General features: G+C 39.5%; 4 protein-coding genes across 10 annotated transcripts; all 4 read left to right on the top strand.

Annotated features, from left to right (window-relative positions):
- Positions 1 to 2,323: 2,323 nt before the first annotated feature.
- On the top strand, positions 2,324 to 7,566 carry mlnr (motilin receptor). Its single transcript, XM_088921608.1, has 2 exons — positions 2,324 to 3,041; positions 7,277 to 7,566. The coding sequence occupies exons 1-2, from the start codon at positions 2,324 to 2,326 to the stop codon at positions 7,564 to 7,566; spliced, it is 1,008 nt and encodes a 335-aa protein (XP_088777734.1).
- A 24,803-nt stretch (positions 7,567 to 32,369) lies between these two features.
- Positions 32,370 to 67,400, top strand: LOC148830717 (capZ-interacting protein). The gene is made up of 7 exons (XM_088921079.1): positions 32,370 to 32,519; positions 51,356 to 51,472; positions 53,659 to 53,751; positions 54,865 to 54,921; positions 58,490 to 58,684; positions 64,071 to 64,589; positions 66,287 to 67,400. The coding sequence occupies exons 1-7, from the start codon at positions 32,514 to 32,516 to the stop codon at positions 66,311 to 66,313; spliced, it is 1,014 nt and encodes a 337-aa protein (XP_088777205.1). The 5' UTR covers positions 32,370 to 32,513; the 3' UTR covers positions 66,314 to 67,400.
- A 10,039-nt stretch (positions 67,401 to 77,439) lies between these two features.
- c15h3orf52 (chromosome 15 C3orf52 homolog) lies at positions 77,440 to 93,005 on the top strand. Of its 4 annotated transcripts, none has more exons than XM_088921723.1 (10): positions 77,440 to 77,812; positions 82,307 to 82,402; positions 82,541 to 82,639; positions 82,845 to 82,971; positions 84,266 to 84,408; positions 85,718 to 85,788; positions 86,752 to 86,933; positions 88,364 to 88,435; positions 89,414 to 89,443; positions 91,002 to 93,005. In XM_088921723.1, exons 1-9 carry the CDS (start codon positions 77,738 to 77,740, stop codon positions 89,440 to 89,442), a joined length of 894 nt encoding a protein of 297 aa, XP_088777849.1. In that variant the 5' UTR covers positions 77,440 to 77,737; the 3' UTR covers position 89,443; positions 91,002 to 93,005. The 4 variants fall into 4 exon arrangements, with proteins under 4 accessions (XP_088777849.1, XP_088777850.1, XP_088777851.1 ...); XM_088921724.1 differs by having other exon boundaries at positions 88,364 to 88,448; XM_088921725.1 differs by lacking the exon at positions 88,364 to 88,435.
- Positions 93,006 to 103,272: 10,267 nt separating this feature from the next.
- LOC148830715 (leukocyte surface antigen CD47-like) lies at positions 103,273 to 134,624 on the top strand. Of its 4 annotated transcripts, none has more exons than XM_088920145.1 (10): positions 103,273 to 103,891; positions 106,733 to 107,068; positions 107,477 to 107,584; positions 110,414 to 110,500; positions 113,097 to 113,198; positions 115,686 to 115,820; positions 117,018 to 117,116; positions 119,890 to 119,924; positions 132,502 to 132,532; positions 133,705 to 134,624. In XM_088920145.1, the coding sequence occupies exons 1-10, from the start codon at positions 103,837 to 103,839 to the stop codon at positions 133,713 to 133,715; spliced, it is 999 nt and encodes a 332-aa protein (XP_088776271.1). In that variant the 5' UTR covers positions 103,273 to 103,836; the 3' UTR covers positions 133,716 to 134,624. The 4 variants fall into 4 exon arrangements, with proteins under 4 accessions (XP_088776271.1, XP_088776270.1, XP_088776272.1 ...); XM_088920144.1 differs by lacking the exons at positions 132,502 to 132,532; positions 133,705 to 134,624 and adding exons at positions 128,545 to 128,604; positions 128,711 to 129,325; XM_088920146.1 differs by lacking the exon at positions 132,502 to 132,532.
- Positions 134,625 to 137,463: the final 2,839 nt, after the last annotated feature.

Here is a 137,463-nt window from a genome sequence, read left to right as displayed (position 1 = left end):
AAAATCTAGGTCTTCTAGCATCTTTAAAAATATGTTTCATTTTAATAACTGTCCAAATTAAAAGGATTTTCAGGAGCAGCGCTTAATATTTGCTTTAAGTGGAGCTCTAATGAAATCAAGTACTATTCTCTGCCACCATGTTACAGTTAACTTCATTAGGAATAGGCCTGTGGTCTTCAAGGAAGCAGATAAATCTAATTTAATTGTGGGAGGTACTTACCCATTCTCTTCCTTGCATACACACTTAATGTGCTGAGAAGAATAACATACAGTACAACAGCAGACCAACCTCAAAAGAGAAAAACAGACTAACAGTAACTGTAGGGGCTTGAGAAAAGTGAACATAAGCCTAAGTTATACTCAATAACATGCTGTAGCTGTACAAAGCAGTGCATCCCAGATAAAGGCTATGTCAGCAATCTGAAGAGACTGAAGAAAAGCTGATGGATCTTTAATTGCTAGTATGTCTTTGGAGCATGGGAAGAAAACAGGGCATGCAGGAAAATAAAACCCTGAGAGAACATGCAAACCCCATACACAAGGTTCCTGAGTCCAGAATCAAATTCAGTTGGAAAGACATGTCAGACAATGCCACAGCACAATGAATGTGCAGGGACCCCATTAGGATAGAGGAAATAATGTTCTCACTGTAGTGCATAAGAGAGTACAGTCTAATACAATACAAATAAGGAGATGGGGGTGTCTTTGGGGATTATTTACTAGATGAATGTGGTTGATAAATGATGTAACATCTCCCAGCACTTTTCTAACAAAGGAAAAGATGTAGAAAATCATGTGGCTTAAGAATTCCCTTATCTTATATGTTGACAATTGCTTAATGTAAACTGAATCTCATTTTGGGAGTTGTGTTTTACTGGAATGTGCTTCTTTGTTGCACTTGGTTTGAATGGTCACCCTGCAAATACGTTTTTAATTTGCCACCACAAACCACATCTTTTTTGGTGTGGAATATTTTGTTGCTAAATAGGTTTTTGGATGCATTGTTAACTGTACTTCAAATTAGTTTGCTGAACTGTTTCATTCAAGGTTTTGTCATGGTCAGAAGAATGAGGAGAACACAAGCCAGAAGAGAGCAAATGGAAATAAGTAAGAGGATTATTGTGATATTGAATACTCTGATTACACAACCACCAGTACCAAACACAGCAGATACAGCAAATAAAAGCAGAAAGACTTTTTATCAGGTCTTTCATTCAACTTGATGTGGGCACAACTAATCAATTAATTTATTTAAATAGGTAAAACAATTGTTCAAATGCTTGATTTGATTATTATGCAAAGATTGATTCTTAATTCATCACTTCCAAAGCATGCCTGGGAAAATTTAAAAAAATAGAATAAAATTTAAGTTCGAAAGCAAATTTAGGAAGCATGTATTGGTTAAAAATGAATATATCACTTTTCCAATATTATATATATATATACTTATATTTCCAATATATACATTTATGACACTATATACAAAATGCTACACACAAGAAAAGATTATTTTCTGCAAAGAAATAAACATTTCTTCAGATAATTATTTGCTTTGCTTTTTGTTTAAATTGCAGATTGAAACTAAATTAGTAAGTTCAAAAATGAATTACATACATTTTGCTTCCCGTTCATCTTTTTCTTTTCCATGAAATGGAAGATAATTATTTTTGAAAAACTGTAAATCTTCACTTCAACGTCAGAAGAGAGAGGCTCGGTATCCTTTACAGAGTCCTTGCAGCCTGCAGAATGAGAGTTCAGCTGCAGAACCGCTCCCCCTCTCCCCTCCCTTCTCTAGCCCTCTCAGTATTTGATAAAGGATCAGAGTCAATGATGGACTCAGTGCAGAGCAGTGCAGCCAGGCTACGGAGCTTCTTGGCTTCAGAAGAGGTTTAACTACAACAACAACTGTTAATGCCCCAGCTTCTGGACATGTGGATCAAGCTCTTTCTTTGAGATGATGAGGACCTGTCTTGGAAGTGTTTCTCCACCACCTAAACTGATTTTTTCTTCCCACCTTGTAGTCTTTTATCTGGAAAATCACAACAGCAGTAATAAGTAATAAGAGTCAGTAATAAGAGTTAGGGAAAGTGAGCCAGAAAGGAAGGTGGAAATCTTGGAAGCCTGTAAACACATTTCGTATAGGTCAAACAATGGCTTTGGAAGTCCAGCCTGCCTTTGTGGAGACTGACACTAGAGCTGTAACAGTAACATCCAGCTGAGACTTGACGGTGTGCACTGGAAGCATACACTCATGTAGTTCCCCCAGAGTTTTTTGGCATGTAAAAACGCAAAACCCAGGAGTTTTCTGGACAGACTTCAAACTATGGAAAACTACCATGACTCTGGCTCTTTGTTCCCTGTCTCCACTCTCATCCCCGTGACCATCATCTTCATCTTGCTTTTCTTGGTTGGTGTCACAGGAAACACCATGACCATCTTGATCATCCAGAGATACAAGGACATGAAGACCACCACCAACCTATACCTCTCCAGCATGGCTGTGTCAGACCTCGCTATCTTCCTCAGCCTTCCATTTGATGTCTACCGCCTGTGGAAGTACATCCCTTGGGTCTTTGGGGAGGTTGTGTGCCGCATGTCCCACTACATCAACGAGGGGTGCACCTACGCCACCATTCTGCACATCACTGCTCTCAGCATCGAGAGATACCTGGCCATCTGCTTCCCTCTCAAAGCCAAGGTGGTGGTGACCAAGAGGCGGGTGAAATACATCATCCTGTTCCTTTGGACCTTCGCTCTGCTCTCTGCAACTCCTGTTCTCTTCATGTATGGGGTGGAGTATGAGAACAGCACCAGCCCTGACTACAACACCCAGCAGTGCACCTACACCAGTTACGCCGTCAGTTCAGGGCTCCTGTACACCATGATCTGGCTCTCCACTATCTATTTCTTCTTCCCCATGCTCTGCCTCACCTTCCTCTATGGCTCTATCGGCAGGAAGCTGTGGAAAAGCAGAAATGACATCCAAGGACCAAATGCCACCAACAGAGAACGGACTCACCGTCAAACACTCAAGATTCTGGGTGAGTTATGATGCTCTGACTGGTTTACAACCACATTTCACAGTCCAGTCATTTATGACCATTTGGAGAGCCACAACACAAAAAAATTATATTGGTGACTTAAAACCTCACGAGCTGCAGACTTGGGAATCAGGGGAATTTAGAGAGGTTAAGTTAATTGAAGTTGAGGTTGGACTGAGTCTTCAAAAGCTCATATTGACTCTCGATGCTCTCCAGAGTCAATTTAAAAGAAATTTGAGTTGACAGTATTTAACGTCTCTGCACAGTGCAAAGTGGGGTTGCTCTACACTAAATAGTAGTAATTAAGTAATCTGCTTAAATTAAGAAAAACATCATTGTAATATTTTTTTTAATGGTGTTGTCTTGCATCACATGAACTTTATTGATGTTGGCACTGTGTTAGCATGTAAAGGTCAGAAAAACAATAGTTTTTTTTAAATAACTTTTCTTCTTCCCTCTTCCTGAAGTAGGCAAATAAAAGAATGTCAAAATATTACAACTATTTTTTTGCTGCATGAAAAAACTTGCATGGTTTGTCTTGCCTATAGAGTTTATTTTATCACACTCTTCACCAGCTCCTATTTGTGAATGGACAGCCTAATTGTTATACTCTTTTGATAATAAAAACATAGTACATGTTCTGTGCTAACCTGTTGATGATATTGAATTCTGAGATAATATCTTATTTTTGCTATTTTACATAGTCTCACAGTATACTATGAGTTTTCAAAATAATTCAATGTGTAACGGTGTATTTAGTCCATTTGGTTTTGATTGTACTTGAGTACAGATCTCTTTAGCAAAAATTCATTAATTGTTAGTCCTTTCTGACTTTCATTAATGAAAATACAAGCAAAAAACCTGTGCAGACATATTTTCATGTTTATATTTCATGAATATAAAATATACCCTCACAAGGCTGAAAATCTGAACTGTCTAAATTAATTTCTAATTCCCCATCACATAGACAAAGTGAGACGTCAAGGACAGCTGTTCTGTCTTTATTAGGATCATCTGAGCAGCATAGCTAACTCTAACCAGTGAAAGCTTAGAATAATTGTATGGTTTTTATTTAAGAACAAGGATTCACTATAAATAATAGGAATTAATATTAATTGCCTCTCACCATTTCACAGCACTGAAAAGCACAGCTGTCTTTGATGTTTCCACTGTGTTCCACTAATAAGCACTTATGAGGGTTCTGAATTTGACTTCAAGAATACAAATTGGAATAAAAAACCTGTTCGGACAACTTTGATTCCTAGAACTGCAAAATAGCCAGAGCTATGTAACATTTCCTTTCCCTTAATTTATAGTGACCACTTACTCTTAGGAAAAACACACACAGCATATCACTGAAAGCTGTTTCATGTAAAACTCACAGATAGAGTGCATTTAAAATTTATCTCAGTGTTAGAAGCATACAGGACCCATTATAGACTCCAATTAAGTTATTTTTCATATTTTATTGTACTCATCTGTGACCCGGATACTGAGAAAGACAATATGCAGAGAAAACTAATTGTCCTAACTGGGCAAAAAAATAGTGTTCTAGTGAACCAGTGTTTTTTCACATCATTGTTTACAGCAATCCTGAAAAACACAATTCTGTTGGTTTATTTCTTTCTGTTTTTTTTGTGATTTTAAATTAAAGAAATCAAAGGTTACATAAAAAGATACACAATATACATGATGTAATAATAATAATAATAATAATAAACTTTATTTTATATAGCGCCTTTAAAGGTGGCTTCTCAAAGCACTTTACAGGATGACAATAACAATAAATAAGAAGAATACAACAATAAATAAGAAGAATACACACGATAAGACACAATTACAATTACAATTACAACAATACAACAATAACAATAGAGGAGACAGTGGAAGGTGGTACTAAGAAGAGCAGAGGGGTGAAGAATGGAACCAGTTAAGTAAAGGCTTTTCTGAAGAAGAGGGTTTTGAGTCTGGATTTGAAGGAGTTTAGAGAAGGTGACTCTCTGATATCCTTGGGCAAAGAGTTCCAGAGCTTGGGGGCATAACAGGAGAAGGCCCTGTCACCCATACAATGTAGACGGGCTTGGGGGACAGTAAGGAGGGCAGAATTTGAAGAGCGGAGGTTGCGAGGTGGGGAGTAGGGCGATAATAGTTCAGACAGGTATTGAGGTGCCAAGCCATGCAGAGCCTTATAAGTGAGCATGAGGATTTTAAAGTCTACGCGGAATTTGACCGGAAGCCAGTGCAAGGACTCCAGGATAGGAGTAATGTGAAGACTTGCACTAGACCTGGTCAGGATTCTGGCTGCTGAATTTTGGACATACTGCAGTTTGTTCAGAGTAGATATAGATACCCCAGCGAGTAGAGCATTGCAGTAGTCAATTCGAGAGAATACAAATATGTTGATCAGCTCGTCAGCCACAGTTAATGATAGCATAGGGCATAGTCTTGCGATGGCCTGTTTACATGGGCTGTTTACTTGGTCTGACACTAGTTCTAGAAATATCAGCAGAAGTTTTAAGAAAAATAATGTTGAAATGGTTCTTTCAATGTGTTAATGAGACCATGTAAACAGGCCTTTTGTACAGCAGTCTCTAGAATAAAATAAAAATAGTAGTTGTTACAATATATTTCTTTATCTGTTCATTACAATTACTTAGAAAACCAGAAAGTTCTGCTAGAATTGAGATGTTTGTCTCTAACACAGATAATAGTTTATCAAACATTTGAAGTGGCATAAATCAGCTTTTATCTATGCTCAAGACTGCTTCATCAATTGTAAAATTGTATGGAAATGTCAATCTGTGCACTGAACTATCTGTTCTGCGTTTCTAAAGAATTCAGATTAACCAAGTGAAATAAGCAACAGTTTTTACAAGGTGATTTTACTGTATTTCAATCTCATTAATACATTGAAAGAACCATTTCAACATTATTTTTCTTAAAGCTTCTGCTGATATTTCTAGAACTGGTGTCAGACCAAGTAAACAGCCCACTAATTAATCTGAAAGCAAATACTAATTGTATTTTTTTCTTTGTAGTTTTAGCCAAGCAATAAGTAAAGATTTTCTTATCATAATAGCCAGATACTTAGAAGACATTGTAAATGCAGTCAAAGTGTGACAACTAGAAGAACTTAAAAGCAAGACAAACAGTTTATTGCTTTGTCATCAGCTGCTTTTATCATGTAGGATCATCTATTCTTTTATTTTTTGCCAGATGATTTATAATGTTTGTTTTACCTATAAGTCTTTTTCAATCTCTTATATTCCTATTTTCGTTTCTCTGTTTATTATACATTTACAGTAAGTTTGTAGGTTATAGTGAGGTTTTATTTCCCTCAGCTGGTTAAACATTCACATGTGCCATTAATTGTGTGTCTCATCACTCTGATGCCTCTCTTAAGAGATCACTTTATTGGCCATATACAATTTCTTGCATTAGGAATGTGTCTTTTCACATAGGTATAGCTTGCTCCTCATGAGACTCACAGGCACACGGATGGGGAGACAGAAGCTTGGGGTCAGAGCACAGGGTCAGCCATTTATACGGCACCCCTGGAGAAGCTGGGGTTAAGGGCCTTGCTCAGGGGCCCAACGCAGTAGGATTCCTCTGGGCTGCGGGATTTGGACCAGCAACCTTCCAACCACAGGCGTAGAGCCTTAGCCTCAGAGCCACCACTCCGCCCCTCTTGTATTTATGTTGAGAGGATGTTTTTTATCTGTGCCTAGCAGTTAATCTTGAATGTATGAATGGATATCTGTGTATGAATAAAAGGCATTGTTCATATTCACAACTTTCTATTCACATAAAGCAGCAATAAGCTAATGTGAAGAACATACATTAAGCGTTCGTCACTTCTGTTGAAAGCATTTGATCAGCCTCAAAATTGTTTTTGACATATCTAAGTTTCTCTTCCTCCCTTTGATCTATTCCTCACTTTGAAAATTCAAGGTGTACATAAAAGATTTGTAAGTGCTCCAGTTTTCTTCCCGAGTCCAAAGACATACTGGTAGGTGAATTGGCTGTCTGGGAAAATTGGCCCTGGTGCTAGTGTGTGTGTTTGTGTCTGTGTGTGCCATGCAATGGACTAGTGTACCATACAGGGTGTATCCTGCCTTGGGCCTGTTGCTTGCTTGGATAGGCCCCAGCTCCTCATCTACTCTGTATAAAGCGGTTATAAAATGGATGGATATATCTGTATATGAAAATAAAGCAACTTTTTTTTGATTTTCCAGCTGTTGTGGTCCTGGCTTTTGCAATCTGCTGGCTCCCTTTCCACATTGGGAGGAACCTCTTTACACATGTGGATGATTACTACTCGGCCAAGCTCAGCCAGAACTTTAACATGGTCTCCATGGTACTGTTCTATCTCAGTGCCTCCATCAACCCTATCCTCTACAACTTGATGTCCAAGAAGTACAGGACTGCAGCCCACCGACTTCTGCGCCGTCGCCAGTCCAGTCAGAGGGCCTTCTCCACCAGGGAGGACACTGCGGCCTGCACTGAAACCTTCACCGGAGTTTAGACCACCAGCATGGTGGTGCCAACAGTAAGATGAATGGCTTGCAGCAGGGATAAGGCAGGGGGTACTTGCTAGAAAGACTTGTGCTGCTTACACACCCTGCCCAGCTGAACATAGTCAATATGCTATTTGAGGTGTCTTCTTGTCAGAAATGAAAATTATTATTAGTTTTGTCAAAATTAACTGCTTCCCAACTCCCTGGCTGTTTTCAAATACCCTGGCCAAAGAGAACAGTTTTCTCTTGTAGTGTTATGAGCTGTTAGCTGAGGGATTATTACATTCTATGGGCATTTTTACTTCACAATAAATGCTTTAGTAGGAATGAGAAAACATGCTATTAAAGACCTTCTTCTCAGGAATGTTAGTCAAATATTAGATTGTAAGGGAAGACATACTGTATTTTGTTTTGCATATGTGTAATATTCTGTAGTCTGTTACTAGTCAAACATAACAATGTTAAGTAAATTCAGAAATAAGATGTACACAATTAAAATAATGTAAAAATTGATTTTGTATAGAGTTCATTTGTCAGCTGGTTTAGCCTTATGGGGAATGTTATGCTGTCTCCTACTCCAGCAGACATCCAGTGATGAGTAAAGTTAATAAACAATGGATGGATTATTTAAGTGCATTCCAAATACCCACAAGGCCAATGGCACTGGAGGTCACGCTCCCCTTCGGCAAAGAAAAAAGTAAAAGCTGTGGAATGAGATGTGATGTGTACAGCGTTTTGACCATAATGTATTATTAAAATCATAATCTCCTTTCAGGTTCCATAGAAATTCTTTGTCTCATTTTCCAACCCAGTCAAAAGCAAGCAATATATAATATAGAACCAGGAAGCGATTATATTGTCTCGTTAATCTGGTAATGTTCCTGCCTCTACCTGGGTTTTCCAAATTCAGCTCCTATTGATGTTGTCACTGTGTGTTTGACACTATGTGCAGAGGTGGTTTTCTTTATTACTTCTACAGTATATGAAAAAGCATGGATTCAGGTTTTCTCTGGAAAATGAAGCAGAAATCTAAAACTTGTTTTACCAGTTTATTTGGGGTATTTGTGAGGTCAAATAGCAAGGTACAGAATTGTGGAAATACGAGCAGTTGGGTGCTAATTCCCTGGTAGACCATTATGTGCTAAAGGCAAATCTATTGTTTCTTTCCTTCAAAGAGAATGTGTGACTGAAAGCTTTGAGTCATTTTTTAGGTTTAAAAATCAATACAAGAGGTCTCCTTACCTGTTTTCTGCAGTGAAATGGGACAGATTTTTTTCTGCCTTTTTTTTTTACTCCCTGCAATTTTATTTCTCTGGATGTCAAACATTTCTACTTTGTTACATGCTCCTTAAACTGTGGCACAGTCACTCAGTCAAGTTTGCACAGCTTCCTACAGTGTGTCTTCAGTCCAACACATGGTAATTTGTGTTGCTATTATGACAATTAGGAAACACAATGCAGGAGTAACTTCCTCTCTGCTCCTGTACTTCACCAGAACTGTGTTGAAACGTGATCTAAAAACATATGATAAAAACACATGAAAGTAAAAGAGAAAAAATCATCATGAAGCTTTTTAATTTCTTCATTGCTTCATTTTACATTTTACAACTACAAAACCACAATTTGACATAGTACAATATCTATCTTGATGAAAGTGTTTACTGTTTACAATTCTGTTTTCACTATTGTTCATTCATTTTCATCCAATAATCTGACTAAAGTAACTACAGTTGAGTATTATTTTAATATAGTATCCATCTATATCGGCATTTATAGGAGTGTGTCCAGTTGTACACGTGAGTGTATTACGTTTTATATGTATGTATAGCATTGAACTTTTCTTAGTACTTTAAAGGGTGTCTGCTGAGATGACTGCTCGAGCTCAAAGAAAATTACCACACCGATTTATTTCTCCTGGTGTGACACTGCTAAGATATTTCTCCTCCTGGTTCTTGTTTTTATTCCATCTTGCCAATACCGTCATATAACCCACTTTTCAAAAGGTGAAGTTCCACCAGTAATTCTGGTGATAAGTGGAGCCAACAATTAGACGACAGAAAACATTATCAGTCTAGAAACCAAAAACCCAGAGTTATTTTTCTTCCTCACAAATCTTCTTTGTCTACAAGGGCAACAATCATAAAGGATTAACCACCTTGTCATATTCGCATACATTTTTATTCAATCCATCAATCATCTGAAAGCATCCTAAAGGTTATCCTTTTCCCTTAAAAGAAAACAACAGTCAGTGAAATCGATCAGGATGCCTATTTAATGCTGATTCTTTTTAGACCTGTTTCTTACTACAGTTGTAAGAAGATATTTTTACGTTCTGTTTTTAAACAATTTGACTCAATTTGAAACAATTTGAAAAGGACATTTTAGCATGACATTGGTGAAGACATAAATGTATCACAGCTACAAATTATGACTCCCTCTGTTCTCTGTTCAATATTACCCTCATGGCTGCAAATGTTTGGCATGTGGTGTACATGAAATTTAAGATTAATGAGCCACGTTTTTTTTTTTTGGAATGCCTTTCACTGTGGCTGTTCCCACCTTGGTCTGGAAAGGATCAGCCAGACAAAAAGTTTACTTTAATCTGAGAAAATGACATTTTTTTCTTGATTTTCAACACATGAAATGTGATAGATTTGATTTTGATTTATTTAGTGGTCACAGTTTCCTTGCTGGCTTTAGATTTAGTTACTCATCTGCTAGGCTACATACTTTAAAGTGTTCCAAAATTAAATCTTCATTTATAAAGCCTTATTTATGGTATTCAGCATTTCTGCCTGGTTCATCTCTGACAGCTAAGAATTCTTTCAAAGTGATGCTTCATTTGGCTTCCCAGGAAATGTAAGTGGTTTGTTATTTTGTAAGGAGATTGAAATATTGCCATGCAGGTTCCATACCAAGACTTTAACACCACAGATATGCAGCAATGCTTCAATGACTTTACATTATTTAAATGATAATTAAACAGAACTAATGTCCTTATAGTGTTTCCCAACAATTTGTACCAGTTTGTGCTGTGCATTGGTGTGAAAGCACAAGGTTAATCCACAGGTTCCTTGGCTAAATTTCCTATTAACCCAAGCAGGAGAGGGTAACAGTGCCTAGTGTTGAGTTCAGGTAATCACTTCTTTCTTTACAGAATTAAAAACAACAGAAATAAATGAATTAGAATAACAGTACATAAGTAAAATGCAACCATGGCACTTTTTTAATTGTATGTTTTTGCAGTATTATTTGTTTTTGGTAGCTTAAAATATGGATACATCATAATAATATATCAGAGAATTTCATATACTGTATACTGTGAACCAAGTGTTAACAAGCAGACCAGGATTTTAGTAGACATACTGTAGAGTTTTAGTAATAACCAGCCACCCCCTATTTAAAATCCCAGTTAATGTCTTCAAGTAACAAATCCCTGTTGTTTTTATGCTCAGCAGTATAGGAGATAGGGGTTTATGTTTGCTGTAACAATCAGAATTGGAAATTGCGAGAGTGCTTGACAACTTTTAGAAACCAATCAAACACAATATTTTAAATCTCCCACAGAGATTCTAGATATACAATATACAATTTAGTGATATAACCAAAACATGCATGACAAACAACAAAGATAATATATTTGTGAAATGATCTGCTGCGATATGAAAGCTGATTGTTCAAAATGAAGTTTTATATTCAAAAATCCATTTTCCAAAGGTCCTTGATGAGTTTGCACTGGTAAACAGAGCTGGGCTGGATTTGTCTGTGACAGTTTCTCTGTGCTGGGAGGATTTCAATGCAAACAGAGGAGAGAGAGAAAGAGATTTTGCCTGGCAGTTGTCTAGCTCCTTGTATTGGGGCTCAGGCCATTCTGCCAAAGTAGCATCTTGTTGACTTTGGTCTTTAAAAACAGTCTGGACACAGTTTGTCTTCTTGAGGTCCAGCCACAGAGACAAGGGGGGACTCGGTTTGTTACAGCTATAGCTTTTGTTCAGAATATACTTCTATTCAACAAAAAGAAAGTCCAAATGTCTAATTTGTTGATCAGACAAAAATAACAATGGGTTCGAAAAGATAAGATTTCTTCTGTTTCAGGAAGAATATCTTGGACAGAATTCTGTACTTTACTCTCTTTCTCCCTCTCTCTCTCTTTCACTCTCTCTGTCTGGCTTCTTGGAGAAAAGTTTGAGTCCTGACTTGGACTGCTTGCATGTGGTTGTAGAAGTAGGTTTCCCAGTTTAGATAGACAGAGATTAGAAGTCAGTTTTATAATACAACATCAGAAGTTGGTGATTGGCTGAGTTACTATAAGGTTTTCATTCTGGTAACCACCCTACAGATCCCCAGTTGGTGGACCTTCCTTTTGGTGATGGATAATTATGGAAGAAACCAGCCTGGAGACGTGCACCTGTGCTATATATCATTAATCATTAATATCATCATGTACAGCACTGATACAGTTTTGCAATGTCTCTTCTCAGATGGGTCTATTTAGCCATATTCCTGTGCCATCATATAGACAACACCAGGCTGCTTGGTTAAGGCACACAATAGTTATTAGAAATCTTTAATGACACTTAATTCTAAGTGAAATCATAGGCCTTGTCTCTACAGCACCTGTTATTGGGGAAATGTAGCAGCCAAGTGACAAGCCTTGTACTGTACCTGTAACTCACAGTGCCAAGCAAAAGAGAACTACACTTTTTTGCACAGTAGCACTTACAGTTATATATCAGAGGAGTCCTGTATTCATTTGTCCAGAGCACATGAGCTCTCCCAGGTGCTGCACACCTGTGCTTCTCTGATACCTGAGCTCCACTCTCATGGGGCTGCCTGCTAAGCCTCTCCTCTAAAGTAACTTTCTTCTTGGCAAGCATTGCTCATGGTTACCATACTGATCCAGCTCATCTGTTGGTGACCTCCATATGTGCCCCCCGTACTCACATATTCAAAGACAAGGCGATAATCCATCCTTTCATTCATTCATTTTCGAACTGGTGCTTCAAGGTCCCCAGCACTGCAAGACAGCAATGCTTGCCACTGTGCCACTGTGCCGCCCCACAAGGAGATAACTTCAGAGAATTATTTACCTAGACATCCAGTCCACAATACTGTAGGTTGTACTGTATGTCTCTTGATATGTATGAACAGATAGCTAGACATATACCAGGAAAATTAATAAACAGCAAGACTGATTATGTACAACTGCTTCTTTAATCCACCCACAGAGGACATTAAGAGGACTAGGGAGCATTTGATTTTATTATTTAGTTTTTCACATCACCTTTCAGCTACATCCATGCCTTTTGCAAAAAGGGAATATTGGAGAATTTGTATTTTTCTCTTCACTGTCATTTTTTTTAATTCCCATCTTTCGTAGAGGGACAGTTAGTTCAAGTTGGAATGAATCATAATCTTGGTAAATCCACATGAACAGGTTAACATTGCATGTAAACCCAACTGTGTAGTGACCACAAGTAACAAAAGCCATACATCTTTGTTTGGCTTTTTTCTAGTAAATTTCAGAGTCTTCAACAGCAGCATTTTAAAACGACACTAATTAATATAAAATTTGCTGCTGACTGTCTGTACCTTGTGAAATTCTCTGCAAATATTTGCTCTCTTCTAACAATACAGTCCCGTGCTTTGAAAGTCTGTGTGACTGTGTCGGTGGTGGTGGGGTTATGTTTGCCTTAATTCTGTAGCATGGATAATGGATAATTAATCATTCCATTAAATGAAGAAATAAAACAGGAGTGAAAATACAAACTGTTACTAGGCAACTGCACTTAAAATTACTGCCTTGCAAATTCAGACCTGCTTACATGAGTGATATACTTAGGGCTATGAAAAGATGAGGCCACACGTATCTCAGTTTCACAGAAGCTTGGTGGTTCCCTCAGGACGTTAGTTCACCATACAGTACCACCATGCCATGTACTGTAGCCTGTGTGTCTTGGATGAGATATTCTGAAGCTTACAGATGAAAATCAAGCTAGAGCTTTAATATCCAACTGCTATACTTTGCTGGAACCTAATCCTAGTCAACTCTCAGAAGCCCTGCGAGACTGGTCTTTGTCAGTATTTGGGTGGCAAACACAAAAGAAAGAGGAGTTTGTTAATGGAAGTAGTCTTAGTGATGCTCTTCCCTAGGGATAAGGATTTCTAAATCAGTGGGACAAAATGGCAACTGTGGTTTCTACTGTAGGTCTCTAAAAGGGCCGTTGTTTTTTAAATGAGATATTAAAACAAGATCCTGACTGCTGAAGTCCATTACAGATCCTTTGGTACAATTAAAAAAAAGATTAGATGTTAAGCTTGGTGACCTAGTTTCATTTCTGTCCAAGTTTTCTCAGACAATATTTCTTCCATCCCAACATGGTAGATAATGTCACTCATTTCTATTCTGGTCTTATGAGGTGTCTTATGAGTTGCTGGTTGCTGTGTGCCAATCCCAGTGGGGAACAAAAATATCAATATTGTCTATGTTTCCCCAAACTCACACATATGAAATAAAACTGTGACCAACATGTACTAATTCTGTAGAAAAATATCGGAACATATGATAACATAGGAAAGTAAAAATGAAGAGTCAGTCTGTCTTGTTCAATTTCAAATCACAAATCAGCAAGAACATATAAAGTAAAAAATTTACAAAACATAATCTTAGATTTCATAAAACTGTTTTTGGTTCGACAAAATGTGACTTATTTAAAAGTATATTTACTCAATCTATTAGTTTTCCAGATCTAAATGATCATTTAAAACAAGCACATGGCTCCTTTAAGCTACTTTAAGAGAGCTATGGTGTAATTAACCTCACCTGCTTACAATATATTTCAAACAGTTTTTGTTATGAATTTACTGTATATTTTGAAAGAGTATTTTTTGCTATATCTAGTTTAATCCACAAGCTATGATAATGATCAATTGACTCAGTCACCTAAAATTCGAATCTATTTAAATTCTCTGACAATTACAATCTGCAACAAGCAGCAAATAAGCAATATGAATGGACTATGTAATTGATGATGGTCTAGGGGAGACCAATTGACATATGGTGGTCAGTTAATTAATTAACCAATTATAACTGGCTTCTAATTATCCCACCTGAGTTGCCAATTGACTGGTAGTGCTAGCCTGTATCTAGAAGGGTTCAGATTACTACTGGAAATGCACTGTACCATTTGTCCTTTGAGTAACTGAAACAGATTTGGGTGCTTATTTTCTGTGCTGGTTGTGTGACAGTTATCAGTTTTGCTGTCAAATTTCAGTGCCAGTAAATGTGCTGTATCCAGGAAGGCTAAGAATATTTTCACTGATGGGTGGCATTAATCACCTGAGCACCGACTCATTGGATAACGCATTAAGGAATCAATTGAATATTGACTCATCAGATTTTCTCCATAATATTAAAGAATCAGCTGAACAGGGAAGCAGTTTGGGCATGCAACTGAGCCAGGTGGGCCACAACTGTGACCAATGTATGCGTGATGAACGAATGGATGTGAATTGAACTGTGACAGAAAATTGCTGTAAAAACTGTACAACAACAAAAAACAAAAATAGCTGGCTTTAATGAGCGGATGGTAAAAGAATGCAAGTTTGCCTTTGTTAATGTCAGCTCTTGTCTAACTAAAGATGCCCCAATCCGCTTCTGGTCAAGTATCTTCATTTAGTAGAATTTGTAAATTTGCTTCAAGCTCTTCACACGAAAAAGGGGGTTTCGAATTGGTTTCAACAATATACAAATTTTGGAGATTCACAACTCTTCCATATCCAGGTATTTTTTGCTGAAATGTATCCAACTGGACCTCTGGAGAAGAAAAGAGCTAACTGTGAGAGTGTCATCAATCCTCTCTCGGTAAAGTATTTTCTGCCCCCTGAATTTGTCAGCTAGTGTTATGGGTGGGATAAATACATTTCGTCTGAATATATGCTTTGCTCTGTTATATCCGGGGATGCATTTAAAACACAACAATTGAATAATGAAACCTGTAGACAAAGGGAATACATATACAGTAAATATATAAAGTGAAGAGGAAGCAGTTCTTTACAAACAAGCATGTGAAGGTCTGAAACCACCCAAAAGTCAATCCTGATGTACTGACTTCTTTCAAGAAATGGCTGGATGAAATCCTTAGGTCAATTAGTTACCAGATCCCAAACAGGCCCTGCTTGGCTAAATGTCCTCCTCTTGTTTGTAATGTTCCCATTGCTACTTGTTGGGGGTGACAGAAGAGGGTGACTGGAGAGGAATTACACTGAACTTTGATAATTGTTTTATTTTTCTAAATAATGTCTTTAAATGTCTTTCAAAAAATGAGGCAAATGATGCAGATATTGCAAATGAAGAAGATATTGGATGCCCAGTATTATTTTCAATCAGCATATTAGAACACATTTGTTAATAACCTCTTATGATTTACAAAAGAACAACAGAACGAAAACATGGGAATCTGCCACCCAATGGCAATTTTTAATCACATTTTACACAAATATTTGACTTGGTGATCAAATTTCCATTGGCATTGGCAAATTTCCATAGGCAGCCTTACAGTCTGTACAATACCCAGTAACAAATGAATGAAGTGCCATCTGAATTCAAATCGGGTTCAGATTCATAATCCATATTTGTTGTTGAATAAATTACCAAACTGATCAAAGATCACTGGGTCTGACTACGCAACAGGCTAGATGTTCTGAATGGCCTCTTGTCATTTAGAGCCTTTCTTATGTTCTTAAACATTAAGGCAAGTGATGCCAACATCAAAAGTATTGACAGCCTAAAGGTCCAATGCACTATTCTGTATAATTTTGTATCCAGAACCAACCCCCTAACTAAAGCACTGCCAATGTTTAACCCACACATAACCCACAATACACACACTCGTTCATGCAAATGCATGTTTCTGGCAACAACAAAAAAACTGGCATCTCATTCAGTTTCACTAAGTGCAGATGAGTTTTGTAAGGAGAGCCTTGATATGAAAGAAGCTGGAAGCGACAAACTTACTGTTTTCTCATTTTGAATTGGAGAGATTATTGTATGTTTTATGTAAAAACAACGTTCTGAGGCAAAAGTTGAAATGTACAGAACCTGTCTTTTTAACCTTTTAAGAATGAATACAACAACTATCAAGGAGACTGCTGTAAGAGTGCCAGTGTTTCATCTACTTCAAGTATACACAACACAGAACAGAGCCCTTGGCTGTCTTTCTTGCGCTCAGTTCTTGTGGTTTAACGCCCTGGCACAGAAGTGAGCACATATGAAGTATCACCTCTGTCTTCCCATCTGCTTCATCCCCAGGTGTTTTGTTCTTTCTCCCTTTTAAAATTCAATTTCCTCAGGAAATTCTCTTTCCGTTCGTACCTGTTTATGCGGAGACGCTGGGATGTATTTATGTGACGGAGCTTAAGGAATCACATTAGGCCCATCTGTGCCGTGAGTGAAGCCAATAGCCACGAGTGTCCATCTTCATGGCTGTCGAGGTTTTTTCAGGATTTCATCCATAGGTAGATAACGTGAGACACCACTACATCAGCCATTATTGAATCAATATCTCTTAATGCGATTAGTGTAAATAACGACTCTGTGGATTGGACACTAACACATGTCACATGTCAGTGTTAGCTAAATAACATTTCCCTTAAACAGTATTGAAAACAACATTTGGGGTCCCTAGTAATGTGACTTGGGGTACACATGCGAATCTGTAAAGAAGCAAATGTGCTAACTCTAGCATCAAAGGTTTTATACATTTTCATTCCCTAACATTTTTCAAGAAACAAAAATGCGCTAGATAGACTGATTGGTCTCCTCTATTTGTAACCTTTCTCACTGTATACTGTATTGTTTTGACTGTAACCCTCTACATGGAGCTTCATTATTATCCAGCTGTGTGGACATAATCCCAGATGCAGCCTCTTTTGGACACTTGCATGCTGTTGACCAGGTTTGGGTTTCTAAAGTCCAGTGACGCCAGATGAATGAATCCTAAATAACTGAAATCTAGGTGATTTCATGCTGCAAAAAAGTCCCATCTGCTAACCCCTCACACTGTCGCAGTCTAGTTTTTGTCATTTTTACGTGATGTGGAGAGCAGAGAGAGGATATACGTACAGCCTGTCATGGCAACACCGACAGGTTTGACAGAAATCAGTAAATCAATTAATAGGAGAGAAGGTGTGTGTTGTAGTATAAATTAATGTACAACTCAGTTCACTTTGTATTTTAAATACATGAATTCATTGGATACACCTATAATTCATTTTAAAGCACAAAAAAAACATAGTATATCTGAGGGTTAAAAGCTTTGAGTGGGAACTGTATTTTTGAAGGAGATTCAAAGAAATTATATCTCCACATGACCAACTCTGGTGTCACCAGTGAAGGGATATGTGAGACTAGGCTTACTTAAACATTGCCTTTTGCCTTCTGCATTTACAGTACAGTATTTATTTTCACACTGCCAAATGCATCTGATAAGTAACTGTTAAGAAAGCTGCGCTTTCTTTGTAAGTCTGCAGTCATTGAACAAGAGCACTGTGTCATCAGTGGTTTGCATATTTCAGTACAATTTTGGAGGGGGTTTCTGTGCTCTTGTCAATATCAAAACTCCTGTGCAGATATTACTTCATTCACAGTTGGTTAACACTGTCTTGTATCCAACTGGCATTGTTAACATGTTTCCTGGTCCTGCTTAATTTTATTACATTAACAACATAATTGTTTCCATAGAAAAAAAATATTAACCACATCCCCAGGCTTAAAAATAAAATGACTGCAGCAAACTATAACTACTGTATATAACTGCTATAACAGCTGATAATAGGTTAAATAATGACTTCAGAATTACTTCAGTAATGACCTCTTGGATGTACTTTACCGGTAGAAATAAAGTCTAAGTACAATTTTAAACGTATTATTGTTTTGATTAGATGACCAAGTAATCTAAATTCAATATTTGTGATTGCAAGTGAACTTTAAAATAAACATCAGCGGCTACTATGCACGTATCTTGAAGTAGTTTTTTTTTATAACCAGTAGGTGGCACTGCAGTTTAAAGTATAATCTAGCTAAAAAAACAACAGGGCAGGAACAAGTCTTGTGTTTCATTTTCAGTGAAGTCACAGGACGAAATTTTGTATAGCTTTCAAAGATGAGGCTGTAAACATAACTGACAGCAGGTCTCCACTTGTGTGATGTCAATGAAATGTTCTCATCTGTGCAAGTGCACTTCATACTAGTAGAAGATGATGTATTTTATATTATTTAACTTATTTGAAAAGCTCATGAGTTGATTTTTAAATTTTTGGCATTAAACATTTACAGCACACAAAGACCAACATGATGTGACTTTAGACTGCTTTCCATTGACTTTACCTGTACAAGATGCATTGGCATTATCAATAGTCAGGCAAGTGAAATGTTCACATTTTTAATTAAGATTTTTTCCATGCCATTTACGGTTCAGGTTAACTTCAGGGAAATAGTGTGCAAAACACACCCAGCAGAGAAGCCCACCACACCCAAACAAAAGTTTGTGAAACTTCAGTGGCATTGCTAAATCCTTGTGTGATCAACAACCTGAAGTTGCAATAAAGACGATCCTACTCACCAGAAACAAGAGTTACATGTTACTGTGAGAGCTTGGGACGGTTCCAGGTTGACCTGCAGCTTTGACAGAGTCCTGAGCTGCCCTTGGCAGGCTTTTCTCTCTTAACCCCACTGGCTGAAATACAGTATAAGGAATCCCCAGACAAATGAGTCTCTCAGTGAAAATCCGCATATGGTTTGCTTGAAGCTGCTGAGGCACACCTCCCTGCCCAGGGTACTCACCAAAACTGAGTCCTGTTGAAAGCAGGTGAAAAGGTGGAACATGCAGTTAAGTCCCACACATAACTACCTTCATCCACTTTAACGAATTCCCTCCTGGCCAAAGAATGGAATGAAATTGGGCCTTTTTTTCAGAATGATATTTCCTGTTCAAGCTGTTCTTGCTAATCAAAGAGAAACACGATTCAGTGGGCTGCCCTAATAATATTTACCCATGAATTTAAATGCCATCGAATTCAGTTTGAATAAAGCAACATTAGTTTTGTGCATGGTCTCTAGCTGATTTTTCTGTTCTCAATAGGAACGGTCTCTTCACTGCAGTAATCTGTGTAAGAAAGGGTGTTAGAAGGGAGACAGACTTGTCTCAACTCCTAACAAGTTTCTTGTCCTCTGATCAGCATCCTCACTTTGCTCTGAGGTCCTTGCAAAAGGCTTTCGTCTAAAACATTCTTTGAAAGTTACACAACATTTGTTATTCCATCAAGTGGTTGTTGTCTAGGGATGCCACCCTGTTCTCCAGCAGCTCTCATTTTATCGGTTTTCTTCCTATCTCATCTATCAAAAAGGTGGTTAAAAGCATTATGTCAGCGCTAGACAGAATTCTCATGTATCCAAACACCCATCCATTTTGTAACTGTTTTATCCAGTACGGTGTCACGGGGGAGCTGGAGCCTATCCTGGCAAGCAGCAGGCGCAAGGAGGGATACTCCCTGGATGGGACACCAGTCCATCACAGGGCACACTCACACACATACACGTACCCAGAGGAAACCCACGCAATACACGGAGAACATTCAGACTCCACCAGATAACCCTCATCTACCAAATTAAAATTATTTTAGTAGATTTATCTCCACGTTTAGCAGTGAATATTGCCTTAAAATGTGTGAAATAGGGATTTGTAATCATAAAACCAAATAAAAAGTCATATAATAATAGTATGATTAGGGGCACACCCTTTGTATCTAAGACTCTGTATCAATTTGTTGGAATGGGCTGCAAAGTCCTCTATAGATTGTCTACTTTCAAACAAGGGCAGCAGAAACTGCACAAGATGGTGGTCCAGAGTGTTGCTCTTTTTCCGAACAATTCACAGCAACAGGCTTTGAATGTGGTGTTAGGAAGGCTCATTAAAAAATTAGGTCTATTATGGGAATTTTTGTTTCTTGTAAAAATGACAATACAAAAGAGATCCTTATTTTTGCATACAAACACATATCCATTTAAGTCTGTTATATATATTTTATTTTATGAACATAGGACAGAATTTGATTTGTCAGGCACTGTAAATAGTCTGCATTACTTCTGTAGAAATGTTTGTTAGTAACAGAATTGAGAACAACATTTATTTTAAACAGAAGATAACTTTGTGTGTATTTGTACAAAAGGTGAATATTATGACTTTGATATTATGGTATGTTGCACTTTCTGAATGTGTGGCCTGTAAAGCATCCTAGCAATGACGTTGACTGAGGTATTCAGTTTCATAAGAATGTGTGAAAGATTACAAATGTGTGGAGACCTTTCAGCTCATCTACAGGCACAGTAGTTCATTTGGCAGTTAGTAGTTTATTAAACAGAGGATGTTACCCATCCATGTCTTGAAGAAAGCTGAGAGCTACTTTTCTGTTTGTCTCTACCATGACTCCACCCAGTTTGACTGAGATTCAGGGCCTGTGAATTAAACTTTCAAAACCAGAGACAATTATTTTGAACGTTGTATTTTGGTAACAACGAGCAATGGAAAATACTGGTACTGGTTGTTGTCAACACCAAGTTACACTGTTCTTTGGTTTGAAAATGAACTCCAGATCATAGAAGCATGGCGGCTAAATCCTTAGCATCTTGTCTTTGCAATAAAGGCTTGAAAACACAATGAAATATGCAGAACAAGAGATGGATGAATACAGAAAGACTACCTCAAAAAAACATTGCAAACATCCAGTACAATTTTGTACAAATTTTAGTCCAATGGCAACCTTCAGAAAATTTCAAGAGGTTTAGTATGGTATAGGATTTGTTTATTAAATCTAAGTAATAGGTTCAGCCAATATACTTCTGGCCAGCAGACAAAAGAAGACCATGAGATTGTAATGATATGTGCACATCTGGCAGGTATCCAGCTCACACTTTTCTATAACTGAGAAAGCTGGGATATGTCGCAATTGCATTTGTTTTAGAAACAGTCTAATCTAGTGCTGTTTTTTTCTCCATTAACCAACAACTCACTTCCTTATACATTTCAGCTACCCACTATATTGACTTCCTGTTTTTGACCGACACCTCTTGGTTTTGCCCAACAGCGCACTTCTAACTGACAGGAAGTGAGTGTCGACATCGCTTTGTAGGCGCGCTGCTTCCTGAAGGCACCAGCTGCAGAGTGCGCGGCCCAAACGTTCCTCACGTTTATCACTCGCACCCCCTACCCCCCCCACCGACTTCGCTTGGCTTCAGGCTGCTTTCCTCTTCCCCCGGGAGCTGCACAACAGGATGTGAGCACATTCAGCAAGTGAACTATTTCTAAATAAAAATAGGAGAAATATGTACTGTCCCCGAGTTTCTTAAAGCAGGAGTGTTAGTTTCTTACATGTTCAAGAAACATTTTTTTTTACCAGAGCTAATGAAGCAAACCCCTTCAAGGTCTTTAACCAAAGTGAAGCTTGAAAGCCTTTTGATTGACTGAGAAACTGTGTGGGGAGGGGTAGGGAGCTTTGCTGGTTTGAAGATGTAAACAATATTTTTTATCTTGATAAACCAGACCCTGCAATTTCTAACAGGAAACAAGTAACTTACGTGCAGTAACACAGACTATAGAATTATCTGCTGTGAGACCTTTTCACACTCCAACTACATTGGAAAAGTCTTCCTGGAGGCTTTACACTGAGCTGAGCTGAGCTGGACTAATGTGGCAGGAGATAAAGGAAGTTGTTTTGCATGCTTGGCTGATATGCAGTTTTATCTTAGGTAATCAAAAATGCTGTGTGTTTCTGTGATGGTCACTGTTTGCACACTGGAATTTGCCTTCGGAAGCTGCTGCGCTCAGAAACGTGGGCATGTTTTGAAGAGCCCTGTGCACTGACTCAGATCTGGGCTGCTCCACAGGCAGCTTCCACAGCAGTGACAGCACAGGGTAGCTGTGGTTGACTGGGTCTGAATTAGCCAGAATGCAACGGGGAGCTTGCAGAATTCCTGTCCTCCAGCACTCTCATTGTACTGTGAGCTCAAAGCTCAGGTTTCAGAAGAATAGAAAGGTTTCTTTTCTCCTGAGTGAGAACAAGGGTTAACTTCGCGAGGAGCAAAAATGGACAATTCCATGGTTGGGAGCAATAAAACAGAAAAAGAACAGTTCATGATTTTAAAATGATCAAAAAAATCCCATTACCTTAAGTATTCCTTACCTCAAAGGAACAGAGAAGCTGCAGTGACTGTCCTTTTTTTTGGTAAAGAGGAAGTCTGACAGAACTGAGGCAAAATTGATTTTTCAGATCTCATGGAGGCTGTTTTCACTTCTGAGTGAATAGCTTAGATTTATTTATCAACTAGAGTCTTTCCCATTAACACCCCCTCTCTGGGAAGCACAGGGCTTATCTTTGGCTTATTGCGTGTCACTGCCTGTGAAACCCAAAGAGAGGGGATCACCCAGTCATGCCCAATCTGGAGACTGAGCACTCCTGAGGAAGTGGAGATATCAGATATACATGTATGCATTGAAAACCACACATTGCTTTCTTCCTTGGCCTTGGATATTTTGTTGCAGTTTTGTTACAGTCTAATCAGATGAAGGATCTGACATTTAGTGAGGACAAAGTGTTTTTCTCCATTCTTTCTTAGCAATGATCAACAATGATCGGATATTTGTGAAAGTGTGGGCTGCCCATGGTGTGAGGAAGCATTGTTTTTGTTTTGGATGTGTTCCTATATCAATTTACTGCAAATGGTGTATTTAGGCGTGTTTATAATGTTGTTTGCTTGTAGGAGGAACCTAGAAATTACATGTATGCTCTACTACTTTGCAATGTAGTATGTAGCATCAATGTAGAATCAATGTAACCTCAGTTTTGTGATTTTTGTGTTTTTGTGAATTTTGTGATTTTTGTGATTCTTGTGATTTTTGTGAGCTCACAGAAAAAGACATTTCATTGCAAGCAACTACTGCTGCACGCCGTATTGTTGTGCATTTGATAAATAAACTTTGACTTTGACTTTGACTTAGAAATAAGGCATCTACTCTCTACTGAGTCTCAGGTCTACCTCCAAAAGGGACCAATGTGGAAAGAAATGAAAGGCGCACTGCTCATCATGGTCACATCACTGGCGGTGCCATACATCTACTCTTTATTCTGTGCCATCACAAAACAAGGTTAAAGATGCATTGAGGAGTTTTACAAACAAAAAATATATAGAGAGATGATTGTTTCACAGTAAATGATTAGCTATGTAATATATAGTTCCTGAATATGGAAAAATCATCTTGTTCTTCTAAAAAAACTGCAAAGCTTCTTTCCTGCAATGAATAAAAAAGTCCTCCTATACGCAAATCCCAATTTATGTGTAGAAATGAAAAGATAAGGGAATAAGAGGAGAGTCAGCTATGTATTGTCAAGCGATGTCCCCCCATTGGCAGGATACCCAGATGAGAGAGAGATGGCCAGTGCATGATAACTAATAGGCTTGTGATGTTCATGTTGAAAGGTATTTTCTTCCTTAAATGGAGTTTTCTTAACATGCGTCACCTGATACAATCTCTAACTGTCCATTTCCTGTCTCAGCCCCTCCTTGCCTTTTCAACCTGCAGTTTCTCTTCTTTGATTTCGGTCTGTGGCATTTGACTACCAAAAAGCAAAGTTAATCGATATGACCTGTCTTTTAATGCTGACTACCCAAAGTTGCAAATTAAGCATTTGTTCAAAATCAGCATTTTTCTAATTCATTTTCTTTTTAGAAACTGCTAATCCTGGTTTGCATTAAAACTAGGGTGAAATAAGCTTCATCTTCTACAGCAATTGACATATTTCTGGAAAATCTGTCTATCCACAAATGGAAAGCTGCTCATCCACAGTAAAAGTTGTGGCATCCCAGACCCTGTCTGAGATGCACATGGGAACAAAGAGGGACTATACCCTGTATGCGATGCCAGTTCGTTACAGGGCATACACATGCAAGTACTCACACACACAATGCACACAAATACTCACACACACAATGACTACAGACAGAACAGGTCTGGAAAATAAAGGTAAAATTCATGTAAACATAGCTTAGGGATTGAGGTTCTTCTTTGGAGAAAGACAACTTTGAAAACTGGCACATAAGCGAAGGATGTTGTGTAAAATTACAGACTTCATTATACAGATCCTTAACACCTTCTCAGAGTAGGCAAACTATGGATATTGCCGCCCAATTTGTATTACACTTTGTTATAAAGCAGCAAGATATACATACAGTAGCAGGTGGGTAGCTGCATCAACATGCGTAGGCTGCAAAGGAACAAGTAATTTGGTTTATTCCATGCTGAAAAGAGAAGAAAGAAAACACAACGTGAGGACACACCTGGAGAAGGCTCCACGGCTGAAACATTGTGTTTTCTTTCTTCTCTTTTCAGCATAGAATAAACCTATTACTTGTTCCATATATACATCTCTAATACTAATACATGTACAATGTTACTATGACATTACTCCATAGGATGTAATAATCTCAGGTGGATGTCTTGGAAAGAGCAATGTTAAGGTGATTGCTTTAATACTTAGGGTGTTTTTTTTTGACTGTATACTAAAAACAGTTACAGCTTGGGATTCCCCCCACTTCCTCCTCAGAGCACTGCACATGTACCAGCAGATTGCCCACACAGAGCACGAGAGGGCAGCTCGGTCCCCATGACAATCCTTAGCCTGCTGTCTAAAGTCTGCTTCTGACTGGTCCTCAGTTTAAATGGTTTGTGAACCACAGTCATGTTTCTTTAAACAGACTTTTAAAAAGACACAACTGCTTTGTTTAAAATATAGAGTTAAGAAAATTAATTATCATCTTTTGTGAATTATTTTATGGTACTTTTGAATGACTGTGCATCACCTCACTATATGATGCATGCCCTGGGCCTTATTTCTTACTTAACATGCCCTTTTTCCATGTAGTGAATGTTATTCTCCCACAAAATTCCATTTTGTTTTATCAGACATTTGCAAAACAATACAGTACATCTAACCTTCAAAGCCTGGCATCTTCTGTGTCCTCTTTAGAATTGTGTTCCTCATGTTATTGGTGGTAATAGCATCAGCTCTCTTCTATTTATTCAATTAGGAATATGTTGCCTGTCACGTAAAACATATCACATAATGTATCTGCGATATAAATTATCCATCTATGCGAGTCTGTGTCTGGGCCTGCTCCAGCTTGTGCTTTATGTTTTGTTAAAAATATGTTATCTTCTATTCAGGCTTGTTCATTTTAAGTGGTCATTAGTGGTCATTAGTTCAGCATCATGTCTGTGATATATTGTTATAACTGTATGGACAGATCAGCTCAAGACCTGTTAGATCACATAGTCACCAGAGGTTAGACACAGGGTGCTGTGTTTTTTAATATCAGCTTTTCATTTTTTTTTTATCTAATCTTGTCAGCAACAGCTTGGACTCAGGGCGGCACTTAGCATTGCTGCCTCACAGTGCTGTAGCCCTGGGTTCAATTCCTAGGGTGCCTTCTGCATGGAGTTTGTGTGTTCTTTCCGTGTTTCCTTAGGGTGCTCTGTTTTCCTCACACTGGCCTAAAGGCATGCTGTAAGTTAATTGGCATCTATACAAAAGTGAGCTTGTGTCTGTCTGTGTCCTGTCTGGCTTCACATCAAGGGTGTATCCTGCCTTGAACCCAATGCTTCCTGGAATAGGCCACTGTGACCCTGAATTGGAGAAGTGGCTATTGAAAGTAATGTGATGATGAAGTGATCTTTGTCTCACAATGGAAATGTGATTTTTACTCAGTTTATACAATTTGTACTCCAACAGCAGATTTCAATATTACCACTCAGGCCAGGTCATACAGAAACGGGCCCCACCCCCCAACAATCTGACCTGGCAGCTTACATGAGCAGACTCTCTCCACTTAAACATCATGCCGCAAAGAAGTCATTGTTCTGCAAAAGAGCTTGAGCCATTCTAAGACAAGTGACCCACTTTCCTAATGACCTCCCTACCAGGAATTTCAAGTTTCTTGCTCTAGGGGAGGCTTTTCGGAACAAAGAACAATGGAGAAAATCAAAGTGCGGATCAAAAGGAAAAGAAACTAAAACACTGGCTGGCTGGAGCATGGTGCTCAGCCTTGAACATCATCCAGGGGACCTGACTGGGATGAGGCTGGCTTTAACGTCTTTTTGCAACACAGCTGTTTAAGAGAAAAAAGCATTTCTAACACCAATTACACAGTATGTACAGCACAGCAACAATGGCCTTGGCTGTTTAGAGAAAAGTGTTGAATTTAAATGAGGAGAGGTTAATTATGGTCACAAGGTGGCGTGATGATTAGTATCGCTGCCTTGCAGCACTGAGGTCCTGGGTTCAATTAGGGACCTGAGGTGTTATCTTTGTGGAGTTTGCAAGTTCTCACTCTGTTCATGTGGATTTTCTGGGTGCTCCGGTATTCTTCCATAATCCAAAGACATACTGGTAGGTTAATGTGCTTCTGGAAAAATTGGCCCTAGGTGTGAGTGTGTATGTTTGTGTCTGTATGTCTGTCCTGCAATGTGCTGATATTGCATCCAGGGTGTACCCTGCCTTGATCCTGTTGCTTGCTGGGATAGGATCTTGCTCTCCTGCCACCCTGAATTGGAAGAAGCAGTTGGAAAATTGATTAATGGAATTTGTTTTATATAAAATTGTATCACATAACACATGGTGTCCTAGGTGGTTGTTGCTCCCAGAGGCAGGCCCTTGCTAGCTCTTCTTTCTTCAAGCAGGTGTGTCACACATCTTTCTTCAAGCACATCTGTCGCTGTGTGCTGAAGGCACATTTTTAAGGCATATCCCACCCTTCCAGCCTCCTCAGCCTCATCATTATCTCACTTGAACTGGGCACTATGCCTCATGTCTCACTGATTAGCCAAGGAGCTCGTTTGGCTCATTTAGTAGTCAGTAGCTAATTGAGTCAAGGATCTCATCCAGCAGTTTTGTGAAAGAAGTCAGCATTTAAGCTTCAACACCATGGCTGAGTATGGACCTGTCTCCAGTTCTTGTCTTCAAATGCACTTCATTGTAAACCTGCAACTTAGGATATTGTGTTCAGCCCACACAGCCCCATCTTTTTACTTTATACACCTTTGCATGAAGAACGTGCCCCATACCTGCTTCTCATTTGCCCTGAAGCCTTGTACACACTGCTGGGCTCTTGCCATGAAGCCATTCTGACTGGTAGGAAGAATGTAATGTAAATTTTTCCCTCTACCTAGAAGAAAGGTTAGCTGAGGAATAAATTAGAATACATTTCATTTTAGGCACTATGCTGAAAGGGATTTCATGGACTGGAAAAAGTAAATAAAAGAACAACCACACTAATCTCAAGGCTCTGAGGTATCAGTGGGTTAAAGGTTTTGATCACAGACAATAACAAAGGAACTTGATCTAAGCGCTTCAAACTCCTGAAACGTTTTGATAGAGTCAACACAATGGAATTTAAGATCAAGCATAAAAAAGACACATAAAAATTATGTCCTAAAATTAAATTATACCTGAAATGTCAAGGGAAACCAATGCATCACAACTACACAGTTGTCTACAGCATTGTATAACAGCCTCTGAAAGCTTAAAATATTTTGCCAAAAGCTGCGTTCTCGGTGATCAAGTAATGCAGTATCCATTATAAACAGAAATTTTGGGCTACTCTAAGTGAATAGTTTACTAAATGTATTATACTTCTTGCATATGTTAGGAAATGACAAAGATAATTAACAATTCATGTATCACGTAACAGATCTTAAAATGATAAGATTAAAACCACCCAGATTTGTTCAGTGACAGCTCAAGGGCTGTTTGGTTTCTTCACACAAGAGGTCTGGTATTTATCTAAATAAAGTTGGAATGTTTCAAACTGATTTGTAGCTCATGACCTAAGGTTATTTATGACATCTGTAATAATTTCACAAGTGCTCCACCAATTTTCTCAGCACCTATAGGCAATTTATAGGATGCTTCATGTCTAGATTTCACGTCTGCAGGATAAAAATGAAATTTACCCCAAATATAACTAAATAGTGAGATTGTGTTTTCTGGTGTGAGGGAATATATCAAAAGATAAAATAGAAAAATTCAAAGGAAGTGAGACTCCTTATCCAACAACACGTTATGATTAAAAATTTTGTAACCAAGCAACAAGCCTTGAGTTAGACCATGAAGTGGATTGATAGTGGTTTATCATGACTTACAAAATGGATATATAAAGTAATTGAGAGAGTTTCTCAAGACTCTGTTACCTGTCGATTAGGAGGCCTAAATGGATTCTAAGAAAGAAGTCAATCAGTCCACAAGTCTCTGTTTCTGCCTGAAATGTGCAGCCCAGGTCAGGTGACATACTGATGCCTGTAGTTGATATCTAATTCGAAGGGGACAAAATTGTTCTGTTCACCTCAAAGTAAGAAAATGACAGAGGGAGAGCTGCTCTCCAGATACATTTCACTGTGAGATATTTGTTCCATCTTCTTTGATTGATCAATACTTTTTTCATTCTTAATTATCAAAATCCCAGTTTTGGTGGAGAAAATTCTGTCTGGCAGAATATATTTTTGTAATGAACAAGCAAAACATTATTTGCAATTGGAGAGGGGTTTAAACTGCTTCTATAGCATGTTATTTCTTTATTAATAAATGCTTACTGATTCAAATAGCCTGAGGTTGTACAATGAAAGGTTTGTGAATGAGAAAATCTCACCAGCTGCTCTTCTGGGATTTTATAATATAATGATCAATGGTTAAGTCCTACAGACAGCTTATTCTGGATTGTAAATCTTTACAGCAGCACATTCACTCACACAGCAGACTTTACTCAAAAGTGACAAGATGATGAGTAGATAGTTTTTCTCTGATTTGTGAACTATGTGTTTTTACTGCTGTGCTACTTTTAATACAGCAAAAATAGAAAAACTTTGATGCTTTAATGCTTTGAAATTAATTGCTATAGCAATGCAAACACTGTTTTCATGCATACGTACAGTATCCAGGAACACATACTGTAGTAATACTGTGGCTCTACTGATCTAGTTTGCTCTAGTTGATAATGTAAACTTAACTTGTATTTTCTTTACACTTCCCTTAAACTTCACTGCTGTGAAAAGACAGTTCATGAAACTTCGTATTGCAGAACTCTGCAGTTTCTGCCAAGCTGAGACAAAGATGGGCCAATGCAAGATACAGAAACACGAAGTGATATTAAGCATGATTCACATTGTATTTATGTTGAAAGACAATGATCATTTCACCTTTAAGAGAATTCTGATGAAAAATAATTAAAAGGGCATCATTACAGTCATTACTGTTTGTGTAATAAAGAAACAAATTCATTCAACAATCAATTTTCTTATAAACACAGACACTAAGCATGTCCCTTTAATTATTTTTAATCAGAATCCTCTTAAAGATGAAATGATCATTGTCTTTCAAAATTCATAAGACATTTGTTGTTTTTTTTATTTTTTATTTTGATTCATTTGTTTTGTTTGCACTAAAGTAAACAAACTGGCTAGCAGTAGTTTGAAAAAAATGGTCACTTCTCCCTGCAGTTAGTCAGGATATTTCAAAACTTCCTGAGTGGTAAACACGAAGCTTCACAAAGAAAGTGATACACTGGATTTAAGACAGAATACAAAACAAGCCTGGTTTTGAGAGCTAGAAAAATATTACATTTGTCCACCAAAGAGAAGTGGAGTTTGACACTACTCTTGCTTTCTGAAATAGGTTTTCCATCAATACATTTTCTAACTATTTCATCCATTTCAGGATCACGGAAGACCAGAGCCTCTCCTGGCAACCAACGGCTTCAAGACAGGATTCACCCTGAATGGGACGCCCGTCCATCGCAGGGCGCACATATACAGTACACAAACACACACATTCACACTGGTGTCAGTTTTTCCCAGAAACCAATTAACCTCCCAATTTTATTTTCAAATACCTCGCTGCCTAAAACCTTATAAGACTCAGTTACAAAATTTAAGGGAGGAGCAGCTCTGGCTTGGATTGCTGCAAGTGAGTGTATTAAAAACATGGTAACAGGGTGTGATTTATAGAGTGAACCCTTGGGGCAAATTACTTCATCTAGCACTTGAGAATGGCCAGCTGTAAAACCTGGGTCAAGATGTAAACACGTCCTGATGTCACAGGCTGACTGCTCTGGATTCAGATCAGACAGAGCTGGACATGGCGGGACACTACACTGGAGCCAGACTTCAGAGTACATGGATAAGAGGGGCTAGAATCACTTCTCCTTCGAGCCATTGGAAAGTCCCCTAAACACTTGCAAGACCCAGGCCAATTAATAGAAAAACACAGTTCATGTTCTTTCGAGGAACAATGTCTGACTGACACAATTTACAATAACATTGACGAGAGGGCATTACAACAATGTTTAACCCTTTCCTGGGAAGTAGTGACCTTCTTCCTCAGGAGGCACCTGGGAACCAGAATGATTTAACTAATTGGAAGAGCATGACGGGATTCTGACATCCTGCCAGATGACATTTTCTTCATGTGGGAATGTGGCCTTTCAGGACCCAGTAACTTTATGCCTGCTATCAGTAGCTCATAGGGAATATTATCAGGGAACGTGTTCCCAACATCAGACTGTCTTTCAGATCCCGTAGGCTGTGTTAGTTATAGCAATCCTGCTGCTGTCTGGCACAGACATTCACAAACTTGGCTCACTTCATTGCTCCAGAAATCCTATCCTAAAAGGCCAAATATCCAGCAGTAAACCTCTTACTCTGGTGGGGCTCACAGGGGCCTGTTCTTTAAGCCCAGGGTGTCAGGTGGAACCGAAAGCACTGCTGCTCTTTTACTAGATGTAACCCTGGCACCCATGGGACACAGAAAAGGACAATCACACCTGCCCAGCATGTCTTTCGAAACTCCCGCATGGACATGTCACCCTGTCTAGCGAAATACTGAGCTATTAACATTAATGCACACCAAGTATGAATATGCTGTCAAAAACATAAGAAACCACTTTCATTTACGCAATTCTTGGTACAGTATTAGTATTCGAGGAAAAAAGTTCAAGGTTATCGGCGATTTATTTTGCTATGAAAAATAAATATACTAGGGATTTAAAATCTCTTCAGATAATCTTGCTGAATCAATGAAAAGGGCAATAAAAGCATCGAAAGCTGCGACATATTTGGCATTGCGGGTGTCACCATCACAAATTTATTGTGCAGGTCTGCCAGGAATCCCCCGTTTGATTTGATTTTTTGCTAGTTTAAATAATTACCACGATCCTGTAAATGAGCGAAAGCGAAGACGGGTGTCATTAAAACGTTTTTCTCCTCAAAGAGATCTCCTGAGGAGCTTCTGAGAACGAGTGTTGAAGTGTCACACAATTACAGAAGATGTATTTGAGAAAATATGGGGAGTTACATTCTGATCATTTTCACTTCTGTAATTCTGCACAATTCTGCTGTTATTTGAGAACAACCCGCCAAAGAAACAAAAGGGAACGAAATTTATAATATTGCAATAGTATTTATTTTATGCCTGGGAACCGAAAGGGCGGTTTCTTTGCTGAAGAGACATGATCAGCTTCCCCAGCTATCCTTGCGTACGTTTTGGGGATCTTAATCGGTTTCGTCTCGCCGTTAAGAAAAGTTTGGTCAGGTCTGCCTAATGTACGTCTATCTCAAATATCAGCGCAGCACTTCGAGCTTGGAAGAGCAGCGTGCGAGTCTAAATATAAATGCAGACCACCCCCTTCTGAGACTGTTGCGTGGACCGCTCAGTTTGTGTCATTCAAGCACAGCACAGTTAACTGTTTCACAGGGTGTCATCTACGGGAAGCGAGTACCGTTGTGCAGAAGTTCATCCAACTCAAAACAAGACACTGAGGAAAGAAGGGGCGTACAAGTTAAAGGAGGAGCCCTCGAGGATGGAGGTAAAATGTTCTTATACAACGTTTTGTATATTTCATGACTTTAAAAAACGTGAAGTTGTAACTTTTTGTCCCAACAGCCTTGCGTCGTCACTTTAACCGTTGTGTTACTATATTAATTTATGCCACAGCTAGTTCCTTTTCGGTTTAGCTTTGCTTGATTTTAAGTGCATTTCCTTTCAGCACAATTTAATTGAGTTGTTAATGGTGTCAGTCTTTCTCTGTAACGCGTTCTTTATGTTTTGTTTAATTCCCGTATGTATCTTTGAAGCTTTCCTTTCATTACATTCTTTATGTGCCCTAACTTCCAAGAGTACAGACATGGAAAGTAATAAAATGGAAATATGCAGTTATGATTACGTTACAGCTGTGAGCTAATTAAAAAGTAATTTATTTTAGTGCACTTCGGAGAACTTCTATACAATACTTAGATAAAAGGTAGAGTGAACTTGCTTAACATTAGAGCATTCGACTCCCCTTCCACTTCTGTTAATTAAATGCAGTGAAAGTCGTGAGAATTAAAAGTGGGAAAGGGGAGTCATTAAACTAAGAAAATGTAGTCCTTGTAGGTTTTATCTTCAAAATCACGTTACATAATTTGATGATGTTGCCTTGCTAATCTACGTTTTCCCTTACTATAATTTAGTACGTGTTCCTTGTAGACTACTTGTATTGTATGTCAGGAAAAGGGCTTCTCATTTGATGAACTAGTCAAGCATTGATTAATAATAAACGCATCACCTTGTGATGCACGGTGTGCTTGGCTCCCTAGGGGGCGCACTTTTATTAAACAGAGTGGCAGTGTCTGTTATTCTTCAGAACCAAAACTTTGCAGAGCTTGATGTTCCTAAATTCTAAAGGCGCATATCTGGATTGAAAACAGCAGTTTCAGTGCTTCAGTCCATATTTTTCTGACCAATCACATATCTTCTCACATGATGCTCTGCTGTGTCTGCTAAAAATCTCAATGCCACATTGGAGCAAAGAAATGAGAAGGCATTTTGCCTCTTTTTTTCAGTGCACAAAATTGAACTATCATCTGGGGATACTGAATCTTTACCTGTCACAAATGAGGCAACACTTTCTCAAACTTGTGCAGTATGCCCTTTTTTCTGCAGGGGTGATTAAGATAGGAGGTTCTGTACCTTGTTATCTCTGGGGTCCTGATCCCTGACTTATGGGTCAACATGAGGTATCCGAGATCTGTTGCTGAAGTCCTTGGTTGCATGTAGAAATGATAATGCAACTTATATGATACATAAAGAGCGGTAATGTGGCATAGTGGTGAGCATTGCTGCCTTGGACCGTGGCTTAAATTCTGGACGTGGGGTGCTATCTGCATGGAGTTTGTATGTTCTCCCAGTGGAAAAGTGTTTGTTTGGGTGTACTCCTACTCTTCAAACACATACACTTGATCCTAGCCAAAAGGCTGAGAAGCTGCATACTGCTAGGTTAACTGGCTTCTGGGAAAATTGTCTCGAATGTGAATGTGTGCATGTTTGTGTCTGTGTGTACCCTGTGATGGAAAGCCAGCATACTCAAGGTGAATCCCATCTTGCACCTGTTGCTTGCCAGGATAGGCTCTGGCCCCACTTATAACCCTGTATTGAATAAAGAAGTTAGAGGATAGATGATCCATAAAACTATGAAAATGTTACGTTTGATCATATTGTTTTAAGAATACTGCACAAAATATGCCATAGTCTGACTGCACACAGTATTAGTGTGTATTACTGTAGTTTATCTATTAGTTCAGATGGATGAGATGTTTGGGTGGACAGGGAATCTGCAAGTGTACCCAGGTGACGTAAAGAAGCAAGTACAGGCGTTCATCTGAACTGAGTATGTACTTCATTGTACAGTACAGTCTGCTGACATGATAGGTCTAAATTAAAACATCTGATTCAGTAAACTGAATACGTCTGATCCATTCCTATCATCACATGACTTAAGTGCTGGGAGCTCTCCAAATATCGTTTAGTTATTAGACATTTATGGGTGAGCTTGTAAGCACTCTGCAATTAATTCTAGGAAAGCATAAAGTTTTTTGTATTTTTTCTGTTCAGTACTGCATGGCCTAGTCATAAATATCTTGACACATGAAAGAAAACTCTATGTAAAGGGCACACATTACAGTACAGTACGTGGCAGAATCTTACATTCTGCTGTGCTTTCAAATGCAGTTTACTGTGGAGGTTTAATTTAGAAATGTTTGTATTTCTTTGAACTTTATTCCTTGACACGTGACTCTTCATGGAAACATGAAAAATATTGGAGATAATTTAATCAAGTCCAATCCAAGGTGTTTTTGTTTTATTTTATCACTTCATATTTTAAAATGCTACCTGGGGAATCAATTGTAGATCAGACATCAGATGACATTGAAATCTAGAAATGTTCTCATTGAAAGCCATTGGTTTTTCTAGATAACTTTCCTTTGTTTTGTCTACAATATTCTTTAATGAAACAGATGCTTTTATTCAGAAGGATTTTAAAAAATGTTATAATATAATATTGAATTGACTCGCATGCTTAAAGCAGAACACATACCGTATCACATTAACAGAGATAGAATATGTTGTCTGGTGGCCACATAGTCATGTTAGATGTACAGTAACTAACTGCTCCCAGCAGTGTAATGTCTGTGTATAGTATTGAAAGTGCTTTGCTGTCAGTAAGTTTTTAGGCCTTGGTTCAGGGTATTTCAGCTTTCATTTTTAGTCAGTATTCATTTGTTGTAGTTCCTTTTTGTATATTTCTCTGTGCATGTGTTTATGGAATATTAATGACTGTCTTTAACCACTTGCCTCCTTTAAGCTAAAACTTAAGTTAAATATGTTTCCCATTGGCTTTGAGATTTAGATTTAGAAAATGTACAGTGAGATTTAGTTCTAGGATGTATAAATTAAGATTTAGTTATAGGATTTAATTCTCAGATGTATATATTGAGATCTAGTTCTTGAATTAACGCAATTTAATTTTCAACTAGCAAATACAACAAAGTGTTCTCAAGGGAATGAATCACTAAAGCACTCACTCAGAGCTCAGGGTGAGCTCTATGACCCCCAAACATTCCTTAAGCAGAAACACAAGATTGGCAGATTGTAAGGAACGAGTCTGCAATAAATTTGGGATTAGTTAGCCAGAGACCTCACAGTTTAGACCTCAAGTGACTCATGGAACTTGCTGATCACCCACAGACTTGCAGTGACACCAGTGAGGGAGCCACCACCTTCAGCCAGCACTAACTCTCTTATCAGGCACTCTGGATCTTGGAATGTGTCAAGTAATGAATCTGTAGATTTCACCTAGAAAGTCGAGTTCTAAAAATTATTTGTTCTAAGTTGGGTAGATAAAATAGAAAAATATGGAAAACTAAAATGTAACTAAAACCCTAAATAATGCCTGATAAGTGCAGACAGAATTTTTTTTTGTCTTTTTTTCATATGTGATGGATGGACAATATATCTGTATGACAATCTTACAGTAAGCCTCTAACATCTATGTAACAGTACAGTCTATGGAAGGTTGTGTACTAGACTGACAGTGATGAGCTGTAGGATAGCATACCTCTCTATTACCTGATCTGAATGAGCTGATGAGGACTGAGGACACATGGACCTCCTCTGATTCTCATATGCTCCTGTTACCTTCTTCAGCTGGTGAAACTAAAAGTGTGTGTTGTGATTGGAAACAAAAAATCTGTGCCTTGAGAGCTTAGATTTAAATGTGCAATATAAAGAGAGTACCTCTGAAAGTGTGCAGCACAGTGGCACAGTGGTGCGCATTGCTGCCCCAGTATGCTAAGACCCTGGGTTCAATTCTTGGGGTGCAATTATGTGGGGTGTTTATGTTCTCCCTGTGTTTATGTGGGTTTCCTCCCCCAGTCCAAAGACATACAAGGAGGTTAACTGGGTTCTGGGAAAACTGGCCCGGGTGTAAGTGTGTGTACTTGTCTGTGTGTGTTCTGCAACAGATTGGGGTCCCATCCAAGATGTATCCTACCATGTGCCTGTCGCTTGCCAGGATAAACTCGAGCTCCCTTGTGACCCTATACTGGATAAAGCAGTTAGAAAATATATGGATGGATCACTGAAAGTCTATTTTAAAGAGTCAGAAAAAAGTACTTCACTGTGTCTTGCTCTTGTTAACATATGGCTCTTTTTTCATTGAAGGGCATCTTTATTTCTTAGAAAAGAGCCAGTGTAATGAACTGATGTTAGTCACTTGATGTGGGTTTTACTCAAAAGACTCTGAGACCGAAAAGGGCAAAAAACTGTCTGATCCTGGCAGATGCTGCTTATGTGCACAACTTGTCACAGTTAAAAAAGATCTAGCAATGGCTAGATATAGGGGTAAATAAGAGTATTCTTTCCCACAAAGCATGAGTCTTCATGAATATCGTTGTCAGCCAGACAGATAATGGTTGAAGAGAACATAAAAATTTGAACTGGAGTCCTCTCTGCTTTGTTAGCATGTGTCAAAAAGGCTTCTTTACGCAGTAGTGCAGTTGTGATGGTTGTGGCAAAATGAAGTGCAGGCCTTCCTAATTCTTGGAAAAGCTGTCTGTTCCTGCTGCATGTTTTGCGTTGAGAGCTATCTTGAAATTAGTGACACATTCCACCTCAAGAGCTGTAATGCTTTTGATTTTATCTGAACCATACATCTGCAGCACTGCTTGAATATGTAGACCCATTCATGTAGTTCAGACATCCATTTTATAATTTCTGTAGTGACGTAGCAGGAGTAAATTACATCAGAGCACATGGGACGCTGCTTTTTTACAAATGGCATACAACAACTTTAAAACCTTAAAAAGGTTAAAAACCTTAAAAAACTGAGATCGCAGGCCGTATGTAGCAGTCAATTCAGATGATTTTATGTTTGTTAATACATAAATACAGATTTTGCATGCTGAGGGTGTAAAAACGTAGTGCTCTGAAATATTTGGTACTGCAAACAGTTATCTCTGACTAAAATGAAACAGGATGTGGTAAATGGCTTCATTGGTTCAGTGCCAGACTTAATGTTTGTGCTGTTGTCACATTCTAATGCAGTCCTCTGCACACCATCTAGCTTTCCATGCTGTACTTTGTCTCTCTTCAAACATGTCCACTCTAGGAAAAATCACAGATGACAGCAAATTAAGTCTTTACACATAGGTCTATGACTGTAAGCATATAGACCTAAAAGGAGAATTTCTTTCATGCACTGTACACGATTAATGAATATTGACAGCTCTATTGCATTATGTCCAGTATATCAAAATCCAAATGTGATCCAAATCTTTGGGTTTTAATTTGAAAAAGAAAGAAAAAAAAACTGCAACCATTCCATTTTTATTTTTTGTAGACAATAGAATAAAAGTAGATACTTAAGTCCAATCACATGTGACGTTCAGCATTAAAAAGATGCCAGTTGTATTCCTACTCAAGACAGAAACAGAATGCTGTATAGCCTTGTAGGTCCAACTGAAACCTTTAGTTCAGGGATAGTTACTGTAATGTGTAGAACCTCCAGTCTGTTCCATTACACAATTGTAATTATTTGTCATGTAAAATGTAATTGTTTAATCGATGTTAATTACTTTAAGTTAACAAGAATGTAATGTAAATCTCCAATTTATGTTATGCCAATAAAGTTGTTTCAATATAACTTTAGCAAATTAGCTCCTGTTATTTCATTATTTCATTTGTACAGTAAGCTCTGCTCAGTCTATCGGCAACACCACTGTAGCATTTCCTGCTCAAAAGTCAAACACGTGTATTTATAGCAGGGAGGATTTCGAATGGTGCTCCCGTTTTGTGACAGTTACAAAAAAGATATTGTCCAAGAAAGGCAAGGCCACTTGTTTAGAACTTCTTTAGAACTACCATAGAAGGGCTGTGCATATCATTAATAGTCAGGGGCATGGCTTATTGTGTTGATAGAAATCAGGTGTTCTTAACTGTGTATTTTTGTATTTTATTTTTGTTCTTTGATGTTTTGTGTAGTATTTTGTAACTTCAGTTTAGGTATTTAATGCTTTCATTATGTAAAAGCAAAGGAGGCGATTTTTTGCTGTAATGCCAGATTTTGTTTACCTGTTTTAGAAAATGTTTTATTTTCTCATTACAACACTGATACTTGTTCCTATTTCTGCAAAGCCTGTGTGTCTTCTGAGTTTTATTCCATCAGAGGTCCTAATGTCATTGAAACCTATAGCAGCTCTATTAGTCTAAAAGTCTTTCATCTTCAAGGTTTTTAAATTAGCTGTATAATATTGTAGCACTTTCTTTGTCCCTTCTGGATTATGAGCACACATGACTGCTTTGTGTAATTAAAAATAATCACATATGGATTTTCTACTATTAATTTAGGAATAAAATTTGACAATCACTATAAATTTTCCCAGAGGCTATTGGGAGATCTGTAGAACCAAGCAATATGACATAAATGCTCTTTCATCAGGATTAGACTTGAGCTCGAATGTCTCAGTTTAAGTGCTAGTGAACATCGGTCCAACTACAGACACATTGGGTCTAGACACAGCTGTGGTTCCAAGGTTAGTTCAAAATGGAGTAAGATGGACTCAAAGCATGCATTAACACCTACAGTATCAATGGTCTTGGCATTCACTGAACAAAATATGAGGAAATCCCACCAAGTAGTGTTGGGATTCTGAAATAGGAAGATCTGCTTGAACCAGACATTGTTTTAAGATATATGTGCTGCCCAACCATACCTATTGATTCTCGTGGGATTGCATTCAGAAGAGATTGCGATGTGGATAGTGGTGTATTGGCTTTAACTAAACAGGTTGCAGCTTCCATCAGCTTACAACTGGATTTACCTGTATGTTTGTAGAAGACAAAGTAAGTGTTTTATGTTCCTTATTTCATTAACATTATTCAGATGAATTCAGGCTGGAATTGTTTTCACTTAGAAGCTATTTTTATGATTCCAAGCTGCTGTCTTATGGCAACTGCAGGCCTTCATTGTCGGTGATGTTTAAATTGCACAGTGAATGTGTTTCTTTAGCTTGATTTATGCAAATAGTCTTACAAATAGAAAAAAAAATTACAATATGCAATTCAGCAGTCATCCCTCCTCAGAAACAGATGGTATCGCTTTCCTTGCTGTCTCAGACTCTTACAAAACATAGTTTCATCGAAAAAATACAACTGTTTTCTTTAAGATTCTAACAGGTGTGTGCTATGAGAGACAGAGTTTTGACATCAGAGGAGGTATGCAGAGAATGTTACTGGCCACAAGCAAAGGAAGTGGTGTAAAATTATCTTATTTCTGGTTCTGGAGTATCTAGCTGGTGTTCATACATGGTGGGAAAAGAAAAGCATTCTACCAACAGCTATTTCTGCTTAAATATTAAAATACCAGTTACAAATCAAGGAAGAGTAACTCGGCAGACGTAGCAAAATAAGCATTGAGAGACATTGTAAAATCACCTTTAACACTGTGGTAATAACACAAATAATATAAAATGGAGGTCCATTCGTTTTTTAACCTTTAATTTAAAGCATGTGGAGTAGATTTAAACTGTTCCTTTTTTCTGTAGTCTACTACAATAATTAAACGTCTTAAATGTTTTAAAACGTTTCAGCTGGCTTCAGCAGACTGTTTATTTTATTTTTAGTTATTTAAGGCAAGGCTAATCCCTCTGTGAGCACTGGTTCACATGACAAGATCACCACAGTTTTCAACAGAAAACTAAAATTGACCAAAAGGTCATTGTTGTTGTTTGCTGTCTGGATCTAGTTCATTTATCTCTTTGCTTCTTGTTTTGTGTTACATTTGTTTTTGTCATGTATGCAAATGTATATGCTAGTAGTTGATTGTATTGTTTTGTTTGTTTTGTATTGAATTGTTTTCAAAATATCTTGTTAAGACATTACTGGTGAACAGGACCAAAGGCTATAGTTACCATTCACTATTCCGAAACCGTTAGTTATTGTGGTTGCATTAAATATAGACACCACCTCTAACACCACACCCAGCCCTGCAGTTGAAGGGTGAGAGGCTTGTAAAGCCCCTGTGATTCCGGGGTGCTTGTATGCTGAGTGAAAGTGTATGTGTTGCAAACAGTTAATTGCTAGAGAACGTGGGCATGGTTAGTGGTTTATCGCAATCATTCCATTTGGTGCAACAGTTGAGGCCACAGAAGGAGACATACCACCACAGTGTGGGAAGCACTGGTGAAACAAACCTACTGCCCTTTCACAAAACACGCACTGGTGTGTTTGGAAAAGGAGAAGAGAATAACTGAAAACAGATTATTGTTTTTGCACATCTTGCAGAACTCCTACAGTACCTCACAAGGGCCTTTGCATTGTAAAATTGGGAAAAATGTGTATTCTTTCATTGTATATTGGCGGATATTTATGAAATCTAACCTATTTTCATACTGGGAGGCACAGTTCATGAAGTCTGTTTTTGAGAGGGATTTGTCATGAAATGACCTGTATCACTTAATACTCAAAAGAGTTTTTTAGTTGCCAGTGCTTTTTCCAATACTGTGCAGTGTGCCAGGCCTCTCTGCAATGTGATTTCATTATCTATTGAATTCCAGATATGTGTGGCTGCTGCCAAGTCAGTGTCACCCAAGCGCCAGCAGCTGCTTATGCAGTAGGCAGCCCACCTCGGCCCAGCCAGGGACATTGACAGGCTTCTTCACTTCCAGAGTCATTCCAGCACCAGACCTAAAACCCTTCTAGTGGCTTTTGGAAAAAAAGGGGGGACAAACAAAATGACGATGTCAGAACTTTGGGTGCAACTGGACATGGCAGCCTTTTCTGTGTGTCTTGCCTCTGTCTGATGTTTGGGGACTCCAGAGAGACAATGATATCAAACCCATTGGAAAAATATGTCATTGGTGGAAACATAGAATAAGGCTTTTTTTTATGATCACAGTTCTTGCTCTTAAAGCTGAGGCAGTTAAAGAAAGATATTGGATTCTTCTTTATTTCAAGGCACCCAGACACCTGGTCTGGAGATCAAACACCTGGAGATCAGGCACTGTTCCAGCATTAGTAACATTCTTTTTTGCATTCTGTTGCATTCTGTTGTACCACTCCTCATGCCTTCATCCCTGTGATGTCATAACTTTCATGCCCCTGATGGAAGCTAATGGTCAGCAATGAATATCAAAGCCATGGCGAAGGGAGGTGTAGGCTTCCTGTTTTTTATTGGAAAGGCCTTCTATGGTGAGGCTGGTGATGTTGCTGGTGCAGAGAGGGCAGTTTATTTTTATCCCACATGTCTGTGTGCGGAGCATTGTGACACTGCCTGTTCCCAGGTTTTGGAAAAATGAAATAACAGAATCAATTAACGGTGCCAAAGAAAATACCAGCAGCTCATAATGGATGCTGTGTCTATTTATTAGGGAGTTCCACTGCTCCTCGCTATTGCAGTTGAAGGTCTGGTCAGTTTCAGTAATGGAATTCCTGAGCAAATGTGGAAAAGGTGAAAAAATATTTTAGATGTTACAACAGCAAGATAAGGGAATTTATTGTGGCACGCTTGAGATGACAATCAAAGGAGTGTAGTCTCAGAACTGCAAACTGGGTGTAATCTATAGCATTACTGGAGCTATGGTATCGTCTTAGTGGCCTCTGTGGCTGGTAAATTTGGCAGTCGGCCTGCTGTCCCAGCTGTATGCCAGTGTTCTGTAATCTTTGGCATTCTGAAGGAGTTTGTGTACCTATATTCAAATACATACACAAATTTGCTCTTGTAAAAAAGTTAAATGGAAAAGTAGCTGAAGGAATGACCTCAACATTACCTCATCTGTTCCTGGAACAGCACATAAAGACACCATCTGTCTAGTCCTGCCTGGTGGCTCAACTTTACATAGGCTACAGTAAAGTTTGTCCTAGTTCATACAGCCAAAGATCACCTGTTGGGGTGGGAATTATAATTGAAACCTGTTATTCATGGTACTGCAGTATGTTGCTTTCAGTCTTAACAAAGTCCAGGTCTTTGCAATGAACAGCCTGGGCAGAGTCGTATTCCTACATATTCCGACATTTACACTTCATTATCTCACGAACTGATGGACGTGCAGTGCACAATGCTGATCAAAAGCAAGAAGAAACTGCTATGGACTGTGGATAGCTGTATTCTCCTGTCAAAATGTACTGGCCCAGGAAGTTCTGTCATTGCTCTTACCTCATTCTCCTGCCTCATCTCCTCTCTCTACACCCACTTTCTGGATCCTCTCATCTCTTCTCTTGGCTGTTTGTGTCTTTTCTATGCTTGTGATGCTCAAATCTTCGTCTCCTTTCCTCGCTGTCATACTCACATCTCCTCACATATCTCCTCCCGTCTCACTGCCACCTCCTCCTGATGGGTATTTTCAGTACCATCATTTTAAACTCAATCTCTCAACATCTGGCCTCCTGTTTTCCCTTCCTCCCTGCTCTACCTCTCCATCTCTTTTCCTCTTGATCTACTGTACCACCTTCAAGGTATCCTATTATGTATCCTCTTAATTTTCCATCCACAACACTTTAACTTAACGGCTACAAATTCCTAATGTACTGTGTCCATTACAGTAGCAACAAGTAGTTTGCTTGTTGCTTGCACCCTAATGCTTGCCTTTTGATTGTGCATGTGATCATCATGAGAATTGCATAAGATAATCACTTGTTATTCTTGTGGTGTTCAATTAAAATGCATTCAGGAATTTTGGCCTTTCGTTAAACGTGACCACTTTACGGTTCCGGAAAATGCTGTCAAAGGAAACGAGTGACCTGTGAAGTGTGTCTAAGGGGAAGCCAGCATTTCCTCTGAGCACTGGGTTGAATCAAGGTCAGTATCATCTGCTCATTCCTAACCAATTACAAACTGGGTGCCAAGAAGTGTTTACATGGGTCTCAGTGATGAGATGATAAGTTTCTGCCTGAAAACTCATGTGAGCTGTCCAGATTTCTGGTGATTTCGGTGACAAAGATATGCTTTGTTAGGGTATTTCAAGGTCTGTTTGTTGCTGGGGCCATACAGGAGGTTTGCTTGTATGCTGTGGTTTGCTAAGAGCAGCAGAATGTGTCCATTTATGAAATATTTTTGGAATATTTTACTCATAAACTTTTTTGAGCATTATAACTGAATCAGGAATAAGGTAGCTGGAAGAATCTAAGGATTGGAACTGCCAAAGTTCCCTGAAAGAACAGCGTATATATTGTAACTCAGAAACATTCTCATATTAATTGTACATTGAGCAAAGGGTGTTTTTTGTATGTTAGGGCTAATTCATAGTGCATTGTTTATTTGTGGCCTTTGTTAACACAAAAACCTATGAAACCTATTAACAACACATTTAGTTATGAAAATTTCATGTCACATTTGAGCACAATCATTGTGAAAACCAGTTTGATATTCACTTGGGTGAAAAACGAAGGCAAACAATGTAGTGCATTTTGCAATTTCATGTTCAATCTCAGTCCTGGAGACAAGATTGATTAGGTACAAGCTGCCACTTGGGTCCTGATTCAAAGAAGAATATACTGTAGGGAATGAGTTAAAGATGTATAAAGCTTAGCCTATAAAGAAGCAACTGAAAGCCATTGGGCAGCGCCACCATCTTGTCAGACAGATGGATATGGATTGCAGTGTACGTATCTCTGGTACACCATAATAAATCCATCCTTTTTTCTAATCCACTTATCTAATACAGGGTCACAAAACAGGATACACCCTGGATGGGACACTAATCTATCACAGAGCACATACTGTACAGACAAACACATATTCACACAGAAACAAATTAACCTACTAGCATGTCTTTGGGCATGTGGATGGTAACTAGAGCACCCTGAGGGAACACATGCAAACATGGGGAGGACATACTGTACAAACCCCATGCAAATAGCACCTCAGGAATTGAACCCAGGACCCCAGTGGTGCAAGGCTGCATTGCTAACTACTGTGCTATGGTATACCATAATCATTTAGAGCAATTTTTTAGAAAGCTATGTGTGTTTGTAGTGATACATGGATCCTCACTAATATATGTATATTCCTGTCTATAGTATATTTTACCAGTACTGACTCGTATTAAAATAAGACAGATACATCCCCACACCAACAAAAGCATATATTAATTCTGTTTTTATGAGAGTCTCGGCTACAGCAGACATAGTAAAGTCCTGGTACTGTGAACAGTGGTTTAACGTCTTTAGAACAACAGTCACATACGGGAGGTTGACTTGGCCTTTACCTGTTCACGATATTACTTCTGCGGTTTGGTAGAAAGTTACTGGCAGGTTATACAATGAAATTCCAACATTTATATTCAAAAGCTGGTAGCACGGTGGTGCTGTGATTAGCATTGCTACCTCTCACCTCTGGGACCCTGGGTTCAATTCCTGGGGGTGTTTTCTGCATTTGTTTTGTACTGTATGTTTTCATGTGTTTCCTCAGGGTGCTCTAGTTAGAGTACCACCCAAAGACATGCTGGTAGGTTAATTGGCTCCTGGGAAAATGTGCTCTGGTGGGAGTGTGTGTATTTGTGTTTGTCTACCCTTTGATAGACTGGCATCCTGACCAGGGTGTCTCACCTTGTGTTCACTGCTTGCCCCAGTGACTCTAAGCTGGATAAAGCAGTTAGAAAATGGATGGATATATATATTGAAAGCTGATTTTTAACTGATGAAAGACTAGGGTGTTGATACCAGGAAGTAATAGCCCAAGCCCTGTGCTATTCCATAGTTTTTAGTGTTCCTAGAGATAACACAATCTAGACTGAAAGTATGACCAGTGTTCTTGTGAGTACAAAAATCATTTACCTCACTGTATTTACACTTTTCTGTAGTTCAAACAAACGAGAGGAGGCAAATCCCTTCAAGTTGTTAATTAAGTGTCTTAATATTCAAAGTATTTTTTAGAGCTAGTAAGTGTAAGCAGTGTGGTTGAGGAGATGGTTACAACAATGTAAACAAAACGTCTCCTGTTTCCTGTCCTTCAAATGCATTGGGACAGTATCTTTCAGGATTGTGAATACTATCAAAATTGTGTAGAATTATTGCTTCCTCTGTGTCATGACATACAGATGAAAAGAGGTTTGCTGTGCTTTGTAAAAAAAATTGGGAGCTCATAACAAGTGTGGTGAGTCCTTTTTGTAGCAGAACCTTTTTTCAGCTGGATGTTTTGATAATGGGGCAGCATATTAGCATTAAGGCTAGTGTCTTAGTTTGAACCCAGACCAGTGTGCCTTCTGTGTGGAGTTTGTATGTTGCTCTTGTGTATTTGTGTGGGTTTCTACGGGTGTTTTGGTTTCTTCTCACCGCACAAAGACAGGGTTGCTAGGTTAATTGCTGTCTCTAAATTGTCCTCTGAGTAGATGCAGCCCTCACCAGGATTTTCTGATGATGCCTAGATGTTTTGGTGTTACAGTAAAAGCACAGTTGTGAAGGAAATCCAATACAAAGGTATTATGCTTAGCATAAAATACACAGAAAATAACATGTAATATGATGGACATTAAAATGAGAATCACATTGAGAAAAAAATAACCTGCAATTCTGTTAAGCATTCTATATCTAACAGGGTGTCTTTGAAGCTTACGTTTTACATTGACATTTTTGTCTTCTCTGTCCTTGAAGTGTAGGTCTGTGTTTATATTGGTGCATTGGCCCTCTAGTAGTGTTACTTTCCAGAAATAGAAAGGCCACGTGTGTGATTGTACGCGCATGTGTGGGAAACTGTAGCAGCTGAGGCAGGAGTAAAGACCCCTGTACTATGTCAGCCGCAGACTGACAGTTAAAACCAGCTGTAGAGTTGTGAGAGGGATACATCCAGGATGAGGGGCTGAGGAATTTTTCTGAGAAAAACAAATATCCCATAATATTTTTTTACTGTTTTTTTTGGTTTGCTTCAAATTGAAACGCCAAGGTTTATACATTTGTAATTCCAAGAAGAGGGTCTTTTAATCATTTGTAGTGATTCCCCCTCAGATGTCCTTCAATTAGTTCTGACCACGTGTTTTGGGTTGCCTGAAGGCTACAGTTCTTTTTCTCAGGCCACTACACCTTAAAATAGAGCAGCACTCACTGGATTTACAGCAGCCTTTTCCACTGTTTATACAGTACTTGCGATTTTTGTTGAACTAAAATAGATCTGTTTTATGTAATTCAAGAGCCTAGGTTTTTTTTTACTCAGATTTGTTTTTATGCTTTCTGCTGTGTCAGTTGTTAACTGTGCTTTTAATTCATAGTATACTGTTCATATTCTATAACATTGATGATCAAGTGTCTTAGTATTGTACTGTTTGCTCCACAGGAGTTAGTTTGGAGCTGTGTCCTGAAATGGCTCAGTCCTTGGGCCCAGACCTTGGCCCAGTTTACTTACTTCTGCCTACCTGCTGCAGAGTCTCAGGGGATTTTGTACTTTTACCTACAGTGTTCAGGACAGAGGAGGTGCTCTGTACATGCTGGCTGATACTGGGAAGCTGTACTCTACATAATGTGCATATAATGTATACAGCACTTCCAGGTACTTCACATGTTCTAAAAATGTTAACATTCTGTAAGTATAATAACCTTAATCTCTCCTCAGACATGGTTCCTGACTCTTAGATGCTTAACTGAATATATCTAGTGATATAAAATATCTGATTAAAATGTTAGCTGTGAGTATCCCCCTGGTCTTAAGCTGTATATTTTCCTTTCTTACCTCCATTTTATAACTGTTTCATCCACTTCAGTGTCAGAGGGAAGCCAGAGTCTGTCCCAGCAATGGTTGCAAGGCAGGGGTACCCCAGTCCATCGCAGGGTAGACAGACCCAGACACAAACCAGGGCCATTTTTCCACAGAAGCTAATTAACCTACAGTACCAGTTTGTCCTTCGCTTGTGGGAGCAAGCTGGAGCACCCAGTGGAAACCCATGCAAAACACAGGGACAACATACAAACTCTATGCAGATAGCACCCAGGTCCAGAATTGAACACAGAGCCCCAGCACTGCAAGGCAGCAATGCTAACCCCTGCACCACCACACCACCCTCTGTATATACAATAAGATATAAACAAGATATTAGTAAACGGTCCTGCTGTCTGACAAGAAGATCCTTGAAGAAACAGCTGCATTTGGTCCACTGATCAAAAAGCTACTGGCAACAAATGAACACAAATGGCCTCACATCATGTTTAACCACACTTGTGGTCTTGTGTCCCTACGGATTCATGTTTGTAGTTGTTTTTCTCTGCTTTGTCACTTTCTCAGGCAGGAAGGAGTTAAACAATTGTGGCAAAGGGCCTGAGGCCATTAGAGGGTTATAATTATCAGCGAAGAAAAACAGAGGAAAGGGGTGGGATGGGAATTTCATTCTGAAACGTCGCAGCAGTGGCCAAGAGACAACAGGGTTGCACATGGGTGTCGGAATGAGATCAGCTAAAAAAGCACAAGTGAGTGCCTATAGAGCAATTAACAGAAATAATGGGAGCCCAATAAAAACAACTCCTTATCTGTGAACCATCGGGGAACCAGCCCCATGCAGTATCAGTGTTTTTGTGGCCATAGCACAGTGGAGGGCTGATAAGATAACACGGGTGAGAACAGGTTGCTGATGTCACCAGCCTCAAAGCGATGCTGCATGCTGACAGCGTACTGGTCTTTCCCGTCTAGAGGAAAGAGGTAAGGCCTTCTGTGTGTTTTAGCGTCTCTGGTGGCTGTCCTCTCTCCCAGGGCCATTTCAGCGTTCTCTTTTTTGTTCAAAGCTTTCAGCTCCAGTGCGTAATGGGTTTCACATTTTCCTGCTGAAAAGGAAATAAGCTTTCTTTAAGAAAAGCCGTGCATAAAGTTAGAAACAATGTACATCTGGAAGCAGACAATGGCAGACGCCTTTGCAGATAACTTTGGCTTTTCATTAAAAATACACTATTGTGCCTCACTGCTAGACTTATTATGAATGTTGCATGTTGGCATAAGTTTCCTAAAAGCACACATGATAAAAGACACACACTCTTTTGGTATTACAGGACCTTAAGCTTTCCTCCCACTTATGTCTACAGGGTTACATAAAAAAGACTGCATTGGGAGTTTTATGTAAGCATTGAAAATGGTGTATGTTTCAGTTTTCTGCTAGAAAAGTACACATAGGAACCATTTTGAAATGTCTCCCTAAATTAAAGTTTTTCTTGTACACAAAATGTTGTGTGTTGTTACTTGGAAATGCTGTATTTTGTACCAACAGCCTTGTGAAGAAAAGCACTGTCTTTGTCGACATATTCTAATGTATTCCCTGAACCGCAGAATTCTGTGGTCATCCTGCTGACCACATCTGCCTTTTAGTTTCAGGATGAGAATTTCCTGAATGGAAAGTCCAACAGTAAGAATGGAGATAGTGAGGGAGTCTGTGGGAAATTAACCATCACCAAGAGCACCCACATCTACACCAAACAGCCAACAGCATGACTTTATTTAGGAAATGTCCTGCAGTTTAATCGGCTTGGCTTGTACAGAAGCTTTCTGTTGGAACTGTTGGAATAACAGGCTACCAGCCAATCCAAATTGCAGGAACTGAGTATGATGCAGACATCAGATTAGCCCAGACATTGGTCACATGCGAGCATCAATTTTGAACACTTAAACAGAGGACTTAAAGAAATTTGGAGTGAAAACATCAAAGATCGGTGGCTCATTTTCATTCTATTTGAACATGTTATGATCTAAATTGATCACAAATGTGGATTTGTTTAAAAAATATCAATGAAACGTGTGTGAGAAATGTAATGAGCAAGTTGGCGGGCCATGTGATAAGCCCGGTGATTGTGCAGTTGTTTGGCAAGTGTTGTCATTGTTTCTGGTTGGGCTTGGCTTCACAAAATCTGTCTGAAGGGCCAAGAACATCATAGTAAATCACAACAAACAGTATTAGTGTATTAGGAGAACTTCACATTTATGCTTGGAACCAGTGGTTTCTATCCCTGGTCCCGGCAAAACCCTGTGTCTTCTGTGTTTTTTTCCTGAAGCTGAAGCTCTTCACTGAAGCCGATCGATCCCTTTAATCGAACTTATTAATTGGACTGTGATGACTGTTTTCTACATTTTTAGTCTCTGGTTTCATAAATACTTTGCTGAACATGTATCGCTATGTAGAAATGTAGAAAACAGAACTCTGTCCAGTCTCTCTTCAGCTTGTGAATGAAGTGTTTGTACCATTATCTCTGTCATACTAGCTGATTGGTTTGTGATGAACACACACAGGCATGACTGACACTGTCTCCAACACTCCCCATTATGTATAATTCCACATACCTGAAAGAGGGCAGGTGTGAACCTGGTATTAACAGTAATCACTAGCCCCCTCTGACTTCATCATTGCTGAGTAAAGGTCTTAATAAGCAACAGGAGATCAATTAGCCCCATCAAGAGTTAAGTTGGAAATAAAAAATTGAAAAGACAGGGGTCCACTAGGAGCATAGCTTATAAAAATAGTTATAAACAAGAGGATGCCATTCAGTCCATCTCATTTGGTAGTTTGTACTGTAGATAATTGATCCCAGAATCTCATCCAGCCATTTCTTGAAAGAAGCCAGGGTATGATATTGCTGGGTAACTTCTTCCATACTCCCACAGTCCTCTAGGTAAAAAACCTGTTTGTGTATTTTCTTACATTACATGCGATCAACTTTTCTGTAAAAGATACAAGTGCAGGTCAAAGTTTTGTGAATTTCAAATTGGTTGTTAATGAGTTTAATAGAAGTCAGAAAGTAAGCTGTAAAAAAGTAAACATGATTGCACTGTCCCACACAAGAGGAGAAGCCATTACAGCTCCCTGCCTAGGGGACATAGCTCTTCAGGGTCGGTGAAATAGTATTATCTCAACTGAGACACACTTTTCAAGCACGTACACCACATCTCCATGCTTAGAAGATCACCCACATGGGTATCTCTGAGGAAAGCAAAACTCTATTGTGAATGCTGCCCTGAACACTGTTTGTGAGATAGTACAGGCCAGTGAATTGTTTTTCTTGGGTCACTTCAGAGACCAGCTGCAGTTCTTCAGTAGTTAGTGCCAAACCATAAAGGAGTAAAGTGTAACAAGACAGATTCTCAACTCTACATTCAGTTTATGTATTAAATATATATTGTATGTGAAACACATGACCTTTACAACCTCCATTTGCAGGCATCACATTTCCTGGTGTCAGATGTCAAATACACAAGGAGGTTGCTGCATTGTAACCAAATAATACATTTCCTAATTGAAAGACAGTTGTTGCCAGTGAGTCGGGCTTATCTTTCTGTAGTCTTCCTTAAGGTTTCCCAATTCTGTAAACCTTGAGGATTTGGTATTTAAAGTTAATACAGAAATGAAACCAAACATCTGTTGTTTGGCTCCCTTAAAGCATTTAATGAGCTTAATTAATAGTTCGGGTTCTGTTGTTTTGGTTGTTATTGTTCATTGATCTTTTAATTTTTTTGAAGGACTGTGGCTTCTCTGTTAAATTTCTAAGACATTGTTAAATCCTTGTTCGGGTCATCTCTTTTCACTCAATAGATGAGACACAAAATTATAGATGAGGGTGAAAAACAATCTACGGATGGTTCAATACAGGTTTTAGGAAAATGAGCTTTCAAAAAGGCCTCACATGCAAATTCCTAGTATACACCAGCCCTCCCTTTATTTATTTTCGTTCAAAAACATTGTAGTTTCCAAGGGTGTGGACATGGCGTGTCTTCAGCCAGATGTGCACACCAGCACAGGTTGTACTCTGACTGCATCACTACTCAGACCTGTGATGGACTTCAGCCTAACTGTCCACCACATATAGGAGAAATTCCACCTGTCGCTACTCTAAAGCTGGGCTGCTGTAATCTCAGTCATGTGTCTGGTTTTGCAGGACCGGTCAGTGAGTGCTATGGAGGCGGTGGAAGACAAACTGGTCAAGACATCAGTGGCAGAGCTGGCAGGAAAATTCAAGGGTCAGGTCTTGCCCCCTCCTGCAGGAATTCAAGGGGTGAGTTTTTTAAATGTTTTGTGCTTCCACATTTCGCTTTTTCACATTTCACCTGAAAATGTTTAAGTGCATGGAAATCAAGCAAAGAAATGTTTCAGACAGGGGAATGCGTTCTCTTTTTATGGTGGCCCAATCAGTCGTGCTGGGCGTTTTGAATTTGCCCCTACCTTCCCAGCCTTGTCTTGCTTCCTTGACTCTATTCAGTGAGGGTAGAGGCAGGCTGCTTCCTCCTTGCCTAGGAATGACAGCTTCTTAGGCACACGGTGCTCAAAGTGTAGCTTAGGGAGCAGGAGTATCTCAAAAGACAGGTGATAAAAAGTAACAACCCTAATGCTTAATAAACACCAATAATGTCTTAAATGTGAAATGGATGACCTTTGCAAAGGGGTATATAAGTAAAAAGGAAGGATTATATCAGTAGGTTCTCTAAAAGCTGAACTCTGTATGAGCTCAGCTTTTTTCAGTGCACTAATATCTTTTTTTAACCAAACTATTCACTCCAAGTGCTTTCTGTTTTTATTGAGATTCATGGTGAAGCGGGGTACAGAATTGTACAAAACAGAGAAATAAAGAAAATCTAAAATATTCCAAACAAAATATAATAATAATAATTAATAATTGCTTACACTTACATAGCACTTTTCTGGACACTCCACTCAAAGTGCTTTACAGGTAATGGGGGCTCCCCTCCACCACCACCAATGTGCAGTATCCACCTGGATGATGCTACGGCAGCCATAGTATACCAGAACACTCACCACACATCAGCTATCAGTGGGGAGGAGAGCAGAATAATGAAGCCAATTCACAGATGGGGATTATTGGGAGGCCATGACTGGTAAGGGCCAATGGGAAATTTGGCCAGGACACCAGGGTTACACCCCTACTCTTTTTGAGAAACACCCTGGGATTTTTCACAGAGGGTCAGGACCCCAGTTTAACATCTCATCCAAAGGACGGCACCTGTTTACAGTATAGTGTTCCTGTCACTATACTGGGGCAATAGGACCCACATAGACCACAGGGTGAGCACCCCCCGGTGGCCCCACTAACACCCCTTCCAGCAACAACCTTAGTTTTTCCCAGGAGGACTCCCATCCAGGTACCGACCAGGCTCACATCTGCTTAGCTTTAGTGGGTTGCCAGTTGCGAGTTGCAGAGTGATACGGCTGCTGGCTGCTAGCAAGTAGCATTGCTTATGTCAAAAACAGTGCAGTAGTTGTCGACTGTGGTATCATTAAGCCCAGTGCAGATACCTCTGCTGTGTCTTTGAGTGTAATATTTAACTTCAGTTGTTCTAGGCTACCCAGATGTATCAATGAATAACAGCAACAACCTAACCTAAAATGAAGAATCTATCATTAGTTTTAAACTGGTCACTTAATTCTACACAACCTGGAATATATTCTGGTACTTTGAGGTGGCAAGTTCCAGCAATACTTTGAACCAAAGATCATGTCAAGTTACGAACCTATCACAGGCTCTTAGCATAATATTCTATACAAATACTCTAGTTCCCACTGCTATCATTATGACTTAGAATTGGTGAGTTGAAAATATATCATATACTGTACAAATTCTACTCAACACCTGAACCCTGCTGTTAAACTAATAATTATTCTGTAATTAGACTTCAATAAGACAATCGCATGGAACACACTTAACAAAATACAGAACAAGTGAGAAATTAAATATAGGGAATTTAATTAAGTATAGGGAAGTGCAGATGGCACAAAGCCATCCTTTGACAACATTTTGCTCTCATCAGAGCACTTATCTAGACGATACTCACATGTGCCACAGATATTAAAGCCTCTGAGAAACAAACCAGTCAGCTTCACAAAGGTCAGCTGAATGCAGAAACAGGAAATGCAGAGCAGGAAGTGAATAACAGTCGTAACCACCTGCTTTTCAATTATTTTCTTTAGAATCTCTTTCTCCAGTTCATCACTTTGTCCAAAATGAGTCAAGCTTTTAATGTGCTGCTCCATTGATGATGGTTTTCTGTTTTGTTCTGAAAGCAGACAGGCAGTTACAGTATAAGAAACTTTAATGCTCTCTTGAATTTCAGGAAATTCAGCACCCCTCACACTGACTTCATTTTTCCTTTTGTGCACTTTCTGCAACCATCTGTATGTGTAGCCCTCAAGCAGTAGTATTGATTGCACTGATTTGTTTAATTGTAGACCAAGCCAGGCCGAAGAAGACCCCCCTGCTCTCTGCCGCTCCATGGCAACAACCTTTCTTTGAAAAAGGAACCAGGGCACGGTGAGGAGGAGGTAAGGCTAGGCCTCTGTAGAAAGGAATGTGTTCTGTGGTTCACCAGTGAAATCAGCCCCAAGAACCAAAACATACCAAATTAGACTTTAGGCCACAGAATCTGAGTTTTGCCTGCTGATGCTGTGTTTACTGTAGCTTCAAGACGTCACTTCTTTTGCAGACAAGAAAGGTATTGTTTTTTTCTTCAGGAAAAGTTCAGCAAAAGTACTGCAATACTGCAAAATAATCTATTACCCACAGAATGTACTTAAATATGTGAAACTGCAGTGAGAGACAGACCCTGACTTATGGTAAAAATGAAGAAACATTTTTAAACTACCAAGGGAAGGAAAAAGTGAGAAAACATAACAAAACAGGTAACATTCAAGCATGAGGCCATTAGGGAATTCTGACTGTCCTGGGTCTGGTTCTGAAGGGGGTCCTTCCTATGTTTCTGCCTCCTTTTCCATGCCTATGAATATGAAATTTTCTATTTCAAGAACTATTATAAGGTGAGAATCCCAGTTTGCGCCCTGAAAATAATACAGTGATGCTTCTTCCGAAATGTTCTTAGTACTTCAGATAGCAGCACCAAGGTGTGGCAGATGAGTCTTGGAAGCTACTGATATTACCTCTTAATAGACACACCAGGTGGTAATTGTTTAATAAATTAGATTATTGCTGGTGGTTAATTCCACATTCTCACATGGGGTTAATTAGTGGAATGGTTGGGCTACAGTATCTAATAGGCTTTCTTTTAAGTTGGTGGTGGTAGCATCATGGACAGATTGTCTCAGATAGATCGAGTTTTGTGGGTGTAAGGTCTATAGAACTTGGGTAGTAAAGCCTACTGCACTGTCCACTATTTCCATTTGTATTTTTTATATGATTAGATCCCTAGAGCCACCCTGTTAAAGCCTACAGTCTGTTGCACATGGAGGGGGTGGTACAGTGTATTAACATACTGTTGTCAGGAGACCTTCCCATGTCAAGACCTCTAAAGAACTACAGTAGATGTGATGCATATGTAAGGATTCCTACAAGAGCCGTGAAGCAAACCTGTTCTATCTCATGGTAACCCTGCACTGTGTGGTACAGCTTGGCCTAGTTTCACACTTTTTCTTTTCACACAGAAAGCACACCCTGCCAAGGTGAAGCCCAAGAACTCTCCACTCATTGAAAAGCTTCAGGTAGGTCCCAAAGCACAGTGTCTTATAAGTGCTTTGCCTTCTTAATGCTCATTTTAACTGCTCTGCACTATTTTCAATGAAACCCCATTTACAGCCAGTTAAGGTGATTAACACAGTGTTACATGTTTTATACCCCCTCCTTGGGTAGGTAACCTAACATTTGTTTGAATAAATCAAACTGGAACTTTTTGGCGATGCAGTCTTTATTATTTATCAGGTGAAAAATCAAGTCTAATTAAACGTAGCACCAGCTTTAACATCGGAAAAATGCAAAAGGGAAGGGAGAGATCCTCAGTGAAAATGACTTTGACATTTTAGGCAAAGACTAAAATGTAAGGCCATGCAAAAGGTAAAAAAGAAAAGCAGGCCATTCATTCAGGACCATTATGTTTTTGTGTTGTACTCATACATATTGTTCTTGAACAATCCCAGTGATTTGCTTCAACAGTTTGTTTGTTATAAACCCGCAAGGCTTGATCTGAAGAAATGCCTCCAGTTTTCAGTTTTCAAAATTCACATCAACATCATCACACTTTCCATTGTTGACTTCGGGATCTTGTTTCACAGTTGACCCCAATGTAGTTCTCTGGTTTGACTTCATAAACTCCTCTTAGATTTTATTTTTAAACCATTTAAGTTCCCATGTAGTCACTTCCTTTTAAGGTAAAAGAGATCCAGTTCCTTTAACTTGTATCTGATGTTAACTCATTACGTAAACGTCCAGGAGTTCACCTTGTCACTGCTCTATGAAGTGATTGTAAACCAGGTCTTACTGGCAAGTTGTATTGTCTTAATATAATTCCTTGTTTTAAATATCTCACTTTTCTTTCTGTACCATGATATCTCAACCATTAGAGTTAGTTGTGGTGGTCCCTAAGTTCACATGATAATGAAATAAATGGGTGATGCTCATACTTAGAACAAGATGGTGAAACAGGTGGATATGTGTTGGTGGAGAAGGGGGAAAATGGCTTGTATTTGTACATAACTGGTGCCTACCTGTATGTATTTTAAGGGATTTAGTCTCCCTTCAGCAAGGCAATTGTTCAGAAAAGAAACAGAACAATCCCAAACAATGGAGCCACTTTTGGTGGATGCCATTATTATTTTGTGTTGTGGTTTCATTCTTTGGCTGCATTTAAGGAATACTTCATTTTTATGACAGAGCCTCAGTGCCTATAGAGAAGTCTTCATGAACCTGTACTTTGATCATTTGTCCTCAATAAATATTATTGTTGACTGTTTCTGTAGTAAGGGTGGTTATCTTGACCTCAAAATGAGATTTGTTTAGCTTAAGATAGATACAATGGATCAAGCCAAATACTAACCAGCAAGTGAATTGTGTAATAGTTTGTTGATGTTTGGACAGATTTCAAAAGCAAACTGTTGTTTAAAAAAAATGTCAGCTCAGACCTCTTTAAATATCTTCAGTTGTGTTTTATTCAGTCCCAATTTAGGAGCAACAGGTTACTGTGAATGAGGTGCTGTTGCTTACAACCATCTCTCTTAAAGAAATTAAATGTGATATATATAATTCTATCAGATCATTGGTGTTTTCTTCTGAGATAATGAAGAGGGCCTGGGATTTAGATGTGAGTCATGCTTTTCATGGTGATCCGTAGCATGCAATTTGTGAAGATTAATTTATTGTGCATTTCTGTTATGAACAAACTATAAGTTCTTTAAAAAAACTTTAACAAAAGTGAGTCTTCATAGAATGTCTTCAGATTATGCACAAACTCTTCAATGCATATTTTTTATGATAAAATGTAGATCCTCTAAAAGGGAAGGGAGTCCACTCCACCAATAAAAAAACAAAAACTAAGATTTCAAATGTCACCAACTTGCACCTTCTAAACAATGAAATAAAATTTACAGTTGATCGTGACTCAAAAGTGTGCCTTTTGTTAAAGAGTGGCCTACACTGGCTTCTGTTCTTCTTCCCCTAGAGAAGTTAACATGAGATTGTCACCTGTGCTCTGGTTTCCTCTGTGTAATTCCTTCGAGTGTAAATTAACTGCTCAGCCCTCTTCCGTTTTGTGAAATGTTTATCCTATAGATAGGATCTGATTTTTCATGCTGTTTGATTTGTTCAGAGGAAAACAATTTGCAACTTTCAACAAGAAAGCGCAATTTAAACAAGTAGAAGACTAAGGAGAAATGAATTCCAGCTTCTTTTCTTAGGTAAGACTGCCATCTAGTGTTGTGGCACTAGATGCAGCACTTTAGTCCCTTTCAGATTCCGTTCAAAGCAGCTCGGGTTAATTGGATTACTGTGTGTCAGCTGCTACCAAACTCACTGCCTGTCAGATGGGCTGGGAGCTGAGCTGGAAAAGTTGCAACTTGTGGAATCTCCCCAGTATGGGCCAAAAGGGCTGCCGTTTGTCTCTTTTCTTCTTTTCTCCTGTGCAGGTATGACCCGAGTCTATTGAGATTTTCAGTGAGTGCCCAGGGTTGTGCACTCATTCACAATTTCAGTTTATTTAACAGTGTTTTGCATGCCTCTGCAAAGAATAGCACTATTTTTCGTCTACGTGTACATTCCTTAGCAGTATGTATGTGGTTCTGTCAGGTGGCTATAGAAAAATTAGTTATTCTTAAAGATATTGACAATTACCTTTACATTTATAGCTCCTTCAGTGTATCAATATTTTTGATCAGTTACAAAGCCTGTAATTCTATATAAGATTTGGACCGTCTTAAGGACTGGCTTAGCTCTTGGTAAGCTGAAATGCAGCCCAGTTAACAGCCCTGCTGCTAACTGGAGAAATAATTCTGAAGTTTTTTCACAGTTTTTTTATGAGCTGTGTTCATCTCCTCACATCTAATCAATTACTTTTAGTATGTCACATATCTGAGCAATATGGCTCATTTTGCTTCCTCACCTGCCAATTTTATATTGTTTTATTATCCATCCTCTTTTTTAAAAGTGGACCTCAAACAGAATACCCTGCCCAACCTAACAGTCTTCAAATGTGCTAAATTCTACATTTTGTTCTCACCTTTGATGCAAATGATCTTAATGAAGAACTTTAATTTTTACTGCATAAAATTGTGATACTGTGAACATACAACTGTTTTATGTTCCCAGTATTACATAACTAATTTTTTTTTTTTAAATGTGAATTTCTAAGAATATACAGTAAGTGTATTGATTATGTTTGAGAGTTTTAGTCATAGTAAATTTGGCTTAACACTCTTGGCTGGAGACCAACCTCCTTGCCACAGGATGAGGAGTCTGGGACCCCCTTGCTGTGCTGTCTCTATTGAGGGATGTCTAGTTACCTTTCAGGTTTTGCTTTTGAACATGAAGAGTGAGAAGTTGTCAAAGGGGTAGCTGGAAGTTTATGTATAGAATTTGCAGTTTTTTTTAACTTGACATCAGTAAATGATAATGGTTTAGAATGGGTATCCTCCTGAATGATCGTTGTAATCTCCACTTTTTAAATTTCATCTTAGTAGTTTACCTTTCTACAGTACTTGCTTTATGTCTAGTAGCGCTAATGCCTGCTTTTTTGTTGCTCCTGAAAGCCATGACCGACTCTCCCCGAATCTGGTCTCTTTTCAGGCCAACCTTGCACTGTCGCCCACTGCCCTGCTGCCCTCCCCCAAGAGCCCTGGGATCAAACTGCAGGCCTCGCCCTTCACCAGCCCCCCTTCCACGCCCCACAGCCCCACCGTCCGCTCTCGGTCCTCTGAAGACGAAGTTCCTGTTAGCTTCGAGAAGCCTGTGGAGGGGACTGTGCTACCCAGCATCAGCAAGGTAACGTCCGAGATGAAGAGGGCCTGTGTCAGTGCTGGACGATTGCAGTGCTCAGTGGGCGCCCTTTTGTATCTGTCAGAACAGAGCCTTGTCATTGCAGCCTCATTTCAGGATGCTTCCAAGCAAAAAGCTAACTTGATATAAATGCATTCAGATCTGGTAGCTCAGGCCAGAGAACTCTGCTGGGTATTAATACTGTACATAGTACAGTATGTGTCAGAGAATTATGTCACATACTATGTATTAGTAAAAACTTTCCAGTTTCCACCCACGTTACAGAGATGTGCTGCCTAGGTTAATTGCGATCTCTAAATGGTCAGTGTGGGTGTGTGCACTCTGCTAAGGATGGCATTAAGCTTTGTCTTGCAATCCATGCTTCTAGCAAAAGTTTCTAGTCGCCATTACCCACATCTAGAATGGACAGACTTCTCATAATGGATGGATAGTTTCATTTTAAATACAACAAGTTTCTCAACTGCTTAAAATGTAGAAGGTGAAGTATATCAGTATATCAATAGAACAGTTAGAGAAGTTTCCCTGGTTAATCAGCCTACCTTAAAGTTTCTGCCTTGGTGGATTCTTACTAAAAAGATCCAACATCATTCCACAGAAGTCATTACTTTAAAAATGCCACAAATACCAAAGTGTAGAAAAAGCCTAGTATTAAAAGGATCAGAGCTCATCTACACATTTACTTTTACTACAATAAATTGCATAAACAAAACACTTACACTAAAAGACTGCAGAGCTAAATGGGGAATATGATTTATTGTATTATTATATATTAAATACAAAAAGGACTGCTTGTGAAATTATATAATCATATATTGGTATTTAAATATTCCTTATTCTCTACTGCCTTAATGTAGCACAAGCCTCAGTCATTGTTCAGTGGTGAGCCCTAAAGAAACTAGGAAACAAGTGATTTAAGTTACTCAGGGGCTTTACAAATGCTCATTCATAATATACTTCAATTATGTACAGTAAAGCAGTAAAGCACCCTACCACACTCTCTCATTGAACAAAACCCATTCCATTCTGAGACTTGTATTGAGAGAGAAAATAATGCAGTTTTATATTTTTATTCTGGACTTTTGTCCTTACTTACAGTATATTGTATCTTCTTCTTCTCCTTCTTCTTCTTCGCATTTTCCCACTTATGCGGGGTCTGCTTGTTTGCACCGATTTTTCCACTTCGTACGGTCTGCGGCGTCTCGGCAGGTGACTTTTGCGAGGCGCATGTCGTCTTTCAGCCGATCCAGCCAGCGCGTAAATGGTCGTCCACGGGGCCGGCGGCCTTCCACATTCAATTCAGGGCGGTCTTTGCCATTGATGTGTCATTGCTGTGGAGCACGTGTCCATACCATCGCAGGCGCGATTCCCTTATTTTCTCAGTGATTGGGGCGACTTTGAGTGTTTTTCGCACCTCTTCATTCATGACATGGTCTAGTCTTGTCAAGCTGAGGGTCCATCGCAACATCTTCATTTCCATTGTATGGAGTTCCTGTTCATGTTTCTTTGTCGTTGGCCAGCTTTCAGTTCCGTATAGGGCCACTGGTCTGACCACTGAGCGGTAGACTTTGGATTTTAGGCGCAAAGGGATCTTCTTGTCGCACAGTACTCCAGTGACCTGCCACCATTTCATCCAAGCGGCACTGTTTTGCGTCTTGGAGACTAGTGCAGTCGGAGTTGACACATGAGCCTAGGTACTTGAACTGGGTCACTTTGTTCAGTTGGACCCCACCAGCTGCGATTGTGAAATCGGTTTGATCACCGCATTCCAGGTACTCCGTCTTCTTGATGTTCAGTTTCATCCCGAATCGTTCAAGGCACGTCTTCCACTCCTGTACTTGCTGTTCGAGGCCGTGTCGCGTTTCACTTGCTATCATAACATCGTCGGCATACAATAGCGTCCGTGGATGCCTCGTTTGGATATCTTTGGTCACTGTATCCATGCAAAGTATGAATAGCAGAGGAGGCAAGGCTGAGCCTTGGTGGACGCCAACATTGATCGGGAAGGTGTCTGAGGTTCAAGCTGCGCAATGTACTGAGCTAGTGGCCTTTTGGTACAGGAGCTTTGTCCAGCTGACATAGGCTTCGGGGACGTGGTGCTGTCGCAGCGCCAGACAGATGAGATCATGCGGTACCCTGTCGAATGCCTTTTCCAGGTCGAGAAATGCCATGTGGATCGTTTTCCTCTTCTCGTAGTGCCATTCCATCAGTAGGCGGGCTGCGTGTATGGCGTGTGTTGTTCCGCAGTTTTTCACAAAGCCGCATCGGTTTGGCGAGATATCGACAATGGTTCTTAGTCGTGCGTCCAGCACATGCTCAAATCTTATAGCATATTGTATATCTAACCCATATCAAAACAGCCTGTGCAGTGACATTTTTTGAGTTCCCTTTATCTTTCATTCTTCACTCTGCTGGTTGTCTGCAGGTAACCCAACAGCATGACAGATGCTGAATCTACAAGAGCTTTAAAGCCTGGACATTGGCATCCTCTTAGTGCAACTGGGTACTTCGTTGGCATTTCTGCAACTATATACACTGTAATACATTATTGAAACCGATATTTATATACATAAATACTGTATATCTATTGCAGCACGCTGGTGCAGTGGTCAGCATTGCTGCCTCACAGTGCTGGGGCCCTTGGGTTCAATTCCTGGGGCGCTGTCTGTATGGAGTTTAGATGTTCTCCCCGTGTTTGCAGGAGTTTCCTCTGGGTTCTCCAGTTTCCTCCCATAGTCCAAACACATACCAGTAGCTTAATTGACTTTTGGGAAAACTGATCCCTGCCTTCCACCTGTCAAGCCTATATTGGATAAAGCAGTTAGAAAATGGATGGATGATCCATATAAGAACCGTAAATAAAAAAGGAAAGGTCTGTATGCATTTGCATTTATTCATTCATTCAGGCCAGAGAGCCATATCACTCTGCAACTCACAACTGGTAACCCACTGAAGCTAAGCAGGTGTGAGCCAGGTCAGTACCTGGATGGGAGTCCTCCTGGGAAAAACTAAGGTTGCTGCTGGAAGAGGTGTTAGTGGGGCCAGCAGGGGGCGCTCACCCTGTGGTCCATGTGGGTCCTAATGCCCCAGTATAGTGATGGGGACACTATACTGTAAAAATAGGAACTGTCCTTCGGATGAGACGTAAAACCAAGGTCCTGACTCTCTGTGGTCAATAAAAGGGCGTTTCTCAAAAAGAGTAGGGGTGTAACCCCGGCGTCCTGGCCAAATTTCCCATTGGCCCTTACCAATCATGGCCTCCTAATAATCCCCATCTATGAATTGGCTTCATTACTCTGCTCTCCTCCCCACTGATAGCTGATGTGTGGTGAGCGTTCTGGCGCACTATGGCTGCCGTCGCATCATCCAGGTGGATAGGGAAGAGGCTGTCTCACAGCCCCCGCCCCACTATATACATTACAGTCCTGTAGTCCCGCCTCCAAGTGCTGTTCCTAGCCCACCTTGCGTGCTCATGGCTAAAGCGCCCCACGTGGCGCTACATTATTATTCTGTACACTGACTACGTCCAGATATTATAGAGATTTAGGCAGTTATTATGCTATTTGGTAAATTATTAGTGACATGTGCAGCAGTATACATTAAGGTCAGTGTCCATATCCCAGGCACAAGAGGTGCTGTGTCATCAATTTAGCCAGTAGGTCATTGACAGCCCCTGCATTGGATGTGCCAAGTCCTGATTCTGGAGGGCTGTGTTCTGCAGGATTTCAAGGACTAATTAAAGCAGGAGCACCTAAAGAGCTGAGAGAAGCTGTTAAATTGTCCCAGTTAAGTCAACAATCTGTGGGATTAGGTCATTAGGAGCAGATGTATTCAAAGTGCCATGATTCATGTACTACTTAACTAATTTAAATACACAAGAGACTGTTGTGCATAATAAATATCAGTACACACAATAAATAGAACACATTTTCATATGACTTCCACAACAGGTAATAAATAATGTCAAATATGCAACACATAAAAATGCATAGATCAGAATTAATAACAATTTAAAGCGATGGGATCTTGTAGTAACTAGTGGTATAAATTTCTCTGCAATTTGTTCAATGAGTAGAGTGCATGTGCGCTCAGTATACATACATTGTGTGTACGTTTAATAGCATCGCTTATAGAAAGTCATGTGGCTTTGACAAAACAAATGGCTACATATGTTAAATTAGCTGTGTCCAATCCTGGAGTCTTCAAAGCACCAACACCTGAAGAGCTGGGAAATGTTTTTAAATGTGTCCAACTGAGCCTTTAACAAGCTGATTTAGATCTTTGAGCTGAGTTGGAATGACAACCTGCAAAGACGTTGGCCATTTAGGACCAGGATTGGATACCCCTGGACTAAACCTTTAAATATGTGTTGTGTACAGTATGTGAGATATGTACTTGCATAAAGAAGGGCTGCAGTTAATCTTGTTAAAGTCTTACAGGGCATTTCACTCAGCTTTTGTTACATGCATGGCTAATCATCTTAACCTCCTTTCTTGAACTCATTCAGCTGGAACTGTAGCACTGTTCAATGCAGCATTGTTCTCGCCTTCTGCATTATGAATCCTTCCTTTGGTAGATTTTGGTGTAGGGGTATCTTTTGTGTATTAAAATACTTGGTCTTGCTTTTTCACCGGGAGTTTGGCTATTTTTGTGTTTGACACCTTTGTAGTTTGGAATTGCCAACTGTCAAATCTCAAATCAGCTTATCTCTGCTACCCCTGTACTGCATGGAGAGAAGGAGAACCTGTGTAAGCATTCTTCTGGCTTGATCTCCTGTCAGAGGACCTCACAGGAGCTGCTGTTGTATAGTCAATTGAGGTTATCACCCATCACATGACCAGCTCTAGCCTGCCCGGTCCTGGTCATGTACCCCAGAGAGCCAGTAGGGTAGTGCATGCTGTGATAGAGTGTAGTGAGAGTGACCACCCCCTTGCAGATCTGCAGGTGCATACTGGTGACACAAGAACACAAGTATTATTACTTCATAAGAGCACTAGTATCCACAAATAAAATAAAACAAGGACCCATACAAAGCCACATCCGGTAAAAAAAAAAATTATATTCATATTTACGAGTAGTGGATGGAAAATATTGAAATATAGTACATACAAGAGTTCTCTGCATAGAGCATATGATTTCAACACAATGGTAGTTTTACTGTACTTGATACAGCAGCTATAGATAATGCTCACTTTGTCCATAGTCCTTATGTACTCATAATCCTATTAGTAGTAGTAGTTGTTTATCAGAACCAGAACCAGATTAGTGAAACACAGTGAAATCATAGGAAGCCATAGCAGAACATTGCTTCAAGTGTCAAGGATGAACAGGTCACTATAGTGCCTCCTTCTAGCTGTTTTTTTTATCCAATCAGGGTCGAGTGCGTGTGTCTATCAAGCGCAGACCCCCCACCCGACAGCACAGGAAGTCCACATCAGAGGAGCCCACGGGCAAAACTCCCCAGGAGAGCCCACAGCAGAATGGGGAGGATGACGTGTTTGAGGTGGCCAAGGAGCCCAAAGATGTGCCTCCCAAAGACACAGTAGGACAGATCAAGACCCCTGAAGAGGGGATGGAGCAGGATGGCTCTACAGCCAAAGACACGCAGGACAAAGTGGACCCTGAAGTTAAAGATGCACTGGACAAAGCTCAGGTGATCTGTGACGCTGCCCAGGAGGCCCCGGACACGAAGAAAGCAAGTGAAACAGTGAAGGGGTCTGGGCAGGATTCCGCAGTCGAGACCCAGGCTGCAGAAGGAGCACCAGAGGGCCTGAGCGAGGCCAATCCAGAGCAGGGCAGTCTGAGCCACAGTGACAACAAGGTCAAAGGAGAAGAAGAAACACAGGCACAGGCCAAGGAAGAGGAGAGACAGAAAGACACAGGGGATGAGAAGGTAATGATAAAATTGTCAGTTCTGCTACCATGGGGACTGTGATTATACGGTGTTATGTGGGAAAGCCAGATGTCATTTGCAAGCTACTGTAACTACTTTTAAGTACTGTTAGCTGAAAACGTTGGTTTCCTTTGTCTAATTTTTTCAGCCTTTTTCAAGTGACTAATACTCTAAGTGCCTTTCAGTAGCACTTAGAATCCGGCAAGATGCAGTAAATCATAATCACTGCTTATAAGAAGGACTGGTAAGACAACACTTCACACATGTAGGCATGGTGTTGCCTAAGAAACAGCTTCTGCAGTGTCTTCTATTGCCTATATCATTTCTTCATTATCCTTTTAACCTTTAACCTTGGAGCAGGAGACTGTATGTTCCTGTCTTATAGTTCTTCTCAACTCATTTGTAAAAATACTGCATTTTAGAGTTACAAAACAAGATTTTTTAATTCCATAGCTGATGCCTTTGGCAAAAATCAACTACTTGAAAGGTAGGGATCAAGGGTAACTCCAAGATCCTTGGCATCTGAGGTAAAAGGAGTGCCTTCAGCAAGAGCGAGCTGATAGCTACATAAACTCGAAGGACAAAAGAGAGGAAGATCTGACTATTATTAGGGTTGAACTAGAAGGAAAAGCCATGGGAACAAATAAGGAAACTTGAAAAGCAGTTGTAGAGTGAGTGAAAAAAAGTCCCCATCAAGGATTCATGGGAAACATCTGTAGAATGGAGGTGAGGTGCAGAAAAAGAGCTACAACATAAAATGCGAAGTGATTAGTCAGTGATCTTAATATTAATTAAATCATGGAACAAGTTAAAGGTTTATTCCATGCTGAAAAGAAAGGAAACACAACATTTCAGCAGTGGAGCCTTCTTCGGGTGTGAGCTTTTTTTTTTTCTCTGAAATAAGGAACTGGTAGAGTTTAGAGTTGAGGGATCTAATGAGGTTAGTTATAAATGGAAGATGGTGTGGAGCTGTTAGCCATAAAAATTCCTTAGCTTTTTTGATGTTGTTGTCAGAAAGGGTAATCTGTTGTTTGAGGGAGAAAATGGTAGAGAGCTTTAGTTTCAGCGAAAACTGTTGTAGAAGTCTCTCAGTATTACTCTAGGTGGTGTCAGACTTAAAGGAAAAAGTGTTCAATTTCAGGCAAAATTCTTTAGGAATGATATTGTAATGACGACATCTGTAAAGGAATAGGAGGTGGTTAGAAAGCCTGGTCTTGGAACAGATCGCTGTGAAGAGGCGGAAGGCTGGTTTGGTGAGAGAAGCGGGCAAGTGGCCCAGGGAGGAGGAGAAGGAACGATGAAGAGATCTAGAAAATGATTTAGCGGAAGGCATAATGGGTCGCACCAGACGTAGGCTGAAGTAGTTCAAGTACATACTGTAGCTGCGTTACTGTGCTTAGGCTGCAAAGGAACAAACAAAGGTTTATTCCATGTTGAAAAGAGAAGAAAGGAAACACAATGTGTGACACCCAAAGAAGGCTCCACAGCCAAAACGTTGTTTCCTTTCTTCTCTTTTCAGCATGGAATAAACCTTTAACTTGTTCCTTTGCAGACTACACATGCTGGCGCAGCTACCTACTTTAATTAAAATGTCTCTCTCTCATGTTGATTGCACTGATCTTTTCAAATATTAATCTATATTACTATATACAAAGGAGCAGATTTAATGTAAAGCTCTTTCTTTATCTCTGTGGCAGGAGACGCCCAAAGGCACAGGAGAGTGAACACTTCCTTGACGAACCCAAATCTGTCCAGTCACTGAAGGCTGTCATACCTGTGATAGCCAATCCCATTAAAGAGAAAAACAGCTTGGATTCCAGCCAGTCACCGTTTCAGCAGTCTCCTATTCTCTCATGATAGTTCAATGAAGGCTATGTTGCTGCTCCAAAACACTGGTCTGCCCACAGGCACCGGCCCTCCTTGGCACATGTAAGTACCATGGAAGATTTCCATGGAAACGCCATCCAAGTCAGATACATGAATAAAGTCATTGTTGGATTACAAGGAACAAATAAATGAGCAAATACCAAAACATTGAAAACACAGAATTCAACATTCCTCAGATTTTAATCAATTCTGATTAATAGCCCCCTGATTACTGTAAGGACAATCATGAAGGAATGACCTGATGTGCAATTTTCAATTTTTTTATTGTGTATCCCCTCAGTTTGGAATCCCCAATTATATCTTTACATCTCACCTCACAGTGAGGAGCCCTATACTCACACAGGGAAAACAATGAAGTACAGACAGACTCCCCAGACTTGCCCACCTTCCTTTAATTTTTTTACATGCTACTGGCATGATGTTACCATGAGTCACCCCAAAAAGCAGCAGGGGTGAGTATTTGGCAGTAAAGAGAGCTCTTATCTTATCCCGAGCCTCCCCACAGTAGCACTGACATGATCTGGATTCAGACTTCCAACTCCTGGATTACAGAGCTCAATGTGCGCTTGGATCAAGCGTTTCAGAACGATCACTAAAGATGAAGTATAGCTTGTGGATTGACCAGACCAAAAAAAAACAAATCCAAATGAACTTTGTGTACCGCGTTGTCCACTGACTTGGCATGTTTTGATTTGGAATGAATGCCTCAGCCTGTAACTCCAAGATATTCTCTGCAGTCAGCATTGGCGGCAGATAATGCCAACTTGCACTCAGACATTACAAGCCATCAGAAGGCTGAAAACATGAGAGTGGAGACAGCTTGCTATTCCAAAGTTGAGATACATTGCTACTGTATATTTACATAGAAAAGCTTGATTTGTAATATTTTGCAATATTTATGCATAATAAAATATTCATAGAACATGTCTGGAGGTTGTGTGTCATTGAAACAAACTGAACCGGTCAAATTAAGTTACAAGATGGCTTCACTAAATGTAAAGGAAACTATAATATAGTATTTTAACATCTTTGCACTGTTAAAAGAAGCAGATTTGGAGATCCCAGAGAGACTGACTGAAAAGAGACAATGGTGAGCATTTTTGTTCTTTTAGTGATACTTGAGTCAATGGAACTCTATGGCTGTGAATTTTACTGTGACTCAATGCCAAAATGTAAAAAATGAATTACAAATAAAAAAATATTCATATTGAACAGATGTGTAAGAGTGCTGGAAAAAACACTCCAGCTTGCTGCGTAGAGAACAGAAGATGCTTCATTGTAGAGATAGTTGTGATGATCTGGAACCTCCCTTCAGCACTGTTGAAACTGAGGGTGTGTGATCCCTAAACTATTGGCTTCATGGGATTCTTCTTTCATTGAGGTTTGAACAGCAAGAAACAATTACCTCTGAATGGTCTGTACAGGTGCTAAATAGCTTCTTTTCTTTTGTGAGACTGCATTCTGAAATGTATTCTGTTCCCCCTTAAATATTTATAACATCACTTTATTAACCCTTTACAATTTCTTGCATTCTTGCATACCCCAGCTCACTCTGCATGAGTCACACAGATAGGGAGAGAGCCTGGGGTCAGAGCACAGGGTCTGCCATTGTACGGCGCCCCTGGAGCAGTTGGGGTTAGGGGCCTTGCTCAGGAGCCCAATGGAGTAGGATTCCTCTGGCCTTAGCCACAGAGCCACCGCTCCACCCCGTATTAAAGCTTTCTTGAGAAAAGGTTGTTAACCTAAACTTAGCTTTAACCCTCCAGTTAAAAAGAAGGAATATAACATTTCAGTAGTTTTGCTCAGAATTAGTGTACCATTGGTGAACATCTTATACAGTCTCACAGATTTAACCTGGATCTACATATCGCCAAGGTTACCATTCTGTGTCGTGATTTGTCTGACATTGGAAGCAAAGCATGGTTGAGTCTGGTCAATATTCAGATGGGAGACCTCTACGTAAAACCAGTTTTCTAATGGACCAGTAGGTGGTGTACTTTCTTCTGGCGTGGAAGTTCCAAACCAATGCCCCAATGTAATGTTGTCCTTTGGATGAGGCATTAAGCCAAGGTCATGACAGTTTTGGTCAATAAAAGCAACTATTCCAAAGAGCAGAGGTGTTAACCCAACCTGCTGACAAGAGAAAACAAATTCTGTTTGCTCATGTCAAGTAGCTAATACAATCACTGCCGGTCTGTTTTGTGAACTGTTTTGTTTTTACTGGATTTCATAGAAAATTCTTGAACATAAGAAAACCAATCCAGTCAGCAGAAACAGCAAAGGGCAGTTATCTTCATAAATGACTAAACCTTCTAGAAACATTGTACAGAGGTAGAGTACACCCAAGTCATAAAAAGTGGTGTAATATCTTAAAGCATAAGCGAAGTGCATATAAAATATTAGAAGCCACAATAAAGACCAGGAAATGCTTAATATTAGTGTTAAGAAAAAAATAGTATTCTGTTCACCATGGCAAAGCTAAACCTAGTGAATTTTGAAAGATTAGATTCAGGAGACAAAAGTAATGGACAGTTGGAATCTGATTTTATTTCTGTATACTTCAGTAGAAAATCAGAATGGTTCTTGCTTATATGTATGGTGGTGTAGTCCTGTTGCCTATCCTATGTTTTGTGATATTACATTCACGCTCATTTTTATTTCTGAACACAAGAGGGCACCAATTGCACAGTTTGAAAGGAGCTTCAAGCTGCCTCTACTGGGAGTGTCCATTCCTGGTCCTCGAGTGTCGGTGTCTCTGCATGTTTTCTAGATCATTTTATGGCAGCAGAAGAGCTTTTTAGAAGCTGTTAATTTGGTCCAGTTAAGTCAGCAACCAGCTGGTTTTGTTCTCAAAGAGGGGATTTGGAAAGTAAATCTGCAGACACACCAAATTTCTAGGCCCAGGGCTGGACACGACAGACTTAAGTAAACATTGATGCCAAAAAGAAGGAAAATAGCACTCACAGGAAATTGCTCAGAATGTAGGATTATAACCTTTCAGTACAGATCGCTGAGCTCCATAGCTTTATAACTATGCCATTTTCTCAGACCCTCCAATGATAAAGGCATAACCACAGTACAAAGTCCATGTTTTCTTATCTGGTTTATGGTTGTTTTAGTGGCTCTTACCAGGTTGTGACATTAGCAATGTACATATATACGGTCAAGAGGTGGCGTGGCAAACCCTGCACAAGTCTTCCTTTCAATAATCCTGTAGGCAGCACCGTCCCCACATGTGGGGTCCACTCCCACAAGCTTCCGACTCTGAGCTGAGGTGAAAGCCAAGTGCATCCTGTGCACACCAGAGGAGAAGTGTTTCTAGGCTGAAGAACCTTGGACAAAAATGACGTCGTCTCAGAATCACATCCTCTTCTCTGCAAGTTGTTAGGTTAATGGGTCACAAGGATATCAGTTAAAGCTTGGTTTGATGCCTGACTTGTATTTTTCTGCTCAGTATTTTATGCTTTGTTAACCATTTGGTGAATGGTCAAACTGAAACCATTGCAAGGGCCTACCAGATCGCACAAAGTCCATCTTGTTTATTCAGAATCCACATTATGTAACTTGCATATATTTATAATGGTGCTGGTTGATTGCAGTTTGTTTTTATTCTCATTATGAAACAGTTGCATCAGTTCCTCCTTCTTAGGGGAAAATTATAATTTTAATACTGTATAATGCATAATTTGCCTGAAGTTACTATACTGATTATGTATAAATTAATAAGCGTTATTAAATAGGCTGTTGTCATTTTGCAGGGTCCCTGTTATAGATGCATCTAAATGTACCTCTGACTGCCTATTACTATTTATTTGCTTACAAGATTTCTTGCCCAGATCCAGAGCAACTTTGTCACACACAATCTACAGGGTTGGTGGATAACCAAAATGGAAATACATTACAGGCTTACAGTACATCCACATAAATATAGTACAGGGACAGATAGGCCAGATAGCCAGCAGCCATTTCACTCTACAACTCACAACTGGCAACTGGCAACCCACTGAAGCTAAGCAGATGTAAGCCTGGTCAGTACCTGGATGTGAAACCTCCTGGGAAAAACTAAGGTTGCTGCTGGAAGAGGTGTTAGTAGGGCCTGCAGGGGGTGCTCACCCTGCGGTCCATGTGGGTCCTAATGCCCCAGTATAGTGACGGGGGCACTATACTGTAAACAGGCGCTGTCCTCCGGATGAGACGTAAAACTGAGGTCCTGACTCTCTATGGTCATTAAAAATCCCAGAGCGTTTCTCGAAAAGTTTAGGAGTGTAACCCTGGCGTTCTGGCCAAATTTCCCATTGATTCTTACCAATCATGGCCTCCTAATAATCCCCATCTATGAATTGGCTTCATTACTCTGCTCTCCTTCCCACTGATAGCTGATGTGCGGTGAGCGTTCTGGCGCACTATGGCTGCTGTCATATCATCCAGGTGGATGTTGGTGGTGGGGGAGGGGAGTCCCCATTACCTGTAAAGCTCTTTGAGTGGAGTGTCCAGAAAAAGCGCTATATAAGTGTAAGCAATTATTATTAATTGTAATTGCCAGCATCTACTAGCAGGGTAATTGCAGCAGGCGTAGAGGGGGGGTGGTTTAATATTACAAAGTAAACCACAATCCAGAAAATACAGAAAAATGCATATACAGTACAAGGTAAACAGTGTGTAGTGCTAAAAAACTAGCACTACAGGTAAACGGAGTGCAGATCTGCTGGGTGGCCTTAGTTATTTGATGCTGTTTTCAGTTATTTGATTGCAAAGGGGAAGTCACAGTAGTGGTTGAAAGGGGGTGAGGAAAGCTGAGTTGAAAGAGATGATCAGGGGAGCTTTCAGAACAGGTGAGTCTTAAAGAGGTGATCGGGGACTGCTCAATCTGTGAAGGCTGGTCAGTTCACCGGAAAACAGCAAGATTAGAGAAGCAACAGACTCTGTATTCTTGAACAGGGAGAGTGGCGGGGGGGAAGACAACATACTATAGTCTGTTAGTAGTCAAACTTAACAATGTTAAGTAAATTCAGAAAAGAGATGTACACAATTTAAATAATACAAAAATTGATATTGTATAGACTTTATTTGTCAGTTGGTTTAGCCTACTGGGGAATGTTATGTTGTCTCCTACTCCAGCCGACATCCAGTGATGAGTAAAGTGAATAAACAATGGATGGATTAAGTGCATTCAAAATACCCACAAGGCCAATGGCACTGGAGGTCACCTTCGGCAAAGAAAAAAGTAAAAGCTGTGGAATGAGATGTGATGTGTACAGCGTTTTGACCATAATGAATTATTAAAAGCATAATCTCCTTTCAAGTTCCATAGAAATTCTTAGCCTCATTTTCCAACCCAGTCAAGAGCAAACAATATAAAATATAGAACCAGGAAGCGATTATGTTGTCTCGTTAAACTGGTAATGTTCCTGCCTCTACCTCGGTTTTCCAGCTCCTATTGATGTTGTCACTGTGTGTTTGATGCTATGTGTAGAGGTGGTTTTCTTTATTACTTCTATATGAAAAAGCATGGATTCAGGTTTTCTCTGGAAAATGAAACAGAAATCTAAAACTTGTTTTACCACTTTATTTGGGGTATTTGTGAGGTCAAATTGCAGGGTACAGAATTGTGGAAATATGAGCAGATGAGTGCCAATTCCCCGGTAGACCATTATGTGCTAAAGGCAAATCTATTGTTTCTTTCCTTCAAAGAAAAGCAAAGGGAGTGGAGTAGCAGAGTTTCGGGAATGAAGCAGGGAAGAAAGAAGAAGAAGCAGCGGTGTTTTCAATGAGCTGGCAGAAGCAGGGAGGCCAGCTAAGAGTCTAGACAAGGCAGAACTAAGGTCTGGACATCTCTGAGGGTTAGTTGGGTCACAGGGGTGTGTATGAATGGAAAAGGTGGAGGAGGAGGTGAAGGTAGTTTGAGAACATCCAGGAGATGAAGAAGAAGTATTGGAAGCTGAGGGTAGTACAGAGAAGTACATAAGGACATCACTGGCAGAGAGATGGTGTGAGGAGCCAAGAGGGTAAAAGCCACTGGCAGTGACTGTAGACAGAGAATTGAGGGGTCACAGAACTGAGCCCTTGGGACACCTGGACACTGGCTGAATTCTAACATTTAGGAGATACAGCATGAGACACTGTATATCTGCATTATTAACAAGGTGCAATGACTTCTTTCTAAATATGGTATTATCTGTAATTCTGTTACAGAAATAATATTTATATTTGTAATATTTGTATTAAAAAATTGGGCCTGTTCTTCCTCTGATAGGACATTGAGAGAATATCCTGTGTCAATCAATATTAATGAAGGTTAAAGAAGTACTGGTCTTAGGTCAACATTGTTAATCACGGGCATTTAGACAGAGAATGGATATTTATATATATATTCAAGTAGTTGGAATTATTTTCTATAAATATCTCTTCAAAAGCTTCTTTGGTACACAGGCTCCTCATTTGGATGGGGGTGAATGCTGAATATCCTGACTAACCTGGACTAGGAATGACTGGATCAATAAAACTACCATGAATGCCTGCTGTTTGTTGACAGGAGTATCAGACACCGCCAAACCTTCCCTAGCAGTTCTGTTTGCAGTGAAACATTTAGCGTGTTTGCAATACAATCTAACCATATGACAACAGCAAAAATTAAAGAGAACCAAGAAGAGGGCAATGTGAAAACATATTTCTGTGACATTACAAATTGAAACAAATGTGGATATCCTACCAGTTAATGATGACTTGGTGCATAAGGGCAGCACCTAGGATTCTGCAATACTTGATAAGCTGCTTAGGTAACGTGAAATCACAGTATTTATTGGCAAAGATGATTAGCGAGGTCATCCACGCTAAGAGCCCTATGTTCTGGGAAGGGTTAATCCTACTGTAGATTTTTTAAGTGTTACTGCTCAAATGGAGTTCCTTCTTCTAGAAAAAAGGGTCCGGCTTCTTCATTGTTCTTTGTGGTGCCCTGTTCAGTGTTCCTGCCCTTTACTGTAAAAGCACCGGGACATTCGACACAACCCTTCCGTCAGAATTCCTTCTGGTATCGGTTCCTTAGTATAGAGAACAAAACACATATTAATGCTTGTTACTTAGAGAAATGATGAATGTTATGAATGTGTCATAATTAACTTAATACAATATATATTGAGCATTTATTATTGGCTAAATGTAACACATAGAGTACTGGATGTTTTATACATTTGCTATACCAGATGTATTAAGTGCTGGTATGTCCATCATGAAGACTAGTACATGCCTTTTTGTTGACTCATATAGTGTTACTGAGGTCTAGACCAAAGTCATTTTATCTTTGCTTTGGAAAACTTGACTTGTTCCCTTTATCTATGTCCTTCTGCTGACATTCAAGGCTCTGGGAAGCACGACATTCCTTTAGCCTTCTGAATTCGTGCTGCATCAGATTTCCATATATGAAACAACAGAATGCTTTATTCAGTCTGGCTGTCTAGTTCTTTTGTAAACACAAGATTTGTCCACACCGCATGTTTGTTTTATAGCACACAGAAAATGCCTACACACAGAAATCACATAAATCTACAAAATTATTACTTTCAAGGCTTATTCTTTCAGTAGTTTTGCATTCAATGGCAGGCACTCAGAGTACCAGACATTAGAATGTTTTCCAGTCTGCCTTTGTTCAAACTTAAAATGAAAAGTTTTTATTTCAGCCAGGTTTGTAAAAATTCCTCAAAAAGATTCTGTTCATACACTAGTCATTATACAATTACGATAACTGATGAACTCCTGAGATGGGATGAATCCTGAAATTATTGCATTAAGACTTTTTTTCTTGTTTTTTTTTAATAACATCAGTGCAGTTGGTAGAAAATGTTCCTTGATTTAATGTGGACAGTACTAAAAATGATCTGCCAGAGCCGTGAAAACAAAAGATAAGCTGGGACTGAAAGAAAGCTGATCAGATCGTCTTGTTGGCTCATGAAGCTATGTGAAAATACAAATCAAATGCTTCTTTGATCAGACCATAGCAACATTTAATATCACTCGGAATTTGTAAGCATACAATGTCCTCCCCAACTTTCAGGCTGCTGTCCAATTGTTTCCTTTTTCTCCAAAAAAACAATGTCTTAAGCCTAGAAAAGAATTTATAAATATAGCTTGTCTGCCTTTTTAACTATGGCCTGAAAAGCGATCCTTGTGACCCCTTCACATTCAGGGTGACGAGAGCGGAAGCTGAGCTGTTAAACCGCTGCAGCTCTTTTCACACCGATTAAAGAGAAGGGCTCAGAGCAGGCGCGTGGAGTTTGGATGTGGTTAAAACCTTAAACCTTGTTACTAGCACCAGCCCCAACGTGCACAACAGTTCTACAATAATACAGAGGAAATAATGGCGGACCAGCAGGGCTAACAAAAAAAAAAGTTATTTCGGCAGTCCGTTTAGACACATTTCAGTTTTCAAGATTTGTAACCCTGTAGCTGTTAATTACACATTAACATTTTGTAACAGTACAACAATGACCGCAATGTTTTTGTCTTTATAACACTTTTTTGTCTTTTTGACATTTTTTGTCTTCATGCCCAATCCTCTGTTCTTCTGTAATATGTACTGATTATCACCACCTTGATCTTTGGTTTTCCCATCCCACTACACACTAGATTGTAAATCTGAAAAACCTTTTCAGTAAAATAAACATGCTGACGAGTATGATCTGACATTAATCCATGTAACATATATCTACAGTAGATGAAGGTGATGCTGTTTTCTAAGGTGTACATATAGTATATGAATACTAATGAACTTCACGTAAGGCATGATAGCACTATCTAGTACTCAGTATAATGGTGAGTATCTTCAGCTCTAGATACAAAGATTTCTGAAAAAAGTGGGTGACTTCTTCCATGAAGAAGGCTCTACAGCCAAAACGTGTTTCTCCTTTTTTGTTTTTTAGCATGGAATTAACCTTTACTTGTTTCCAGCCAACACATGCTGACACTCACTGACACAGCTCCCCACACAAACATCTTCAGTCTCTCCTGTCATGTTAATCACTTGAACAGATACTCGGTCTCTGACCACTTGTGAAGCTAAGATTCTTCTGTTTGTCACGATGTGATAAGTGGTGAGCACACAGCAGCTTGTGACATGTGGAAGATTTGCGAAACTCTTCCCCACACCTAACCTGTGAGAGCTATGCCACCTTTTCCCTGTGAACTCTCTTAGACTTCAGCTCTCTTTCAAATTCCAATCCATCTGAACATTGGTAAAATGGCAAATTATTGTCACACAAAAACAAGCGCATCTATCCTGTAGCATTGGAAAGTTAAACAGGTTGAGCCTCAAACTGCTCTTTCAAATCAGTGGATTCAGAAATAAGTCTGCACTGTTAAAATTAAAATTCCACAATACAGAACTAGAAAAACCAGTGCAGTAACTACTTTTTAGTTTTATTTCCTTTCACAACTTCACTGGTGAACCCACAACAAAAAGCAGATCTTAATACTTGTGGGTTTCCTCCAGCTGTCAGGAAGGAGAGAATCTGTGGGCAGTATTCCTGTACCCTTCCCAGAATCTGTAGTTGCTCAGAGCTGATTCAAAGAGTTTTTAAGAACAAAAGGGGAACCCTGAAGAAAGGGCACAGGCTAGCCAAGACTTAGCTCACACTACAGATGTGAAAAGCAAGGGTGTGTTTGTTTTGTGATGCCTGCTTAAAAATAACAATTTCAAAGAGTTGTTGCTTTTACACAACACTTTATCTGCTGGTATTTGTTCTGGAAAAAAATGTTCCCTGAAATCAGTGTACCGGTAAAGACTTGAATTCCTACTAAATGTTTCTCATTGGCTCTGGAAAATTACAAGGAATGACCATGTTTGACTTATTTTTTAGTCCAGCAGCTGAATCAGGGAAACTAAAGGAACAATTGGTTTGAAGTTTCAAGATGATATTGTTTTCCTTTCACTGTGAGGTCCCAAACATCATGCCAACCGCCACATTCCTATACTGCCTTTTTTAACTTGTATTGTTTGCGTTACTAAGTCTATTTTGTTGACAGTGAACTGTGAGGAGGAAAAACAACTGTGCTCTAGTTTGGCTCTTTCAGAGGAGCCGTGTAAACACTGTAACCCAGAGCACAGGAATCTAATTAAAATACCATCACTTTACATAAAAGAGCGCTGGTACAGCATATTCAACTGTTAAAAGGTTCTGTCTTTGTAAATTGCACAGGGGGGTTGTTGGTTTTTTCCCTCTTAACATACACTCTGTAATTAAATTTCTGCTCCACTTGCCTTTCGATGAAGAGATACAGTGGGTACCTGTAAGCCACCACTTTAGTAGTGCTTGTGGAGTTTGGTTAACACAACCTGTTAGTACTACAGTACATCCGCAACCCATACGTTAGTTATGAATCATGCAATAATTTTAAATCACCCTGTATTGATTGTACCTCGCTAGCCATTATACAGACGTTGTTGCTCATCTCAGCGCATAAAAAAACATTGACACATGGCTTTCAGGTGCCTACTAACATTACGTGCCAGCCAAAGGTTCTGTCACAGAGCTGTAATAAGAATGATCAGTCATAGAATAAGATGTCTTTAGGGACAGATGCTTGAGAACAGGAAGCTAATGTATGTAAAGCGATCAATGACGCATCGTGTAATAATGTAAAGCTTTCGGTTTGTTTACACGCTACTTGTTAACAAAATTATTCGGGTTTTATTTTAGCTATTAAAGTATTAAGGTTCAGCGAGTCCAAATGGGAATCTCGTGTGCTGCATACAGGTGTACCTAACACGTTTTTACATTCGGAGATCTGTCCTGCGGAAAACTGTTCAAGAGCGTCTAGCGACAAAATGTTGTTATCGTTTTTTAAATTGTTCGGATGCCCAAAACTGTACCTGCCGCGCGAAGGTTTCACTTTTTATTTTTGAGCTCCTTAACTCGTTCATTCTGAGTCATTCGCAGGCACCGATCTCAGGCGACGCCTTGCAAGTGTGCGCTGAAGTTCACAAGTGACGGCATGACTTTTGGGATTGTCCAATTCTTTTACCTGAGCAAGACAAAGCACGGGTCCCGGATCGTAAATTGATCAATGTTCTAGAAGTGTTACGTGTCGCATTATCTAGGCATTACTCTAGATTCTTGGTCTGTTAATGCCAATCCTAAAGTTACAGTTTAAGCTAATCGATCGTTTTTTGGAGTGCAAAAGAAGAGTTAAGTGGTAGAAACTCTTCTTTTCCTTGACGCTTGCTTCCGGGTACTGGACGAAATTCCTCAAGTTTTAGACAGAAGTGAAACATGAGCGACGAATTAATAGAACTGGACAAAGTGGAACCGAGAGGAAGCAACGATTCTTTACACTTAAAACACCGGGTAAGCAACGTGTTTTTATTCTTTCAGAGGGGAAGCTTGTTTGTCATTTTGCAAAAACTCGCACAGATGGTATCTTACCGGAGTTGTACGTCTATTTTACAGGATTTTGGTACAAATAAAGTTGTTATGGTTATACGACCTGTAAGAAGAAATGTTCAGGTATCTGAGTTTATGATTTTGTAGATTTCTTTTAATATTTATTGTAAAACAATTGTATTGACACTCCCACACACGAACAGCTCCTTCTATGGGTAGTTTGAATATTCAATATATTGACACACAACCTCTATAACTTGTGATATTTGTTCTCAGGTATCTTCTTTCATTATTATAGTGGCTTTAAGTACTACACTGTTTACTTTTTAAAGCTTTCAAAACTAACAATACATGCTTAAAAGCGAACTCTTATGTTGAGAGTCTATATATTTTTAAAATGATAAGTTTTTGGGCGTTCTGATATATCTTGTGAGCTTTTGCTAGTGTTTTACACACTGTAAGATTCACCGCGCAGTGAATCCCCTAATTGAAAGGTGTTAAATACGTGTATATAAGAAAGGAACTGAACACTGAAAGTACAGACACATCCTGCACATCCTCATCAGAGTGTCTGACGCACTTGCCTTCGTGCGCTTTCATCTGGAACTGGAATGTTTTGTCATAATGAAATGCAGAAGACAGCTCGTTTCAGATTACATCCAATATTATTCTTCTGAATGAAATCGTCTGAGCGCGCTTCGAAAGAGGCACGGGTTGCCTACAATATTAAAGCCACATTTTCATACCAAACTGGTTTCTGGGTCCATACATGGAATTTCTGAATTCAGTGTTTAAAGCACGGCGTTTTTGAGACGTGTTAGGGCTCAGAAGCAGATTTTGAAGCGTCACATGCCCTGACAAGTGAGGGACGGAAAAGCCTGGGAAAATGTGATTTGCTACCCCTGGGGCAGTCGACTTTCCTTTGGCTATGTGCTGAAAACAACTCAGCATCTAACAACGTAAACATACTAAAATAGAAGTCAGTAACATTGGTACAATAAATAAACTTAAGTAAGGACATCAAGCTATATTTGGGAGGTATCATCAAAGATCAAAGACCCCTAGGGAAATCACTGCTGTCACAGATCTCTTGGAATGAAAACATGCAAGTTTACTTCCTGACGCTGACCAAGTGTGGTGTTGCCTTCATTGAACTGTACAACAATGACAGTGATAACATCCATTCATTTTCTAACTGCTTTATCCAGTACTGGGCCATGCAGGAGCCATAGCCTAACCTGACAAGCAATGGGCACAAGGCAGGATACACCATGAACGGGACACCAGTCCATGGCAGACAAAGACATACTCACACCAAACCAAGGTGTCAGACAGCAATTGACCTATCAGTATCTTTGGACTATGGGATAAAACCGGAGCACCTGAAGAAAACCCATGTGAACACTGGGAGAGCGTGTAAAACGCACACAAATATCACCCCAGAAATTGAACCTAGGGCCCCAGGATGTATGGAGTAATTCAGTTAAGCAATTTGAAGTCCAACTTGATGGAAAACCAAAGACACTGAAGTTAAGACCTTAGTACTGTATAACATTCCATGATTTACACAATATAATGCATTAAGAATATAATTGCTCAAAACTGACAAAGGATGGTATAATTGTGGTATCCCAGGGTTTTCTTTAGAAAATAAACTACTACTAACAGCAGGTTACTACAACAGGTAACTATGGCAACCGTACTGTATAACAGTTTAGGTCACAATACTTTCACATTGGTGTGTTTTATAAACAGTTTATAAACAAATTTCAGTGCTGTTCCATGGCTTGCAGATGTCTCTGTGTTTTTCTACCATTAGTGCTTTTTCACCTGGTTAGATTTTAGGTCAAGGGAGAGGGACCTGATATGTTTGGGGATTTTTAATGCTTTCCGTTCCATGTCAGAGTGTCGGCCCTGCAATACTGCAGCACTGCTGTGGGGAGTGTAGCAGCAAGCAAACAAGTTTGTTCACAGGCCCTCAGAGCCCTCAGGGCAGGGTGGAAAAAGATATCTAATCCATTTGAAGAATAGCTTTGTGTAGCATGTGAATACTTATTCCGATACACTTACAAAGGGGAGGACACGCAGACGTGTGTGTGTGGGTGGGGGAGTCTTGGACTCTCAATGACTCTATTTGAATACGTTTCTCATTTTAATTGGTTTTATTACCACTGTTTCCAGGTCTTTATTCAGTGCAGATTGTAAATTACCTACAATACCTGGTGGATTGTGGTTAAGAGTGAAGATCACTTGCTTGCTAAGTCCTTCCTTGCTTCTTGAGGTTTTAGGGTTTCTGGTTGTTACTTATGTTGCGACTATCAATATGCCCACAGATGCATTTCCAATGACAAGATCTCAGCTGAATTACTACTCACACTCTAAGGCCTGTTTCAAGAAGGGACAGTTAACTAAATAAATATTCTGAAAGATTCATGAAGTGGAAAGGAGATTGCATTTGAAAACTAACCTGCTACTCCAGGAAGAATTACAGTATAGTTTTGGGCATGACATTGAATTACATGCTGTGTTTTCCCCTATGGAAGTGTAGCTTAGTGAATTTACTGAGTGGGTTCACACTGTTTTTGTCATGGTTTTATCATAGTTTTGTGACTTCCTATAATTTTAACATATTCACTGTATTTTACTACACTGGGCTTTTAAAATACAGTACATTAGTATGCTTTTATAAATGTTTTATTATAATACTGCAGATTATTCCTATGGCCCATTGCAAAGGTCCTTACTCTAGGTTCCAGAAATCCACAAGGTCTTTAAGATTGCATCCAGCCTGTGCTCTTAAAGACTTAATTGAAGAAATTATCACTGTTCCCCAGTGTTCAGTCTCTGAGGAGTCACTGGTCCAGTGTAAGAACATTAAATGAAGTAAACTACAGCAAAAGTACAGTAAAGTCTCAGTGAAATTGTGAAAGCACTCTGATAAACTTTCATAAGGGTTTTTCCGAAGAAGGTCACTTGCTTCTTAATGCTCAATATAAATTAGGCAGAACCAGACCTCCTGTCACACAGTAACCACCACTACACTGGTTTAGATGAGCTTATTGAAAGGGAATATTGTCAACTCCTGCTACAAAAACAAAACTACATGATAATGTTGTTTTTGTGTCACCTTTTCAGGTAAGATTAGATCACTTTATTAGCCATATACAATTTCTTGCATTAGGAATTTGTCTTTTCGCATACCCCAGCTTGCTCTCCATGCGACACACAGGCACACAGACAGGGAGAAAGAACTTTGGGGTCAGAGCGCAGGGTCAGCCATTTATACAGCGCCCCTGGAGCAGCTGGGGTTAAGGGCCTTGCTCAGGGGCCCAACAGAGTAGGATTCCTCTGCTAGCTGTGGGATTTGAACCAGCAACCTTCCAGCCACAGGCACAATGCCACTGCTCCGCCCGTGGTATAAAACAAACTAAATCATTATCTACAATAATTCTTAATGGTTCAGTATTAAGTTACAGAAGTCACATTATTGGAAAAACCCAGAGGCTCTAATAGCACATTAGAGAGTACATCAATGCAGGAATGAGTCGTAGGATGTACAGTAAAGGGGCACTGTGGGCAGAAGGTCCTCAGGGAAGCACTGGAATGTGGACAGGGGTGCTGTAGTCAGGAGCGTGTAGGTGTGGTTCATCCCCAGTGTTGACAGAGTGAGCAGAAACTGGCAGGAGACTGAACAGCCAGGCAACCAGCAGGATAAGAGCAGAAAGAGACAGGGTGTGAGGAGATGCAAGGGAATGCAGGTGATGTAGGGAGTAATAGGAAAAGACAATTATCTTGAATTGGCTGTAATTTGACAATGCAGACACATTAGCTAGCCTTTTTGTTGAAAGGTGAACATGCTGAGCTTGTTTGCAATTTCACACATAAACCATGGTCTCATCTCTGATTTACAGTGCAATCAGTTTACTTTCCTATCCTTTCATCATGCATTGCTACACTAGACAATACCAAGGCATATCACACAGTAAACATAACAAGAAAAGTATTACAGGTTATTTAAAATAGTTCAAAGTAGTAATTTAGTTTAAAGTGCTTAGTTTAACCTTATTAAACTTACAGAATTACATGAATGGATTTCATGAGGGCTGGCCTTCATTTTTTCGCCATTAAAAGTCCAGGTAAAGGTTCTTCCTCTCCTTCAGAAAGTTTTGGAGGCTCCTCATCAGCCTCTCATATCTTCCTACTGGAACGACAGCACCTCCATTAGAGAACATGGCATGAGCCTTTAGGAGGAAACCAGAGCACCAGAAGAAAACCCACGCAAACATGTGGACAACAGACAAACTCCATGCAGACCACATGCCAGGAATTAAACCCAGAGCTCCAGCAGTGTGGAGCAGCAATGCTGACCACCGTGCCCCTTAGCCATCGCACAGAACTGTATTTCTCACTTGGCAAAAGGAAGAGGACTCTTTAAAACACAGGTTTACTTCTTTCCAGGCGACGTCAGGAAATGGGACGCAACGAAACAGTGAATCCGATGACGCCACGGAAATCAGTCCGTTTGTCCAGGATGGGACCAGCCAGATCAAACAGGTAACCTAGTCTCCCACTTTACTGTGCTTCAAAACGTGTGTTTCAGGAGACAGTGCCCTTTACATTTCTCGGGCAAGATTTATTGCTCCAAGCTTTACGTTTTCTGCTCAATAGTGATAATAGACTGTGTATTTTTAGGGTGGCGCAAGAAATGGGGACCAGTTTTCTTCAGAGACTACCGGGATTGAAGCTATAGAAACTATTACTTCAGAGGATGGTAGCCTACAAAATGAGCAGGTAATCATGTTATCCCTGTTTAAAAATCATGGTATGTCCAGCGTGTGGAATGGATTTTTCACTCTGGGGAACTATCCTTCTCATTCATTTATAGGAGTTTGACCCAAATGTTTCGGTGCATAAAGAAGACAGTGGTGTGAAAGCCTTGTTGCATGGAGCCAATGCAGATATGTTTTAACACTGCTACTGTATATTCTCTCAACAGAAAAGAAGGTCATGGCGCCACCTGCTGGATGAAGCTGTCTTCTGGAAGTGCAAACTGTGGATGGTCATTTTGCTGGTTTTCATAGTACTAGCTGCTACTTTTGCACTAAGCCTTGTGCTTTATTCAGGTACTGCCACATACAGTATGTTGAAATGGGCTCTGTGCACGGCACGGTGTTCAATGAGCACCTTTATGGTGTCTCTGGAACAACTTAAGAAGTGAACTGGCTGCTTAGCATTTAAGAATGCAACTAGAATGCAACAGCCTTGTAGGGCAAATCTCCCAAGATATTGGGCAGCAAATATTTAAGTAAGTGATTATTTTACTCTGGTGAATCATTTAAAAGCACAGGCCTTTGTGCTTCCTTGTGTGGAATGAAAACTAGTGCAGGATAGGTTTTGCTTCTGTTCTCAGATTAGACAGTTTCTGGTTCCAGCTTTTAAAATACAAATGAAGATGGGTTTGGGGAAAAAAAGTGAAACAAAAAGTCAGTGTTTATTAAACTAGCAGACTTCGAAATGTATTTGTGCAATGCCATGGTAATATGAAACAGATTATGACTGCTGAGATGTCAGTTTAGGCCTTTTTTCCACTACAGACTTTGAGTTACATATTTTTTGGCTTCTTTCTAAATTTCCACAACAATATTTCAATGGAAAAACAATTCTTCAGAACTAATGTTTTCATTCCAGATTCTCACTCTTAAGTATCAAGATTGTGAAATTCAGAATTTTGTCCTTCTTTAAAACAGGTTTCAAAATCTCCTATTTCATGTAAGAAACAACACAATTTTGATTGTAGCACTGTCAGAAATTGTTTCCCTCCACACCCTGTGACTCACAGCTAGCAACCCACTGAAGCTAAGCAGGTGTGAGCCTGGTCAGTACCTGGATGAGAGACCTCCTTGGAAAAACTAAGGTTGCTGCTGGAAGAGGTGTTAGTGGGGCCAGCAGGGGGTGCTCACCCTGCAGTCCACGTGGGTCCTAATGCCCCAGTATAGTGACGGGGACACTATACTGTAAACATTTCGACGCCGTCCTTCGTATGATTCGTAAAACCGAGGTCCTGACTCTCTGTGATCATTAAAAATCCCAGGGTTCTTCTCGAAAAGAGTAGGGGTGTGACCCCGGCGTCCTGGCCAAATTTCCCATTGGCCCTTACCAATCATGGCCTCCTAATAATCCCCATCTCTGAACTGGCTTCATCACTCTGCTCTCCTCCCCATTGATAGCTGATGTGTGGTGACTGTTCTGGCACACTATGGCTGCTGTCGCATCATCCAGGTGGATGCTGCACATTGGTGGTGGTGGAGGGGAGTCCCCATTACCTGTAAAGCGCTTTGAGTGGAGTGTCCAGAAAAGCGGTATATAAGTGTAAACAATTATTATTATTATAACCTTATTGTGACTCCTGTCTTGTAGTTGTCTATGAGGATGAAGATGAAAAATTCAACCTGGAGTCATTTGTGGTGCCTCTGTGTTACGATGGGACTCTTAGACTGGTCAACAAGACTTTTGCAGATTCTGAGCAGCAGCAGGCATTATCAAGAGTCCTTGAAGAAAAAGTAAGACAGATGCATTTCCTTAAAGGTCAAAACATTACTAGCAGAGGGTACTTCTACACTGAAAAGTAAAATGAGAAAACACTTTGTTTTGATGTCAGGTGTCAGGAAACCTCTTATATACCACTAAGAGCCAGTATTCCAGATTCCTAAATTCTCCTCTGTGTCCCTCTATCCTTTAATGACAGATGGGGTAGTGGTATATACAGGGGATATGTGTAGTGCAGTGAATTAGGCATCATTTGGCAATCAGTGAGATTTGAGTCTGGGAGGATACAGTGATTATACAGTGACCTACTACTTTCTGAACAGAACAGTTTGTTTTGCACATTATTTCTGCTTTAATTTATGTTATTACTGTACATCTTATTACATCTGCTTCTTCCTAATTTCTGTCACAAACACCTAAATAGCTGATCAGTTAATAAGATGGGAACAATGCTATTAAACACCGTGTTTGGCAGCTGTCTGGAGACTTACAATTCCACACACCTGAATGAATAAACCCATTCAAACTCTGAAGAGTCTGAGTAATCCTCCAGATCAATTAGCCTAATCAGTAAACAGCACAAAAATAGAAGAAATGGGTATATACTAGGACTGAAAATAAGAAATGTATAACCATGTTATAAATCATTGTGGAGTCTAAATTATACTGGGAAACATTGTAAGTCAGGGACTAGTCATTTTATTGTTGTCTATCAGTGGGCAGCACAGCTGTAGTGGATAATTGTGAGCAGCCCTGGGACATGCAGAGTAATTTACAGTATTGGAAATAAAAAAGTAGTGTTTCTGTGTTTTAGAGGTATCACTAGATTATGTTGGAATGTTCACCAGAATGTCTTTACTGTATGTGGGCTGTTAGATAGCTGTGGTTTAAGTTGTACAGAAAATCAAAGTACAGTACATTACAGAGCATTTATAGTGACACTACTGTGGTTTTGTGTGAAGACTTTGTCAGTTTTTACCTTGACTTTTCTGTGTTTTCTTAACCCTATGTAATTACTATGCTATTATGTATTATGTAAGGTTATTGGTGTAGTATAGGGATGTCCATCTCTGGTACTGGAGGATTGCTTTGTCTATCTCTTAAAAAAAAAAACAGCATCTGAACATCTGTGAGAAGTAGGTTAATTGTTTCAGATAAGCCAATTAGTTGATTTAGTTCTTTAAGAGTCAGAATGACAGACATTAGACTCACCAGCTCACCAGGGCCAGGATATGACAACAACATCGCAGCACAATGGGGCACAAAATCTGGCAAATTATAATTTTTTAATTATTTATGATTCAATTATTTTGTGTTTTACAGCTTTCAGGATTGTACAGCTCTTCTCCAGCTCTGGGGCGATACTTTTCTAATGTTACCATTCACAACTTTAGGTAAGAGAAGTGTTAAAGTGCAGAAAAAAATATCAACATATACTGTACACTGTTCTGTGAAAGATGATGCAGTAAGTTTGTCCTCACAGGCAGTTACCAAGTCACTGAGATACTATGCCTACATATTGGCCCAGGACAGGAAAATCAGCTTCCTCTCTCAGCAAACTTTCCCCCCCATTTAGCAGGAATTCTTCGTGTTTTGTGAATGCACCGCAATCGCAATGCTACTGTAGATCTCACATTATTATTACTATTAATCTACATTACTATTCATTTATTTTAGCTAATAATGTCGGTTGAAAGCAATGTCTTGAGGAGGGGATCCCCAAGACAAGTCTTTGAGCCCCAGTTTTAAAGATCATGGCCAATCTGTTTTGGAGTTCAGTTTTGAATTGTGTACAAATTTATTTGCCTTTAGAGCTAAAGTCATGTTTGAGAGATTTCAGATCAGCTCTTAGCATCCCCGTTATTTTTAAGGCACACTCAAGGAGCAGTTTGTCCTGCTTTGGGGACAGTAGACAAAAGTGTTCCGGTAACTCAAAGAGGTTTCACAAAGAAATACAGTAGAGGACAGTTCTTAGTGTTTCACATATTAAGTCTGCTCTCGGTCACAGAAAAGGCTTTGCATCAGGTGTGAATAATGACTTTTTGCTGCAAAAAATATAAACATGCACATTTTTTGTTATTCATCAGGCCACATTTCTCTGCAGTCCTTTCACTGCAGGGCTTTATGGCAAAATGAGAAAGAAATTAAAGAACATTGTGACCTCAAAAGTTAAAAAAAAAACTTTTTACATGGTTGAGCAGTATAATATAAGTCCTGGTTCTTAAAATACTGATGAGATACCAAAGTGAGACCTAGTAGGAGATGTTGCTGAGAGGACTTTGGTAAAGCTGTGATAAATCAGAACTTTATCAAGGCCATTTGTATGGTTTGTTTTTTTTCTCAATTCCATTTTTTAGTAATAACAGTGTCTCTACATCTTACTGGCTGAGATTCATGGTCCCCCAAGAGCACAGCCAGCTTGTTCGATACACGCTGAGTGAGGAGATGGTACTCAACATTTTCCGACAGTATGTGTATGATCAAGACCCAGAAGTGGAAGAACGCTTAAAGATTGACCCGTTATCTCTAACTCTAAAAGGTAAGGAGGCCTGGTTTGTATGTACAGTATCAACCAATTTATTAGAACACCTGATATTCTCTTTTATTGAGCATAAGCACATAAAAAACATAAACTTAAATCACAAATTAAGTCCAGTTATTTGATTATCAGCATCAGCAATGAGCATTTCTGGGGTCATTTTGTTTCTTGAAATCTGAAATCTGCACCATTGGACACTATCTGGATGCTGCTGCATTGTGAATTGAAAAGATGTGCTTAGGCTGAAGGCATGACAGACTCCTTTCTACTGGAAACAGCCAACACCCACCTGCTAAAATGTAATTTACTGTCTGCAGCCCTTTGTGCTCCATTTCGTGCTGCTGTTTTTACATTGTATATATGGACATTACGATTATTGTTATTATGCTTATTATTATTTATATGTTATTATTACTTAAAATAAAACTATACTGTAGTCAGCTTACTAATGAGTGTGCAGAATAGGTTACAGTTACTAACTGTACTGACGAGTTCAGTTTAGCCTGCCAGGATTCAGTCCCTGTGTACACAGCATGACCCCCTGGACAGCAGATAGCTCTGCCAAAAGACCAGGTTCTCTGCTACAGCAAAGCTTTACTCTGTCTAGATTTCAGGGGGGCATGACGTCACTTCTGTAACTACAGTACATAGACACATGAGATCACTGAAGAATTTAAGGGTGAACTGAAGTCAGAAGTAGGCAGTATAGTGGTGCAGTGGTTAGCATTCCTTCCCAGCAGCTGTACTGAGGCCCTAGGTTCAATTCCAGACCTGGTGTGCTATCTGTGTGGAGTTTGTAGTACTCCCCATGTTTGCTCCATACTGGTTGGTTAACTTGCCCTGGTGTGTGCGTGTCTGTGATTTTGTCTGTCTGCCTTGCGATGGACTAGTGCCCCATGCTGGGTGTAACCTGCCATGTAGTTCAGGTGGGTAGCTACGTCAGCATGTATAGTCTGCAACGGAGCAAGTAATAGGTTTATTCCATGCTGAAAAGAGAAGAGAGAAAACACAACGTTTTGGCTGTGAAGCCTCCTCACACCTGAAGAAGGCTTTATAGCTAAAACGTTGTGTTTTCTCTCTTCTCTTTTCAGCATGGAATAAACCTATTACTTGTTCCTTTGTAACCTACCATGTGCCCATTGCTTGCTGGGATAGGCTCCGGCTCCCCTGTGAACTTGAATTGGAAGAAACGGTTAGAAAATGGATGAATGAATTCTGAAGGATGTTGATTAGTTTAGGAAAAGAAAACTTTTTCCTTCCACATCTGTGTCTCTCATCCCACCAATCGTTCTTCCCTGGCTGGCTTAATATTCAGATAATGGCTCCATTTCTTTGCTTACAGTATGTAGCTGTATGTTTAATACAGCAGTTACAGTAAATCTGCAAATATTCCACTTTGGTTACGATGGGTTTTCTCTCCCGGGCTACAGCAACAGAGGTTTGTTTTCCCAGGACAGACTCTGTTTTGTCCCTTCAAAACAACAATCCGGGAAACTCCGAAGGTCAGTGACCTGGGTGAGACAGCATCTTTTTTTCTCCAAGTGTGTGTGTTTTTTTATGCTGCTCTGCAGACTGGTTAGTTATTTATTGCAGAAAGTTCATTCTTTCTCTCTGGTGACACCTCATGAGTTTTACTGAGTAGGCAATATTGTGTGAATCTCCTGTTTTTCTTTATATTCTATTCTGCACAAAACCCGTGATTTAATGTATGCTTTTTAAGTATGTATATTAATGGACAAATGAATCTACATACTTTCTATTTACTACTTGAAGTGGTACTCCAGCTACTAATATATTTTGCTTTTGAAGATGAAAGAACTCAAAATTATTCTCAAAATACAATCAGTGAGCTCCAAAACAGGTACTGTATACCATGGTGCCATTTTGTGCTTTAGGTCGTAAAGTTATTTATTACGCTGGTAGACATTAACACATTTTTGTCCTCTAGATTTTAAACACAGCCTTAGAAACACCGTAAATGAGACCATCATTGCTTATTTACTTTTGTTAGTTGTATGTTAATTTGTTCATCATTCTGCTAGTTACATAACTGTAATTGCTAATATATTAGAAATTAAATAGAAATGTAGGCAAGCACAAAAGAGAACAAGCTCCAGATAAACTGGTTGAAAAATTTTGTTTTCCATCCATTATCAAAAAGCCTCTTATCCTGGGCAGGGTCAAGGTATCCTTGAGTGGAATACATAAGGTGTTGCTTTACTCCAATGGAGCTTCACGTGTAAAATAATGCATCAGTTCTTACATGTTTAAGATCATGAGTATAGGAAAATCAAATTGGTGTCTTTTGCGTAGCAAACCCAACCTAAAGAGACAATGGGGTGTTCTAATAAATGTATCCTCTACTGCAAATCTTATTGTCCATTTTAGAAAAAAACATACCACTGTACTTGCAGAAAGAATAAAAATGTAAACTTAAAAACAAAAAGGACTACTTGGATGACAATTGTTTTTTTTTACAGTTGCCAGAGGGTATCAAAACATGAAGTGAGGTATGTCTGCTCTGTGTCTTTGTGCATTTATACCTGAGTGTATTCTGTTCTTATATTGTAGGGTGCCCTCTTTCTTTTATTTCTTAAATGGAACCCGGGGTAAAAATTCAGAATGAAATCAGGACTAAGGTAGGGGTTCCCTGGTTCAGTGCTGGAGCTCCACAGTCCAGATTTTCATTCCAACTCAGCTGTTAATGCCCCAGTTGAACAAATCATTGGCTAAATTGGAGCAGGTTAATGGCTCTTCTCACCCCTTCAGTGGCAGCCAATTTAAAACATTGCAAAAACCTCATGCACTGTGGATCCCCAGGACTGCACTTGGGCACTACTGGACTTAGGCATAAGAAATGTGACAGACAAGTAAAGGCCAGTTTACTTAAGCAGTAATCTCTGAGAAGATGCCAGAAGGCTAGTCATTAGCTTTATAGGTCATTAGCTTTATATTTTTTAAGTTACTGTAAATGTAAATCAATTGCATTTCACAACTTATGTAATGAAGAAGAAGTTAAATACCACAAAACAATCTGTGTACAAACATCCAATTGGAAAGCAGAATCCAGGAAAAGAAAAGGAATACAAATACTTACTCTTCAGATGAAATGTTGATCCAAGCATAATATGTCAAAGAACCTTATTGCACCAGTATTCCTAATAAGTCATGAAGTAGCTGTCTATTTAATGTTGTGTGCTGGGAGAATATCATTTAGGTGAATTGTCCTATCTGAAATATATTCACTAGACCAGCAGAATTTTTTTTTCAATTATTGGATCTGTGTATTTCCTTATAGGAATTTTGTTGCTTGTCTTGTGATTTAAAAAATTGTCATGTAAAATGTCATTTTATTTTAGTAGCAACATGGAAAACCTCACTCTCCCATTCTTTATACCAAACCCTTATGACAGTTTACCTAGATTTACCATGTTATGTGTGTACTTTTACCAGGATTGTACCATTTTTTCCTAGAGTTTAAGTTTCAGTCCAGTTTTAGTGTGGTTTCCCTGACTGTGCTTTACTGCCCTGGGTGATGGAACTCCTTCTAAATTGTTCTAAAGAATAATTATTGGAGATAAGTGGGTAACATACTGTTTTGGGTTTCCTGTTGTTTAATTTAAAAATAAAAACTGGAAGTTTGATCACTACAAAAGATTTAACTAAAATGAGTCACGGTGTTCCTGTCATACTATGGTCCAGTGTAGTAAAGCAAAGCGTAGACAATATGGAAACTGCAACAGAACCTTGCAATAACCAAGTTAAACTGTAGGAAAAGAATGAAAATTATGCAATAGAGTACAGAGAGTATTGCTCTTACACAGAGTAGAACTGTGTAAGATTACATACGCACTTACAGTATATAATGTTGCCCATGTGCTTAGTCTATAGATCAGGAAGAGAAGATTGAGCCTCGTCTCCAGGATAAGTTTTCCTGAATATTTTTGCTGCCAAAAAACATAATACTGAGTTTGCATTTACAACACCTTGTTATTCAAGGCTTGTTTTTGAGTAGCAGGAACTTTATTAATCTGTATGTACTGTATCTTCTGTTTTTTTTCTCATTAGATGTAAATCTTGCAGCTGGTTTCACAATTTAAACTGTGCGGATTGTGGAGCTGTGAAGATTTCCTTCTAAGTGGTGCTCTTTAATCTAAAGCCAGGGTGCTAGGAAGAGAAGTGTTTCACTACAGTTCTTCAACACTGGTGTCTACAGGAATCAGTGCCACCTGGGGCATCTTCAAAGTCTAAACTGCGAGACTGGTAAAAGTTAAGATTGCTCTTCCCATTCAGCACAAAACCTTCACAATGCCGTCTGAAGCCTTCAGGTGGCTTATGAGATAGAAGAAATAAATCCAGAACAGATACTGCACCATTAATCAAAGGAGAAAAGGTGCTGAGAGAAGTGGAGTGGTTTGTATTTCATGCAACTGTGCACTATTGTATAGTCTGTCTGGACTTATGAACAGGAAGATGGAATCTCAGGTCAGTTTCAACTCTAAAAGAGGTTGTTCCCAGACAGAAGAAGTACATTTCTAGTACCTCAACACATCATTGCTTAACAGAACTCTAGGTATAAGCTGATTGTTCAACAATACGTAAAATACATTGAGAAAGAGAAAGTTGTTTATAAAATGTTTTTCTACTTTCTAACCTGATTTCTACTATATTCATTAACGGAATTACTTGACATGTGAACATTTTTTTATTTTAGTATGCATAGTTTTGTACATACCGAGTATTAAAAAGTAGATTATACCTTAAATCAATAAATTTCTGTTTCTGGTTGATCAAATTGTCATAAATAGATTTTTATTTTTTTGTTTGTATAAAGTGAAGAGTGGGTGTGATCTAACTGGAATGTTAAAAATGTCCACTAGGTGGGGTATGACTAAAGGTATACAGAATTTTGTAACAGTCCATTGAATAATGTTCCACGTGTACCTTAATTGAAAACATACTGTTAGACTCCGAAAAGAAAATCAAACACGGTTCTGATTAATCAAATTGTGATTTCTTTATTGCAATAAAGAAAGGAGGACAGACTAAGTTAACAGGTTAAGCTTGTCTCGCACTTGCTTTTTCAAACAGAACAGCAGGCTTTTATTCTTGAAGATAAACAAAATTTCCATACAAAAACATACATTTTTATGATTTGCTCAGTAACAGTTTGGTGCCTTATGAGGCATAAACAAGATCAAAGAGTCAGTTGGATCGGTAATAGCACAGCAATAATCCAAGACCCCTGTTTCCTTCATGTTGCTAAACCTGAGCGTAGGATACATGAATTATATCTCCATTTGAGAGACCTTGGCTCACAGGAATGTGCAAAACAATAAAACAATTCTTAAATTCTTCGTTGTTAACTCATAACAAGGCATAGGTTCCTTCAATACCAATACACATTTTTCTATCTGGGATAGAGACAACTGAATGTTATCTGGACAGTGTCAATAGGTAGTTGTGACAAGTTTTACAATTGTACAAACAGCCAAACTCTGCCACACCTGAATAGGTTCTTATTTAGCTTAAGTATGCTGGGTACCTGTGAACCTACAGAACCGTTGGTGAAACTGTGTCAGTCCTGCTTGTATTCCTTCTGCTTTCATATTTAAAAAAAAAGATTGTAACAACGTCAATGCATAGTTGAGATGATGTCTGTGAATGTAACAGGGCTCTTTGGAACTGAGTGTTATAGAAGGCAGTGTCACTCCATTGGAACCTGGATAGTGCTCAATTCTTCCTCAGTCATTTGGCTAAGTTAGCTCACCAAAGCAATCAACCTGCAGTTCAGTGCAGTTGCTAAATGGTGTTAATGTATGCATTACTTGAAAAACACACTACTTTTGTAGTGTCCTTCAGATTGTTTGTGAGAGTGTGAGACAGTATAAACCTATGAAGTGCTTTAGTAAAGGCTGAGATGTTAACTTCTGTTCAGGTGTTAAAATGTACAAATTGTGCTATGTTGTCATATTACATACATATATGCTGTATTGTGCCTCCAAAGAAACTTACCAATCTGTTGATGGATATGTTTGTACAAAATAAAAGCAAATTTGGATATTGACAAAATGTTTCTGGTGTTATTTTAATGTATTGTTAATTAATGACCATGTAACACCTGAGTGACTGTTACATAAGCACTAAATTACCTCATTAAGATTGTGTACAAGGGCCAGTGGTGTACTGGATTCTGGATTAAATCAGGATAGTGATTTTTTACCATAAAATAAAAAAAGAACTTACAAATAAAAAAGAAACCACAAATAATTAACATAAACAAGCTTATTTTAATGGGGCTCAGAAAGGAGCTAATTCCTGTTTAGTAGTGATCCATAGTCTTGTGTAGACCAGTCTGATGGTGTCAACAAGTGTGTCGCAGAATGGTTTGCTAATTGTTGTGCTATTTGTGGTGCAACAGACATATCACTGGGGAGAACCAGGTGTGATGATCTGGGCAGGAGTCTGTAGTAGCTATAGATCTCCACCTATAGTGATTGAGGGAAGCAAGACTGAGTGCCACCAGATCAGTCTGGCCTTGGGACTTGCGGCCCATCCTGTGGGCAGTCCAGAAGAACAAGTCACATGTCATGGATGTCAGAAGGGACAAACCGTGGAGTGGCAGGAGAGCAGAAAAAGACCCTATGCATAGCGGCGGGACAGGGGTTAGCCCGGGCTCAGCAGTTCAGGAGTCGTATACAGTAAAAACCAAAGCCCTCAGGCAGTGGACGTTGGGCGACCTGGTGTTAGGCGGGTCTCAGGACATCCGAACGTCAATGCTGAGCCCAGGGGAAAGAGTGACGCAGAAATATATAGCCCCAGAGAGAGAGAGACAGCAAGGCAAAGGAAACTATGGACAGGGCAGAGTGGGAGCACCCTCTGGCTGCACAGGGCGTGACGGTACCCCCCCTTCATGGGCCGCTCTTGACGCCCATACAAATAAATGAGCTGCACAGCACTGGGGGGAGGAAAAACCTGACTTAACTGAAAGGAAACCTCCGGGAGTCCACGACTAAGAGCTGCCCCCTCCTCCAGGCTATAACCCTTATTGGGTAGAGGAAGGGGCGGGGGGGTCAGGTAAAGCTCCGGAGACTCAAAAGAAAAAAAAAGACATGTACATAAGCATAAACCACAACAAAAATAAACCTGGGAGACCAGGGAAAACAAACCACAAAAAACAGATAGGAACCAAACGTTCTGAGACACAGGGGACAGGGGGACCAGAAAGAAGGGGAAAACAGGAAGTGAAAAAATCCAAACACCAACCAAAGAACAAAAATAAAAACCCCAAAACCCGGGAAAAAATACCACAGACTGGGCAATAGGCACATTCAATATTCTATCGCTGATATCGGCAGAAGACAACCCGAGGAAAGCCAGGCACTAGACCCACTCATAGGCATGGATTTCAAGAAGGTGATATCCAACAATGAGAAAAGGAGAGGAAAAAAGGCTCACCACTCTATCGCTGATATTGGAGTGCAATATGCATAGCGGCCGGACAGGGGTTAGCCCGGACTCAGCAGTTCAGGAGTCTTAAACAGTAAAAACCAATGCCCTCAGGCAGCGGACGTGGGGCAACCTGGTGCTAGGCGGGTCTCAGGACGTCCGAACATCAATGCTGAGCGAAGAGGAGTGAGTGATCCAGAAATATATAGCCCCAGACAGAGAGATACCAGAAGGACAGCAAAGCACGGGAAACTAGGGACAGAACAGAGTGGGAGCGCCCTCTGGCTCCAGAAGGCGTGACATCATGTATCTCACGCTGATTGGCGTTCTTATGCAATGAGAATGAGAGTTGTGTTGTGAATCCCCTACTCACCTGACACGACCTCCTTTTAAAAGCCTTGGTATGAACATGGAAGATACACAAGATCTAGAGACCACTTAACAAGACAAGGCATCTTCACGCAAAGCACAGGTCTCAGATTTACAGCTTTCATGGTTTCCAAGGATGGCCACCACCTCTTCTGATGACAAATGTTAATCAGCATTACCTTTGTCATGTCTGTTCAATAAAATGTCTGTCAGTCAGGAAAGCAAAGCTATTAACATCAGCAGTTACGCACGAAGTGAAAAAATAGTTTATAGTGTTGGCTCTCAAGATCAGCCCTTCCACTGCCCTGGCACATCAGTATCTGTAACTTGTCTACTATTAAAAAAACATGCCAGCAGCTATGTCACCCTGCAGACCATAACTGGCAGCACACTGAAGCTAAGCAAGTGTGAGTCTGGTCCATACCCAGATGAGAGACCTCCTAGGAAAAACTAAAGTTGCTGCTTGAAGAGGTATTAGTGGGACCAGCAGGGGGTGCTCACCCTGCAGTCTGTGTGGGTCCTAGTGCCCCAGTACATTGTGATGGGACACTCTAATGTTGCAACGCTCTGTGGAAAGTGAAGGGCATGACAAGGCACAGAAAGGTGTCATGGCCATCCACTGCTTCCAATACAGATGAGCTGCATGAAGTACAACTTTCTTTGACAGACAACATAAACATCTTAAGATGTTGGCTCCATGGATCAGCATCAGCTGTGTTTGCTTTTTCTTAAATTTAAGTCTCTGCAGTCTTCAACATCCCCTGTCCAATTGTCAAGACCATGCCTAACCCTTTTACTTAGGAAGTGTATTATTTTGCTTTATCAGTGTATTCCTCAACTTTTCCAAAATTACCTCTTTCCTACCTATATCTCTAGGCTTAACATGCTACTTAAGAACTTACTTTCACCCTGTGCCTTTTTTTCTACTACATGTTCTGTAGTAGCCACTCTTTGTCTAATCTTACTTTACCTAACATTTCTTGTGGCCTGAAGACAGCACTTTTCAAAGCTATCAGTTATTCTAGACTAACCCTTTTCCCTTCCTTTGAAAAACTGAAAACTCCATTTTAATTTTCATCCCTATCTCATCTCCTTTCATTCTTCATTTCAGCTGTGCCATTACTACAGGAAGTTTCAGATCCACATTCCACATTCTCAGTTGTTCCATTTATTTCTTCCTCACTGTCCCACTCAATCTCTACCGCTAGTAAATCTTTCATACATACATCCTCCCTCATTTCTTGTTCAATCTTTTTAGCCTTCTTCTTCAGTGTATGCTCGCAAAACACAGCTTCCCGATCTTTAACAGATGCTTTAGCCACAGATAAAAAACATAAAAAATGTACATCTAAGCAAGTAAACAAGTATACCTCACCTCTGACAAACTCATTGATGTCTGTCTGTCATTCCTTTAGATTACATACTAGTTTCCTATACCTTGCATTCATTTTGACACGATCGCTACTCCTCCTCCTCTTAAGGGCGCTCCAGCCCTTCCTCGCTCTCTCCCATTACCCACACCTGTTCCCTATTTCAGTTCCTCCTTAAAAGCCAGACGCAGATGTCACTCAAGGCTCTTCATTGAATCCCATTTCGTGAGAGCCCGGGTCCTGCTGCGTCTGGCTCCGTCATGGTTTTAACCTTCTGTTCCTGATCCCCCCCGCCGGTCTCAACCCAGTTCATGGTTTTAATTCCCTCGGATGAATCTTTCTGGCATTGGACTTACTCTTCTGTCTTGGATTACCTGTTTGGATTTCTTCATGGATTGTTCGCCCCGGACTCACTTCCCCTGGACACCTGCTAACCTTGGACACGCCCCCCTGTCTCCATACCCTACTCCTGCATGATTTTTTCCTACTGTTTCCTCACTATTCCGCATCGTGTCATCTGCATGGGGCCCGGAAAGAACTGTTCGTGACACATTTCTAATATATGCTATTTTTTAAAAGACCTCTCCAGACAGTCTGTTGCTACAGTAGATTGTAAATAAGTTCTAGTACTCTGCATCCTGCAACAACTTAGCCTAAACTTAAATCCTCAATACTGCATATACTAATTTGTTTAAATCACAAATATAATGTGTGAATTCCAACAATGCATTACAGAGAAAAGCAGTACCGTAGAACATCAAATTGATTTAGTTTCTTTTAAAGGGAACTAGAGAAATGAGAAAAGCTGGTCAACAGATCTGTCTTTTTTTGGACCGATGACTACAGCATCCTGCTCGCTGGTGTAACTAGATCCACACAGAACACAGAATGTCCAATATGTTCAAAATTTGTCTGCCAGACCAGGTCTTGTGAAAGCGATCATATTACACCTGTCTTGGAGTCCTTGCACTGGCTTTCTATCATGTTTCAAGTCAACTTTAAAAACCTCATAAGGTCACTGTTACGGATTCGGCCAGTGAAACCGAAACCAAGTAGTGAACCCACTTGCGGGAGCCAACAGAGACAAGTCGTGATCCAAATACCGTAGCAGAAGGAGAGAGCCGAGAGTCCAGGGGAAGCCAGTGATCCAAACAGGGAGAGAGTAGCCAAAGCCAGACCGTAATCCAAAACCGTAGACGAAGGAGAGACCCGAGAGTCCAGGGGAAGCCAGAGAACCAAACTAGGAGAAAGCAACCGAAGCCAAGCCGTAATCCAAAAGACGTAGTAAAAGGGGATAAACCAAAGTCGGAACCAGAACAGTACGAGGAGGTAGAAGGCGTAGCGCAACTAAGTAGCTCGAAAGGGAAACCAATACTGAGCGAGGGGGTAGGGAAAGACTAATGTTTAAATACCAGATGAGACGGAGGTGTGGTGGTGAAAGCGTACACTGATAGGTGGACTGATGAACTTAGGCTACGCCTTCTTCTGCCTCTTTCGTTGCCGAGAGGCAGGGATCGTAACAGTCACTTTATTGGCCATATACAATTTCTTGTATTAGGAATTTGTCTTTTTCGCATACCCCAACTTGCTCTCCATGAGACACACAGACAGGGAAAGAAGCTTGGGGTCAGAGCGTAAGGTCAGCCATTTATACAGCACCCCTGGAGCAGTTGGAGTTAAGGGCCTTGGTAAGGGGTCCAACAGAGTAGGATTCCTCTGCCGGCCATGGGATACAAACCGGCAACCCTCTAGCCATACTGTAGGTACAGATCCTTAGCCACACATCCACCGCACTGCCCACATGTTGAACTATTAGGCTACTATAATGGCTTGGCACCTCAGTACCTATCTGATTTTTCTGTCTACTCCCACCTCGCAACCTTTGTTTATCTGACTCTGGTCTTCCAGATATCCTCAACCTCATTTACATTCTATGGGTGACAAGGCATTCTCTTGCTACACCCCAAAGCTCTGGAATTCTTTCACCAAGGATTGAGAGACTCATCTACACTGACTGCATTTAACTCTAAACTCAAAACTTGTATTTTTAAAAAGGGTTTTACTTAATTAGTGTCTGTGTCTGCTCCATTTTCTAATTTCCAAAACCCTTGTCTTTCTAATATAAATTTACTATATAATTTCTTTCTTCTCTTTTCAGCATAGAATAAACCTATTACTTGTTCCTTTGCAGCCTACGCTTGCTGACCGGAATAAAGTTAGCTTGAAGTTTAAAAACGATTTTGGCACGCCTGTATCGCTTTCACGAAACCTAGGGTTTTGAAAACTTGCTTTGTGTATAAAGTACATTGTGACTGTTTTATCAGCCTTCATTTTATCGTTTTTATGACATTTTTTTGACCAAGCACGGATATTCTTTTGTCCATATCTTTGCAATGGAAGCACAGAACGCCTTCAAACCAAATGCATTTTAAAGACCACAACTTGTGGAAATTTCCACAGCCTCTACATCAAACTATCAGTGAGCAAATTATCTTTTCTTAAACCTCCGGTTTTTCATCTATGTGTAATTACGCACTAACTGGAACCCAGGGGGACTGCTGTGTACACAGCTTCACAACACGAGAAATACTGCTCAATATGGCTTTGAGCGAAAAACCCGTATATCACCATAGGAAGCAGAACAGCGCAGTCTCCAATTACCCAGACTGTAAGCACAGGAATAAAGCTTTGTTTGATTTCTGAAACCCTTTCTTTATGTCCTGTTTTCATTCAGGTAAGGGTCAACTATATTCACAATACTGCTGACAGCAGGAAAATTCAAATATTCTTTACTCAGCAGCTAATTAAAAACAGCTCCCATAATGTTCAAACCGATTTTTTTCTCACGCTTCTATTTAATGTGGCACTATGCACTGGGATAGGGGAATGCTATTCGCAAGCCAATAGCTTCTAAACCACAGCACCCACAATGCTGCAAGTAAGTGTTTTACACACTAAGCAGGTCCTCCGACCTTTCCCAGCTTTGTTTTGGGTTGTGAAACTTTTCTTTATTTTTTTAATGATTTTTTGAAGATAGCACTACAGGTAATACACTGGAATAGGGGGGTCGTCTTCATGGCTCAATAGCATTTCAAGCACAACAGCCACAGTGCTGCAACCAGGTGTTTTACACACCAGACAGCCCCCCTAACCATATACAACCTTGCTTTGGGTTGTGGGACTTTTTCTTATTTTTCTATGATTTTTTTACTGTAATCAAGTGTTGTGCACACTAGGCAGGCTTCCTGACCTTTCACAGTTATGCTTTGTTGTGTGAAACTTTAATTCTCTTTTTAGGATTTTTTGAACATGGCAACTTCCACCGAAATGGGTGGGGTGCTCTTCAATAGCTTTTTCATCTATACACACAAACGGATGTAACCAAGACACTCAGAACCAACAGAATCAACCTGAACTCATAGAAAAACAAGAATGCCCCTGAGACACCTGCACCCCCCACCTGGACCACTCTGGTATTAACACCCCCAAACCAATCCATACCAGCTAACAAGACTCAGAATCGGTGCAACCCTTCAACCTGGACCAAAAGCAGGATGGGACAAGAACCTGCACCACACTACGTACCCTTCATCCAGACCAGCAGGACAGCTGGACCACAGACAGCACCATCATGTAACCCCCCAGTTCACTCCAACAGAAAAGCCGAACTGACCCCCACCAGCATGGCTATCCTGCAGCTCTGGTCACACCAGTAGGCCCAATGGGCTCAGAGCTAGGGGACATATGGCACCTTGTGAGCTTGATCTGCACCAAGCCCACGAGCTGAACCAACAGTTTTTTACAACACACAGGTTTGTATTTTTTGGCTGAAGATGAAAATGTCTAACATAGGTTGTTTTGTTTCTAGCAAACAATAATAATAGTTGTAAAAATCCAAACACACGTAATGAGATCACTCTCTGTCAGTATGTGTAACATTCTGGGCCTGGGCTCCTCTGTATTTGGGCTGAAGAGAGTTCAACAACATTATTAAATGGACTGACATCATAATTTGACAAGATACATTGTTTAGGGGAGACTTGACTTGACCCACTGTCCCCCTGGTATCGTGAAGCTCATTGTCCCTTAGCTTACCAAAACCAGAATCACTTGGGGCTCTGGGGGGATCGGTGTATGCAAAATATGAATTCCACCTCAGCATGGATGAGTGAATTTCAAACCACAATAAAAGTCAGATGTACACAGTAACTTGTAAATCCTCCAATTTACATCACAAAATAAGCAAAATATCCAGGTATGCGCAGCACCATATTCTGCGATTCAGAACAGGGCAACAACATCCAGTGACGTGAAGCAGCCCAATTACATTGTAAACAAGCCAGCTTGTGAATACATCTCTTTCAATCCAATAGAATTCTTGCACTCAATTTCGAGATGGTTTGCCGAGAAATACTACTTACTTGTTAACTTTGCATGCAGATCACGTTGCGCGTAGGAACATTTCTGCGGTAAAATGTCTGCTGTACAACCTTTACTTATTCTCTCATACTGTACATCGCATTGCATTAATCATTACAGTGACTACTGAGCAGGAAGTCCCACTTCAATTTGCGCAAACTCTTGCTCTCATCCATGGTGAGACCAGGTGTTTGGGACAACATGGCGACTTACAGTACTTTCACAACATTCACGATTTTGTGCTTAATTCGAAATTTGTCAAATATTTCTATACCGTCAATGACTTTATTTTGTTAACTGAAATGTGATAACCTGATAAATTTGGTCTGCAGTTCGTCTTTAAAGACTCCATATTAAATAAAGTTTAATATTGTAACGCCCTCGCCCGGTGGTGAGGAGGAAGCGCACCTAGGCACTCATAGTACCGCTGGGCAGGCTGGGAGTTGTAGCCGGGGAGAGTCCGAGGGTCAGCACAATGACCAGCAGCTGACCCTGCATATGTAAATAGTGTCATAGCAGTTTTAGTGTCTGGTGTAGCCATATAAGTGTATAGCCTGTTGTTAAGAGGGACCACCCTAACGATGTGTACGTGTTCCATCAGTCTCCTCATGTGGTATATATTGTGTGTGTTGGTCAGAAGAATAAAAGCTGTCGCTTGGTTCACTAATTGTGTCTCCACTAGTCCTCTGTCCTAAAAGAACCTGTATAGCTACATTGGTGTCAGCAATGGGATGGGATAGCCCTTCGCCGAGGATGGCGGGTTAAGCGGGGGGAGAGTGTGTAAGAGCTGGTTTACCAGAGTGGTGATATCACTGCCCTTCCCTGTAATAGCAGGACCACAGCTGCTGGGTTGGCGAGAGATCTCTCTTTAGCTCACCAGGTTCGGTTCCTGTTGAGTGATGCTAGAGGCCCAGGTTCAAGTCGCTAATGGTGGGGGGCTGACCTGTGCAGGCAGCAGGCGAGGGTGCCCACGTGAACCCCGAAGTGTTATAATATTATTGTTGTTATAGTGAAACAAGGTTAGACTTTCCCTGGTTCGAAAAAAAAAATCTAAACTGTACTAGTTTGCCACTCTTCTCACACCCTCTTTATTAAATGGCTTTGCATATTGGCCAATTTAATTGTACTACTCTCTCCAAGTGTTATGTTTGTCCAGTCTAAACACTGCAGTTTTTCTCCACCAAAAATCATTAATTGGCTTGACGTGTTAGTAAATTAGTTAAATGCAGTTAGAACAGTTCATTGATAGCTCTAATCCTAGCCTTGTCTGTCTCACTGACGTATCAAACCCATCTACAACTTTAGGAAAGATAAGAGGATTGCATTATCTTCTCTGTGCTTGCCCTGTCTTCTAGATTTGTAATTCTTCTGAAAAAAGTCCTTCTTGAGAAACTAAACAACATCTTGCACCACCTCTCTGTGACAAAATATACACTGAGCTCAGCCTGACACCTGCTCTCCGAGTCCTAAATTCATCCTGCTACCAACATGGAAAGTAATCTTTATATTTCCATAGTTATCTTTATTTAATGGTTCCATTAGTGGCCAAGGTTAAATTATTTTCTTGGAAAATTTCTTTTAGGTGTTGCAAACAAAAAAATGTGACTTTCTTTAACAAAATGTAAAAACTTTCCCCTGGCAGTCTACCTGAATACCCCACTATTTGAGAAGCCTTCCATGCGCCATGTTTGTCATTAAGTTCATATAAGATTCTCTGTCAGAATTGCTCTGTTTTTCTATTTCATGCGTGCTAATTTTCTGACTTGCAATCCCATCTATACTCTGCTTTCAAACCTTCATACTCTCCCTGCTAGAAATGCACCTACTCATTCAAGCTCCTCTGCTAAATCTGCTTCAGGTTCACATATTCTTTTGTAATACACAACTTTCTGTGGGTTTTTGTTTTTGCAAGTGTCCCTGCACCTACCTAATGCATCCTCCATTCCTCTTCTGCAAATGTGCCTTGGCTTTGTCTTACATTTCAAATACTCCCTTTCTCAAACTTGTTTGCTTGTCTGCATTTTTTGTATCTTTATGTCTAAACTATTTACATTCCTAACACTTTCACTTACTAACTTTATATTTTCCACTGAATTTCAGCTTCAGCCTTAAAAAGCTTATGTTCTCTCTTTTGTTACTTGCCCTACAGAGCTCTTTCATCCTCCAGTTTTCAACATTTTTTTTATTTACGATCACCTAATTAGTGCAGTTGACATGGCTTAAATCACTCTTTCCTGAACTTTCCATAACAAGCACTAGTGCTGTCTCCAATGACATCATCCTCAACTCAGCTTTCACTGCTCAGAATTTAACTTTTTTAATTTCCAAGTCCAAATCTTTTAGACAGGCATTAGCCAAAACTAAGAATAAGATCATTTATTCAGTCTTGATAAGAAGTTTATTAGAATTTAAGAATTTTATTTTACTTTTCTTTGTAGACGTATTTTACATTCCGTTGTGTGGAATGCTAAACTATAGTTTCCTGTCCAGCTTTTCTATTATATTTTCTATTAGGCACTATTACTGTTTATTACATGTATGGTTTTGCTCGTAATAATGGTAATGTCTTGTGTTTTTAATATCAATGTATTTCAGACAAATATATTAACTACAGTATCTAGTACTTGAATGTAAATATTGTAACGGATTCGGGTTCTAGGGCTTGTGCCCTCGCCGCACCCACGCCAGTTTATCCCTCCACCGCATGGGCGCGAACCCGGCTCTCCAGCGTCGCTCAACAGGGGTCTTGGCGGCTGAGCTAAGAAAACCCTTCCTCAGCCCGTGCTGCCAAGATCCCTGTTATGCGTATGGGGTGTATTCCTTACAATATTTATCAGTTGAAGGCTTGTGTGTTTTTTTATTCAATAATCAGTTATTGTAGGATTCGTCAGAGATCTCTGTGTATTTGAAATTAATAGGACACAAGGGAATAACGATTTTTTTAAATGTATTTTTCTTTATTGATTTCTTGTCCCGATTCATTCAGAAACATTTCCGGTAACCTCCCCATTCGGCTCTGACGCGTCGTCTTTCCGATAAATGATTCTGTTCTGGGAAGAGCGAGTTAGCTGATGCGCCATCTTTATTCCAGTCCCTTAAAATTATTTTTTTGGTTTCAGCTTCTGTCTTCTTCCGGAGCGGTGTTTTGTTTCGGTTTCACTCCCAATCAGTGATCTCGTTGTGAATAATTTCGGCTTCACGCAAAGATCCAAGATCAGGACAGATACCTCCTTCTAAAAATTAAGGAATTTTTGCGGTTTGGAAAAGAGAAAACCAAAAGCTTGCAAGTGCAGAAGATGAGGTCGCTTGCAATCTTTGTTTCACTTCTGTCCTTGGTGTTGCTGCACTCCGGTAAGGCAGAGGAGTTCGTCTGGGTTGTACTGTAATTTCAGCAGATGTGCTGAGAGGGGCGAAAACGAGTTTATTATTAAGGCATTCACTCATTTACACTGACCTGTTCCACCAATACAGCATCAAAACGAATATTTCCATACCTTGATGCATGCTAGCATATATCTGTCCTGTCGAAATATGACGCTTTTTTTTGTTACACCTGCGAGTTTACGTGGTCAGCAGCCATCTGTTCTACTTTGCACACCACACCGTGTATGGCACCACGAGTGTCAATCCCAGGCCAGGGGTTTTCCACAGCCCAAACCCCCTGGCTACTAGTTACTTTACACCTTTCTATCTGCATACTGCCTGGCCGGCTTTATGATCAGGGTTTGGGGATAGGGAGTCTTTTGTGTTGTTTAATAATAATAAAACCTGAAGTGGAAGTTCAGTACGCTAGTGGTGCCACCCTCTTGTGCATCGCAAACGTACTCTTTTTAAATTCCTTGTTTTAGTAGTTAAATCAAACCCTAATTCGGGTGGGAAAACGGTTCGGTTTGGATTAGCGATCTAGTTTTGTGGGTTAATTGACCTGGCTGCGGAAACCCTGTACCAGGGTGGGACTGTTGTTGGACAGTCCTTTAAAGACGGAAGCTACCAGGGCGGAATTACAAATCGAAATGTAAGAGCGACTCGGCAAAAGGCGTGTTATGCATAGCGGGCCTTTTTGCGTAAGAGGCGATGTTACGGGTTTGACCTCCCGCTGAATTCTTGGTTTACTCTTCATTTCGTGTAGAACATTACCCCCTATTTGAAGATTAAAGAGTCGCCCTACCTGACCACATAAATCACTATAGGTTTTCTATTTCCGTTACACCTTAGGTGATATTGCACATCCTATTCAACCACAGATGAAATTGAAGTACTACTGTGTTCAAGTTGTTTTTTAATCTTAATGTTTTTACGAGTACTTTTGAGTGTTTAGTTGGCCGTTAACACTTTTGATTTTTATTTTTTTATTTTACATCACTTGAAGAGTTACCTTAATTCTTAGTTTCCCTAAACAAGTTTTGTACTAATTTATAGTACAAATGAACTCAAAATAACTTTTCGCTCAGGGTGGCTGTCCTGTGTCTACTTGTGTGGGCAGGTCTGGGAATTTTTGCAGAAAGAAATGCAGCTTCATTGTGCACCTGGGAGCAACCTTCCTGTTTTGTGTTTTATGAACAGGTCTATGAGTTTTGCTTTATTGCTTGACTCACTGGAGAAAGGGCATCGTCAAGTTCTGGGATTTCCGACAATGGTCCTGGGGTTTTCCCCCTCTGCTGGAGTTTTTTCCAGCTGAGTTCTTTTTGACTTAGTGGCCTATTGAGCATAGTCCTAGTTTGCTTTCCAACTGAGATTAGCTGAAGAAAGTAAATTACAATTAATTAACCTAAAGAAATCAAAACTATTATTTTAAAATTCATATTTCATTCTTCATTTTTTATACACTTGTGTTTCCCAAATATTTTCTGTTCTATGCATTGCACATTCAGAATTTCTTAACTGTGTTTTGTTTTGTCACTGTGTCACACCAGGAAAAAACAACCTGTGCACTGTTGCTGCCCTCTCAGATTCATGCTCTCTCAGATCTACTGTCCTTTTTAGGAGAACAGACGTTTGTCTGTCCCTGACGTCACTGCAGTCACACAGATGTCCAGTCGGTCCCGGATGTCACAGTTATACATACAGCTAAGGATATCGGGCCCATGCAGCTGTTCTACAGTGTGGAATCTTATTTAACTTTACATAGATTCATTTTTATTGGAAGTGTAAAAAGAATCAGAACAGAACTTAGAAGTTCAATTCTCTCAGCTTGCTGCTGTAGCAGTTAAACCATTACCAATTGTTAATTAAACCATGGTTGTCATCAGATAAAGAAGCAGATTTAAATGTGTTAAAATAAGGTCTTTTGCTGTCTGTGGAGAGGATACACATGAACAATTTCAGAAAAAAAGTGCTGTTGGAAGCACTAGAAACATTAATAACATTAGCACTAGATAACATTAATGCCGAAACAATAGAAGCAGTAAAGAGGATTAGTAGTGTGTTCATATTAAAAAGAATCCTGAAATATTATTAGTTGCTGTGAAGCACTGATTCAGCTGGATCAACAATCAGCCAGTGTTTTTCTTTGCTGTGACAACAGTTGCATCAAAGTCAGCTGCTGCTAAGTTGCTTAGCTGGTATTGAATACAATCAGGGGCAAATCGTTTTCATACGTAATAGATTACTAGAGCTCTGAAGTGCTAAAAAAGCCTTTTCAGGAACTTTTGCATTCATTTGTACTTTAAACTAAAAATATAATTGTTCATTTGAATAATGAAAATTCCTGTAGCTCTGTATATTTATCTGGGTGTTTCTGTTTACATTACGTAACGAGCAAAATAAATTAATTGCTATTATTAACATAACAATGATGGAGTATAGTGGCTGAAGAATATTTGGGATTATCTACAAAACGGATGCGCATCTTTCAAAGTGTAGCTTGCCAATGCATACTGTATATCCCGCCCATTGTTGATTTAATTAGTTTACTGAATTCTTATGAAGATTTGATTTTATAACTGTGGCTCTTTACAGTGCTGTTTTTTTGTACGTTTTACAGCAGAATTAATTCCAGCACTAGGACTGGTCTTGTAGAAACATTTTTAGCCTTATTTGGAGTAAACAAAGCCTTTGCTGCTGTGGTAATCATCTCCTTACAGTTCTGTTAATAAAGTACCAGTGACATTCAGGTGGCACAATGCTCAGACTCTGTCATTTGTAATGGTTGATATTTTCCACAATGATCTTTGTCTTTCTGTTTCTCTATAGGGCAGGCTCAGCTGATTATAACCACAGAGGCGCAGTATGGCAACTACTGTTCTGCTGCATTATTGAAATGTTTCGTGACCAACCTGAGACTTAAAGACACCAAATATATGGTTTTAACCTGGAATATTTTAACCTGGAAAAATATTGAAGATATCTACCATTTTAATGGTGAAGATGGAAAAGAAGAGAAGTTTGGTTCCGTTGGTACACAGGTAGATTTAAAAGCCTTGGCACAAGGAAACGCTTCCATTTGGTTGAAATCCCCCAAACCTGGAAATTACACTTGCTACGTATTAGAAGGGAGCTCAGAGGGAAAAAGCACCTTCACATTTACAGGTAGAGTTTCATTTAAGTGTAATTATCAGCAGATTGTAATTCTGGTCATTGTGGCTCTTGAACTACAGAAAGTATAATGGCGCTGAAAGTCAAGGGATTGCACGACTTAAAACAAATTTCAAGACCCCACATTAAAATAGCTTTATCTGGAGTGAGTGGGAACACAATTTGAGAAAAAAAAATCTTTTCTGTTTTCTGCTCATGTTCCCAATATTGTAACATCTCATGTTCAGCAAGTTTGTATTTTCTGTTTTACTTGCCAGGTAGTATAGTTGGTAAATGATACTGTATGTCTTAGTAATATGACAATGGAAATTTTAGATATGAAAATCTTTTGAATTTGAATGCATTTCGGTTGATCATCATATCATTTTAAAACTTACTTTCTTATTGTTTTGTGTTTGTTAGGAGTGTGGGGTAATTATACATTCCCAAGACCACAAGCATTAGTCCTTTATGTGGTGTTTGCTGCTGTGACTGTTGTACTCTTCCTCCAAATGCTTTTTTACCATTTGGGTAAGTATGTGTGTTTTTCATCATCCCTATGTACAAGATTTGCTGAAAGACATTGAAATAGAATAGAAGACCTAATTTTCATATCTCCACAAATACTAAACTATTTAATACATCAAACTTTTGATGAAAATGTTGAGAAATTGTTCATGCAAAACTAGTTGTACAAATAAGGCCCAGGTTTACATAATAAACCATATTACATATTCTACAAAACCAGGGGTTCCCAACCTTTTTTGTCAGCTGAACCCCTTCAACCTAAATTATTTGCCTCAGTAACCCCTTGATATTTTAACTAAATTAAACCTTTCAACAATTGTAGATAAATGCTATAGTAACCCTCTAAACATGCTTCTTTTCCTTTTGTAAAATATTAATATTACTACTTTTGTTTTTCTTATCCTTATTATTACATTGTTATTTATTAATAAGACTATTGAATTTGACATTGACGTTCCCGTCACAATCTCACGAACCCCTGGTTGGGAACCCCTGTACTAAACCATCCAAACTAAAATTCAGTTATATGCTTAACACAGTAGCACAGATGCTCCACTGAATGGAGCAGACTCAAGCACAGCAAGGCACCTTTGTAGAAGTAATTATAGCTGCAAGGCCTTTGGGGGAAATCTCTGCCAGCAAGTCTCTCATCTGCACACCAGCCTTGGTGCAATTTCTGCCTGTTCTGTTTGGCAGGTTTGCTAAAGCTGTCTCTAGTTTCAAGTCTTTCCACAAGTTCTCAGTAAGATTCAAACTATGATTTTGACTAATGCACTTTCTTTTTCCTGAGCCACACCAAATAGCATGTCCTAGTGAAAATTTAGTTTGTGTCCCCAGTGTTAGGCCCAGAGCAGGTTTTCCTCTACATTTTCTTAGAACTTTGTTCCATCTATTCTCCCATCAGCCGTGACAACATGCTGCCATCAACATGCACCATGTTTGGTTTGCATCAGATGTAACCCTTTGCATTAAGGAGAAAGTTACTTTTTTATCTTACCTGTATACAAAACCTTTTGACACATCTTAACGGTACCACTTAGGTGCTTTGTTGCAATCTCCATGTGGAATGAGAAATGGATTTTCCACACTGCTGTGCAGGCCAGCTTTGTGGAGCGACTGGAATCTTTATTAGGTTGTTTGGGTACATTAACTCCTATCTTAGCCATTGAAATCACCGTTGGCCTTACAATTGCATCACTAACCATTTTCTTTCTTCCCTTGGCTGCTCAATTTAAATGGACAAATAATAATAATAATTCCTTACACTTATGTAGCGCTATTCTGGACACTCCACTCAAAGCGCTTTACAGGTAATGGGGACTCCCCTCCACCACCACTAATGTGCAGCATCCACCTGGATGGTGTGACAGCAGCCATAGTGCGCCAGTACACTCACCACACATCAGCTATAAGTGAGGAGGAGAGCAGAGTAATGAAGCCAATTCATAGATGGGGATTATTAAGAGGCCATGATTGGTAAAGGCCAATGGGAAACACACCTGGGTAACATCCCTACTCTTTTCAAAAAACACCCTGGCATTTTTAATGACCAGAGATATTCAGGACCTCAGTTTTACATCTCATCTGAAGGACAAGTTTTACATCTCATCTCATCTTTTTGCAGTATAATGTCCTTAGATTTCCCAGGAGGTCTCCAATCCAGGTATCCAGCTTAGCTTCAGTGGGCTGCTAGTTGTGAGTTGCAGAGTGATATAACCGCTGGCTACCATTTAGACAGAGTCTGGGTGCCTTCTACTTTTGAATGACTGAAAAAGCATTTCAAAGGCTCTTATACAGTATCCTTCTTGCCCTTATACAACTTTACCCAAGTTGTTTAAAAACATTTTGCTCCATAGGTGAAGCTGTGCTTGAAATTCACTACCTTCCTGAGGGAATTTACAGGTATATTTATTCTGAAATCACGAGAACCACTATTACTGCACAGAGAGGACACTCAGCTAATCGTGTACAACATAACTGATTTATTTCACATAGGTGGCAGTGTCAGCATGTCTAGGCTGCAAAGGAACAAGTAAAGGTTTATTCTATGCTGAAATGAAAAGAGATACCCCTGAAGAAGGTTCTACAGCTGAAATGTTCAGTATGGAATAAACCTTTACTTGTTCCTTTGCATAGCTGATTTAGGTTTGGCAGAGCAAAAGCTCTGAGTGGTTATGCAATCACGATTTTTCTTTTATACCATCATATATAAACGATTTACTTCTTTTTGTCTGAAGCTGGACTTCTAAATCCTGAATTAAGCAACCAATGCAAGAATGGCAGGAATACCAATACAGGATATGTCCTAGTTTCTTGGTTTTCAAGATTCTAGCTGCAGCGTTTTTTGTATGCTGTATTGATGAAATAGTGCAATTTAAGATGGCAGAAGAAAGAACACTACAGTATTTTAACCTTGATGTTGTAAAACTGCATTTTGTGTCTTGGCATCAGACAGTTTTGCTAAACAAAAGTTCTTGAATAGCTGTAACACCTAAATGGATGGCTAGTTCCACTTGAATTGTGATATAATGGTTAGGGCCCTCGAAATGTATTTGGAAGCTTGTATGTTCAAATTCCCAATTGGGCACTACTGTTGTACTTTTCTAGCTTTGAGCAAGGGATTTCACTTAGATTGCTTTACCAAAATGCCAAACTGTATTTTGTGGTAAAATAATTTGCTATTAAATTAATAATGATCTTTCACATTATTGTATCCTTGAGCAAGAACTCCTGCAAAATGAAAAGTACTTGGAGTTTTTTTTATTCTTTAAGGAATGTTTTGTCATTCAAAATTTGTGTATTGTACATCACATTTTATAACTCTTTTTCAAGGTGGTTATGATCAGAAAGCTCAAGCATACGGTCTGGGGGTCTCCTCCATTGTCCTCATTATAGTGGGACTTTCATTATTTTCCAGTGGTAAGTTGAAAACTTTCAAAGTTTTCTTTGACTTTGATTTTGTTTTTTGTTGCTGTCTAAGTTATTTCAGGTTTCTGGTGTCATATTCAGTGATTGGAACTATTCTTATCATTGTTTATTAACTAGAGCTGGCTGAATTGTGCAACACCCATTAATACTCCTACTGGATATTGGATGGACATTGTTGCAAGGAATAGAATTGCTGTCTTCTGTGACAAAGGGGATAACAAGACAGTTTCAGTGATCCACCATCCTAGTCCCAGAGGGCTGATGTATCTATAGATTTGTAATGACTTGAATTACAGTATTTTAATGGTATCTCCCAGCTCGTCAGGTTCTCCTGATTTGAAGAGACCTACCAACCCTGTAGGAATATTAGCCCTCCAGGTCCAGCATTGGGAACCCCTGTGCTATGAGCAAGGGGAGTTATATGGGGCAGCCATTGCAGGACAAGGCAAGGGATAGAATGTTTCTGAAGATTATGTCACAAGAGCCTAAGATTTTGAACAATGTTATGGTGATCTTTGTCCATACTGTACCAAAGACTAAACCCCTCTGAATGAACAGACAGTTCAGAGTTTTGATCAGTTTACTAAGTCAGTTGTTCAGTTATGTCAGGAATAGCCATTTGCTTCTTGATATTTATAAACTCATGGGATTTGTATTTCAATTAATCTCCATGCTGCAAGATATATATAATACGTAAAGCTAGTTTTAGTGTCATTCAAGTTTCCCTTCTTCCCCACATTTTCATTTTTCTTTCATACATTCCACTAGGCTTCTCCCTGTAGCAGAGTCCCTGCTCGTCACTGGAGTGGGCACCATGGCAAGCTTTCCTAGCCACTCACAGCCCTCGACTTGCAGTTTCCCAGCTACGTAAACTTGATTAGTGGCTGTGTAGCTGGCCTGCGACTAGAATTGTCTTCTAGGTCCTGGTACTTCGGCGCTCTGGGAGACTGTAACCCAAAATTTACTAAACCAACCCCAGAACCTCACCAACTCCAGAACCGGACTCCCAGCCTTTGAAGACACTGCAAGTTTCACAGGGTTTGAAGGGAAGTTGGGTTCTTAGTCATAATCACAAACCCGAGCCCTCAAACTAAACCATAACCCATAAGCTTCAACCTGTCACCATTAAACAATAACCTGAACCTTCAACCATCAGTCCAAGATATCCGCTCTGGGATCATTGATAACCATGTTTCCTCTCTTGGAGAAATTCCCAGTGCACCATTGAAGCCAGGGCTTCTTTTTCCCATGCGGCTGATCACCAGGAGTGCTCCCAGGCACCCCCTGGAGGCGACCTGACAGCTAACTCACTGCAGGGATTCTGAACAGCAGACTTGTGATCCAGGGATCATTGCTGCCCCGAAGCATATAATGCAATTCCACCTCATGGGAGTGGTTTCCCTTCCACGGACACCTCCAAGTTCAGGAAAACCCCGACAACCCACCCGAACAAAAGCCCCTCAAATTCTCTCATCTATCACCTTTAACTGTTGAGTAGGGAATTTCTGTTTTTCATCTTTTTGGCTAAGAATTTTCTTAACTTTAAATGGTAAGATTTAAAATAGCCTTGCTGCGATCTTTACATGTAGTAGAATGTGGTTTCTAGTTTCCTGCCCCTTGCCTACCAAACCTATTTCATTTTTTAACGACTAACGCGCATAGCGTCTATTTTTTCATCGTATTTTTAGCACACTAAAGCACTTAATTAAAAAATTACACAATACATAAAGCTAATATTAAAAGGGGAAAAAAAGTTTTGGCCTCCGAGCATTCTTCAGGTGTGATCTTTAGACTTCTGTTAAACTGGTTAAAAGCAGAAAGAACAAAACAATTCAAAGGATTATTCACAGGCCTATTTTAATACATACTGCGCAAAGCAGTCAATCTTCTTCTGTGCACAAAGCTGTGTCATTGAAGTCAGATATAGTGTTGGTGGTATTTGTTGGTGCATAGTTTTGGTAGGAATAAACAACACTGTCAGCCATGAAAAAGTAAGGAATTTGTTCACTTACCTGTAATCAGTATGAGAAAAACATAAGCATCTGTCTGAATAAAAGATGTAGATATATTGACCCAGTGTGAAGATATTGTTCTCCTTTACAACTTTAGATAGAAAAAAGAAGTTTATTTACCATGGCTGTAAATTGCAGCATAGTATAATTTACAGAGCTCTATTTTCATCATGATTTATAATACAAAAGCAAACAAAGCTCACAATTACAAAACTATAACAATATAGTTCTTTTGAATGCAAAAGCTACACAGTGGTATAATAAATTTAGAATACACTATAATGAAATTAGCTATGTATTATAATAGTGTAAACTATTGGAAAATAGGGAAAAAGACTACAGTGGCAATTGTATAATTACAATTGGTCTTGTTTAATGGGTAGCTTGAATTAACACTGAAGCTGTGATAATTGGTGTTGGTTTGAAGGATATACAGATACAGTTGTGTTTAACAAAAGTGTGGTTTAACATGCAGCTGTTTTTAAAGGTACCACATGGCCTCCCCTCAGTGACCACTAGAATATAATGAAAGCTGCTTTTGTAACAGAAGTAACTGGATGTTTTGTGCTCCCTAGGGGTCAGTGACGGAGTGACAAGAACCAGCAACATAGGATTTGGCATCACAGTGTTTTCCATGGTGCTTGTGATGATCAGTCAGGCATTTTACTGGTTCAAAGGTAAGTATAGGCTCCTGAAACCCAGTTGGCTCAGCCGATAAAGGAGTTTATTAATTCTCTTCTGGCCTTAATTACTTAATCAAGCTATTTTAATAAGAAGTGAAATCACAGGTCTCTTGAATGGCTCAAATGGGGGAGAGGGTTACCCATTAAACTCGTATTGCGGGTTTGAGCCTGGGTCATGTCACTAGCCAACTGTGACTGGGATTCCTCGAGCAGCAGTGGGACACAGCTGACGGAACTCTTGAGGGTAGAGTGGGATTAGTTGGCCTGGGCTCTCACAGCGACACTGTGCCCTCTGCGGTTAGCCAGACATTTTCAGGCAGGTGGTGCTGTCTGTGAGGGACACCAGGGGCTTAAGCTGACTTTCACATGTTAAAACGCGAGTGGTTGAAGTTTGGCAGGTCAAGAGGATCCTTACCTGTGAATCAAGACTTAAAAAAAACACACAACTGGCTATTCCAGGTAGACATAACATTTTAAGTCTTAAGAAACTCAATCAGATAATATTCCAAATGTAAATGCAATATTATCAATAACTACCGTCAGAAATGGTTTCATCTCCATGTTCTTCTATATGCTCTCCTTGCACGTAGTTCAAGTACAGTAGGTAGCCGCATCAGTATGCGTAGGCTGTAAAGGAACAGGTAACAGGTTTATTCCATGCTGAAAAGAAAAGGGAAACGCAACGTTTCGGCTGAAGAAGGCTCCACGACTGAAAGGTTGTGTCTCCTTTCTTTTCTTCTCAGCATGGAATAAACCTGTTACCTGTTCTAGCATGTGCCTAGTTTCAGCCTATCACCAGGCCTCATCATAAAGAAAACCTGTTAACACCTTTGCAGACCCCTACAGTTAAATACTGTACTCTCAGGCTATCTAATAGATAGATACTTTAGTGTCTACTACTGTGGAAATTTGTCTGTGGCTTCTCCTGTAAAATTACAAAACACACAAGGAAAACATAAAAAACACATGAAGTAAATGAAACCAGAACAACAGTATGTGATGCATAAATAAATGGATCAATAAATAGGTAGTGGGGGGACTACGTTTGCATACTTTCACTGAGCAGAGGGAACAAAGGACTTCTTTGTTTGTATTTGAATTTGGTTGTCTATACCATCTTCCTGATGGGAGTTTGATGAATTGAGAATGGAGTGGATGAACACCTGTGATGTTCTTTGCCATTCTGAGAACTGTATTATAATAGAAATCGCTGAGCTGGGACTGCTGTTTCCCAATTATTTTTCCTGCGATTTTCAAAATCCTGGATAGTCTGGTTTTGCTTTTCAACTCCAGGTTTCCGTACCAAACTGTCATGTCTTTGAGATAAAAACAGCCTCTGATTTGCTTTCTTAAAAATGTTGTCTATATTCTGGGTGAGCCTCTGGTCAACATGTGTTCTCAAATATTTAAAACTGTCCAAGACCCCGTAACCTCTACAAACGGACCATTAAGTACTAATGTCTGCAAAGATTGCCTTCCATTGGTTTTAGCATTGCAAAGAAGCTGTTTAGTCTTGGTCTCATTTATTTCCAATGTGCTGGATTGACACCAAATTTCAAGGATACTTTCAAAGAGAGTTTGCTCACCAAGAGTTTGGTCCTTTAAACAGGAGTCCAACAAGAACCATGTCATCTGCATATTTAATTAGACTGGCTGTGCTACTCTGAATTTGCAACTCATTAGTATATATTGAGAACAGAAGAGGTTGTCAATACACAACCCTGGGGAGCACCTGTATTTAAAACCAGTTTGTCTGAGAATACACCATTCGTGGGGACTCTGAAGTCAGAGGTCGATCTATAAAGACATTTTTGATCCACTGTATAACATTCCCATTCACATTCAAGTAAAAAAAATGTTGTAAAAGAATATGAATTTGCATGGTGTTAAAAGGAGAGCTAAAATCAATGAGAGCTTGAACAAAAGAGTTTGAGTGTTGAAGGTGCTTGGCTCGAATCAACTAAAGAAAGTGTTGCTGGGTACATAGATTGGCTGTATAAGCCTGTGTACCACAGTTTTTCCAAAGAAATTCTTCCCTTCTTCCTCTAGTTTGTCTTATATAGCAAATACCTCACTCGGCATCTTAAAGAAAAACAAAGAGCTGTTCTTGCCCCACCTTTTGGCAAGCATATCACTAACAGCTGAGCCTTATCACACAGGAAGTGATCTACTCATCTTCCCCTTTGCCTGCCTGAAAATGTAGTTTCCTCCTAGAGCAGGATAGAATAAACTATAAACGTTGGCAGACAGGGATATATTTGATTGAGGCCTTTTATTTGAATATTCTCTCTCTGTCACCCTGTCACACATTATTAGACCTTGTTTATCACATTAAAAAATTATTTATATTATTTTCTTTAAAAGGTTGTTTTTTAAAACCAGGTAAAAGAAGCAAAGTGGACCAAACTGAAAAATTGTCATAATAACCTTTTTAGTTTTTCAGTTTTTCCTGAAATGTTGTAATAAACCTCTCATTTGCAGGAATATCAGCCAGCAATAAATCAAAGTATTATCTCCCTTTGTATTCTACTATCCCGATGAAGGTTGTTGGTTTTGTCATCTCTCTTATTGGTTTCGGTATTTGGGTCTCCAACGTCTTCTCTGCAACTGCACCAGGTAATGTAATGTCACTCCTGCTCTATTACAGACAGCACTGGCATTAAACACCCAATACAATGTTTCCTTCAATTTGAATGAACCTTATCAAAGGTGGATTTCATTTGTTCGGTTTTTCTTCTAATAAATATTATCTTCCTCCAATCCCAGACTTTTTTGTTTTCCCCCAAAACCAACCCTGTTGTTTTTGGGGTTGTGAATGTTGTATAAATTCCTAGATTCTTTTTAACTTAGAAATATTTGTGTTCCTTCGCATATGAATGGTACCTTGAATTTACCTAATTTTGAGAGAACAGTTATCTTAGTGTTGCAAAGAAAATAAAAGCTGCATGAGCCAATGATAGGAGATTGTTTACATTTGTATAGAAGTTCTTTCAACTATTTCCCTTTTTCCCTTGTTTTACACCTACAATGCAATATGTGTAAAGTAAGTTGTAAAGGTGCCATTATTAAATCAACATTTGATAGTCATGCTCTAGTTCATCAAGAGCGTTGCAGCATTTTTTGAGGGAGCGTGCCACTGTCACTTTTTTATCTGTAAAAAATTAGGTGATGTTTCAGAAGAGATTTTTATACACATTGTATCGCTCATCTACATGGTTTCATGAAACAAAAATGTAATTCCGGAGCTTCACATCTGGTAATAAAAAACCTTGTTCAATTATAGATCTAGACAGTGAATTCTAAATGGGGAATGGCAGCCGCCACTGTGTGTGTTATAGCCTGCATTCTTGTAGCATAGGTCTTCTACAGTTGTGACCAAATTTGTAGAACCAATGTTAAACCAATTTTTGATTAGGAAATCAAGGAAATACAGTCTAAAAACTGCATCCTAGATTTCAAAACAGCACTTTTCTATTAAAATGGAAATTGGCTTGAAAAGAATCTTGAACATCTGTGTAAAGCTAGAGGAAGAAGCATTTTACTTTTTATCCATTTATTTATTAAAATGTCTTCCAACAATGTGAGACTGTTGTATTGCATTGCAAATCTGTGAAATTAAAGATTTATGAGCAAATGTACATTCTGTGGGCATGAGCAGATTTAAATTAATTTTAGCTAAGCTACATTATGGATGGCTTCACGTGTAATCATTATCGTACATTGAAGGTACTCCCCTAGCCTTAAAGGAAAGTTACATGGATTTATGCTCCAGATTAAAGCATTTTCTGCCTGTATGCTTGTTTTGTTTCCTAGATTGTGGTCTTCTTGAAATTAGCCCTAACATCACCTTTAGCGGTGTGGTCATCTTTGCAGTAGCTGAAATTGTGGAATTCATTTTTTGGTACTGCTTCAGTAAGTAAACCTTTTTTTGTTTGTTTTTCATAGACTTTTTTTTGGAAGAAATCCTTAAACTTGTCAGAGTTATGTTCGTTCAGCTGTGCTTTTGTAGCAAGGTGTAATGCTAAGGTATAAACTAATCTAATGATCATTTTTGGAAACATTTTACTTGGAGTAGTTAACCTGCATGAGACATTATCTGAGCTAAGAATCTCACACAGTTGTTTTTGAAGTTCTGAATGACCAGGATTCTCCTCACAATTTCCTAATCTATTGTCTACAAAGCACACTCAATTATTGAGCGAAAGAGTAAGAGATCACTTTGTACATAGGCCCACCAAGGATTTTCCGTACAGCTAAGGAGAACACTAAGGAGAAATCTTCTATTTATTTTAATTTACTGTTCACAATTGTCTCTTATTCCATTCTTATCGTGACCACGGTACTACAACTTACTCTTCAACTTGACTCATAGCTGTGGGCTCCTGTGTGTGCTCCCTGTGATATGTTATAAGGATAGTAACTCATTTTCCCTTGTGTATACAGAAGCACAGTATCACTTCAGCTTGTTGTGCCAGTTTGGATGATAGGTACAGTTCTTAAAGGCTTTGTTTAGTACTATAGCATCTAGACTCCTCTAGGAGTCACAGAACCTGACCAGTTTTATGTCACAAGTCTCAATGCCTTGGTCATAGTCTAGAAAGCAGCATAATAAAGATGAGTGGTCACTATTGAACAGTGCTATTTGATACAAGAAGACAACATACTTTATGGTAAAATTGTTTGGTTTAAAATGCTAAATAACAAGTGTGGCACAGTGGTTAGCATTACAGGCTCACAGCACTAGAATGCTGGGTTCAGTTTCAGACCTGGGGTGGTGTCTGCAGTTAATATAGTATGATCTCCCCGTGTTTGCATAGGTTTTCCCCAGGTGCTTGAGTTTCCTCCCAAAGTCCAAAGACATATTGGTAGGATAATTGGCGTCTAGGAAAACTGGCCCTGGTGGGAGTGGGTGTGTCTGTGTCCTTGTGTGCCCTGTGATGGACTGGCCTTTTCCAAGCAGTATAGTATCCTGCCTTGCACCATTTGCTTGCCAGGTTAGGCTCCGGCTCCGGATCCCCATGTATTGGTTAAAATGATGAGAAAATGGGTGGAATGATCTTTTGCCTTGTGTGTTCAACTTTGGATGTCCAAGCAGGAGTAATCAACATTACAGTTGCAAGAAAAAGTTTGTGAACCCTTTGGAATTGCCTGGATTTCTGCATTACTTATTCATAAAAATATGGTCTGATCTAACTAAGTTACAATAATAGACAAACAATCTGCTTAAACTAACACACAAACAATTGTAATTCTTCTCATCAATATTGAACACATTATTTGAACATGCACAGTCCAGGCTGGAGAAACCATTATATTTAGTAACTGGTAGAACCTCTTTTAGCAGCAATTTCCTCCACCAAATGTTTCCTGTAGCTGCTGATGAGATTTGCACAACGGTTAGGAGGCATTTTAGACCATTCCTCCTTTCAGTTCATTGATATTTCTGGGATTCCTTGTGTGAACAGCTCTCTTCAGGTCATGCCACAGCATCTTAATTGGGTTGAGGTCTGGACTCTGACTGGGCCATTCCAGAACACGAAGCCATTCTATTGTTGATTTACTCATGTGTTTCGGGTCATTGTCTTGTTGCATCACCCAACTTCTAATAAGCTTCAGGTTACGGACCGCTACCCTGATGTTCTCCTGTAAAATGTCTTGAATTCATTGTTCCCTCTAGGATAGTAAGCTGTCCAGGCCCTGAGGCAGCAAAGCAGCTCCAAAAGATGATGCTCCCTCCACCATGCTTCACGGTTGGGATGAGGATTTGGTGTTGGTGTGCAGTGCTTTTTTTCCTTCAAACATAACGTTGTGCGTTTCTGCCAGATACTTCAACTTTTGTCTCATCCATCCACAGAACATTGTCCCAGAAACATTGTGGAACATCCAGGTGGTCTTTTACAAAACTTGAGACGTGCAGCAATGTGTTTTTTGGAGAGCAGTGGTTTCCTCTGTGGTGTTCTTCCATTAACACCTTGTTCAGTGTTTTTCTTATAGTGGACACATGAACAGAGACTTTGGCAAGTTCAAGAGATTTCTGCAGGTCCTTTGCTGTTACCCTAGGGTTCTTTTTCACCTCCTTCAGCATTGCACGCTGCACTCTTCCCGTGATCTTTGCAGGACGACCACTCCTAGGGAGAGTAGCAACAGTACTGTATTTCCTCCATTTGTAGACAGTTTGTCTTACTGTGGATTGATGAACACCCAGGCCTTTAAAAATGCTTTTGTAGCCTTTTCCAGCTTTATGCATCTCTACAGTTCTTATAAGGTCTACTGATATTTCTTTTGATCAGGGCATGGTTCACATGAACAGCTCTTTCTTAAGAAGAGCAGACTCCAGCACCTTCAATCTCATCTCCTGGAACACTTGACTCCAATTAGCTTTTGGAGAAGCAATTAGCCTAGAGGTTCACATACTTTTTCCAACCTAGACTGTGAGTGTTTAAATGATGTGTTCAGTACTGACAAGAAGAAGTACAGTTGTTTGTGTGTTTATGAGTTTAGCAGATTGTGTTTTTCTATTATTGTGACCTAGTTGAAGATCAGACCACATTTTTATGAGTAATTAATGCAGAAATCCAGGTAATTCCAAGGGGTTCACAAACATTTTCTTGCAACTGTACTTTAATCATCTTACAGATCACTGTGGTCATTCTCATTCATTTCCTTTTTTCACCTTTCCTTTTAGAAGGGCAAACAAAATCAGAATCGGAAAAATCAAATGTAAGTTCCTGTTGGTATTTTCTACTTTTGTTCTTCTGTTGTCTTTTTCAGTACTGTCTTCACCAGTCCTCTGTCACCCAATGCTTTAGCACAGCTACAGTCCTCTAGTTTTCTTTCCTCCTCTGAACTTACTTGAGCTAATTATTTCAAGAGTAAAATTCCAGTCCTTCAGAATGGCTGAAACAGTTAAGATGCCCACTTGAATGCATGTTCGTGAAATCAAATCTGAATCCTTATGGTCAGGGGATCAAGTCAGAATCATGTCCCTAGCCAGCTATAACCAGGATTCTTCAAGCCGAATGCTCAATTGGCTGAACATTGGCTGAACATCGCTGAGAGGGTAGGAATAGTCAGCCAAGCTTCTCTTGACTCTCTGTCATGCAGTGACCCCTACGGCTTCCCAGGCACTTACAAGCACATAGGACATGGATACCCAGACAACTCTCAACTCTCTCTTATTTTCTGAAGCATATGAGAAGATGGGACTTTAACAATGAGGAATATAACAATAAGAAGACTGCAGTCCTCCAACGGCATGTTCTGAGTACACACAACCTGGTGCTATTCAGTCAAATTCATTAAGAGAGCCTCAAAGATGTAAAGCACTTCCCTTGGGAGTTGTTATCTTTTAATGATGGTTGATGTTGATGTGAAAATCCACCTTTGCCTGAAATCTGCAAGTGCTACTATTTTCAGTACGAGGAAGTGGACGACTTAAGAACTGAAAGCAAACAGGTTGTCTACCATGCAGTCATCATTCCTTCATTAATGTACAATGATGAAATGTGGACGACATAGAAGAGACATTTAAAGAGGATTGAAGATGTGTTTTCAACACTGTTTACACAGAAGGACAGACTCTCCAACATCAGTGTTCTTTTCCAAGCTTTGAATCTAAGATCGTCTGCCATCATCTCTGTTGGTTTTGTACTGGCATCTAAGTATCAAGACTCCATTTCTCTTCATTAGCCATGGAAGTTGGAGTAGAGTTGGACAGAAGATGAGTTTCAAATGTATTGCAAAAGCAAACATGATGAAGTACAATATTGAAAGCTACTCCTGGGAGATTATGGCCCTTGGTTGAACCAGATTTAAGTGTATGTCTAGAAAGGATCCCAGAACGTTGAGACCCAAAAGTGTCAGAATGAGAAAGCAGGGTGTGGTAGAGAATTCATCACAGTATCACAGTCACAGCTCTTGTACTTCAAGTTGCTATTCAAAACTTTCTGTATCCAGCTGTGCGTTCATCAGTATTCCATCATTATTGTTAAAAACAGTATTGTAAATGAATAATGAAATTAAGGACTGAATTTATTGAAACAGACTGCACGGGTAGGTTTAAGATACAACTGGTTTTACATTTAAATGTAACAGTTTAGTTCAAATGGTCACTTGACATCTCCATGAAAGATGTCCGTTTCATAATGTGGTCTCTGCTTCGATGAAATGCCAGCATCTCCAGTCTTCCTCCTGAAGAGCTGTAGGAAATTTGATCTCGATTACTGCATTGAACTGGCTTAAGTAGTGAGGTCAACTTTGTCTTAAACCACTGATTGAAGACAACTATTGAACCCGAAAAAAAGGTCACCAGATCAAATGTAGGATAATAAAATCCTCCCTGATGCCTAAAGTCTGCTTTTTCTCTTGCAACTTTTACTGCACCTTTGCTGTTAAATCTTTTTAGGCAAAATTGGCCCATTTTCCCCATTAAGTAAATCGTGCAAATCATTTTCTGTAGAGTGGGCACTCTGCTAATCAGGGCAAATAAATGTACAGATGCAGCCATTCAAAGTGCGCGGTACAGACACGTACCGCAGGTAATTGGCTACGGCGTCGTGCATCGTGACGCGCGATGACGCAAAATACCGCGGTGCGTGATTGGTTGACCGACAGGGGCACTCGTGGTCCGTTGGTCTGTCGTAGAAAGACTTACTGTAAACGTCTTTACTGTGCCCGTTGTAGATATTGAATTTTACCACTGAAGGGAAATCTTAGTAACTGAGCATAAAAAGAATAGGAGCATACTGTAACGCGTGTGAAGGCCATAAACGATATTAATTTTGGAACATAAACATACAGTATATAGCTGGTCTTGGTACTTTAAAGAAAAAAATACACACCAGTATTCCATTTCTCCCTAAACATTGTAAGCTTCGAAGTCTTTAACTAACGTGATACCGGAGTCAACAAGCATACTTTTAGAATTTGATTAAAAGGGAATATAATATGGAATCGCGTATCTAAAGAATTTAATAACGGTATGATTATATCCGTGTACTGCGACAGGGCTGTGTAGGGCTGTTTCGCCTGTCTGTTCATGCGAGCTGTCTTGTAGCCTACTGGTCTAGGTGCGTGACTACCAACTGGCAGGTTGTGTGTTCGAATCCAGCTGGTGCTGGACTTTTCTTTTAACAAACATTTCTTCGAAAAAATAGGTAAGCGATATTATGGACAATCAATTGACTTTTATATTTCAAAATATCGCAACATGATCGATATTTGCGATATTTTGAACATATCTTCCCTTCTGACAGCGGTTCCTGCTTCTATTGTGTGTGTGTGTGCAACAGAGTAAATTTTTATAGAGAAATGGAGGCTGGACAGTATGCGTTACAATATAAACATTTATATTGATTTAAATCGTGTTCTGATTTAAATCGCAAATGCGTGTTTAATTATGTGTTTTTTAATCATAATCAGGCTAATGCATTTCTACATTTTCTGTATGAACCAGCTTAGAGGTTCATACAGAAAGACAGCTTGTGTTTAAATTGAGTGTAAGGTAATTTATGCTTCTAAAGTCATGGTCAGCATTTATTATTGTACTGTGCTGTAAACTTTTTCTGTGCCTAGTCACATTATTTTATAGCGTTTTTATTGCGTTATTAAATCCGGTGGCGCTGTGTGTTAGTTTCCTGACTCCCATTATTTAAACTGCGACACTGATCATTCATCTCTAAATAAACTTTATTTTATATAGCGTTTTAAGCGAATAGGTAATTAGATTGCTCATAAACCTAATCGCTTTTTCTACATAAACACAGCGTGATTGCTCTCTGAAAATGCTTTTCCTTTATTTTTAAAGTAGGCTCAGATTTCAACTATAGATCGTATTATTATAAACTTTCTTGGAAAAATGTATTTTATGTAAACCATGTTTGCTATTAATTCATTTAGGGCTAAAATACGTTCATTGTCTTCCAATCGAGTCGAGTTGACATTGGAAGCCTGCCACACCCGGACTGTTAAACCAACGCATTAGCACGTCGCCAGTATTGGCTTTAGTATTCCCCCCCTCTCCCCTCAATTCAATTCAATTCAAGGTGTTTTATTTGCATGACAGATGGGTACAAGCAGTGTTGGGTATGTATATTGTAACGCTTACGGCAGACAGGCACTGTGTAAGAGCCGGCGCACCAGAGCAGCGCACCGAGGGAGCGTCTGCATTTATAACTTAGTTTTTAAAATTAGTCAAGCAATATGAAGCATCTCCTTTTACTTAGTGCCTGAGCATAAAAAGAATAGGAGCATACTGCAACGCGTGTGAAGTCCATAAACAATATTAATTTTGGAACTTAAACATACAGTATATGGCTGGTCTCGGTACTTTAAAGAAAACATACACACCAGTATTCCATTTCTCCCTAAACATTTTAAGCATCGAAGTCTTTAACTAACGCGATACCGGAGTCAACAAGCATACTTTTAGAATTTGATTAAAAGGGAATATAATATGGAATCGCGTATCTCAAGAATTTAAAGACCAGACAATCGCAAACGCATTTTCAATAAAATTATTTTATTCATTCAGCAGTTTGTGAGAGGGACATCCAGCAGGGAGAGACACACACACCGGTTTTCATTGACAAAATTGTTTTTTTTCAATTCCTCTTGTCTAACAGGAATGTTTTGTTTGTGGACAGACTGTTAGACAAGAGGAAAAGACCGCCTCCTCCTACGAAGCATTTCGTTGATCCGATCACGAATTCTTTTCCAGTCGTACGCAGCAAGGGTTGAGAATCTCCGATTCACCATCGTACTAATGGTTTCCCGGAGATTGCAAGGCAAGGCACTTTTGCCTCTGGACCCATCGAAATTTACAGACGTGGTCCACCCCCAGTAAATTTCAAAAGTCACAAGATTTCGAAACACGAGGGCGGCGTAGCGGTCGGCTCTTGCTTTCCCGTCTATGCCGATGCACTGCAAGTACAACCCCCCTCCATCTCCTGGGTGATGGGTAGCAGTTGGACATCTGGGAGAATTATTCGTCCCACTGGCGTCTGTGAATTCCGCTGTGCTTCCTGGGGGGAGATAGGCGGCGGGGACAGCATCAACAGATTCCTGCGCGGTGGTGAACTGAGAGGCCGGGATGGAGTGTCCTGAGGCGGTGTGTGCTCTGCGGGGGGCAGAGCTTCCGCCAGGCATTGCAACCTGCGCGGCGGGGAGAGGCACTTTTCGGGAGACAGCTGCTCAACTGTTTGACTGCTGGAACATACTGTCTCCTTCCTCTGCATTTTCAGGAGTGTCTCTAGCCTCCCAATCCTCCCCAGTAATGCATCGTACTGCTCCCGCTGCTGCCGAAATGTCTCCATACAGGTGCTGCTTCTACAGGTTGGCACCCTGGCCAGTGGCCGAGAGCAGAGACCCAGGGCCTGTGGCAAAATAACATAATTCATGTAAGAAATAAAGTCACACAGTAGTATTCATCAGTCGCGGAACAGAAGTCAAAATAAACTTTTCTTTTTTTCCGTCTTACCGCTTTCTTTTTTACTGTCCTGGTGGTAGATCGTTTCGCCCGTGCGGTGTTTTCTTGAAGAACAGGCTACGAAGAAATAATTATTATTGAATTTAAAATTCAAAACGGCAATAATACCTTGTAATATGCGCTGTAATCGCGTATTTCAGATGAAGTCTGCTGTATTTGCTTACCCTTCGCTCTTTGGAAGCTGGGGCGGCAGAAGCACCCCGTCTCTTCCCGTAAAAGGTCTTGGTCTCCATACTGTACTATGGTCGCTCTAGTGCAGGTTCGCAGTTTTTTTTTTTGTGATGGGAGCTCACCCAATCCCTTGGTGTCTTTATACTATATTCACATGTACGGCTAGAGTGTGTTCATTGTCTTCCAATGAAAGGCGGGTGCCTTTTGCCGAAGTCGGGAGACATTGGAGGCTTGCCACACCCGGACTGTTAAACCAACGCATTAGCACGTCAAAGCGCATTGAGGACCCGGGCGCAATAGTTGTTTTGTCCCTTGATTTACTGATCTGCATTAATTAAATCTTGTCAGTCAGGTCTTTTTTTCTCTATTTCAATTGTCGTTTACACATGCACGACTTTAAAAGCTAGCAAGACAGGTTTCGATTCACATTAGCTGGTGAGCCTTGTTAAAAAAACTAATGATAATGTAACATGCCACTGTTTGTTCATGAACAAAGTTATACTGAGATTTCCTTAGATACGCGATTAAAAAATAAATAAAAATTTGAATCTCCTGCGGAACACATTCCATAAGAATCAGCGGTTCTACAATATATATCGCCTTTAAAGGTGGCTTCTCAAAACGCTTTACGGGATAAAAATAACCAGAACAGCAGCAACAACAATATTGTATTTCATTGCACTTTGAAAACCAAGTAATAACTTAACTCAGTACGTGCAAACGTTTTGTATGTTGCTGTCTTGAATGCCTGCGTACCCATAAGTATCTTATTTGCCTTGAGTCCTGTCTACAGTATATTTGTCCCCCTACCCCCTCTCTCCCTCAATTCAATTCAATTCAAGGTGTTTTATTTGCATGACAGATGGGTACAATTCTTGTTGGGAATGTATACAGTACTTTGATATTTACACCCGGCGCGGCACCGAGGGAGCGTCTGCATTTATAACTTAGTTTTTAAAATTAGTCAAGCAATATGAAGCATCTCCTTTAACTTTTAAGTCCCTTACTGTATTTTTGTGTTATATTCCCTATTAATCAAACTCTAAGAGTATGTATCGGCTTGTCAGTCAGGTCTTTTTTTCTCTATTTCAATTGTCGTTTACACATGCACGACTTTAAAAGCTAGCAAGACAGGTTTCGATTCACATTAGCTGGCGAGCCTTGTTAAAAAAACTAATGATAATGTAACATGCCACTGTTTGTTCATGAACAAAGTTATACTGAGATTTCCTTAGATACGCGATTAAAAAATAAATAAAAATTTGAATCTCCTGCGGAACACATTCCATAAGAATCAGCGGTTCTACAATATATATCGCCTTTAAAGGTGGCTTCTCAAAACGCTTTACGGGATAAAAACAACCAGAACAGCAGCAACAACAATATTGTATTTCATTGCACTTTGAAAACCAAGTAATAACTTAACTCAGTACGTGCAAACGTTTTGTATGTTGCTGTCTTGAATGCCTGCGTACCCATAAGTATCTTATTTGCCTTGAGTCCTGTCTACAGTATATTTGTCCCCCTACCCCCTCTCTCCCTCAATTCAATTCAATTCAAGGTGTTTTATTTGCATGACAGATGGGTACAATTCTTGTTGGGAATGTATACAGTACTTTGATATTTACACCCGGCGCGGCACCGAGGGAGCGTCTGCATTTATAACTTAGTTTTTAAAATTAGTCAAGCAATATGAAGCATCTCCTTTAACTTTTAAGTCCCTTACTGTATTTTTGTATTATATTCCCTATTAATCAAACTCTAAGAGTATGTATCGGCTTGTCAGTCAGGTCTTTTTTTCTCTATTTCAATTGTCGTTTACACATGCACGACTTTAAAAGCTAGCAAGACAGGTTTCGATTCACATTAGCTGGCGAGCCTTGTTAAAAAAACTAATGATAATGTAACATGCCACTGTTTGTTCATGAACAAAGTTATACTGAGATTTCCTTAGATACGCGATTAAAAAATAAATAAAAATTTGAATCTCCTGCGGAACACATTCCATAAGAATCAGCGGTTCTACAATATATATCGCCTTTAAAGGTGGCTTCTCAAAACGCTTTACGGGATAAAAACAACCAGAACAGCAGCAACAACAATATTGTATTTCATTGCACTTTGAAAATTGCATTTGAGCACGGTTTTTGACTTTTTTTAAATTGCATTTTGGGCGTGGACAGCACATACAATGGTTAATGAACTGCGCCAAGAAATTTAAAATAGTTTTCTTTAGGTGTGAGGGTAGGAGTGGACCGCAGCAGGCATAATCGGCAAACCAGGAAAACAAAGAACAGGACAGGTGAGATGTGTATCCAGAAAGCGAGTGATCAGAAAAAGGAAATGGTGTTACGCCCAGGTTTTCGACCCAATTGTTTTAACTTGCTAATGCATCAGACACATTTCCTGGCGTATTGTGTTTTAAATAAAATAGGAGTGTCTTTCCCTGGCATTAGCTCATCGGTATGGTGTAAGTTTTATCTGTACCATACCATACAGTATATAGGTACAGAATTCAAGCTGCACCACTGTATCGCTTTGGTAAGGGGACGGACAATGGCCAAAATCACGAAGACTCTCTCACACCAAATAATGAAGATGAAAAGAAATGGGAAGTCAACACGGGACATTGTACAGCAGTTGGCTTCGATGGACATCTTCATTTCTGAAAGCACAGTGAGACGGCATTATAAAGGGGAGAGGAGGCAAAGAGAATCTAAACCGAGGACGATTCAAAGGTAAATAAATTTCTAAAAATACCTTTCTTGCATGTAAATACAACTACGCACATTATTTTTAAAACTAACTGCTGATCTCTTTTTTTTCAAGTCCTATTGTGCGAGCTATCGACAAACTGACTGATGAAAATGATGAGCTACCGGCGATGCAAGTCCAAAGACGGCTATGGGCTGACCTCGGTGCGAATATAAGCCCGGCATCGATAAGAAGAGTACGCAGGAGGCTTGGATGGAGATACAGAAAAACCAACACATGCCCCATGATAAGGCTAAAAAACAAAGAGGAAAGACTCAAGCAAGCGCTCCAATGGATTGAACAGGGGGAGGCATTTCAGGATGTACTTTTTACCGACGAAACAACAGTGGCTCTGGAACAGTTTTCAACAATGGCATTTTGCAAAAAGGGGAGACATGTGGACAAGCCAAAGCCCAAACATCCACTGAAGGTTCACGTCTGGGGGGGTATATCTAGAAGAGGCCCGGGACCATTTCTTATTTTCGAAGGAATTATGGACCGTGTATTCTTCGAGGAAGTCGTGGTCACACAGCATGCTGCCCCATATATCAGGGAGCAGTTTGGATCAAGGCACCGTCTCTTTCAAGACAACGATCCGAAACACACAGCAGCAAGGGCGAGGCTTATAGCAGAAGGAGTGAACTGGGTGAAAACTCCAGCCGAATCCCCAGATCTAAATCCGATAGAAATGGTTTGGCATTCGTTGAAAGACTACGTTCGGAAAACCGCTAAGCCCGTCACAAAGCAGGAACTGATCGATGCGATCTATAAATTCTGGGAGGAAGAACTGACCGAACAAAATTGTAACAATTTTATTAACAGGCTGTTTCGTGTTCTTCCTAGGATTGTTGACCGGGGCGGGGGACATTCGGGAATGTAAGTCAGAGAAAGACAGTCTCACGTTTGTTAATTATAATTATTTCTTCGTAGCCTGTTCTTCAAGAAAACACCGCACGGGCGAAGTCCACCAGGACAGTAAAAAAGAAAGCGGTAAGACGGAAAAAAAGAAAAGTTTATTTTGACTTCTGTTCCGCGACTGATGAATACTACTGTGTGACTTTATTTCTTACATGAATTATGTTATTTTGCCCCGCAGAGCACACACCGCCTCAGGACACTCCATCCCGGCCTCTCAGTTCACCACCGCGCAGGAATCTGTTGATGCTGTCCCCGCCGCCTATCTCCCCCCAGGAAGCACAGCGGAATTCACAGACGCCAGTGGGACGAATAATTCTCCCAGATGTCCAACTGCTACCCATCACCCAGGAGATGGAGGGGGGGTTGTACTTGCAGTGCATCGGCATAGACGGGAAAGCAAGAGCCGACCGCTACGCCGCCCTCGTGTTTCGAAATCTTGTGACTTTTGAAATTTACTGGGGTTGGACCACGTCTGTAAATTTCGATGGGTCCAGAGGCAAAAGTGCCTTGCCTTGCAATCTCCGGGAAACCATTAGTACGATGGTGAATCGGAGATTCTCAACCCTTGCTGCGTACGACTGGAAAAGAATTCGTGATCGGATCAACGAAATGCTTCGTAGGAGGAGGCGGTCTTTTCCTCTTGTCTAACAGTCTGTCCACAAACAAAACATTCCTGTTAGACAAGAGGAATTGAAAAAAAACAATTTTGTCAATGAAAACCGGTGTGTGTGTCTCTCCCTGCTGGATGTCCCTCTCACAAACTGCTGAATGAATAAAATAATTTTATTGAAAATGCGTTTGCGATTGTCTGGTCTTTAAATTCTTGAGATACGCGATTCCATATTATATTCCCTTTTAATCAAATTCTAAAAGTATGCTTGTTGACTCCGGTATCGCGTTAGTTAAAGACTTCGATGCTTAAAATGTTTAGGGAGAAATGGAATACTGGTGTGTATGTTTTCTTTAAAGTACCGAGACCAGCCATATACTGTATGTTTAAGTTCCAAAATTAATATTGTTTATGGACTTCACACGCGTTGCAGTATGCTCCTATTCTTTTTATGCTCAGGCACTAAGTAAAAGGAGATGCTTCATATTGCTTGACTAATTTTAAAAACTAAGTTATAAATGCAGACGCTCCCTCGGTGCGCTGCTCTGGTGCGCCGGCTCTTACACAGTGCCTGTCTGCCGTAAGCGTTACAATATACATACCCAACACTGCTTGTACCCATCTGTCATGCAAATAAAACACCTTGAATTGAATTGAATTGAGGGGAGAGGGGAGGAATACTAAAGCCAATACTGGCGACGTGCTAATGCGTTGGTTTAACAGTCCGGGTGTGGCAGGCTTCCAATGTCAACTCGACTCGATTGGAAGACAATGAATGTATTTTAGCCCTAAATGAATTAATAGCAAACATGGTTTACATAAAATACATTTTTCCAAGAAAGTTTATAATAATACGATCTATAGTTGAAATCTGAGCCTACTTTAAAAATAAAGGAAAAGCATTTTCAGAGAGCAATCACGCTGTGTTTATGTAGAAAAAGCGATTAGGTTTATGAGCAATCTAATTACCTATTCGCTTAAAACACAATTTAAACACAAGCTGTCTTTGTGTATGAACCTCTAAGCTGGTTCATACAGAAAATGTAGAAATGCATTAGCCTGATTATGATTAAAAAACACATAATTAAACACGCGTTTGCGATTTAAATCAGAACAAAATTTAAATCAATATAAATGTTTATATTGTAACGCATACTGTCCAGCCTCCATTTCTCTATAAAAATTTACTCTGTTGCACACACACACACAATAGAAGCAGGAACCGCTGTCAGAAGGGAAGATATGTTCAAAATATCGCAAATATCGATCATGTTGCGATATTTTGAAATATAAAAGTCAATTGATTGTCCATAATATCGCTTACCTATTTTTTCGAAGAAATGTTTGTTAAAAGAAAAGTCCAGCACCAGCTGGATTCAAACACACAACCTGCCAGTTGGTAGTCACGCACCTAGACCAGTCGGCTACAAGACAGCTCGCCTGAACAGGCAGGCGAAACAGCCCTACACAGCCCTGTCGCAGCACACGAATACCGTTATTAAATTCTTTAGATACGCGATTCCATATTATATTAGCAGAAAAGCTTAAAACTACCACTTTTTCACACGCTATTTCACATGCTAGTTAAATACTTCGATGCTTAAAATCGTTAGGGAGAAATGGAATACCGGTGTGTATTTTTCCTTTAAAGTGCCGATTCCTGGAATCTGACTGGCTGACACCCCTCTGAAGTGGTTCCATAAAATCTGGTATACGGAAAAGAAAGCGTTGATAAATACAAGTGTCTTTTAATACACTCTTTGCTGTGCTCTTGAGGATCCTTGTGATATTTTAAGCTCTAGTTGAATGATAGGTGTCGCATTTTAAATCATTTTCGTAGTTAGAAATTATGAAACGCCCTGTTAAAAGCAAGGAAGTTTTTATGCCCGTTGAAGTAAAACAAAATGCCTGACAAAGTATGGCTTGGACAGATTCCAAGTGCTTGTACAAATGTGCTAAAGAAATTATACTTTGAGTATACAGCTTGTCCAAAGTCATCCATTATTAATACTATTAGTAATATCTTCAGTAAAGGCTTTGATGCATAAATATTTCTGATAAAGGCAGGTTGTGTACTTTTGTCCAACTGAGCAATCTTGCTTTCATAAAATATACCAACATTTTAATGACTGATGATTAACATGCTGTAATACACAGTTCAAAATTAAAGGCTCAAATGCTGTACATGAGAGGTTAAGCTCCCCCTGGCGGTTTTACAAGGCGACGCCGGATAGTTAACCACGTGACACCACGTTAACTGCGTCATACCGCGTGATACTGCGACACGCCCACCGGGGTATGCCGTGAAATACCTCACGCATTTTGAATGGCTGCATCTGTATCTAAAATAATACATCAAAATATGCAAACGTTCCAACCATGCAAATAACATGATCATAACATAATATAACATAACATAATTTCACTCCTATGAGTAGGATCCTTCTGGATCCCTTTTATGCTGTATCTCACTTTGCTGTGATCAGTTTTTAATTATTATTTGAACATATAAAGGTCAGAACAAAATAGCATAACATAGCATTACCCTTCAGTGAGCTTCTAGCTAAATGCTGAATAGAAATAGATGTAAACAGACGTATTCAAACTGCAAAAAAAGCTAAGGATCTTGATGAGGTTTCTAGGTATGTAGATCTAAGTCTTAGATATCAGTAAAGACTATGATAGCTGCAGAATTTGTTTAGAACAGTAAGTTAAAATGCACACATCAGGAAAAAAAGGGAAAAAACATATTTGAATTTAAGTTTGAATATACAGAGGAGAGTCTGTGCTGCCACCCCTTGTACAGCTGAGAAATTGCATGAAACCTCTAATCTTTATTCTTTCACCCTTCTGTTAATGCACTATGGCCTACATTCCAGCCCTGTGCTGAATATCTCCTGTTGTCTCTGCACTGTCTCTTGGCTATTGAGTCTGGAATGGTTTATCATAAAGATAAATAGCATAGCAAACTAGCAAAGCTGAGCATTTGTTTTGGGTCACAACGACCATTCCTTTTGCTTTTGTAGCAAAACAAATGTCCTTAGATGTCCTGGAAACTGACATCAGATGTGAACATACTATGTAAAACTAATCATTTAGATGTACAAAAAAATGAATTCCCTATGCTATCTTCAACACTGTTAGAACATTACTGCTAATGCATAATATTTTAATAGATATTTTCCATTTTGTACATTGCCTTGGAATAAATACTCATGACAGGTTTAGTCATTTGAGAGATATTTACACTGAATTTATGATATCTTCTAGCAGTGGCCTTCAGGAAATGTTTGGGGGGAGGGTGCTTTTGATGTAGCCTCCATACTTCAAGTTTAAAAATAACATTTTCTCGTTTACAGCCAAAGGAAAGTGCACCACTAAGTACCACGGGTAGGTGATTCACTGGGGATACAGTGCATGATCGGAAACTGTAGAATGTTCTTTAATTTTTTATTGAGATTTTCCTTTCAAGGAATCCCTTATTTCATTTGTCATCTTTTACTGTAGTTAAGTGGTGGGAGTGTCTTATTTAATTTCTTTAGTTGTTAAATTGTGTACTTCATTTTCAGGCTATGAGGGAAATTCAGGAAGCTGTAGTTTCCCAACATCTTCAATTTGAAGGAACAGAGAACCTTTAAAATGAACGTTTTAAACAGATGAGCTACTGAGGCGTTTCTCAACTGTGATTTTCAATGGTTGGAGCTCCACAGGAAAAAAAATTAGAAGTCTTGTGGAGGATTTTGAAAGTTGTTCTGCCACTTTTTATGTAGCCATCTTCAAGGCCAGGACTTCTCCACTTGCATTTGATTAATGGCCAGTTTTGATTTGCAACCTAGGCAATATGAGATATCTTTGCTAACTTGCTCATGGATAGGAGCACAATTTGCAGGATTTGTAAATGTCTGGCCACCTGGAACCAGCCTATTTAAGATGAATTTTAAGATTTAAGTTTATTTTTGAAAATCTTACAAATGTCCTGACTTTCTAACGTCATGACTCTTATATTAATAACGATAAAAGCCTGAAACCTCTGAAAATCACAGGGAGCAGACTTGTTAAAGCTCAGTTGCAGGACAGCAGGTTGTCACGTATTCAGTGTTCATTTCTTCCTTTAGTCCTGAATGTTGGGTTACAAGAGCTTGCTGAATTATTGTCATCAGAGCATGTGGTTGCTTGTCTGTCCCCTCAATCCTTACCAGCCTTTTATACAGTGATATTTCTCTTTACGATCAAAAATGTTAAAAGTGATTTGGCACCATTTAAAATACATTCTTAAATGTTTTTGTGATCAAGAAATTACAAGCTGGACAGTATAAATTGTAAGACTGTTTCAAGCTGAGATGCTGTTTTACACAGTAATCTCAAGATATTTTCTGCAGGAAAGGGAAATATACACACTTGGCTACATTAAGATAATTCCATTGTAATCTCTTTATTTTTTCTCTTCAAGGTGATGCATAGAAAAATGGCTTTGGCCATATTACTGTATGGTGTAGGAGTGCTGGTTCATATGTCTGTTCAATTAGCTTACCATTCTCCGTTTATAAAAAAATGTTTTTCAGAATCCAAATAACAAACCAGATCAGGGGAGTGAGGAGAGATAAGATCCTGGGGTCCTTTGGCTTTGCAGAAAATGTGCAATACAATTCCACCAAAGGAAAAAGGAAAAGAGTGGAGCTACATGTGGTAACTCAGTGCTGTGTTTTTGATATTATTCGTCATGCAGTTTGCCTAGGAAAAAGCACTTAGTGAACATGACTAATGTGTGTATGTCCAGAATAACTTGTCTGTACAGGACTGAAATTAAATGTATAAATAAAACAAAGAATTTTTTTTTTAAATTTTGAGTTACATTAAAATTAAATTAAAAACATGGATTCCAATACTTTAGTGCCTATAAGTTTTAGATTTCATGCTCTCCCAACTGTAAATTCCTCTTATTTCTAAGGGAATATAGTTAATAGATTTGAATGTCACCTGTAGGTAAGAACATTCAGTACAGAAGCTTTTGTGAAGTGTCACCCGCAATTGACATTAGCTACGCAGATTTGAAGAGGGATTGCCATGTTTGGAATCTTGGAATCTTCAACATTTTAATAAAACATACTGTTTTTGTAAGAGCCAGAATAGCTGTAGGCCAAAATAAATGTGTATCGGAAGCATAAAGGCTACCAGTATAGGATGGATGATTGACATTGAGCCCATAGAGACACACATATTGAATGTATAGTCTATGTGCACTGCTTATTAAATTGAGGTTTTTTTATAACTTTGCTTACTTATAAATGTTCAAATGTTTGTAAGCCTTGGCTTAAGTGAAAATTTGTTTAAACACTGCATATTGTGAAGTAGCTACTGCTTTGTTAGAATGCATTGATGTGCTTTTGTTTTAACGTTAAAACTGCATGAGCAGTTGAGGTATTTGCTACACTTTAGAATTTACTATATGCACCTAAGGGATAATAAATTGTTCTGGAAGAAATGCTCAAGGAGACTCGTCATGTGTTAGTGTCCTGTGTGTATTTATAGTGTGCCTGTGATGTCTTACTGTGTAACTGAGTAGTCTGTATAATTAATACTGTATTCAGGGAAGTATTATGAATATTCATTTTGTGAGGCTGTTCTGTGTGCAGATTCCCTAAGCAGTGGTGTATAGTTAGTAGAATGGTCTTGATCTGGCCTTGGAAAGTTTTTGGAAAGCCAGTAGAAACTTTCCCCTCCTTTGCCAAAGCTAATCCATCTGCAATGGTGCCACTGCCTCTTCCTGGTAATTAACAGCAGCTCGCTAATCTGCCTTCCAAAACTAAAGGCTTTGATTTCCAAAGAGGCTTTAAATCTTTTACATCTAAATCCTTCCATCTTTTTTTCTGAAGCCAAGCTGTTCCTTGGTTAAAGGAATGTCCATGGTTAAAGGAATTCAGATTATATCACTGCAGGAAAGTTGATTCCAGTCTGTTCTCTTCAAATCTTCAAGTGCTTGGCAGGGTTCTGAGGTTTCTAAACTTGGAAACTGTAGGACATATCTGCATCAGGTACAATTCAGTTTTAAGAATTAAACTTTGAATTAATACGGCCTTTAGGGGAATATGGAAATGAAAGTATTTCCCATGTATGCAAAATAAGGTACAAATAATGTCCTCTTCTCTGAATGCAAGGACAGACACTGTTCATTACCTGTTTAACTTAAATATATCTATAATATATTTATAGTCAAAAACGACTGTGTGTTTTAGCCTGGTTTTACTTTTGTCACAACTTTTGTCCTTACTAAGCTGAAAAAAGCCTTCCAAAGTTTGGCTGAAGTTTTTATTCCTGTTCAATTTAGTATGCCTGACCACAAGTCATAAGATGGTGGTTTTGAAGCACAAGGTTACAAACCTATGTTTCGTTACTTATTGTGTCCAACGAAAACTTATTGTACAAGCTAATGAAAAATAACGAGGCATAGCAGGTACAAGGTTAATCATAAAACGGATTACTGAAAGTATCTCTTAAACCAAAACAAACCCTGCCTTCAGTAGGTGGCATATTTGGGATTCAAACAATTGTATTAAATTCTATACATGAATTTCAAAATAAACATGAAATACAAGGATTTCAGTTCCTGAGTGTGCTACCTTTTAAGCTCTGAATGGGAGCATTATGGAAACATTTAATATTTTCCTTCCACATCCACTGTAAAGGATTATTACTTTATATACCTGTATTTATGTGTGGGCACCCAAAATCCTGTCAGCAGCATTCTGGGAAATTACTTTGGAACCACGTCAATGTGCCTTGTATTTTAGTTTTGAAATTGTTGCTGCTTTTTATCCATTGTGACAATATAAGATGTAAGGTAATAAAAGGGGTATACTGTCAGTGGGTTCCCATCCTTATCTTAATAATAGGATTATTTGACACCATTTTATTGTTTTCCACTCTTAAATATGTAGGAGGATGTCTTTTAACAATTGAATTAAAAAAATTATGTAAAATTCCCATTTATGAGCAGTTTAAATCAAGCAATTTGTTCAATTAAAGCTTGAAATGCTGCTAAACAGAAAACCAGCTGGTGTGTGGGCTTGACAGAATTAGGATCCCCTGTACTATAGGCCAAAGATAAGGAAAGGTTAATACCCCTTTTAATAATTGTTGATAACAACTGTATTTATTGAACATGGCGTTCTGAATTAAAATCCAAGTACCAGGAAGCTATATAATAATAATAATAATCCCTTACATTTATGTACTGCTTTTCTGGGCACTCTACTCAAACTTTGATATTTGATAACTGGTTTCTGGGAAAACTGGCCCTGGTGTGAGTATGTGTGTGCCTGTGTCTGTGTACCCTGCAATGGACTTGTCTTCTATCTCGGGTGTATACTCTCTTGCACCAATTTCTTGCTAAGGCTCTGGCTCCCCCATGACCCTCAAACTGGTTAGAAAATGGATGGATGTAACATTTTTAGAATCATGCTGTAGTTGGCTGATATTTGGCCTTATCAAAAAAGGCAGAAAAATGCCAAAAGTACATGATTGTGGACTAGCATGTGTTGTGTCGCACAACTGTACAGTATCTGTGAGCATTTGAAGATAAACTGGAAAAGTGTATTGGAATTTGATAAACTGATTGACACTGGAGTTTAAGTGTTTTCAAATAAAACTTTTCTACTGTAAGATCTTCTGTAGGAGCAGCTCCAATTTCAGCATTGCATATACTGTAGGGTACCTGTTGTTTGACCATGGGAGTTGTTTCCACCAACAGAAAACAGTTGTTTACATTAACAGCAAACAGCAAATTATGTTGTATGTGTTTCTATACACAGAATCCATTTTCAGCATCCACATTATAATGACCAGGTCATAGTCATCATTGATCACTTAACATATTCTAACACTAAAGATGGCTGTGTAGGTTTATTTTAACTTGTTGATTAATTTTATTTTCATTTGTTGAATTATTTTAACTTGAAGAGGGAAAATGCATTTCTGCCACAAGAGGGAGTAAGAGCTTTCTCTGTTTAGGAGGGCTGTCTTTTCCTGCTGTTCGTATAAACCATTCAGTGTGTATTATAGAACTGGGTTAAATTTTTTTTAAAAGCTGAATCTTCCATTTGTGAGGACAACAGTGCATTCTCAGCCTGTTTTTTAAGGGAAACTCTTTGATCAGTTGGTGTAGTTCAAGCCAGATTTTAGATTTTTGCTGTGAGCATTAAACCAAAATGCAGTAATGCTTGAGGTTTGCAGCTTTATACAGTACCTTCAGACTTTCTTTTGTAAGTAAATATCTTCATGATGTCTGTTGTCTTGGAGAGGAGGTGCTTAAACACCCAAGTAAA

The sequence above is a fragment of the Atractosteus spatula genome, chromosome 7 (assembly GCF_055471065.1).
Source record: "Atractosteus spatula isolate fAtrSpa1 chromosome 7, fAtrSpa1.hap1, whole genome shotgun sequence".
Taxonomy (NCBI): domain Eukaryota; kingdom Metazoa; phylum Chordata; class Actinopteri; order Semionotiformes; family Lepisosteidae; genus Atractosteus; species Atractosteus spatula.
Note: the sequence above shows the minus strand (reverse complement) of the source record. Positions and strands in the feature narration are given on the sequence as shown.

Coding starts and splice junctions, on each gene's coding strand:
- mlnr (XM_088921608.1), top strand. CDS start 2,324: ATGGAAAACTACCATGACTCTGGCTCTTTGTTCCCTGTCTCCACTCTC. Junction 3,042..7,276: donor TCAAACACTCAAGATTCTGG/GTGAGTTATGAT, acceptor TTGATTTTCCAG/CTGTTGTGGTCCTGGCTTTT.
- LOC148830717 (XM_088921079.1), top strand. Junction 54,922..58,489: donor CACTCATTGAAAAGCTTCAG/GTAGGTCCCAAA, acceptor GTCTCTTTTCAG/GCCAACCTTGCACTGTCGCC. Junction 64,590..66,286: donor AAGACACAGGGGATGAGAAG/GTAATGATAAAA, acceptor TCTCTGTGGCAG/GAGACGCCCAAAGGCACAGG.
- c15h3orf52 (XM_088921722.1), top strand. CDS start 77,738: ATGAGCGACGAATTAATAGAACTGGACAAAGTGGAACCGAGAGGAAGC. Junction 82,972..84,265: donor AAGCCTTGTGCTTTATTCAG/GTACTGCCACAT, acceptor CCTGTCTTGTAG/TTGTCTATGAGGATGAAGAT. Junction 85,789..86,751: donor GTTACCATTCACAACTTTAG/GTAAGAGAAGTG, acceptor TCCATTTTTTAG/TAATAACAGTGTCTCTACAT.
- LOC148830715 (XM_088920143.1), top strand. CDS start 103,837: ATGAGGTCGCTTGCAATCTTTGTTTCACTTCTGTCCTTGGTGTTGCTG. Junction 107,585..110,413: donor AATGCTTTTTTACCATTTGG/GTAAGTATGTGT, acceptor CTCTTTTTCAAG/GTGGTTATGATCAGAAAGCT. Junction 113,199..115,685: donor GGCATTTTACTGGTTCAAAG/GTAAGTATAGGC, acceptor TCTCATTTGCAG/GAATATCAGCCAGCAATAAA.